This window comes from Stenella coeruleoalba (genome assembly GCF_951394435.1).
Source record: "Stenella coeruleoalba genome assembly, chromosome: 6".
Classification (NCBI taxonomy): Eukaryota; Metazoa; Chordata; class Mammalia; order Artiodactyla; family Delphinidae; genus Stenella; species Stenella coeruleoalba.
The window spans coordinates 127,008,048-127,144,682 of NC_137151.1; the positions used below are offsets into that span (position 1 = coordinate 127,008,048).

At 59.9% G+C, this 136,635-nt stretch overlaps 5 protein-coding genes and 1 long non-coding RNA gene across 11 annotated transcripts; 4 read left to right on the forward strand and 2 right to left on the reverse strand.

Annotated features, from left to right (window-relative positions):
* The first annotated feature begins 21,358 nt into the window (after positions 1 to 21,358).
* GPC1 (glypican 1) lies at positions 21,359 to 51,287 on the forward strand. Its single transcript, XM_079925227.1, has 9 exons — positions 21,359 to 22,503; positions 43,960 to 44,118; positions 46,190 to 46,581; positions 47,198 to 47,363; positions 48,076 to 48,206; positions 48,293 to 48,412; positions 48,512 to 48,645; positions 49,005 to 49,180; positions 49,535 to 51,287. Exons 1-9 carry the CDS (start codon positions 22,338 to 22,340, stop codon positions 49,768 to 49,770), a joined length of 1,680 nt encoding a protein of 559 aa, XP_079781353.1. The 5' UTR covers positions 21,359 to 22,337; the 3' UTR covers positions 49,771 to 51,287.
* Positions 51,288 to 58,702: 7,415 nt separating this feature from the next.
* ANKMY1 (ankyrin repeat and MYND domain containing 1) lies at positions 58,703 to 81,114 on the reverse strand (the record flags this gene model as incomplete). Its single annotated transcript, XM_079924382.1, is given in 12 exon segments — positions 58,703 to 58,887; positions 59,589 to 59,746; positions 59,922 to 60,017; positions 60,121 to 60,295; positions 60,575 to 60,700; positions 71,835 to 72,006; positions 72,010 to 72,108; positions 75,049 to 75,095; positions 75,098 to 75,237; positions 78,979 to 79,100; positions 79,103 to 79,494; positions 80,978 to 81,114. Coding segments are annotated over 11 exon segments (1,431 nt in total). The 5' UTR covers positions 79,214 to 79,494; positions 80,978 to 81,114.
* DUSP28 (dual specificity phosphatase 28) lies at positions 80,626 to 83,899 on the forward strand. Its single transcript, XM_079924190.1, has 2 exons — positions 80,626 to 81,116; positions 81,310 to 83,899. The coding sequence occupies exons 1-2, from the start codon at positions 80,724 to 80,726 to the stop codon at positions 81,436 to 81,438; spliced, it is 522 nt and encodes a 173-aa protein (XP_079780316.1). The 5' UTR covers positions 80,626 to 80,723; the 3' UTR covers positions 81,439 to 83,899.
* Positions 83,900 to 86,295: 2,396 nt separating this feature from the next.
* RNPEPL1 (arginyl aminopeptidase like 1) lies at positions 86,296 to 96,472 on the forward strand. 3 transcript variants are annotated; one of them, XM_079924236.1, is made up of 11 exons: positions 86,296 to 86,955; positions 90,342 to 90,482; positions 91,009 to 91,160; positions 91,684 to 91,800; positions 91,980 to 92,215; positions 92,442 to 92,555; positions 92,938 to 93,050; positions 93,444 to 93,555; positions 94,491 to 94,721; positions 94,794 to 94,936; positions 95,499 to 96,472. In XM_079924236.1, exons 1-11 carry the CDS (start codon positions 86,428 to 86,430, stop codon positions 95,784 to 95,786), a joined length of 2,175 nt encoding a protein of 724 aa, XP_079780362.1. In that variant the 5' UTR covers positions 86,296 to 86,427; the 3' UTR covers positions 95,787 to 96,472. The 3 variants fall into 3 exon arrangements, with proteins under 3 accessions (XP_079780362.1, XP_079780363.1, XP_079780364.1); XM_079924237.1 differs by having other exon boundaries at positions 93,447 to 93,555; XM_079924238.1 differs by lacking the exon at positions 86,296 to 86,955 and adding an exon at positions 88,947 to 89,417.
* A 1,241-nt stretch (positions 96,473 to 97,713) lies between these two features.
* LOC307187880 lies at positions 97,714 to 102,123 on the reverse strand. Its single transcript, XR_013828713.1, has 3 exons — positions 101,517 to 102,123; positions 100,689 to 100,791; positions 97,714 to 98,793 (listed from the first exon to the last, which is right to left on the reverse strand). It is a non-coding gene; the product is annotated as an uncharacterized lncRNA (long non-coding RNA).
* A 1,563-nt stretch (positions 102,124 to 103,686) lies between these two features.
* On the forward strand, positions 103,687 to 115,188 carry CAPN10 (calpain 10). Of its 4 annotated transcripts, none has more exons than XM_079924799.1 (12): positions 103,687 to 103,952; positions 106,520 to 106,651; positions 107,026 to 107,222; positions 108,009 to 108,226; positions 109,797 to 109,938; positions 110,411 to 110,577; positions 110,836 to 111,056; positions 111,830 to 112,032; positions 112,118 to 112,406; positions 113,946 to 114,145; positions 114,394 to 114,439; positions 114,720 to 115,188. In XM_079924799.1, exons 1-12 carry the CDS (start codon positions 103,827 to 103,829, stop codon positions 114,747 to 114,749), a joined length of 1,971 nt encoding a protein of 656 aa, XP_079780925.1. In that variant the 5' UTR covers positions 103,687 to 103,826; the 3' UTR covers positions 114,750 to 115,188. The 4 variants fall into 4 exon arrangements, with proteins under 4 accessions (XP_079780925.1, XP_079780926.1, XP_079780927.1 ...); XM_079924800.1 differs by having other exon boundaries at positions 112,118 to 112,373; XM_079924801.1 differs by having other exon boundaries at positions 107,150 to 107,222.
* Positions 115,189 to 136,635: the final 21,447 nt, after the last annotated feature.

Below are 136,635 nucleotides of genomic sequence, written 5' to 3' on the forward strand. Positions count from 1 at the left end.
TGTCCAGACAGCTGTGGACGTCACGATGTGACACGTGTGACTGTCACGACTCGGGTGCTCCTGGCGTCTGCTGGGCGGAGGGCAGGGGATCTGCTCACCACCCCGTGAAGCACGGGTCGTCCCTACACAGAGAACGTCGACAGTGCCAAGGTTGAGAAACCCCAGAATGCAGCCTTCTGAGTATCTGAAAGTCTGCCCGTCACACCGTTAACGAAGTTGAAACCTGAGGTGCAGGGCTGAGGGTGGAGGATTACGATGGGCCTGACTCTCTGTATATTCGTTTGAATTTTCAATAAATTATGTTACGAGATTTGTCTCCAAAACGCCACTTTGAGTCCATTTCCCTCAAGGTTCCTAGTGGGGCACAAGGCACTTTGTTTCAAATGAGCCCTTACACCCTCTGCCCCCGGCTTGTCTCTGCCTGTCAGGATGATAAGAACGTGTGCTGAGGCTGTTTACTCTCCCCCCCACCCCCGATTTTAATGGCTTTATTGAGCTATAATTTACATACCGTAACATACCCACAGAGTTGTGCAACCAGTACCACCGTGTGACTGTAGGACACTGTCACCCTCCCCCAAAGAAACCTCGTGCCCATTCGCAGCCGCTCCACACACTCCCCACCCCCCGGCCCTCGGCAGCCACAATCTGCTCCCCGTCTCCTTAGATTTGCCTGTTGTGGAGACTTCATGTAAATGGAATCGCATAACATGTGGTCTCGTGCGACTGGCTTCTTTCACTTAGCGTAACGCTTTCCAGGTTCATCATGTTGTAACGCGGATCAGAACTCCAGTCCTTTTTGTGGCCGAATAATATTCCGTTGTATGGACAGACCGCGCTGTGTTCGTCCGTCCATCCGTCACGGGACTCTTGCGTTGTTTCCACCTTCCGGCTGCGGTGAGTAATGCTGCTGTTATCACCCACGTACGAGCTTCCGTAGGAACATGTGACTTCACGTCTCCTGAGTATATACTCGAGTGGAGTGGAATTGCCGGCTCATGTGGTAGCTCTATGTTTAACCTTTGAATGAACTACCGGACTTTTCCAAAGTGGCTGCAGCCGTTTCACTCCCCCACCGGCAGTGCACGAGACCCCCGTCTCCCCACCTCAGACGAGTCCTTCTACTTTTAAAGAGGAACCTTCCAGGAGCGCGTCCACTTGAGAGCAGCGGCCCTGCAGTCCCAGCAAGGAGAAGTCACTTGCTACCTCCTCAAACTCTACGCAAATAAATGTGGAAAATGGATAACATGAGCCCTTCCTAGGAAACATAATTGGCTAAAACGAACAAGGGTGAGGGAGAGACCTAAATAGAACAATTGCCAAAAGAAAAGGAGAAGTGTGTCAAGCAGCTATGTTCCAAAACAGTACGAGACCCAGGCAGTGTGACCAAGAAATTCTGCCCAACCCCCTCCAAGAAAAACAGATCGTTCCAACATCATTCACACAGCGTTAGAGCACAGACACAGACAGGTTCTGACTGTATCCAAGGTAAACGTGATACTGATGTCAAAACCCAACGTATATTGTACATAAAGATGGATCTCTTCTATGTAGACCTGTGCAAAACTCCTGAGTGACATGCGAGCAAACAGGTTCTAGCCTGTTCGCACTTCGGGGGCATCAGACTCTATGAGAAGCAGGGCCTATTTCAGAGGGCAGTTACTGACGCAATTCGTGGATTTGATGAAGATGTTTCATGAAATGCAGCATTCATTCTCATTTAAAGTTTAAAAAGGTAACGAAATAGAAATAGGTGGAAACCTCCCTCACATGATAAAGACACCTCCGCCCCACACAAGCATCATGCTTGATGGGGAAATATAGATATCTTTGTCCCTAAGACCAAAGCCAGACAAACCCACCATCCGTCCTAATGTTTGGCATTGCTGCACAGGTGAGAAAAGGAAAGAAACCAGGGGCATTCGAACTGAAAAAAGAAAGGTAAAATTAACACTATTTTCAGAGTATATGATTGCATACTTGGAAAAACAAATAAAATCAACTAAACATTGTTATAAGCCAAAGGAGAATTCTGCATGATGACTAAGTACAAAAATAATATATAGAAACCTGTAGCTTTCATCAATCCCCCTAATAATAAATTGTAGAAGATAGAAGAGAAGATCCCGCTTGAAATAGCAACAAGCCTGATAAAATCCTGAGGAATAAACTCTACATGAAGGAAATTTTTACGCAGATATGTTTTGAATGAATAAAAAGTCAGACTATGCCCTTGCGTAGACAGATTCAACATCATAAAGATGTCAGTCCTCCAGAGCTTCATCTAAAACATTAATGTGATTCCAATAAAAACACCAAGAAGACACTTTAAATAGAAAAGGAAAAGTTTAAAGTAAAGCATCGTAATTACAATCAGGTGGTACCGTCACGCGTGTAAGTGGATAAATGCTGGACGAGGCGTTCCTGGTATCAACCCAAACACGCGGACCACGTCCTGTGTGGGGAGACCTGGGTTGTTAGGTGTATGATAGGCGATGTTGGGACACCTAGAGCTGGCTGGGGGAAAGCGTAGATATAGATCTCACATTTGACACCAGAAAAGTCAAAGATATAAATACAATGAAAGCATGAATGTTCAAAGGATCCGTGGGAGACCATTACATTTCCTTATCTCAGGGTAAGGAGGGCCTCTCTACACAAGACAAAATCTGAAGCCGTAAAAACATGGTACAAAGTAGCTGCTTAGGGGGACTTTTCTTCTGCTTAGGATGGAAGAAGCGACAAGAGAACGTCACTCCCACCGTGACATGAATAAGGCTTCAGAATCATCATTTTGGGGCCACTGGAGGAGCTGAGGTGGAAGGACAGCCCCGGGAGCTGAAATCCAGCCGACAAGATGTACAGCTGCCCCCAAGCTGGGAAGCAGAAATCAGCAGCATTTTGACAAGTTCTCAGGACCCCATGGGGCTGACGTGGCGGTTTGGAAGCCCCGGGAGTCCTGACACAGGGGTCATGATTGCTTGGGGCCCGCTGAGTCCTGGGAGCCGCCCAGGGGGCTTGGAGAGCCGCTCTGTGGCGCAGGGCACGGGGTGCCCATCCGGTGGCGATGGAGGGGCAGGTGGGCCGGGAGAAACCACCTGTGCCCCTGATTCTGTCTGATGCCAGGCAGGTGTCCTCTGCCTCAGAAGACAGTGACCAGCCTGCCTTCGGGACACCAAAAATGAGGCTGGGAGTGCTGCCTTTGGGAGTGGGGTGGGACTGCACGTACACCCTGCACTGGATACCATGGGGCGAAGGAGGGAAGGCAGCAGAGGGAACCCTGGAGGCCCAGCATGTTCCGTCCCGGGGAGCATGTCCTGTGTGTGCCGTTTAGTCAGTAGGATCCACCAGGGTAAGTGTCAGTGTGGACAAAGGTGCTGTACCTTGCAGCATGTCAGCCCCGGGCGCAGCGGGGTGAAGGGCCTCCTGGAACTCTTCAGTAAGTCTGCAATCACTTCAAGATAAAAGTTGAAGAAAAACGACAGCAACTGAGAAGCAGTTTGCATGCTCTTTCCTTTCTGCATCCTCTATCCAGGGGGTGTCACGGTGAAACCTCGGCCCAAAGTTCCACCCTGCCCGTCAGGAGGGAATCCCTCTGCCAGCCCTGTGTGCCTGTGAAATGACCTGGGGCTGAGGGCTCTGGGCCCAAAAAACGGGAACACCCGCATGTCCACACGTCTCCGTGCGCACGGGACATACCGCGCACTGGGGCGAAAGTGTGCAGGGAACCGCAATTGGGGCAGCCGTGTGCACAGCTCCACGTGTGTGTGTCCTGGCTGCAAGTCCAGGTCTAGGTGTGCCCCACTACAGACGCACAAACCCTCAAGGGGACTCCAGGTGGGGGGACACCAGCGGAAGGAGCCGTGGCCCTGCACAAGCCCTGGCACCTCTGAACTCTGACCAGGGGATTTACTGTTTACTCAGAAACGCTACCTGTATACGTTTTAGATAATGCTTAGTGGTTCCTGGGGAGAGCAGGTTCCTGCTGGGGGACTCTCCTGGGGTTCACAGCACCTGGCACAGAGCAGGAATCAGATAATGCTGGATGAATGAATGAAAGAAAGAATGAACCGGTAAAGAAACAATGGAAGGTCCCCAGTTCCCCCTCGAGCTCCCCAACCTGCCCACGGCCCCGCCTTCTGCCACCCATCCTAGTGGCGCTCCTGGGCTCACCTCACTGGCCCCCCAGGGCAGGAACCAGCTCTCCTCATCTCCAGAGACAGAGCAGTACTCTCCCACCCACTCTTTCCTCTCCCACCCCCTTTCTTCCCTCCTTGCAGCCACCTTGGGCCCGGCTGGCCCTGGGGCCACATGCACACGTTTTGCCCTTGGGCCCAGGAACCCCAGCCCGTCTCTGTTGTGGGAAGCAGAGACCTGGGAACCAGGGACCCCAATTCTGTCCAGGCCATCCTCGTGGTCCCCCTGTAACCTCCTGTCCCTCCCAGGGTGCCCCCGAAGGGTCTGTTAGCTGGCATCTCCCCACCACCATCCGACCCCAGGAGAAGGCAGGGCAAGTGGGGTGCATAAGCCGTGGCGTGGGGCCCAGACACTCTGGCAGGGCTGGGAGAGCTGAGATGCTGCCCCGTGGAGGGGAGGGGTCTGTTCACCTTCTCTGGAAACGCAGCAAAGGCTGAGGCTGTGCAGCACGAGGGGACGGCCCTGCTCAACAGTGGACACCTGTGCACAGCTTAGTGCTGGGACGCTGTCCCCGCTTGTTGACCTTCAGGCGCTCAGGGGCACTAGCCTCCATGACCCCCAACCCCCGGCCCTACCCCGCTGCCTCCAAGCTGCATTTCTAGCCCCCTGGCTCTGGTCCGCGCCCCCCCCCAGGTCCACCCAGAGACCTTCTCCACAGACCCCCCACACAGCTCTACACGGTGCTCCTGGCTGGAGAAAGAGGGGTGGCCCTTCCGGGAGGCGAAGGGCAGGTCAGACCCGGGAGGGACAAAGGGCCCACGGGCCCTGCCCTGGGAGACTGTGGCCTGTTCAGACCTTCTTGTCCAGCTGCAGGTCCCAGGCCAGCCGGGAGGGGTTGGGGGAGCAGGGCACTGAGCCCCACTGGAGTCCGCCATGCTCCGAGGCCACACGAGGGCCATGGCATCCCAGACCCTCCACGGTGGCCACGTGTGCCTACCTCCCCCGTCAGCACCCCACGGGGGCGCCCCTGTCCTCCCACATTTCTCCCCTTCCTCGTCCCCCGCTGGGTACGGTTCTCTGCAACCTGACGGAGGGAAGGCAGCCTGCCTCACCAGAGGTCTTCCTGGGCTGCCCACCGGAGCGCCCCTCGCCCCAGCCTCACGGCCGTCACGTATGAGACACAGGTTGGCCGCTCCTTCTCTCCAGGCCGCAGGCTGCGGAGGGGAGGGTGGGCAGGCGGGAAGGTGGGCCCCAGCGGGGAGGGCGTCTCCCACAGCAGCAGCCACCCCTGATTCCCACCGAGCGCAGGTCCTGGCTTTGGGGCCCAGCCTCGGACAGTCTCCTGAGGGCCCTGGCCTGCCGCCCAGCCCTTCTCCTCACGGCGTGGCCAACCCCCACCTCCCACGCAGGATGTGGCCTGTATCCGTGTCTCCTGCGTGTGTGAGGGGGAGGGGGGGCTATCTCAGGAACCCCCTGGAGTTCAGAGCCTTGCTGCAGCCCTTCTCACCATCGAGTTCCCAAGGGCCCAGGGGCCACGAGGTCATAGCAGTCGTCCCCACGAGACCTCGGAGTCGCAGGCACTGTCCTCGCCCTGCAGACTCTCCCCTTCCCACCGGGGCACAGAGAGAGCTGAGGCCCAGCTGCATCTGCTCGCCAGCCCCCAGGGCAGGAGAAGCTCAGGGAGAGGCCGAGACCAGCTCACCAGGGATGGATGCCGGGTCCAAGAGGGGAGAGGGAGGGGCCCACGAGAGCAGAGCTTGGCTCCCTCGCGGTCGGCAGGGTGGGCAGCGGCTGGAGGGACTCGGGCTGAGTCTGAACCCTGCACCCCAGCCTTGCCCTCGCCTGACCAGCCATGTGACCAGGTGGTGGCCTCACGTGGAAGGCGATGTCACACAGGCCTCTGCCCTGGGATGTCTGCCATGGGCAGGTTTCGAGGTTCAGAGCCCTCTGGGGGCCGTGGGCCTTTGGGTCCAGTGTGGGGTGAGCCCCAGGTCACTCCACCGTGCCAGGGAGAGGCTCTCAAGACACGTCCTGGGCCAGCAGGGACGTGCATGGACCTCCACCCATCCCTTCTCTCTCTGTTATCACCGGGGACTGCTCCCCCCGTGTGAGAGCTGAGGCTCCTGGAGGAGGGCCCGGTGGGGCGAGGGTCCCGGGCAGAGCCCCGAGCAAGCATGGGGCCAGGGTGTGCCCAGTCCTCCCCCGGTCCTGCGGTCTCAGTAAGCGGGGACGCCATGGCTGTGGAGAGCAGAGGCGTCTGCAGGTGGTCCTGCTGCTCCAGAGCCTGGGCGTCCCGAGGGCAGTGGTCAGTTTACGGGACCCTCAGCTGAGCTTTGGTGCCAGTGACCCAATCGCACAGGAATCTAGGTGCTGCTGGGAAGCCGGCTGTAGACGGGCCAGCATCCGAGTCAGCTGGCTTCAGTAACGGAGGTGACGCCCGTGACCCGGGCAGGCCCCCAGACATCCCCTGACTGATGATAAAGGTGCTGTTGGTTCCAGCTCTCTGGCACGGCGGGGCTGCGAGGGCGGGGTGAGGGCCTCCTTCCTGCAACAGCCCGAGAGCTGTCCGTTTTACAGACTGAGCTGGGGTCCAGGTAAGCTCTCCTGTCAATTAAGCATCTTCCGCTAAAAGTAAAGTTTGCCAACCACTGACGGAGCCAAGCCTCATGAACGCCCCGAAGGAGGCAGTGCAGCCAGGGGAGGAAGAGGCCGGGCCGGTCAAGGGCAAAGCCAGTTGGGCGCAGCCCCACAACCCCTGCGGCCTCAGCCTCTCCCTGTCTGGGTCTGGCGCTTTGGGCCAGGGTGGGAGAGGGACCTGGCAGGGAGCCCCCTGCAGCCGGGCCTCTCCCGGCATCGATCACTGGCAGGGCAGCCCCAGGTCTGTCATCAATCACCCAGGGTTGATGGGGCCTCTCTTCTGGAAGATTCCGGAACAGTCTGCTTCACCGCTCCCATTCTTTCTCCAGAAGCGGGGTGGCGTCAGGGAGCTGTTGGTGGCCTCCTCCTCCCCCGCCCTGCGCCGACCTGGGGTGGGGCTCCAGGCCATTCTCCTGAGGCTGAGCCCCACCTCCATCGCTGTGCATTTGGGACCCTGGGTAGGAGGGCTGGCTGTGGTGGTCTCAGGGCGTAGGGGGCGCTGCCTGCCCGCCGCCCCGCGGATGCAGAGTTGGACGCCACGGCCAGTCCTAAAGATAGGCCAACCCCAACCCAGCAAGACCCCTGGGGCTTTGGAGCCCCCCGCACGCAGGCCCCCAGGGGTCTGTTCCCCACGCCCCATCCAGGGAACCCCTTGGAGGGTGGCCCCAGAGAAGGATTGGGGTGACAAGATGGAAAGACACAGGAGGCGGAGATGCCTCCGGAAAAAGCATGCTGGTCCGGACAGGAATCCCTCAGATGTGCCCCAGCGCAGGCCCGGGTAGCAGGTCTGGCCACGGCCCTGGCTTCCAGGAGGTGAGCCCTGAGCCCTTGGAAGGTACCACCTAGTGGGGGTGTCTTTGTTCACCTGGCGACCTCGGTGACAAATGTGATGTGAGGTGCAGTCTTGGGGTCATGTGGTACCAATTGGCCTCAGGAGGGGCTGGACGCTGAGGTCAGCCACTTGGCCAATCCTGAATCAATCGATGAATTGTGCTCCCGTAGCGGAGCTCCCGGAGCAGCTCCAGACTCGGCTGCAGTGAGCCCACGACTGGCTGTGCTCCAGGCCCTGATCTCACGTGGATGTGGGGAGGCCGGCCGTCCTACCTCCAGGAGAGGACAGTGGAAGCTTCCTGTCTGGCGTTTCTCCCAGGTTCTGCGCTCAGCTTCTCCCCATGGCTGCCTTTAACATGTCTCCTTTCCCGGGAAACACCATAACCCTGAGTGTAGCAGCTCGGGTGTGTCCTGAGAGGCTTTCTAGTGAATTACAGAACGTGAGGCTGGTCTCAGGGACCGCAGACTTGTCACTGATGTCAGAAACAGTCTTGTGTGGATTTTCCCTCCCGCCTGTGCCGGGTAAACTCTGGACCCCACCTCCCAGAGCTGCTGCGGGGAGACTGGTCCTGCTGTCCCGGGGGGCCCCCGACATGTGGAGGAGGTGCTGGAGGTCACCCACTTGCTCCTCTGAACACAAACGGCTGTGCTGGCAGGGCAGTGAAGATGGAGAAGGGTCTGAAACATCTAAACAAGCTCTGGCCACCAGCCCTCTGGGACTCAGGTTCCCTAGCTGGAGAACGGCACAGCGGGGTCCGCCTACTGAGGTCACCTTCCAGGGCCACACTGCAGCCACACGGGGGGCCGGGCCAAGGCTCCACCTCCGCCCAGCGGGCCATCTGCACAGACCTCAATTTCAAACAGAATCAAAGTCTTTTTAGAGTTTGGGCAAAAATCTTGTGATTTTTCTTCTTTTCAAATAGTTTGGGCTTGGCAAGTCCCAAACTATACTTTGCCAAGCTCTCCTTCCTCCTGTAATTTAAAGAAGAAAAAAAAACAAGACGCCAAACCACTGCGCATTTCCAGGGAAACCCGGCCTGTGCGCCGCTTCTGCCGCGTCATCAAATTCACGGTTTGGAGAATCGACGTCGGGTCCAGCAGCCTCGCAGAGCCTCTCCCCGAGTTTGGTCATTTTCTACTTTATCGTTTTATTTTTAATCCGTCCACAAGGTGCTGTCTCTGCAGGGATCTGGGAGCCGGCCAGGCCACAGGTGGCCAGGTGATCCCTGCCGAGAGCCCCTCCCCAGGGCTGCCAGGCCTGAGGGCCGGTACCCGGGAGCCGGCGGGCCAGACCCCAGCTGTGGGCGGAAGCGGGACGGCCAGTGAGGGGTCCTGGGTTGTGAGCTGCCGCCCTCTGCCCTGCCCGTCCACTTCAGAGGCTAGGGACCCAATACCGTCTCCTGACTCTGTGTGCCAGGACAGACAGACTTGCTGACACCACCCACAGGGCCCAGAGGGCCTCGGGGGCCTCTGCTCCGTGCTCCGGGGGCTAACAGGGAGGGGCTGCTCTACCACGGTGGGGTCTGGGGAAGGATGAGGGCCTCAGGGTCAGGGCTGCTGCTTGACCTGCACCTTGCCCTCTGGGGGTTCCCTGGGGAAACAAAGGATAGAAGGGTGGCCTCCTGGGTGAGCAGACCCCAGGCAGTGCCCTCAGCGGAGGAGGGATGCTGCAGGGCCTACGCCCTCTGCAGATGGGCGGGTGCCATGCCCCAGGGAGCCGCCGAGCCACACGCCTCTGTGTGATGACAAGGCACCAGCCCACTTACGGGGCCGGGAGCCAAGTGTCCACAGCTTTGAGCAGTGGTTTCTGCTGGATTAAGGGATGCGCATCTCCACTTCCACCACGTGACCCGTTCTGCAGATCTGCCCGGGGGCACGAGCCTGCTGGGGACACCAGGCCCACAGGGTCAGGCGCAGGCTCCAGCCCTGGCACGGCGCTCAGCCGTGCGCCTCCAAGCTCAAAATTCCCAAGGACCTACTGTACAAAGATGTGCGGGGAGAGGCTGCAGACCCCTGGGTCTCAGCTGCTGGGCCCGGGGGGTTCCGGGGTGGGTGACTCCACCCATTTCCAGGCAGCCCCGGAAAGGCCACACCTGCCTCCCCAAGGCAGGACGGCGCCGCCGTGAGCACGGGCGATGATGACTGGGGACACTAAGCACGGACAGCCCGGGGCAGGACAGGAGGGGGCCAGGGTTCTACAGCGAAGTTTCCAGACTGTGGGACACACAGCACCAGAAGCTGCGTAAGGCAGGCCGGGCCCGGCAGGTGCTGCCCGTCACACCCTGGCTGAACAGCAGCCAGAGGTACACGGGGGCCAGAGCCACTGACGCCCCTCTGACCCCACAGTCACAGCGATGTGGCCGCCTGCCCCGAGCCCGGCAGGGAGCCCCGGGGCAGGAGAAGTCACCCAGACCAACAGAACCGGAGGGCTTGGGGGCTGACTCAGCAAACCACAGCCAGGATGGGGTTGAAAACGCCTGCATTTCATGTAGGGTTTAATCCTGGGACAGAGGGACGGCTCGGCATCAGTGAATCTATAAATATAACCCACTGTGTGAAGAAGTGAGGAGAAAAAAACAGGATCATCTTAAAGGTGTTGAAAGCATTTCATATCCTTTCCTACTAAAGTAAAGAATGGAGCAAACCTCCCTAACGTGATAAAGATTTCTTCTAGAAACCTTCAGCCAAAGTCATGATTAACGGTAAAACTTTAAAAGCACCCCCCTGACAGTCAGGAGAAAACACAAAGGTCTCCATCGTTACCAATATATTTTTTTAATAAAGTTATTTATTTATTTTTATTTTTGGCTGTGCTGGGTCTTCGATGTTGCGCACAGGCTTTCTCTAGTTGCGGCGAGCGGGGGCTACCCTTCGTCACGGTGCACGGACTTCTCCTTACCGTGGCTTCTCCTCTTGCAGAGCATGGGCTCCAGGCACACGGGCTTCAGCAGTTGTGGCTCGCGGGCTCCGGAGCGCAGGCTCAGTAGTTGTGGTGCACGTGCTTAGTTGCTCTGCGGCATGTGGGATCTTCCCGGACCAGGGATCGAACTCGTGTCCCCTGCATTGGCAGGCGGATTCTTAACCACTGCACCACCAGGGAAGTCCCACCAATATTTTTACAACATTTCATCTTTTGCCAGTATTACACTAGAGATCATAGGCAAGGCAGTAATATATATACTTTAAAAAAAGAACTGAAAGCCATAAATATTTGAAAATAAAAAGATCAAGCCATGATTAACTGTAGGTGCTATCGAGAAGTCAGAAGGGGGCCAACTGAAAAGCTGAATTCCCTGGGGGTGCAGGGGTTAAGACTTGGCACTTTCACTGCCGAGGGCCCAGGTTCGATCCTTGGTCAGGGAACTAAGATCCCACAAGCAGCGCAGTACAGCCAAAAATATATATATATATATATATATATATAAATATTAAAACTAGTTAGATAATTCAGTCAAGTTGTGAGGTCACAAAGCAACATTCAATAGTCACTAACTTTCCTGTACAAGTCATGACTGAGGAAAATACATTGCCAAAAATGTCACAAGAGCCAAAACAATCTAAAAATAAATCCAATAAAATGTAAAAGGCCTAGATCAGGGGTCCCCACCCCCGGGCCACGGACCACTACCAGTCCATCGCCTGCTAGGAACCGGGCCGCACAGCAGGAGGTGGACAGGGGGCGAGCGAGCGAAGCTTCATCCGTATTTACAGCCGCTCCTCATGGCTCGCGTTACCGCCTGAGCTCCGCCTCCTGTCAGCATTATGGGGAGCTGTATAATTATTTCATTATGTATTACAATGTAATAATAATAGAAATAAAGTGCCCAACAAATGCCCTTGAGTCATCCCGAAACCATCCCTCCACCCCCAGCCCATGGAAAAATTGTTTTCCACATAACTGGTCCCTGGTGCCAAAAAGGTTGAGGACCGCTGGCCCACATGATAAAAATTATAAAACTTCATTGAAAAGAAATTTAAAAAAAAACTGAATAAAGGGAGAAATTTGAAATACGTAAGATTCTCAATTTTGAGAAAAGAAATCAATTCTCCCAAAACTAGCCTACACATTCAGGGCAATTCATGAGACTTAAGGTCGAGCCCAAAGTTCTTACAGAGGAGAACATTTGAAAGAATAGCCAAGAAATTTTGAAAATTAAGAAATATGTGTCCTATTAAACTATGGTATTTGAAACAGTGAGCTTTTGGTCCAGACGGAAACCTGTGCAGAGATGGGAGGGTGGGAGTCCGGAAGCCACCTGCGTGGGTTAGAATTCATGTGGACTGACTCACATGGCTGCGGGCGAGGGAATCTGCAACGAAGACTCCAGGTGAGACACCTGTCTTTGATCCATAGAGAGCTCCTCAGATATCATTACAGAAAGACCAACAACAAAGGTGGGAGATGGCAAAGGGCTCGGATAGATGGGCCCCAGGAAACACGCAAGGTGCCACGAACTTATGAGAACATCTCAACCTCCCAGTCCTAGGGAAGCACAGATGGAAACACTCGTGAGATTCACCTGTCGTCCAGGTGGGCACATGACAAGGGGCTTCACCTGGCCCGGTGTTTCAGAAGGACAATTTGGCCATGTTTATTTAAAATATTGAAGTGCACACCCCATACCTCAGCAGACGTGTTTCTGATCATCTGTTCTATAGAAGAACTCGTGTGATCACATAGACTCACTGGTGGGGTTTAATGTCGATTTGTCTGAAATAACAGGACTCTCGAGCAGAGGCGTGGTTACATAGGAGGAGAATGCAGCCGCTCTTCAGAATAAAGAGGAAACAAACAGAAAGGACGGGGCGACCTGGACACACAAATGTGAAATGACCACCGGGACTCAGGGTTCAGTTAAAAACGCTCCACAACAACATGCCTGATAGACCTGAACTATTAGGGTCTCTCAGATGCCCAGCTAAGACCCAGGGAAAGTTCTAGAAGGGCATGCCTGCAGTGTTACCCTCCACACTCTGGATGGAGGGTGTGATCTGGGGCGTGAACAGGAACTTTATTTTTCATCACACACTTCTGAACTTGGAGTTATAACAGCCACGTGTACATGCGCTACTAGAGAATCTTTTAAAGTTTTAGGAAGCTTTCGATTCTGGCTGTTGGTCACGCTCACTGCAGCTCGGCTGACAGCAGCGGGCTTCGGCCTGCTCGGCCACCTCTCACCCCAGCACCTCCGCCCACTCCAGCAGGGGCTGCAGCAAACAGTCCCCCTACCCGAGGCCCTGCGGGAGACCCTCCTTGGTTCGGACAGGTGGACCCACCTGTCCAAACCAAGCGTGTCACCTGTAAGTCCCAAGATCCCGGGCCCTCCTTCTACCCCGTACATGACTGCACTCCCGGCGCCGGGGGCACCCAACCCAGCTCCTGCCTGGTGTCCCCGGGTGTTTCTGACCACTGCGGGGGGTGGGCAGGGGGCTGGCAAGGTCTCTGGTTTTGAAGTGCATTTTCCACAATTGCAGTTAAGTCAGAATACCCAATCTGGACAGCCTGAAGGTGCAGACGTAGAAATGGTCATTTGGTGAGACTAGCTCCTTCCAGAGACTCTGCAGGGTGGGAAGGAGCCTGAGGCTGGGGGTCTCTCTGAGGCAACGGGAGGGTAGCAAGCAGGCTGGCTGGCAACCACCGCTCTGAGCCTCATTCTGAACGCGGTCCTGAGGGGCGTGTCCCATCCCCACAGGACAGGCCCCTGAGGATGAAGAAGCAGGACATCGGGGGTCTTCGTGGCCTGGACCAGGGCATGAGGGATATGTGCAGGGTGTGAACACTCAGGTGAGGGCCAGCCTGTGCTGGTCAGAGCGAAGGCGACTATCTCCCTGGGAGTCCCTGAGCCAGGGAGCCTGAGGTGGAGGGTCAGGGGAGAGGGGTGTCGGGGAGCAGCCTCACTCACCTGTGGATGAAGGATGGACGCGCCAGTTCCCGTTGTGAGCTCCGTGTGGCTCCTGACCTGGCGGTGACGCGTCAGTGGCACACGGAGAAGGCTCTATGGGCACCTGACATTGCGACGACATTGCTCTTGTCTGCTGTAAAAGGGTAGATGCATTCCCAGCGGGTGGGAAACTAAAGACTCAGAGCTCGAGAAGCTCTGCTCCTGCCACGCACTTCCCCTCGCCACCCCTTCCCTCCCTCCCAGGGGACCTGCCTTCGAGCTGACAAATGCAGGTCCCCACCAGGGCTGGAGTCAGAGGAGGACGCACTGCCCGCTTGCCTCCTTCCCTGTAACTCTGGTGTTCCTCGCTGTCCCCGCTCTGGAAGGAACTGTCACAACAGCTTATCACAAGAACATCCCAGGAGGATGGCTCACGCCAGGTGTGCTCCTAGGCTCCACTCAAATTAATCAGACTTACAAAGAATGACAGCCCTGGTTCTTTCTGGTGGGGAGCGGGTTATGTAAAATTCACGTGGCATAAAATTAACCATTTTAAAGCATACAGTTCGGTGACGTTTGGTACCTTCACAATGTCGTGCAACCACCACCTCTCTCTGGTTCTAACACGTTCTCGTCACCCCAGGAGGAAGCCTCGCCTATTGGCAGTCACTCCACATCCACCGCCTGCCCCAGCCCCTGGCTACTACCAACCTGCTTTCTGCCCCTGTGGATTTCTCTCCTCCAGACATTTCGTATAGAGGAATCAGACAATGCGTGGCTTCTGCGACCGGCTCCGTCCACTGAGCGCAGTGATTTCGAGGTTCATCCAGGCTGTGGGCTGTGTCAGCACCTCACTCCTTTTCATGGGTGAATACTACTCCATTGTGTGGACAGACCACACTTGCTTTATCCACTCATTAGCTGGTGGACATTGGGGTTGTTTCCGCATTTTATCTGCTGTGAATGACGCTGCTATGAACCCTCGTGTACAAGTTCTTGTTTGACTGCCTGTTGTCAGTTCTTTGGGGTATATATACCTAGGAGTAAACTAGCTAGGTCAAAGGGTAATTCTTTTTCTTTTTAAGGACCCACCAAACTGTTCTGCCCAGTGGCTGCACCATTTTACATTCCCATCAGCAATGTACGGCAGTTCCAAATTCTCCACGTCCTGGCCAACATTCGTTATTTTCCATCTTTTTTATTATATCCATCCTAGTGGGTATGAAATGGTACTTCCTTGTGGTTTTTTTTTTTTTGCGGTACGTGGGCCTCTCGCTGTTGCGACCTCACTGTTGTGAAGAAGTCCAATGTAACAATTTTTCTCTTTTGTTGCCTGTGCTTTTGGTGTCCTAGCTAAAAGCTCATCACCAAATCCAAGGTCATGAAGATCGACCCCTGTTTTCTTCTAAGAGTTTTATAGCTTTAGCTCTTCCCATTTAGGTCTTTGATCCATTTTGAGTTAATTTTTGTGTATGGTGTGAGCTAGGGCTCTAACTTCATTATCCCAGCACCATTTGTTGAAGGGACTATTCTCTCTCTCAGCGAATGGTCTCCACACCCTTGTTGAAAACCAATTGACCATAGACATGCACAGGCTTATTTCTATTCCATTGTCTATGTCTTTACGCCAGTATCACGCTGTCTGATTACTGTAGCTTTGTAGTGGGTTTTGAAATTGAGAAATGTACCTCCTTCAACTTTGTTGTCCCTTTTTAAGGTTATTTGGCTATTCAGGGAACAACCTTGCATCGCGCCCATTTTTCCTATGCGATAAGGCAGAAAGCAAAAGATACAGTGCCCTCCTGGGGTGGCTCAGCTGTGTTGGAGGGGATGAGGGGAGAGGTCTCGGGGCGAGGCAAGGGCACTGGGGCTGCGGGCCGGGGGCTGAGGGCACAGTGGGCAGGCACCTCAGGCCACCCTCCCCGGCTCCAGCCCCAGCCTCAGGCCTGGGGAGCCCTTTGATCTGGGGCCCTCGGGAAGGGCTAGGCCGGCCCGTCTGTCCCCATCTCGGGGACACCTTTGCCAGAGTCTCACTGAAGGGCAGGCGCCAAGGTGACAGGCAAAGTGGTCAACGTCACCATCCGGTCTAAGCCACCAGCTGCCTACGCGGAGGGGACACTTGACCTCCAGTGCCCCCCGCCTCCCAGCAAAGGTGGGCCATGGCCACGTCCTGCTCACCCAGAACTGGCCCAGGTCTGGGACACTCGGGCTGAGCTTGGCTGTAGGAACGACCCAACAGGCCAGGTCATGGCTGCAGCTGTGGTCACCAGCCTCCCCTTTCTCACCCAACTCCTCAGCCGTGTTGCTCCAGCCGGTGCCTCCTTTATCCATGGGGATGTCCCTGCTGTGCTGGGGGACGGGGGCCGGTAGCCTCCCGTGCGCAGGGCCAGGGCCAGAACCCTCCCTCACCTTGGGTTGCACCCGGGACAGCAGGGCAGGACGAGGCCGGACCGCTCCCCACGCCGTCCTTCCCGGCAGCGCACCCCTGACTCTGGAAGCAGCCTGCCCCGACTACCCCTTCCTCCCACCTCCCGCCCGTTTCCAGGGGTAGGGGTCCCTGGCTCAGCGTCAGGCGTCCCCTCCCACCCAGGAGGCTTTTACTCCTGCACAGAGAGTCAGAGCCCGGCAGTGCCACTGGCAGACCACGGCGGCTCGAGTCTTCTCTCAGCCCCACCTGCCAGTGCCTCCCCTCGGGGTCCGGAAGACGCGAGTTCCCACCCTGGGACTCGGTGCACTGCCAAGGTTGCAAGACCTGCTCCTTGGGCCCTGCAGGGCCCCCCAGGAGAAAGCGCTTCCCTGTGGGCCCACACTCCGTCCCCTGCCTGGCTCTGCCCCGGCCCCAGCTTCACACAGCGCATGGTGGGCTGAGCGTTGGGTCCTGACCACACAGGCTGGGGGCCTCCTCAGCCCGGCGTACAGGCCCCGCCCCCAGCCCGTGGGCTGCCCACCAAGGCCGCTGAGGCCAGATCCACCTGCCCACTGTTCTCTGCTCCTCCCGGGCTGGCCGACAGGGGCCCCCAGGCTGGCCACCTCTCCCGTCCTCCCTGCCGACTCAGCCCCTTCTCTCAGGCGGACTCCCTGGGGAAGACCCTCGGACCGACGGCCCTGCAGCCCGGGGCACCTTCGTCAGGAGCAGCAAAGATTGGGACAGCCAGTCAGAGAGAGGTCCGTTCCTGGAGCACCACTCAGCGGCCGCGTGGTGCAGAGGAATCATCGTGTCCTGGGCATGCTGGGATCTTGGCCCACGAGGCGAGCACGGGGCCCGCCTACAGGAGCTCAGGAAGCATCTAGGTGAGCGAGCAAGGTGATGCCTTGTAGGCCGACCTGCCTCTTCCTGAAAATGACAACTGGAATCTAGGTCCTCCTTCGGCCACGTGGCGGACCCTGGTGCTTCTGGGCCAGCTCCTCCCAGGGGCGAGTCCTCCACGGGGTTCTCAGAGGATGTCTCGAGCCTGACCGAGCCCTGGAAACTGCTCTTTGCTTTGGGGACCCAGCCCGAGGGCTCTCCGGGTGACGAAGGAATGCTGGAAGGCCTCAAGTGCGGAAGACCGATTTCCCTTGAGGTTCCGCGAGGTCTCGGGTGCTGCATCTGCGTGGACACATATGTCCTTGGCCCCAAACCTCTGGGGCTGGAAGCAACCTCAGACCTGCCCCAAGACGAGTGGAAGATTCCGGGAGTGAAGAGCCAGGCTTGTCTGGGGCGGAGGGAGCGGCCTGGCTTGGTTTAACGTGACGGTCAGCGGTCAGCCGCAAAGTGCGTGGCCGGGGGCTCTCTGGCATCACCCTGCAGGCAGAGTCTTTGCAGGCTTTGGGTAGAAGCTGGCTCTAGAACCAGCAGCCCGGCCATATGGACTGGAGAGAGAAAAGATGAGAAGCCAGCGATGGTCCAGGAGGGAAGAGGTGCGGAGGGGCCCACGGAACCAGGCAGGGAGGGAGCCAGCCAGCCCAGCCGGAATGCAGCAAGCTTCCGGTGGCCTGGGCCGGGAGAGCTTCGCCCCAACACGCCAGACGGTGCCTGGACACCCCGGGTCCCGGCTTACCCCTTCCCCGGGGACGGGCCAAGGCGCCGGGGCGAGGAAGGCGGCACAGGGAAGCGTGCGCCAGGCGGGCCCAGGGCTGAGGGTGGGGCCTTCTCCTCCAGTGGGTGCGCAGACCCCAGACTCGGCCGCCCCGCCCGCGCAGCTCCTCCCCAGCGAGCCCCGCGTGCACGAGAGGCCTGCCCAGGCTGCTGGCAGATCAAAGGGCCCCGCAGAGCTGAGCAGGCTGCCAACAAGTCTGCCTTAAAGTCTGAGCCGGGCGGGGGGACAGGTAGGACCACCTTGCGGAACAAGAGAACCCGTGTTTCGTCTGACCTGCTGACCCCACGGTGCTCAGCAAGGGCCTCCTCCCGAGGCAGCCCCTGCCCCGGCTTGGGGAGCAGCTCGGTCTCAGAGCAGAGTCAGTCTTCTGGGGGTTGGGACGAGGCCCGCGTCTGGGGGGCCTCCAGAGTCCCACTGAGTGTCTGGGCAGAGTAGGGGCCAACTTTGGGTCTCCACACTGGGGCGATCCCGGGGTGGCCTTGGGCCGAGACCCTTTATAAGGACGAGAGACACATTCCCGAGCTGACGAGTGAGGGACTCTGAGTGTTCTCCCACCTCCCCCCAGAGGCAAGGAGCTGCAGGAAGCCGGTGGCATCCACGAGGCCCACAGGGTGGCTCCCCCTCCCACCCCAGGCTCTGGGGAACCCTGTCAGGGACCCTGATTCCGTCTGCAGACGCCCCGCCTGGCGGAGCCCCTGCTCAGCCAGTGTCACATTCCCCTCTATCAGCCACACCCCGTGGCATCTACGTCCTCTCTCAGGCTGCGGCCTGGGGCCCCCGTGCCCTACAGAGGCAGGGGGACCCTGTGTCCTCCACTGACTCCCAGGGCATCACAACACCTCCGGGGCCCCAGTGGGTCAGGGTGTGGCAGCCTACCTGTCCTGCCCAGTGCCCTCTGACCCCGTGCCTTACTGCCAACAAGATGGGGCCCTCGTCAGGGACACGGCTGGCAGTGGCGGTCGTCAGCAGACACGTGGATGGAATTGCTCAGTCTATCTGAACACTTGCTTTGGGGGCTCCCCTGTTGCTCCGCAATAGCTGGGGAAAGGGAGCACGGGCCCGTGGGGATCCAGAGGTGGAGGCCAGCGGGCCGTCAGCCCTAGTGTGTGGATCCGGCGACCTGCTCACTCCCCGTCTTCTGAGCAGCGGAGCCCACCATGCCCTGACCCCGCCCTGGCCGGAGAAAGGAAGTGGGGGGCAGGGTGCTGCCCTTCAGGACTCGGGGTCACTCCTCGAGAAGACGGAAACGTGGGAGAGCACAGGCCCCCTTCCGAGATGACTCTAAATGGTCCCTTTCTTGTCAGCCCTCCCTTGGTGTAAGCAGAGGGCAAGTCCACCACACACCCACTCATTCAGGGACGATGCCACTTCCTTTTCATGAGCAAACCACTCACCTTCCTCCCTTCCTTCCATTGCACGTCTGTGCCCGCACGTCTGGCGGACCAGGGCCCCAAAGCAGGAGGTGGTGGTCTTGGCTGGAGCCACAGCAGCCACGTGTGGGCTCACGAGGCGCTCCCCAGAGTGACCCGGCCCTGGCTCCCGAAGCCCAGGCGGTGTGGGGATCCCTCACCCTGGGCGGCCCCAGACGGGCACTAGCTCTGAACGGCAGGGCCGGGGCAGTGAGTGGGGGCCTGGCAGAGGCAGCTGTGCCTCAGGAACAGCGGAGTCCCGGCAGCTGGCACTGGGGCAGCTCCTCTGGGCTTCATGACCTGGGACGGGCCCCTTCCCTCGCCCAGTAACAGTGTCCACGTCTGTACAACATAAGCACTCCCCTGGGCGGGGCAGCAAGGAAGGGGGCTCTGCGGGCCGGGCAACTGGATGGAAGAGGTGAAGGAACACTGCAGGTGCACAGGCATCTCCTCTCCGGGTCCCCGAAGCCCCGTGACCTGGCAGAGCCGCCTCGAGCCGTGACCACCCAGCGGTCAGCTGCCTCCGCACCCGGCCTTCCAGCTCCTTGTCAGCAAGGCCCTCTGGCAGGCGCCGGGCCCTCCAGAGCCGGAAGGATGGTCCCGCCTGGCATCCCGCTGGGCCACAGGCCAACACCGTGGCAGGGCCTTCATTACTGCCTCCTCTCAGGCCCTGAGAAGGGGCCCCCAGGAGCTGGGTCCACGCTGGGCACAGACCTCCCTCCTAGATCCTCACGGAGGAAATAAGGAAACTGAGCCGAGTGCCACATCCAGAATCACGCTGCGGACAAGTGGGAGGGCCGGGATTTGAACTCGGGTCTGATCCGTTCGCTCCGGGACAGGACCAGGGAGCCAGCCAGTGCCGGATACCACGACGATGCATCTCCTTTCCTCACGGAGGCTTCCTGTCACTTTCAGTCATCAAGGGTCCTGATGATGGAAAACTGGCAAGAAACTGCACCTGGTGGGGAGGCACGCCTGTGCCCTGGGAAGAACCTCCGCCCCAGCCTGGCCCCTGGCCTCCACTCGACCCCCTCAAGTGCACAGAGGCTGAGCACCCATGAAGCCACCCAACGTGGAGGAGATCAAGAGGAACACAGCCAGAGCCCCGCACCCCCGGGGAGGGGAGGGTGCCCGGCTGCCATCCCCAGTTCTCCTTACAGCCATTCTCCAAAGGGACACTGCGCCCCTCACTTACCCGCCTCCCCTCGACGTCAGGGAAATGAGAGCTCGGATCCATCTGGGGGCGTGTCTCCCCACTAGGGGACACTAGGGGAAGGGCCCTGGCTGCGAGGGTCGTGACCTCTGGAGGGGAATGACACAGGGACCTTGCAGGCAGTGGTGAGGATTTCTCTAGGGGATGGAGTCATCGTACACCTGGGAGGGGCGTGTGTAGGGGCCGTGCCCGTGACTACCATGTCCTGAAAACCGGCCACGCGAGCACGGCACGTGGACATTCTGGCCACACCCCTGTCTGGAGGCCCAGAAACGCACTGGACGCCGACGCCACCCTGAGAAATCTCCCCGTCTGGCCAGATTAAGAGGAGGCGACGGATCCCCGTAACAACGGCAGTAAGCGTGTGTGACTCCATCGAGCCTCCGGCCGTCTGGCTCCTGCCTGACCCGGAAGCACGTGGCTGGAGGCGAGCTCCTAAAGAGAAGGGGGGGCAGGGGCCCGGCGGGCATGGGGGAGGCATCCAGGCAGCTGCACCGGGCACGGGCAAGCAGGGACGGGCTGGCCTGAGCGCTGCACGGGATCTGGGAGTCGCCAGCGGGACCGGGCGGCAGGTGCGTGAGCAGGGCCGGGGCCAGCACGCTGGGGTAGGGGCCTCCCAGCCCCTCTCACACGGTGACTCGGTGTCTCTGGGCGAGGGGGTAGAAGGCTGCAAGGCCCCTCTGTGGCTGCTGAGCCAGCACTCAGGGAACCCCAGGGGAGGCGTGGGGCCCTCCTTCCTGCCCTGCTGTGAGGTGAAACCATTAGCCCCCAGGTTCAAGGTCTGGGCGCCCTTATTGGCACAGGGTGGTTACCCTGGGGTCCTCTTCCAAGGGTGCCTATTTACTGCATTTCCCCCCATTTCAACCAATCAGGCACCCGGGGTCATGGCCTGGTGGTCTCTGGGGCCTTTGCACACGTATCAGGAGAGCAGGAACGGGGTGGGGGAGTGCAGCAGCCGGCAAGGAAGAAACGGAGGCGCCCTCAGCTCCCGTCCGCCCGCCCCGGTCGCTCACCTCAATTCCCGCGGCCCGCATCCCCATCCTCTGCGGCTACCAGCACTGTCCACCCGCCCTGCACGGTCCCCCGCCGCCTCACTCACTGTCACGCTCTCCTCAGCCCCTAGCGATCTGACCTGTTGTCGGCCCGACGCCATCCCTTCCCCAAGAGGTCACCTGCCACCGCCCAGCGGCCCAAGCCAACGGACAAGCTTCTGCCCCCCTCGCTCGCTTCTCGAGCATCCAAAGCATCACGTGGAGGGGACACAAAACCCGCTGACGATCTCCAACAACTAACTCGTTGGTTTTGCCTCTACGCAGGAACGGGCGCGCGCGAGGTCTAGACTCTTGGCTAGTTTCCCACGTACAGCCCCCCACTCTCCTCCACAGAAAAAATCAAGTGTGAGCTGGAGAGGAAGCTGAAATGGGCGCGGGGCGAGGGGCCGTAAAGGCGTGCAGGCCAGGTGCGGGCGGGGGACAAAGGGGACCAAGGCTGTGGAAGCGGACGCGCGAGGCACGCGGCCAGGGTGCAGGAAGGCACGGCCTGATCCGAGGAGAGAGAAAACGGGAGGGATGCCGACTTCGGCTGGGGGCGGGGAAGCCCCTGATAGGCGCGCGGAAGGCGTGATGTCACGTCCGGCGGGGGAAGCCCTGCCTCAGCACCCCCGCCCCCGCCCCCACAGGTGGTGCCGCCGCCCCGGGCGCTGGGAGTGGAGGGCCCGCCCTCGGGGACCCCGGACACGGCCCGCGCGCTCCGGGCCACCCCGCTTCCCTCCAGCAGTCAACAGATCCGCGCGAGCCGGGCGGCCCCGGGAGCAGGACGGGCGCCCCGTGCGCCTCGGATCGCGCCCCCGCGCCGCGCCCCGCCCCGCCCCTGCGCGCCCCGCCCCGCGCGCCCCTCCCCGCCCCTCTCCCGGGCAGCCGAGGGGCCGGGCCGGGACTGCGCGCTCGCCTGCCGCGCTCTGGGCCGCCGGAGAGAGCGGCCGGACCTCGCGCCCCGCGCGCCCCGCGCCCAACCGCCGCCGGCTTTTGTTGTCTCCGCCTCCCCTGCCGCCGGCGCCTCCGGACCGCGAGCCGAGTGCGCCGGGACCTTGGCTCTGCCCTTCGCGGGCGGGGGCTGCACGGGCCCGGCCGGGGGCGCCGCCGGCCGCGCCATGGAGCTCCGGGCCCGAGGCTGGTGGCTGCTGTGCGTGGCCGTCGCACTGGCCGCCTGCGCCCACGGGGACCCTGCCAGCAAGAGTCGGAGCTGCGGCGAAGTCCGCCACATCTACGGGACCAAGGGCTTCAGCCTGAGCGACGTGCCCCAGGCGGAGATCTCGGGTGAGTGACCCGGCGCTCCCGGGTCTCCCCTGCGCCCCCTTCTCTCTCCCGTTCTGCCCTCGTCCGCCCTGCGCCTCCGCGCCCCGAGCCGCCCTCCCTCCGCCCGGTCTCCTCTGCTCCGCTCGGCCGCCCCCCGGCCCCCAACATGCACACCGGCCCCTTCCCGGCGGAGCTCTCCTCGCCGGGCGGCGGACCGGGCGGTCCCCGGCTCGGTGCGTCCTCCGGGACAGGCAGGGCTGAGCTGCGGGGCCGGCTGTCGGGGCGCAGCCGACGGCGGCCATGGGCTGGGGACTCCCACCGGCTGTGCGGCCCTCTCCGGGAGGCGCCTCGGGTCGGCCCGGGGATTCCCGGGGGTCCCCGGCAGAAGCAGCCTAGGGGCCCCGGGGAGGTCGGGAGCGAACTGTGCGCTCGGGGAGGGGCGGGGGCGAGGGTGGAGAGGCTCGACCTCTGCCACCGGGAAGGGAACATCACCTCGCAGGGATTCCTGCCCGCGGAACTTGTGCTCGCCTGGCACTCAGGGCCGCCTCGGGCGGGGAGTCCAGCTGCAGGTGGTCGGCGCCTTGGATCCCGCCCAGGGGCCGTGTCATTTCTTTGTAAGAGCATCGCCGTCTCAGGCGGCCTCAGCCTGCAGCTGCCCGCAGTCCTGCCCACACCCTCCCTGCAGGCCTCTAAGGAGCTCTGGGGACTGGAGTGAGGGTGGAGGTCTAAGGATTTCACAGACACCCCCAGGCTTTTTCCTCCAACTGCGAATGTGTCCAGAACCACCGTGGGTCTGCGCGTCTGTTCAGGGGGCCTGGGACACGGTGGCTGAGAGCGGAGCAGACCAGCTTCCTGCCCTGGGGAACTCCTCCCAAACTGGGGCGGGGGTGGGGAGGGGGCATTCGAGTAGTGACACGGGGGACATGGAATGACCACAGCCACAGGAGTTCTGAGCGAGAGAGGAGTGTGAGGGGCAAGTCCGTGGCCGTGTCTTGCTGGGGAATGGGAGGGGGCAGCCAGGCCCTGGACCCCGGCCCCCAGGAGGGCAGGACCCACAGAAGCCTCTGCCTTGATACCTTGACAGCCCCCTGCCCCGGGTTCAAGTCCCCCAAGGTAGGCCTTCCTGTGCCTCTGTCTGCTGGCAAAGCCCTGTCATTGTCAGGGCTGCCACCCTCCCTAGGGGACAGGTTTTGGGGGGCACATCTGGGTGCCTGGGGCCAGCACACGTTGGTTCATAAGCCCCGCCACCCGCCGTGCAAACAGAGGAGCTAATGCCCGGGAATCCCTGGCCTTTCGGTTGAATCCCTTCCCCTGGACACCAGGGTCTCAGGGCAGCTGAGCAGCTGCCCTCACCCAGCCCCGATCTTAGACGGCACTCCAAGGTCCCCTCGCCCCACAGCTCTCCTTCACACATCCACTGCCACTCGGCTGCTGTGTCCTCGGGACCATCCTAAACTTGATCGCATCCACAGGCCTCTGTCCCAGTTAGGCTGAGAGACAGAGTGGCAGAGTCTGGGCAGCCGTCAAGGGCTAGGAGAGAGCAGGGCAGGCTGGAGAAGGTGAGGCGGGGCCGGCGGGGGGCTGGGTCTTGGCCTCCTTGGGCTGGGGCTGCAGTGGGTTGGGGACCCGGGACCAGCAGAGTGCCTTGCTGCGCACATGACGGAGGGGGGGTGTATGGCCGCCCAGCAGCTGTCCAAGCACCGTGCCAGCCAGGGCTTCAGGTGCTGCCCCCCCGGGGCCTGGACAGCGCCCCCTCCTGACCAGTGCCCGTGGCTTCTCCGTCCCAGATCCAGGGGCTTCTGGGAAGCTGCTCTCCCCGACCCCCTATGGCTTCAGCCTCCCCCGTAAGCACCTGAACTGGAGAGTGCCCTGCAGGGCCCAGGCCCCGAGGAGAGTGCCGGTGCCACGTGGGGTGAAGGAAACAGGGTGACCTCCCAAGGCAGCGGCCAGTCCTGTCCTCTCCTGCTCCCAGCAACTTGGCCGGGCTCTGTGGAACGGGCGCCCTCTGGTGGCCCCGTGGTGACACGCTGCTCTCGGGGATCCGGGCCTTTGGTCTCCTGTCCTGCCAGCCGGCAGGCAGACTTCTCCAGCCTGGGGAGCCCCCGGGGTGGACGCCTGGGCTGGCTGGTGGGGTAGAGACTCGATGCTTGCTAGTCGTTGGAAGGGAGGGAGGGCGGCCCTGGGTCTTTGGGTGGGCTTTCCGGCCAGTGCCTGCCCGGGAGAGCAGAAATGGTGGGGGCTCACGAAGGAGGGACCATCAGTGCGCACGGGGCTCCCGCTCGTGACTGTGTGTAGTGTTTTGGATGGACAGCCAGGCGTGGCCGTGATGAGGACGATGGTCACATCCCCTCTTACGGGCTGCACAGCGCAGGTAGCCCTCCCTCCGGCCAGAGCACTGTGTGGAAGGTGAGGGGAAGCTACCTCTCTAGCTGGCTCCCTCTGCAACACTGGGGAAAAGCCCAGCCCCGGGCTGCATCTCACGCACGCACATGCACACGCGCGCGTGCACACGCACACACGCGCGCACACGCACGCACGCACACGGGCCGGCCATCTTCTGTCTCTGCCTGTGGGGTGGCTTCTGGTCCCCAGATGTCTCCTGAGCATCTGCTCGGCCTCCTGACACTTGACACGGTTTGCCGTGTATCTCTCCGACCCTTCGCTGAGGCCCTGGGGGCAGAGGCCACCTCTGTCTGTGCTGTTCTCTAGTAGCCACGGAGCCTGGCGCGGTTCCTGGCACAAAGTAGGTTCTCAGTCACAACTTGCTGGAGACCCGCACACGGCCTGCTGTATGCCAGCCGTGGTGGGTGGGCAGTGGGAGACGGAGGGCCTGGGCACAGGAGAAGGGGCCTGGACTTTGGGGATGGAGGTCAGAGGGGAGCATGGGCCTGTCAGTGCAACACGGACTGGTGGGCAGCCCCTCTGCTCCTGGACCCCGGCTGCCTGTGGATTCCCCACCGAGGACCACCCCTTAGCCTCCCAGCAGAAACCGCTGCTTCTCTGTGCCGTCCTGCCCGAGGCTGAGAGCCCTCCGAGTCTGTCCCTCGGCCGTGAGGCTCTCGCGGGCCATCTGCATACAGCCCGGCCTCACAGCAGACGGTTGTGCGCACGCTGCCTGTTCAGAGGGCAGAGGCCCCCGTGTGCCTGGCTTGGGGCCCCAGGGTGGTCCGTGGCCTCCAGCTGCTGCTGTCCCTTCACCACTAGAGCAGCTGAGGTTTCATCATCCCCAGCGTGAGGGCAGGATACGCCCCCCGCCCCCACCGCTGTGGGGAGAACCACAGGTAGGGGGGCCACCTGCACGGTGCGGCGGCCTGGCCCTTGCTGGTGCCGGACACGCCGCGTGCTCCTCCGAGGGGCGGGACGTCCTCCGTGGGCCTGGGCTCAGAGGCCAGCCCTGCCGCGTCAGCCTTCCCGCCACCACCACCCCCGACCTGGCTTCTCTGTGCCTCTGTTTCTTCACGTGTGACAACGGGAATAGTCACGACCACCGGAAGGCTGCAGGAGGGGTGCGTGCGGACGCCATGCACTCTGCGGCTGCCTCAGGCATGTCCTCCCCTCTGCCCCCCGCCCTAGAGGCCCCTGGAGGGCCTGCAGGCAGTGGTGTCTGGAACTTGGGAGCCCTCAGCGTGGGTCCCTCCGCGTGACTGTCTAGCTGGTACAGCGGATGAGGAGGGGTCTTTGCAGACCTGCTTCACAGAAAAGTAACTGAGGCCAAGAAGCCCCACAGCTTTCTTCAGGGGCCTCGGCCCACGTGGAGCTCTGAGGTCTAGAGCCCAGTCTGTTGACTCCAAAGCCGGTGGCATTAACTGCTGAACAGTCCTGGGCTCTGTGTCCTCTGGAAGCCTCGTGCCACCCCAGCCTGGAGGCCTGAAATGGGGCCTCGAGGGCAGGCCCTTATGGGCCACCAGCTGCCTTCTCCTGGTCGTAGACTCCACTGCTTAGGCCGGGTTAGAGCTCCTCTTAACTGGATCGCCTCCTGCGCCTTCTCCGGGGCCGCCCTGCCTCCACCCCGACTGCTGCCGGTGACTCGGCCTTCCATGTGGCCAGGCCTCACCCTGAGCTGGTCCCGGGAGCCTGTCCGGTGAAGGCCTGCCGCCCCTGCCCTGCTAGAGAGGGCTGTTCCAGGGGCGTGAATCAGGCGGCCCTGCCCGGGGTGTACACAGAGGATGGACCAGCTGTGTCCTGCTGGCCGACCCTAAGAGCAGCCCCTGGCGTGTCCCCAGCACCATGCTGGGCCAGGTCCCCCAGGAGTCATGGACAGATGCCCCATCCAGGGGTAGGTGAGTCCAGAAGACAAGGCAGGCCGGTCTTGGTAGACTGGTTCCATGCCGGTCCTAATAAGGGACAGCGTGAGCCCGTGGTGGACAGGGCTGCAGGGCCACTGAGGCCTCCCAGGAGAGGGACTGAGGACACTCCCGCCAGGCGGCAGGTGGGCTTCGGAACCGCGAGGAGAGCAGAGGGTGTGTGGGTGCTCTGGGCCTGTGCTAGGCCACCCCATGCACGGGCGCAGGTGTCAGCCTGGCTGGTCCTAGACAGGGAGACAGGCCAGGAGAGGGGCTCACCCAAGGCCACGCCGGTATCAAATTGGGCCCAGGCCTGGACACGCCCAGGCGGTGAGAGGTTGGTCAGCTCTCCTATAAGCCAGACCCTCCTCCCTGAGTCCTGGCTTGGTTCAGGAAGATTTCAGACCAAGACTCAGGGCCCAGGCCTTGCCTGTCTGATGTCTCTGCCTGGTCCCTGGCACCAGCTGTGACCACATCTAGCCATCGGCACAGCCCTGTGGGGTCAGGTCATCACCCACGTTTGGGAGAGGACACAGGCTCAGGAGGGTGAGGGCTCCAGCCTGGGGCACCTACCCCGTGCCAGCTGGCGGCATTCTTGCCACGTGTGTCTAGGAACAGGCCTGGGCAGGTGCTCTGAGCTGCCTGAAGTCTCTGGGCGGAGATGGTTCAGGCGGAGGTGCTGCAGTCCTCCCCAACCCCAGGCCCTACGCCCTGTCCCCAGCTGTGGGGTGGGGGCTGTCCTGTCCTCCCAGCCGTGACCCCTGCAGTGGGGGCAGGGCCGGGGCTTCCAGCTTTCTCGACTGTTCTTGGTCTCGCCATGGGTGCAAGGGAAGCTCTGGGTGTGAGGGGTGCACACTGGCTTTCCTGGCAGGAATCTTGGACTCCTGGGTAGATTTAGGAGCCCCTGAGGGGGCCAGGCCATACCCACCCCACCCCTCGCCTGCCTGTGGCCTCAGCGTTGGCTCCCACCAGCTCCTGGCTGGCTCACCTTCCTGGCACACGCGCCCCCTCCTGCCAGGTCGGCCCTCCCCACACCCACCCTCGGCACACGCCCATCACCATCCTCCCTCCGGGGCTTGGCCCTGCTGCTCAGCTTCCCAGGCATCCCCAACACACCCACTGCTCTCCAGGGCTCTCCCTGTTCTCCCGGGGTGCTCCCCAAGTCTGGGCAACCTCAGCAGTAAGTATGCTGAGCGCCGCCCGTGTGGTGCCGGGCTGGGCTGGGTGCTGGGGTCAGGCGTGCGCCCGCCTCCCCCGGCTGCTGGCACAGGTGCAGCAGGCTAGGTGGCCTCACGGCAGGAGTTCATCGTCTAGCAGTTCAGAGGCTAGAAGTCCAAGATCAAGGTGTCACGGGGCTAGGACCTCCTGAGGCCGTGAGAGGGAAGCTGTTCCAGGGCCTCTCCTGGCTCCTGGGGGTTGCAGGCGATCCTTGGGGGCCCTTGGTCTGTAGTCTCTGGGTTTGTCGTTATGAGTAGGTGTCCCTGTGCTGGTCTGCTTCTGAATTTCACTTTATGGAAATGAGGACACCAATCCTATCAAGTTAGGGGCCCAACCAGTTACATTTGCAAAGACCCCACACTCAAATGAGCTCACGTCCTGAAGTCCTGGGGGGCATATGTCAGAGTCCTGGGGGTTCATATGTCAAGAGTCCTGGGGACTCTGACATACGAACGAGGGCCAGGGTTCAGCCCACTGCAGGCTTGGCTCCTCACTCTCGGGTGCGTGCTGTCCAGGGCGGGGATCCTGGGCTCTGGGTATTTTGGTGGGTGTCTCCTCAGGACAGGCCCATGCCACAGGCTCAGGGTCTCGGCCCCGACGTGCACCGGGGCCTTGGTGCTGGAGTGAGGGTGTCAGACCATTCTCACCCCCACCAGCCTGCAAGCTTCTCAGGAAAATGGCCAGAGCTCTGCACCCTGTAGGCCTTAACTTCTCCAACTCCAACTGAGTCCGAGAGGAGGGCCGGGGGCCACTCATTCTGACATCCAGAGTCTGGTAACTGCCGACCTGCTGACGCATCTCACTTGTGGCACGTCCCAGAGCCTGGCTGGGCAATGAGGGGCTCAGCTGATGACCTTCGTGGGGGTCAGGGGCACCCGTCTGGGAGAGTTGTGGCTCGCTGGCAGCAGCTTGCCGTGGACGGGCTGGGGGTCCCCCCACAACAAGCGCGAGGGCCCCTGAGCAGGGCACGCAGCGTGCGGGGCAGGGTGTGGGGAGGGGAGGTGGGCGGGCTGCTGGCTCCTGGCTCCGTGGCCCAGCCGAGGACGCCGGCTGCCGATTTGTACGAAGTGCTCCCTGGGTTCTAGAGGCTTGGCTGGATGACAGGCCAGGCCCGGCGGGCTCCGTCCACCCTGCTCCCTCACCATCTGCCCTGAGCTCGGGCCCCTGGAGGCCCAGCGCCCTGCCTGCCGCCCCTGCTGCATCTTGGAGGAGGAGAGCTGTGCGGGCTCGGACTCCGGCGGGGGGAGGCCAGGCAGTTTGCGACCTGGCCGAGTCCGGGGCTGCGGGGAGGCAGGAGATGGAAGATGGGTCCAGCATCAGGTGAGGACCAGCCAGCAGCACCGTGAGGCAGGCCTCCCATCAGCTCGCGCGTCTGCAGTGTGGCGGAGCCCAGGGCCCTACAGGTGGACAGGATGGACAGGGTGGCCACAGCCGGGCCTGGGGCCAAGGAGAGCACCTGGGCTGGAGCAGGCCAGCAAGCGGAGGCCCTGCAGGCCTCGCCTTCCTCACCACTCCTTCCCACCCACTGAAGTGTCCAGGAGCCAGCCCCGGCCTCGGTCCAAGGCCCTGCCTCCTTAAGCCGTGCCCTGGCCTCCACTGGCCCGTTGCCTGGCAGCCCCTCCCAACCTCCCAGAGCGGGCAGGACGGGGTGCCTGCAGGGCAGGCCGAGTACCACCTGGTGTGCAGGTGGGGAAGCTGGGTCCCAGGAAGGGGTCCCCAGTGCTCAGAGCCCTGTCCCTGGGTAGCTTCTCCTCCGTGGCCTTGCTGCCCTGGCCCAGGTTTGTCCCAGGTATCTGGTGTGGGCCCCGGGCAATGGTGCCACCCATTGAGGGGGTGCCCCAGAGAGGAGGAGGTCAGGGGCGAGCCCACGCAAGCCTGCCTCGTTGGGGCGCTGGGGGGCATCCGTGTGGCCCTGTCCTTAGGTGCTGGGCGTGCGTTCCAGGCTGCAGGGGTGAGGTGGGCCAGAGGACAGAGCTGGCGGGGAGGCCACAGAGCTCCCACAGGTACAAGGAAAGACGGGCCCTGGCAGGCCCCAGAGGACTGAGGGGCTCCAAGGCTAGGACAGGTGGGCGAGCCCCAGGAGGGGCTGGGTGGGGTGTCCGGGAGAGGAGCCGGCCTAAGAGAGGTGCACGTGAGGACTCGGGCTGCAGGAGGGCCCGGCCAGCCGGCCGGCAGGAGAAGACAAGGTCAGGCTCCGCTCAACTCTAGCCCAAACTCTGCCAGCCCACCACCTCAAGGAGGGCATCCTAAGCTCAGAGCTGGTCCTGCCGATGGGCACCAAATGCCCACGCCCCGCCTGCTTGGAAGGGACGAGGAGAGGCTGGCCAGGCAGGAGGCAAGGCCCTTCACCCTCCTACCCGTCCATCCATTCATCCGCTCTGCGCTCACCCTCAAGCTATGGGCCCCACCCCCGGAAGGTCAGGGTCTAGTGAGAAACCCCGCAGTCCGGAGCCAGGCAGCCACTGGCCGTATCCTGAGCCGCGTCTGCGCCCCGGCTGTTGGCCCTGGGGGTGGATTAGGCTGCAGTGCTCCCAGCAGCCTGAGGGATAGGCCAGCACGTCTCCCTCTCAGGCGGGCAGCCAGACCCTGGACAGGTGTACCTGGCAGCGACTGTGGCCCCGTGTCTCCCTGGCGGGGACATTTCTTGGGCCCGCCATCAGCACCAGAACCTGTGGAGGTCTGTGGCCTGTGCACACCTTCGGACAGCATCCCCAGTGCTGAGGCCCACTCTCTGAGCCTGAGGGTGGCCGTACAGGCTCGTCTGTGTGTCTAAGCGCATCCTGGGGCCACCTGTGGACATCTGGGCCCTGTGGTGAGCCATGTGTGACTGTGTGCGTCCTCGAGTGTCTGGGGCTACGGAGAGTGCATCCCACACACCTGGGACCATCTGCAGGCCCTGGGGAGACAGATGATGCCACCTGCTTCAGGACCGGCTGAGGTGTTCACGCCCACCTCCCTTCATCATGGAGTTCGGGACACACCGGACCCATAGGGGTATTTTAAAGGGACGAGGCTCTTAAAACGTTAAGCCCCGCCGTCCCTGACCCCCCTCCCCTGGCCTGGCAGTGGCCGCCCACAGGACACTCCAGGCGCCTTGCCGGTCTCCCTTCCAGTGACCTAACGCCCAGGGACTGCCACCTCCCCGTCACTGTATGTTTGGGAGCTGCTGCAGGTCAGACACACAGCTAACCGCCCCAGGATAAAGTGGGTGTTCCCAGCCGGGAGCCGTTCCCGGGGGGCGTTTTTGGTTGTCACAGCATTTAGGGGAGGGGACAGGGACGCCGGGGACCCATGAAGTGCAGGACTCTCCTGAACAGGTGGGAGGTGGTTCCCGAAACGCCAGTCCCACCCCATGAGAAGCCCTTGAACCGAAGCTCCAGGCAGGATGGAGCCAGCGGCTGAGGGGGCAGAGGGGAGGGGGCACCCCTCTGCTTTGGGGCCAGGACGGCCTTGCAGGGGTGGTGGTGGAGTCAGCTCCAGAAGGATGGGCAAGCTGGGGTGGGCAGACGTGGGTGTGCAGGCAGGTCATTTGAGGCTGGGGTCCTCCACCAGGGTGCACCGGAGAGGCCCAGGTTTAGGGGTCAGGGAGTTCATGAACTTGACTGAGAAAGAAATTAATCTCCTTTTTTGCTAACCTTTAGCATTTCTTGTTACTGTGAACAAGGCGACGATGACATTCTAGAATCTGGGACTTGGTCACCAGTGGAAACTGCTGATTTTTTCATGTCCCTTTACGTTTGTAGCAAATATCTCAAAGTACCGTTTCCACTCACCACAGCTCTGAGTCTCTGATGGGCACCAGGCCTGCAAGATGTCATAGGAAAGCGCATGGGCACCACCTCACGCACCTGTTCATAATGTTCCGACGGCTGCAGCACTGCAGCTAGCTCCCTTCATGATCCTCTGCATAATTTTTTACTTCATTACTTCTTTATTCTGAGAACGGGTCTGCAGTCTTCAGCCAGCGGCCAAGGAGGCCCAGGGCCCAGAGAAGAGGAGGCCTCTGGGCGGCGGGCTGGGCCCCCAGCCAAGGCGGGAGGGCCGGTGGAGCGCCACGTCTGCCCCAGGAGAGCCAGCGGGCCGTCCGGGAACTGGGGCAGAGCGGGGGCCCGGCCAGCTGCCTGCGGGTGAGGGTGCTAGGGACACAGAGATCAGTCTCTCTGAGTCTCTCGGTAGTGTTCCTTGAGCTCCTACTGTGTGCCGGGCGCTGTCCTCGGTGCTGAAATGCAGCTGCAATGCCATCCGCGCAGGGACTGGAAGGGTGTCAGAGGCTTCATGTGAACTGCAGCTTTGCTGGCCACGGTGACCACGTGTTACTTTTGTAAGTTATAAGTAACAAGAAATAACGTGTGGGTTTAGACACACGCATGTGGTTTGGAACCATACATGTCCCCCTTGACCGCACAGCGAAGACCCCTCCCAGCCTGGGGCGGCCCCTGGCCCACGTGCCGCTCGGCCACTCGCTGTGAGCCGTGGCCTTCTCGCCCCATCCTCCCTGAGGGCTTGAGGCACTCGCTCGGACACAGCTCCCCTCCTGGCCCGAGGGTCCCACGCTGCTCTTGCAGGGCTCTTGCCTTGGGCCCCCCACCCCAGGCATTCCTCCTCTGCTACCTAGAGTTTTCAAGGCCACCCCCCTGGCCCAGGGCCAGTGTCCTTTGGATCCAGTGGCCATTCCCAGTGGCGTGTGTCTTAGGAAACAGGTGGAGCCCTAGCAGAAGCCAAAACCTGGTCTCCTGGACCCGCCACCCAGCCGCCAGGTTTCAAGTCTGGCGCCATGCTGCCTCGCTGTGTGACCTTGGGCCAATTACTGAACCTCTCTGTGCCTCAGAATCCTTTTCTGTAAAATGGGGATGGTAGCAACACCTGCTGTGTGGAGTGGTTGTGAAACTGGGTTCTCGTGTGGAGTGCTCAGCACGGGGCTGTGTCCTGGGGGGGCATCACGGCAGGCGGGGGAGCCTGTTGGAGAGACAGGCCCATCCTTTCTCCAGAGGTGGCTGTGGGGAAGAGTGCCCCCTGGTGGGGAGGGAGGCCAGCCTGTGCTGGCCAGGCCCAGGGATCGACCCCACCCCACACTGGGGGTCTGAGGGATCGGGCTGGAGAGGAGGGGCTCCCTGGTCACTACTGCTGCTTCCTGGGTGGCGCTGTCTCGTGGTGTCCCGTGTTCCCCCTTGGCTGGCCCTGGTCCTGAGAAATTGGGAACTGCAAGAAGAGTTGGCTGCAGGCCCCTGCTGGAGGGGCAGCCCGCGATGGAGGAGTGCTGCCCCAGCACAGGGCCGTGCCACCAGCCAGGAGGGCAGCCTGGGAGGGTGGCAGGTGGTATTCAGACATGAATCCCAAGCAGAGGCCCAGGGGCCCTGCAGGCTCTGCAGAGACGTCGGAGGGTGGGGGGAAGACAGCGCCAGCAGGACCCCACTCACGGCCAGCCCACGGCCAGCCTAGGGGCCTGGCAGCCCGCATCAGAAGGGGCCTCTCCTTGCCCAGGTCATGTGGGGCCTGTCCCGCCCCTTTGACCCCTCTCTGGGGATGGCGCTGACTGCCCTGGGCGGGACCGTCCCACCTCGCCTGCTGGGTGTGGCTGAACAGAGCGGAGACCAAGACCCTGGGTGCCTGAGGGAGCAGAATTCCCGGGCTGCGTAGACACCTGGCCCTTCCCTGACCGATGCGTCAGCTCGACCACCCTGCAGAAACTGAGCTGGAGAGGTCAGGAGGTAGGCTGGCCCACCCGTTCCCACAGCCCCCAGGCCCCACAGGAGGTCAGGGTCCGTCTCTGGGGAGCCGGGAAGCGGGCAAATGCCGAGGTCACCCGGCTGCCCAGGTTGGGAGCCCTCCGTGTGCTTGGGTGGTGGGGGCCCTTTCTGGTGGGTTTGTGCTGCTGCGGGAGTGTCCCGGCAGGTGTCCCTCCCGTGCGGGGCTTGGGCGTGGCCGCTGGCCCCGTGGGCTCCTGCCCAGCTGCCTGACGGTGTTCTAGGTCTCAGCAGCTCCTGGCCACTGACGGGGTGGTGCAGGCTAGCAGGGTGGCCAGGCCACCACTCTGCCCTCATCTTCCAGGAGCCTTCATCTCCGTACCTGGGACCTCTGGGCTGCTGGTGGGCCCCCAGGTGCCCAGCACTTTCATTTCCTTCCCTTCAGTGAAGACAGGGAGGCACTCGGGCCAGTGGAAGGAGACCAGCACTAGGCAACACGTTTGAGACATTGAGCAAGTCTCAGAACCCTCCCAGCCTCAGTCTTCCCATCTGTGAGATGGGGATAACTGTATCTTCCTGTTGACCGAGACGGTGAGGCCCACCGTTCTCCAAGGAGGTGGGGGCTGTGGGAAGGCAGACCCTGCTCTGACGTCAACCTCTGCCCTCCTGCCGCTGGCATGGGCAGGGTCTGAGGCCCTTTTCCAGGGAGCCTGGAAGGCAGTGCACGTGTGAGCGTGCCCACGCGTGGCGGGGAGTTGCCGGTGGGGAGCCTGAGTGACTTCGGTCCGGCTTCTCCCCACGCCCCACAGAGGGCCGGGCCGCCAGACTTAGCAGATAAAACTACAGGAGACCCAGTGAAATTGCTATTTCAGATAGTTAATAGTTTCGTAGCGTGTGTCCTGAGTATTTAGGTTTCAAATAAACAACGAACACATTTTTAATATGAGTCCACTCCACGTGTTTAGTATAAGCATGTCCCAGATACTGGGGAGCGGGACTGTGTGCTTTCTTGGTGGTAAAAGACGCATAATAAAATTTCCCGCCTTGATGACTTTCACGTGCACGGTCAGCGGCGTGAAGCTCACTCACACTGCTGTGCAGCCGTCACCACCATCCACCCGCAGAATTTCATCTTCCCCCACTTCGTACCCATTAAACACTCACCGCCCCCCGCCACCCCGCTCTCTTCAGTGCCTGGGAATCACCATTCTACTGTCTCTATGAATCTGACTCCTCTGGGGACCTCACTTAAGTGGAATCATAACAGTATGTGTCGTTTCGAGACGGGCTTCTCGCGCTCAGCGTATGTTTTCAGGGTACGTCCACGTGGTGGTGCGTGTCGGCCCTTCGTGACTCGGGGCTGAATGGTGCCCGTTGTGTGGGTGTGCCCCGTTTCGTTTATGTGTTCAGCCATCAGTGGACGCTTGGGCTGTTTCCACCTTTTGGCTCCTGCAAATAATGCTGCTGTGAACCGGGGTGGAAAAGATTCTGTTCAAGTCCCCGTTTTCAGTTCTTTGGGGCCAGATACTTTTATTCTGAAAAATACTGCATCGTTTCTCTGAGGCGCACAGTTAGCTGTGTCCCGGCTGTATCTGCGCGCAGGCCCTCCCAATCGTGCCTTTGGGGCTGGGCTCGGTGCCCCGACACCGGCGAGCTGGGTGTGTGCTGCGCACGGAGGTGCTGCCTGGGCGGACGTGCTGAGTCAGCAGCTGGGGACCATCGCACCTGAGAACTCCCAGGGCCCTCCGGGTGGCCGTCTGCATGTCGCCTGCGGGCAGAGCGTGTCTGTTCCTGCTTCAGCCGCCACCCTCCTGCTCAGGAATTCCCCTGGGACTGGAATCAAGGGAGGTCTTGCGATGGGAGAGGCAGGGGAGGCCAGGATGCTTCTGTGTCTCTTGCAGCGCTCCAAGCTGAGTCGCCTGGGCATGTCACTTAGCTCCCTGTGTGGCGCCGCCGGCAGCAGTAGAATGGGAGAGAGCAGTTGTCGGGAAGAGGAAAGGATTCTCAAACCCGGAAATGGCTGAGACCCTTGCAGACACCCAGTGAGAGCTCCATCTCATCAGGAGGTGGCCGGGGCCTCTGGAAGAATAAGGGAGTCCTTGTGGACTGTGAAGTCACCCCGCGGCCCCCCTCGCGCCAGCGTGCAGATGGCTGTCATGCCGCCTCTGGGGAGGGGTCGGGCCGGGGAGGTGCTGGCTTTCCAGGGGAGGGGGAGGTCTGAGGCTGCGGCTCTGGGGCAGCGCTGCTGTGAAGCCCCTTTCCCTGAATGCCAACACTACACAGAGATCCTTTCTTTGTACGTTTGTCACTCAGCACCAGGTCCAGCCTGGACGCTGGGCAGAGAGGCGAGAGGAGAGGAGGCGAGAGGAGAGGAGGCGAGAGGAGAGGAGGCTCCCACCAGCAGGCCGAGCAGCTCTGCTGCTGCTGCTGAGAAGGGGGGCCGGTCGGAAAGCCCCCAGGGAGGGCTGCGCACGGTCGGGGAGGTTAGAGGCTAGGCAGGTGCTTCTGCCCAGAGGGACCTGGAGGGCTTCCTGGAGGAAGGGAGAGGTGAGTGGGCCTTGAAAGAGAGCAGGGCAGGGGAGAAGGGTGCGTGAGACCAAGGGGTTAGTGGAAGCAGCAGGTCAGAGCGGATGCCAGCAGGGATGGCCGTGACCTCAGAGAGGCTGCCAGGCTTTGTGGGGAGGTGAGCGGCTGAGCCCCTCTGTTCCTTCCCCTTTGCATTTATGGAGCCGGTGCTGGGCATGGGCCTGGGCCTAAGCCTGTCCCCGAGGGCTCCCTCAGTGGCACTCAGGGGTCTGCTCTATATTCCGGCCCAGCTGAGCGTCTGTGCCCTCTGCCCGTTCAGCCTTCCCAGTGTGGATGGATGGCCTGCGTTGGGTCTTTGGGGGAAACTGGCTGAGAGGACCCCTGGGCCGCAGGGTCCCCTCCTGCTATTCCAGGATCTCCTCGGTGGACACGGCAGAGGCAGGCGGCATCGGTCCATCTCCTGGGCTGCCCCCCTGGCGCAGAGGTTGGGTGGACGGGCAAGCTAAATGGGAGAGCTGTACGGAGCCCAGAGCTCCCCCCGCCCCGCCCCTGTCAGGGACGGCTGTGTAGAGTCCTGGGGGAGTGTCCTCTGCAGCTGGGCTTGGGCCAAGGATGAGGAATCAGCGCTGAGCCTGGCCTGGTGGGTGAGGCTTCCAGGGAGCATCTCACTCCCAGGCCCCACGAGAGGCCTCCTGTCCTGCAACCAAGACCTGGGGTCGCGGGCACAGAAGACGCGCCTTCATCCCCAGTTTGTTCTGAGGCCCGGTGTGAGCCCTGAACCCTGAAGCACTGTGGGGAGGCCAGTGGGAAGAGGCCTGGCCTCTGAGCCAGAGCTGCTTCCAGGCCCACCTCCGGGGGGCCCACCGCCTCGCCAAGGCACCCCCAAGCCCGGTGCCTGCCGGCAGGGTGGCCTACTCAAGGGCGGGGGTCCCTGAGCAGGAACCAGACAGCAGAGAGCGGCCTTGTGAGCTACCTGGTGGAACCCCCTTCTTCGGGGGCCCTCGGTGTTCTGGGCCGCCTTGGAGAGGGTACTTCGCTCCAGAGCTACCTGTGCGGCGTGTGTCTCCGTGTCCCTGTGCGGGCTGGCCGGGGTGGGGGCGGGGGAGGGGGGGACCCGGCGCGGCGGCACTGCGGGAAGGGGGACTCAGTGGGTGGTTTCTCCAGTGGGTCTGGCAGGCACGGCGGAGGCAAGGAGCAGGGCTGGGGCTGCAGCGAGTGGAGGGGATTGGTCCTGGGTGTGGGAGGGTGAGCCAGGAGGAGGAGGTGGCTGAGCCAGAGGAGGGCGTGGCCAGGCGCGGTCTGATATTTCCTAAGGAAGCAGATCAGGACGTTAGGACGGAGGCCCAGGTCCCTGAGGCCAGAGGCTGGGGGCTGGAGAGGGCGGGGAGAGGATATGGGAGTGACCGATGGTGGCCCTTGAGTGCCCAGACAGCAGTAGGGATCTGGTCGTTGTCATGCGGAGAGGGGACTCTCAGGCAGTGGGCTGTCACTCTCCTTCGGAGGAGAGAGCTGACGCCCCTCCCATCACCATTCTGGGATGGGCCCTGGCTCCCCTGCCCACCAGACTCCAAATGGGGCGCAGCCCCCCGTAGGGCAGGGCGGCAGGAGCCTGGCGGGCGCCGGGTGGGCCTCTGGCCGTGGGAAGCTCGGGGGCTGAGCGCGGCTGCCGAGCCGGCGGCAGGAGGGGTGCGGGGCGGCCGCGGCGGTTTCCTGGGAGACGGGGGCGGTGCCGAGCGCAGCGGGGCGGGGGCAGCGGGAGGAGGCGCGTCGCCGCGCGGGGAGCCGCCGCCCTCCACGGTGCGCGCCAGTGCGGCTGTAGTGCCGCCCTGGGAGGCGGCCGCGGAGTTCTCCAGCCGGTCCCGCTCGGCTGCGGTTCCGCGCACCTCCTCCAAGCTCTCCAACCCGATCCTGCTCATCCGCCTTTCCACGGGCGGACCCCGAGCCCCCCACGCGCTCGCACCCGGCGTCGCGCGCCGCCCGCCCGGACCGCCGCCGCCGCCGCCACCACCGCAGCTGGGGACGCCGCCGCCGGAGCCGCCGCCGAGAAGGGGTTTCGGGCTAAGCCCGGGCGGCGTCCGCGGAGCTGGGATCCAAGCCGGTGACCCCGCCCGGGCCCAGCCGGCCGCCCGCCCTATACCCATTTCCATCTCCGCCGGCCCACCGCATCTCCATCCGCAGGCCCACTACCCTCACCTCCACTCCCTCCTCCTAGCCATCTTCATCTCCAGCGCTGTCGTCCCCCATCACCACCGCCAGAACCCCACCTTCAGTCCATGCTACCCCGCCCTCACCCTCACCCTCACCCTCACCACAAGCCCTCGTCTGCGTCCTCATCCATTTCTCCATCCCCTTCCCATCATGAGCCCCCTCGCCAGTCTCCATGTCCACCCCATCGATCCCTCATCCTCAGTGCGCCCATCACCAACCCACCTCTCCTCCCCTCAGTTCCCCACCTTCACCCCATCTTCGCGTGCCTCCCGCTGTATCCCCGCAGCGCCCCTGCCACCCCTCCCCGCCCCCATCTCTTCCTGCAGCAAGCCCCCCTTCCTCTTCCGTCAAACCCATTCCCCTCCCCTTCGCTTGCGGCAGCCCCTGCGAGCCCCCTCTCCTGCCACCCCCGCCAGGGCCTGCCGCGCCCACTGCGGCAAGCCCCTTCCCCGCCAATCGCGTCGCCCTCCTGCCCGCCCCCCTTCGCCTGCCGCAGGCCCCGGCGGCGCGGCCCCCCTGCTCTCTGCGCGGCCGCGCCCACTGCGCCAGCGCCCCCTGCTCGCTGCGCCAGGAGCCAGGAGCTCGGCCGCCGCTCCAGACCCCCGCGCGCCGGCTCCTGCGCCGCGCCGTGGGGCCCTCGGTCCTTGGCCGGCAGCGACTGGCGCCCGGGCGCTCGGTCTTTGTCCCGCCGCCAGCGACGCAGCCCCTGGGCAGCGGGACCCGTGGCGAGCCTGAGGGGCGGACCCCTCCCGCCGAGCGCAGAGGTGTCGCAGCCGAGACCCCTCAGTTTCGGTCCCCGTGCGTGACGGAGGCTCCGCAGCGGCGGCAGAGGGCCGCCTTGGTGATGCTGTCACGTGGCCGGAATGGTGGAGGGGCTTAGGGCCGGCGGAGAGGTGGCCGGTGAGGGGTAGAGAAGCGCGCTGGGAGCGGGGCAGGAGGGGTTACGGGTTTTGTTTCCGCGTTAGGAGCGGGGGAGGATGGTGGTTGAAATGTCCCGTCTGAGGTGGGTCTGAGGCTGCCCCCCTGCATGGACTCTAGGTGCTCGGGGTAACCCTGCGACAGAGACTGGCCAGGGACAAACGCTTCTTGGTCGGGGCCGGGGCGGGGGCGTGGGGCGGAGTGAGGAGATGAGGAAAGAAGGTCCGGAGCTCGGGTTGTGGGCGGTGCCCAGGGGACCTCGGGTTATTTGTCCAGTGCCCCCGCCCCCCGCAGCAGGGTCCTGCAGCGCCCACTGGAGCTGGAAGGGGTCCAGGAGCAGGAGTGGGCATGGGCAGTTGTCCCAAGAAGGGTCACGTGCTTAGGGAGAGCCTTCTGCACGCCCCACCCCCTCAGCAGGCCGGCTGGGGTCCAGAGCTGAGAAGAAGGGAGGGGTAGGGACGCAGCCCCCTAACTGCTTTTCCAGACCTGGGCCTCTCCCTCGTGTTTTGGAGGCCAGGGTACCTAGAACTGGCCACAGAGCTGCCCTCCAGCACCGTCCTGGGAGGCCAGGGCGGCTAATTGCCTGCCCCGAATTGCCGAGAGTATTCTAGGGGCGGCAGGATTGGTCGGTGCAGAGCATCTGGGATGTGGCTTTAAAGGCAAGTTGAGCAGGCGGTCTGCGTACCCCTGTGTGAGCTGCAGAAGCTTCTGGAGAGACGGGCTTGGTGTCGCGCCATCTTCCCTCTGCAGCCTCCTGGGAGGGCTCTGGGGCCACCAGTCAGGAGCGGCTGCCAGGCTGGGCCCGGACAGATGAGGTCTGCATCCAGCACTGGTGATGGGGATCCCTGTTGGGGTGGGGTCTTGGGCTAAAGCACTGGGTCTGCAGAGCCGGTGGGGGGCCTGCCGGGTGGGAACGCCATCAGGAGGCTGCTTGTGCCCTTAGGAGGGCTGGGAACTGCGGCTGTGTCAGCAGGTGGCAGGAGGTGTGAGGCTTAAAGGTGTTTAAGCCATAGGCTGATGGGACTTGCTGAGGAGAAGCCGGAATCTGGGGCGCCCCCCGGAGGTCTGAGTATGGAGGAAGGAGGCGGATACGTGGTCTGCCATCCAGCAAGAAAAGGAACTGCTGGGGGGGCGGGGTAGGAAGCGAGTGCAGGTGTTTTAACCTGGGGAGGGCGGCTGGGGGTTTGGAGACTTGGGACCTAGGGGCCAGGCCTAGAGGAGAGGCTCTAAAGAGACTGGGGATGGGGGAGCAAACCTGCCATGAAAGAGCTTCCCCTCTTCCTCCCAAAAAACCTGGGATCTCGAGAGGAGGTGTCCCAAAGGCTGAGGGAAGGGAGAGTTCTAGAAGGATGTAGTCTGCTGTTGCAAAAGCAGCAACAGACTGAGGAAGGAAGGAGGGGCCGCCACTGGCCAGCTGGGGGAGGAGCCTCAGTGCAGATGGGAGGGGCAGCGGGAAGAGGGGCCAGGCTGATGCCTCCCAGTGGGGAGGGGAAAGGGCGGGGGTGACCGGAGGGTGGGACTGGGCAGCTCTAAGATGGACAGGATGCCAGCCATGCCCTCCTGCCTGGCCCAAGTGCCCCCCTTTCTCCAGAGGTGAGGGTTTGGGGGTGGAGGTGTGAAATGACGAGAGGGGGATTTTATCAGTCTGCCTTGCACACTTCCAGGGTCAGGGAGCTCACCTCCCCTCTGGCAGGCCCCACCCCCCTCCAACCGTGCGGCTTAGATCAGGGAGCAGACTTGCTTTTTGGGAAGGTGCCCTGCAGAGCCCACCTCTGCCCGGCTGATGTCCAGGACCGACAGATGACCCGCGGGCCCAGGCCGAGCTGGGCCAGGGCCTTGCCCACCGACTAGCAGCGGCCACCGCGTCTGCCCTGCCGCGGGCTCGGGGAGCCTCAGCCCAGCCTGCCCGGGGCCTCAGGCCGGCGCCCGGGCTCTGGCTCCGTGTCTTCACTCCCGTGTGTGTCCGAGGAGGGAGGGAGGGACGGGGGCTGTGCTGGGGCGGCCGGAACAGCGCAGGTCACCGGGCTGGCTGGACGAGGTGGCCAGGCGGGGCTGAGGGGGCGCCGCAGGGAGGCGGCGGGGGCGGGGGAGGGGCGGGGAGGCCAAGGGCGGGGGGAGGGCGAGGGGGGGCGGCTCACGGCTGTGAGCGGTGGGTGGGCCCGACACTGCCAAGGAGCCGGCCTGAGAAAAGGGGGTCCTGGGTGTTTTGTCCTCGCCTCTCTCCTGCCTGCAGGAATGGAAGGTTCAGGAGGGAGGGCGGCCAGCCGGGGAGGCCACCTCGACAGCCTGCACCCTCCTGCCTCTCCTGCCTGCCCGCTGCCGCCCTGTGACCCATCCAACCTGGCCTGGGTGCCTGTCACAGCTGAGCCTAGGCTGGCACCTGCAGCCGCTCCCAGCCCCAGGGCACATACCCAGTTCAGCCCCCGACCCCCAGCCCGGCACCACCACGGCCCGCTGGTCCCAAGCAGCAGGGGAGGGTCCTCGCCAAGGGTGCTCTCCCGGCCCCTGCCAGGGGGAAGGCGGTGAGGGCCCAGGCCCCTCCTGGCTGGGTGCACACGGCCCTGTTGCACAGCCTCCACCATCAGGGAGACGGGTCCACTGTCTGCCCGGCTCTACCAGCTGGGACGACGCCAGGTGGGGGACCCTCGTCCTGGTCTGTGAGCTGCCCCCTGCTGGCGATGGTGCAGGGCCACGGGTCAGCGTCAGCAAGGGCAGCCGAGAGGAAGAACTGTCTCTGGGGACGTCCTCGGGTCCCAGCCCTCCCCACCCCCCGAAGGAAGGAGGGCAGGGATGGGGGTGCTTACTCTCTGCCAGGCCCTGGGGAGCCAGGCTCTGTCCCTCCACCCCAGCTGGTTCCCGTGAGACCCGCACGTGGCCAGAAAGGCCTGACTCAACCCGGGGCGGGGGCAGGTCCCAGACCCCTGACTCCCCACCCGCGGGCCTGGGGCTGTGCAGGGCATAGGCACACGGGCTCCGACATCTACCCCACAGTCAGCCCTGTTCCAGGGTGGAGACCACAGCGCCCCTTAGACAGCAGGCCCTGGGGGCAGGTTTGTGAGGGAAAAGGGGGAAGGAGCTGCGCTTCCTGCCTCTGCCCCCCGCCCTCCTTCCTCCCCACCGAGCCTCTTTCACGTCCCTCGAGTGCCACCGGAGTGTGCAGCGCCCTTCTGCCCCCTCCCACCGCGCCTGGGGCACCGCTGCCCTCTCCTGGCTGTTACACTGATGGGCACAGAGCTGCAGACAGGCCATAGGGTGACTCTGTCCTCTGCACCTGTCCCTGCTTCCCCGGGGCGTGTGCAGGAGAGGAGGACGCTCAGACTTAAGTGTGACCTAAGCACCCCCCCCCACAACCGCCGCAGGCTCTCCAGGGTTAATTCAGCCTGCGGAGAATGACTTGGTCTTACCCACCCCTCTCCCCCGGGCAAGGCCTCCGCTGGAGGCCGCTGCCCACCCTGCAGCCCCCCACCCCTCAGGGCAGCCTCGGGACCCAGAGAGCTCTGCCCAGGCTGCTCCACGACCCCCTGCAACTGTGCCGGCCGCACCGGGCGAGCCCTCGACTCCAGCCCCACACAGCCCCTGTCCGGGCCAGACCCCTGCGTCCACTTCCCTCCATGCCCTGCCCCGCTTAGAGTCAGGAATTGCGGCCTGTGGGGAGTGGGCCTGGGGGGCTGTGAGGCAGCCCAGTGGCCGTGGGGGCCTGAAATTGAGCGGCCTGAGCCACTCAGCCCCTGACTGTGTGACTTCAGACAGGAACCGGCGTCTCTGCCAGCCTCAGTTTCCTGGTCTGTAAAGTGGGTTCACAGCACCCACCTCAGAACGGGGACCAGCACAGTTTCAAAGGTGCGCCCTGCACCACGAGAGTGGGGGAAGCGACCTCAGTCACGTCCCAGCGCTGCTGTAAGCAGTGCTGCCGGGAGCCCGCGCCCGGGCGGCGGCACGGGGGTGATGGGGGCTTTGAGGGTACAGAGGACGGTGCGCACACCCGAGGGGGCTCGGTGTGTCCTGCCAGGTGGGTGCGGGTCTCACAGCAGGGCCCCAGCAGACCTGTGCCCGGGCTGTCCTGACGGGGTGGGCCTCGGCCTGAGGGGCCACTGCCTCTGGCCGGCCCGGAGCTGTGGGTGGGTGGCCTGCAGGGGCTGCTCTCCTCAGTGGGAGCTGGCACCCCGCACTGGGGTCAGGGAGGGGCGCCGGGCAGGCCTGGGCACTTCCGCTGTGAGCCTCGAACCTGGCAGCCCCCCGTGCCCCCCCCACAGGACCTGAGGCCTCTCTGTGCTGAGGTCCAGGCGTGAGCTGAGCTGCTCAGGGCCCCTGGGGCGGCCCTCCTCACACGCAGGGGGCGTGGAGGAGGGCCCAGCCTTCCGCACTCCTGCTGTACACCCATCCCCACCGGGGCTTGCCCCAGGAGGCCTGGAGGTGGGATTCTGCAGAGGAAGCCCTGCTCCTGTGCCCTGTGCTGAGGGCTGCACGGCCCACCCCAGGCGCTGCCCCGAGCCGGGCCTGCCTTCCCCCCACCCTGGCAGGCAGCCCCACCCGCGTGCCGATCACGTCCCCTCTCTGCGGCCGCGAGGCCCGTTCTCCTGGTGCCCCGCCCCCCAGCCTCCCATAGCCCTCCTCTCCCTCACGCCAGCCCCTCCCCACAGGTGAGCACCTGCGGATCTGCCCCCAGGGCTACACCTGCTGCACCAGCGAGATGGAGGAGAACCTGGCCAACCGCAGCCGGGCCGAGCTGGAGACGGCGCTCCTGGACAGCGGCCGGGCCCTGCAGGCCACGCTGGCCACCCAGCTGCGCGGCTTTGACGGTGAGGGGCTCCGGGGCCGCAGGACACTCGCAGCGGGGGGCTGGGCACTTGGGGACCTCTCGCAGTGAGGCAGGGTCAGAGGGGACGTAGTAGCAGAGCACTGGCCGCGTGCAGGGGTCTGAGCAGGGATCCGTGAACTGGGGGTCACCTGCAGGTCTCCGCGCACCCCAAGGCATGCACGTTTGGGGAGAGGCAGCCTGCCCCTTCCATCAGGCCCTCAGAGGGGACCCTCTGCCCTCCAGAGCTCTCCTAGGCACCTGCCACTGGCCACCAGGTGGTCTGGAGCTGGGGGGCTCAGCGTGAGGACTGATATCGGGGGCCAGGCCGGGGCTGCAGGGTGCTGGGTGGAGGCACAAGGAGTTCGGGGCCCCTGCCGTGGCCCTCGAGCCTCCAGGTCAGCTGTGTGTGTCAGTCACCTATTCCCAGCCCCTCACCAGCTCTCTCGTCGTGTCTGGGCCCCTAAACAAGGGATGGCGGGATGACGTGGTGACGCCGACGGCGGGCACCTCGGAGGGGATGGAGGGCGCTGGTGGGAGGGGCCCCAGACGTGACAGCTGATGTCAGAGCCTGCACAGCATCCGTTCGGGACGCTAATCTGTGTTAAAAGCGACTCCTCTTCCGCTTCCGGGCCCACTTGTGCCCCCCCACCCCGAGAGTCCTTTCCACCTGCCCCTCTGCGTGCCGCTTCCCGCCCCGCACCTCAGCCCCACTGTCGTGCGTGCTCCGGCTGCCCCGTGCCTTGTACCCCGGGAGCAGTCCTTACCTGGCCACCGGCGGCAGGGGTCTCAGAGCCTTCGTCTGAAGTGCGCCTGGGACCTGCGTGTAGCAGGGCCTCGGGTGGCTGTGTTCCAGGACGCGGGGCCCACGCTCACGCGCCACACCTTCTGGGCCGGCTGCCAGCGTCCTGGCTCAGAGCAGGACCCTGCTCAAAAGATGGGGCTGGAGGCTGGCCGTGGGGTTGGGGGCCCCGCGACCACCCTGTGTGCTGCTGGGCTAGCGATGAGCTACAGACTGCCCGTTTGGGCTGGAGGCTGGTGTGGGGACCAGGACCCGGAGTCCCGCGGCAGGAGCTGGATGGGAGCTTGGACCATCCGCTCCTTCCCACAGTTCCCTCCTGGGGAGCTGCAGGGGCACAGCCGGAGCTGCGGGAGGGTCTTGGTGGGGTGGGTGTAGACACGGGTCCGAGAGCCAGAGGCCTAATGTCCACCACGCCTCAGAGCAAAGCCAACCTGGCCGTGTGTCCCTGGACACCCGAGTTGGGGCCTGTGTGGGGAGGGCTGGCCACAGCTCTCGAGGAAGCGTCTGAGTGGACGGTCTGTGTGCTTATGGACCCTGCCGTCTCCCTGCTGAAAGGGGCGGACGGCGTTAGGGGCCTCGTTCCCGGCACACGGGGCCCAGAGGTATTTCCCTGAAACCACAGGGGTCTGCGGCCCACGCTCATGCCCCGCCTCGGCACCCCCCTCCGAGACTCTGGGTGCATCCCGAGGGCTGCGGAGACCCTCCCCAGACCCTCAGGCTGTCCAGCTTCCAAAACCAGAGAGAGGGCGTCCGAGAGAGATGAGGACGGAGGGGGAGGGCAGGAAGCCCAGGAGAGCCTCAGAGGTGGGCGGGGTGGAGAGTGCAGAGGCACACCCCCAGGGCAGGGGGCCTGGCTGGGTGTCAGAGGCCGGGGTACAGGGAGGGGGAGGGACGCAAGGAGAGCTGCTGGGAGGGAAAGCAGGCGAGGGATGCCCTGGGCCTTCTTCCCCCAGTGGGTCCCACCCCGACTCAGAGCACCCTCCTGCTCCTCCACACAGACCCTTGCCAGGTGATCTCGGGGGGCAGTGAGGCACCGTGTGTCCCCTGCTCAAGGCCCAGCTCAGAAATGGATTCTGGATGCCCAGGCCCCGGGCCAGGAGGGGGAGGTCTCAGAGCCCCGTGGGGGTGGGCACCCAGGGCCCATGCAGGTTCTGATGACTCGCACAGCACCGGGGGTCCCCGGCAGAGCCCCCTTAATGCCGGTCGCGCTGCCACAGCACGCGGGGTGGGCAGGGGGCTCCGGGAAGGCCTGACGCCCGCCTCCCGTGCGCAGATCACTTCCAGCGCCTGCTGAACGACTCGGAGCGGGCGCTGCAGGAGACCTTCCCGGGCGCCTTCGGGGAGCTGTACGTGCAGAACGCCAAGGCCTTCCGCGACCTGTACGCCGAGCTGCGCCTCTACTACCGCGGCGCCAACCTGCACCTGGAGGAGACGCTGGCCGAGTTCTGGGCCCGCCTGCTCGAGCGCCTCTTCCGGCAGCTGCACCCGCAGCTGCTGCTGCCCGACGACTACCTGGACTGCCTGGGCAAGCAGGCCGAGCCGCTGCGGCCCTTCGGGGAGGCCCCCCGCGAGCTGCGCCTGCGCGCCACCCGCGCCTTCGTGGCGGCGCGCGCCTTCGTGCAGGGCCTGGGCGTGGCTAGCGACGTGGTCCGGAAGGTGGCCCAGGTGCGCGCGGAGGCCCCGCCCCCTGCCGCACGTCCCCGCGCCCCACCCCGGGGCCCTGGGACTCCCGGTGTCCCCTTCCACCCCCCACCCGGGCGGGTGGGAGGATCCAGCATGCGAGCTCTGCTCGGGGCAGCGATGGCCAGGCGATGGCCAGGCCGGTCCCGGGCAGAAAGGGAAGGGAAGAGGGCTGCGGCTGGTTGCTGAGCCAGCTCCAGGGGTCAGGTGGACGGGAGACGGGGGATGAGGGAGATGTGTGCTCCGAGGCCGGGGCGAGGGATGCCTGGCCCCGTCGGGCAGCTCGCTCGTGTCAGACCCACCAGCGTCGGGTGTGGGAGGGCATCGTGAGCCACCTCCACCCCCACTGGGGTCCCTAACGAGTCACCTACAGCCCCAGCCTCCATCCATTCAGCTGCGTGGTGGGCGGTATTCCCGCTTCCCTGGGAGGGTTCGTGACCGCGGTGCCCCGGGGAGTCGCGGCACTGTGAGTGCATCGCTTATTAGACGGAGCCCCGCCATGGCCAGCAGGCCTGCTTGGTCATCTGAGAAGGACCCGGGCGCGCCTTGTGGGGCTGCACACCTGCTGCGGGGTGGCGCTCAGGCTGCCTTGCCTCCCCAGGTGCCCCTGAGCCCGGAGTGCTCACGGGCCGTCATGAAGCTGGTGTACTGTGCCCACTGCCTGGGGGTGCCTGGCGCCCGGCCCTGCCCCGACTACTGCCGCAACGTGCTCAAGGGCTGCCTGGCCAACCAGGCTGACCTGGACGCCGAGTGGAGGAACCTTCTGGGTGAGCTCCCACTGCCGTCACCGCCTGCGGGAAGGGGGGTGGGGGCGTGCAAAACCGGGCCTGTCCTCTGGAGCAGGCGGTCCCTGGGGCGAGGAACAAGCTGCCCCCCGAACGTCCCGAACAGACTGCAACGTGGGCAGCTGCCCGGGAGGGAGCCCTGCGGGGTCACAGTCCTGCCCTTCTCCACTGAGCGCGTACGTGCCAACACGTGCGTGAGTTAACGTGCGCGTTGCTGCCCTGGGGTGGGCCAGCTCTGAGGGGTGCCGACGTGACGTGGGTCACCAAGCAGCTGTGCCAACACAGATGTGCCACAGTGTGTACACTTGCTGCTGCGCGGTGAGCCCGCGTGCATCCACGGTGACACACGTGGGCTGACGGGAGGGTTCAGCGTGCCTGTGTACCGAGATGTGTAAGTTCTAACGCGTGCTGACACGTGGGCCAGCCCACATTCGTGCTGAGACACGTGCTAACGTGGACGTGTGCTGGCATGCCTCGAGCCAACGTGAAAACTATGTGAGGTAGCACAGGCATGTGGTGGGCCAGGTGTACGTGTGCCGACACACAGGCGCTAACGTGTACACGGGCTGGCCTGAAGTGAGCCGACGTACAGATATATCGTCTCGTACAAGCTGCCGTGCGTGTGGTAGCACGTGGTGAGCCAGTGCGCGTACGTACAAAGCGCCCCCTGTGTGTGTGCTCACGCCCGTGCCAGACTCCATGGTGCTCATCACAGACAAGTTCTGGGGCCCGACGGGCGCAGAGAGCGTCATCGGCGGCGTGCACTTGTGGCTGGCAGAGGCCATCAGCGCCCTACAGGACAACAGCGACACCCTCACAGCCAAGGTGCGGGCAGGGGCATGCAGTGGGCGAGGGTGGGCGCCCCGGATACGGCCTCGTACCCTTCCAGGACACTTGCGTTCTCCCCCCAGGTCATCCAGGGCTGCGGGAACCCCAAGGTGAACCCCCAGGGCCCCGAGCCCGAGGAGAAGCGGCGCCGGGGCAAGCTGGCGCTGCCGGAGAAGCCACCCGCGGGCACGCTTCAGAAGCTGGTGAGGGGCCCCTCAGCCGGGCAGGCCCTGGGGGGAAGCGGTTGGGGGTCCAGGGCAGGCTGGGCCGGGGCGCCCAGGGGCCTGACTGCTGCCCTGCAGGTCTCCGAGGCCAAGGCCCAGCTCCGAGATGCCCAGGACTTCTGGATCAGCCTCCCGGGGACGCTGTGCAGTGAGAAGTTGGCCATGAGCGCGGCCAGCGATGACCGCTGCTGGAATGGGGTGGCCAAGGGTCGGTAGGTGCCCCTGGCTGACACACTCCGTCCCTCCTTCATGGCCCCTTGCCAGTCTGGGGCACCAGATGTTGTGTGCATAGGGCCATACCTGACGCGGGACACCCAACGGGACCCAGAGCTGGGATGAAGGCTGAGTCCTCGCCCTGTGCCAGCTCCCCACAGCAGGCGCCGTGCTCAGCGCATCCTCACCCCACTGCAGTGGGGTCTGCACGGGCTCCCGTCGGCCCCCGGAGCCTCTGGGGGGGGTCTCAGGCTTGCCACCGCCCTGACGGGGGGAGGGGAGTGGGCAGGCATGCTGGGGCAGTGCCCCTGTGTGGGGAGCAGGGCAGTGACCCAGGGCTTGCCCTCCCGGCCTCCAGGTACCTGCCCGAGGTGATGGGCGACGGCCTGGCCAACCAGATCAACAACCCCGAGGTGGAGGTGGACATCACCAAGCCCGACATGGCCATCCGCCAGCAGATCATGCAGCTGAAGATCACGACCAACCGTCTGCGCGGCGCCTACAACGGCAACGACGTGGACTTCCAGGACGCCAGTGAGAGCGGGCCAGGGGTGGCCTGGGGGCTGAGGGTTGGTGCCAGAACGCCAGGGAGAGCCCCCGGCCGGGGAAGGCTGCAGCGGATGGGGCCCTCCCAGCCCCCGGGCCTCCACAGTGGCTCTGAGGACGCTGCCACTGCCCGGTGTGGTCACAAAGTCCCCCTGCCCCTTGTCCCCGGGCACAGTTGTGACCCGGCCCGGACGTCCTCCCAGCCTCGGCAGGCCCAGGGGGTCGGGGTGCTGCGGTCAGGGCGGAGCTGGCGTCACTGGCCCGCGAGGCCCAGGCGGAGGGACGCGGCTCTCGGGGTCCCCAGGGCTGGGCGGGCCCACTGGAGACGCCTCTTCTCCCCAGGTGATGACGGCAGCGGCTCAGGCAGCGGCGAGGGCTGCCCCGACGACGAGTGTGGCCGGAGGGTCGGCAGGAAGAGCTCCAGCTCCCGGACGCCCCTGAGCCACGCCCTGCCCGGCCTCTCCGAGCGAGAGGGTCAGAAGGCGTCGGCCACGGGCCGCCCACAGCCCTGCACACGCCTCCTGCTGCTCTCCGGCCTCCCGCTGGTGCTCTCAGCAGCCAGGCCCCGGTGGCGGTAACTGCCCGGCCCCAGGGCCCGAGGCCAAGGACTGACTTTGCCAAAACCAGACGGTACAGGAAGGGTCGGCGAGGAACCGCGGCCGTGACTGTGCTGGGGGCCGGGCGAGGGGCTGTGCCAGCCACCCTGGCTTTTAGTTTTGTATGAGGCCCTCAGGTCAGCAGGGAACGGCGTCCCCAAAAGCCATGCATTTCAGGGACCTCGGGGATGCCGGTGCCGTCTCTCGCCCCCAGCTCCTGCGCCATCACGGCAGTACCAGGGCCTGCGAGGAGGCGGCCCGAGCAGAGTCCCGCCGGAGCGCGAGCCGCGCCTTCATCTCCCGCCTGCCCCGCCGAGCACCGGGGCCTCCAGGTGTCTGAAAGGCCCACCCCCAGCGCCCAAGAATCCCTGAGAGGGCGTCGGGGTTCCCGCCGTCTAGGGTCTAACGGGGCCTTTGAGATCACGCATGAACCTTGCCCCACCCCCCCCACCAGAGCCACCTCTCAGCTGCGTCTGTGCGGGGCTGGGCCGCGGCTCCTGCCCATCCACAGGGGACTTCGGGCTGTGCGGACGCGCCACCTGCCGTTGTCCTGCCCCCTGTCTCCACCCAGACCCAGGGCCAGTCCCAGCTCAGGGCGACACAGGCCAGGGCTGCAGGTGACCCCTGGCTGTCACCTGGCCACAGAGATGCTGGGTGGCTGGTGAAACTTCAGCTCAGGGCCAGCGAGACCCGGCTCTGCAGGCCGGAGGGACATCCCTTCCCTGACCCCGCCAGCTGCAGGGCCCGGGGAGCTTTGACAGTTAAGGGCTTTTCCAGCCGTGCGTACTCTGCAAGCGCTTCCCGTCCTCTCACCTAGAGCTGCTTTCTCAGCTCATCCCCAAATGCTTTTGAAGGTCCCGGGCGACCTTCCGTGGCCCTGGGATCTGGGCGCACCCCCGCTCACTCAGGCTGTCCAGGCCCCTCCGTAGACCTGTGGGCCCACCCTCCTGGGCCCTACCCTCTGCAGGGCCTGGGGAGGGGCTGGCGACAGAGGGAGCCGGGCACAGGAGGGTGGTCCTTGAGGGTCTGGGGGATGTTAAGCCACCATGACCAGGGAGAGTGGTCCTCACCAGCCCCCGGGCCCTGAGAAGGCTGCTTCGCGCTGCTTTGCTTTTCCTCACGGGGCTGGGGGGCCCCTGGCCACTGGTTAGGGCTTCTGGGGTGTGTGGGGTCCTGCACTCCGCCGGCAGCCCAGCCTCACAGGCACACCCACCCCATCGTAACCCTGTCGTGCCTGGGCAGGGGGCTGGGCCTGGGGCCTCCTTCCCTGCGAGTGAGGGCTAGCTGAACTCTCAGGGGCTCTGGGGCAGTGACCACCCGTGTGCCAGGACGGCCCCAGAGCAGCCTGCATTCCGGCCCTGCCCTACATGTGTCTCTGGAAGGGGCGGCCCTGCCACGGGCACTGGCCAGGCGGCGGCCAGGCCTGCCGTCTCCTTGTGCTGCACGGTGTCAGCAGGTGACGTGTGTTCTTTGAGTCCTCGTATGAATAAAAGGCTGGAGACCGCGTGTGGCTGCAGTGATCCCGCTGTGCTCAGCCCGGCCGCAAGGGTGTGCCGTGGGCCGTGCACAGCAGGCCGTGGCCGGTTGGGAGGTCAGGAGGGGTTCGGACACAGATCGCGCCTGGCGGTGTGGCCCACGGCTGCAGAGTGCTGTCCTGCCCCCAACCGGGGTCCCCCCTGCCGTCCACCCTCACCGCCCCTGCTCTGTACACACACATCCAGACACGTGTCCCAGGAAGGTTCCCGTTACCAGTTCCTGCCAAGTAGCCTCAGAGATGCCCAGATCAGGGCACGGGGACCAGCGTCTCCTGAGGCCGAGCCTGGCGAGACATCCTGATGGTCCAGTCAGCCCCCAGTGCTACAGAGAGCCCTGCCACACCTGGCTCCTCTCACCAGAGCGCGGACCCCTGCCCAGCCACGCTGCCCTTCCCCAGGCAGTCCCGTGGGATCCCTGAGTGAAGCTGCCAGACCCACTTTTGCCCCCGGGGGGCCCTGCAGCCCCTGGACACCGGCCTCTGCAGCACCGCACCGAGTGCAGGGCCCGGCACCTCAGCCAGAGGCTGCAACGCAGAGGCGGCAGCCACCGAGGGCCACTTTATTTGGGTGTCGCAGCCCACAGTGGCTGCCGGTCAAATGATCCGCAAAGCTTCTCTTGTCTCCCGGGGCCCTGGACCACTGAAGGACCAGCAGCCAGGACCCTGGGCCCCGTGAGTACAGGGAGCTGGGCCCCCAGCACGGGGTCGGGGGGGCCAGGCGGCGCACCCTGGGAGGAGAATGCAGCTCCACGGAGGGAGTCCTGCAGGGGTCGCAGCTCCTGCTGGGCCTGGGGCGAAGCTCAGGCCTCCCTGGACACCTGCCGGGCAGCAACCGCGTGCTCACCCGCCCACCCCTCCACGAGTCCTGGGGTGGTCCCCGTTCCTGCTGGCCCAGCTCCTCCTGGAGCCCTGTATAGGCAGGTGGGCGCCCAGACGCTCACTCTTGACTGTAGGTGCAACGTAAGCACCTCGACTTGCGTGGCAGCTTCAGGGTCTGACTTCTGTGGCTCGTTGCCACGTTGCTTCAAAGGTTTCCTTGTGAGCAGAGCTGGATGTATTTTCCCTGTCGGGGGAAAGGAGTCCACAGGGGAGGTGACAGCCGATGGGTCAGGAGCACGAAGGGAGGGCGCCCACCTCGGGGGTCTCTGTGCCTTGTCCCTGCAGCCCTGGGCCCGGCCCCGGACCACCCGTGAGCTCCCAAGCCCTGCCCACCCCAGGCCAGGTGCTGGGCAGCGAGAGGCTCCCCCTCCTTGGCTCCTGGGCCCCGTTCATTCCTCATGGGGATGCAGGAAGCCACAGACAGCCTGACCGACCCACAGTGACGGGCAGAGATCAGCCAGCTCCACAGGGAGCTGCCTGTGGGTGGCCTGGGCAAGGCCAGCGTGTCCACGCGCTTGTGCGGACACCTGTCCCACCGGGGGGAGGGGGAGGGGCTCCTTTTATTGTTGACTTTTTAAAATTTCCAGCATTGCACTAGGTCGGATCCAGGGCCTTGAAGCTCTTATAAGGGGGTGGAGGGTGGTCTCTTTAAAAACAAGAACACAAACCACAAAGGAAACTAAGCTGGGAGCCTCCCCAGGACCCGGAGGAGGAGGAGGTAGCGGGCGGGAGGGGGGAGGGGCAGATGCCCAGCTCCCCAGGCTCCAAGCGGGGGCTGGCGGGGGCTCTGTGGCCTGGAAGGAACCTGAGGTTCCAGGCACTTGTTTTCTGCATCCTTCCTGGGACTCACCCTGCCCCCCACCCCATCTCTCCAGAGCATAGAACGCTGGCTCTGGGCAGAACCCCAGCACCCCAAATTCCAGGCCCTTTATCTCAACCACCAACATTCCCGGCCAAATGCCACTGCCCTTTCCCCATCCCAAGGCCTCCTCCCAGGCTGTGCCCCTCTTGGGCTCCCCGACTCCCCTTCCCAGCTTCCGGGCTGCTCCCCAGACCTTATCTGGCATCCCTCGGGGTACTACCAACCGGCCTGGTCCCTCCGGCCCAGAGGCTCCGGCCCGCCACCCCCCACTGTCCCCTCCGCTCATGCCCTGAGAACATGGGCTCCCCTCATGGCATCCTCTTGGCCTGTCCCCCACCCCCCTCCTCCACCGCTCTAGGAGGGGCCCTAGGAGGGGCCGTCAGCCCATCCGCACTCCCGCCCCTTCTCTCCCCCGCCCGCACCGCGCCCCCCTTCACGCACACTCTCCGCTGTCCTCCCTCACTGCACTCCTGGCCTGCTGCTCTTCCACTGAGTCTGGACCCCGGAGGCCACGGCCGCCACCCTCGCTCTGAGGTCGCCCACGGTCCCCCTGGGCCACCGCCCCCCTGCGCCGTCCCGCCCCGCCCCACCTCAAGTGTCCCCGGTGTGGGCCTGGGGCGAGGCACGTGGCAGGGCCCCTTTTACCAGCCTGAGGGAGGACCCCAGCGTCCAGGTGGCTGGCCGAGAGGAGCCTGGAGTGGGGGGAGCTGCGAGCGAGGGTCGCAGGGGAGCCAGGGGGCATCCGGGCACACTCTTGAGCCAGAGGAAGGGTGGGCGTGGCTGGGGGGAGTGAGAAGGCAGGGGTGGGAGCACCTCGGAGCAGCCTCAGCAAACACCCCTCACGGCTGCCCGGCGACACAGCCCCCGGGCAGCCCGGCCCTCCACCTACTTGGCAGTGACCGCCTCTGCACACGCGGACACACACGGACACACACCCCCTCCGCAGCTGCCCGGGGCAGGAGAAATCCCACCGTGCTGCCTCCCCTTCCTGAGGCCGTGGGCAGTCCGCTCTCCCCCTCAACTTCTCGGGACACGCAGGACTTGACCCTGAGGCCGCGCACCCCCCCATCCAGCCACGCAGCTCCAGTGACCGCCCACGGCTGACGCGTCCACCCCGGCAGCCCTGCCACGTGCTCCCTGCGTGCTTCTTCTCTGCAGCTCCGCCTCCTGCAGCTGCCCAGGACTGAGCGTTTCAACGTTGGGCTCTGACCCTGCACCCCCTCCCGCCAAAACTTGACCCGTCACTTAGACCCGTCGATCGCTGCCTTGTGCCCCCCCCCCCACCGTGGCTGGTCCCCCTCCTGCCCTCGTGGCCCTGACACCCAGCACAGCCCCTGAGGGACCCAGCACCAGGCCCTCGGAGCTCCTCCCTCTGGGGCACCGAGGTCCCGGAGAGTCACCAGGCCTCGCACACCGTACTCCCTGGCCTCAGCCCACCCCCCGATGGCGGTCTCACCCCGAGCGCTGCTGCCCCAGCGACCTTGGACGTTCCCCTCCCACCAGCCTCCAGCAGGCGACCAGCAGTCCCAGCGACGCCACGACCCCCCCGAGGGGGTGGGACCCACGAGGGAGGGGCGGGCAGCCTCCTCCAGGTCCAGGGTGTCGTCGGGGGCACAGGTCGGGCCCAGAGTGCAGCCTGGACACAGCCTCCCTAGCTTCCTGGGGCCCGTCTTCCTGCCGCGGGGCCTAAGCGACCAGAACTCCAAGTTCGCAGAGAGCCAAGGGGCCAGCGGCCAGCCCAGCCCACTGCGGCCGGGAGAAGGAAGGTGGGATTTCGGGGCATATCCTCATGCTCAGAGAACAGAAGCAGGCAGAGGGTCTCGGCAACATCACAGAACTTTCTGGAAAGGGAGCTTTGCTTTGCAGAAGCCCCTAGCACGGGGCCCCCCTTGCTCCACACACACTGGCAGTGCCGGGTGCCATCCGGCTCTGAGTCTGTCAAGGGGAAAGCTGACCCCAGGGACAGCCAAGAGCCCAAGCTACCCCTGTGTCTGAAATCCCGACCGGCGGCTGCCCGAGGCACTCGGGACCTGAGGGGGTGGCCATTGGCTTGGCTGTATCCCTGCTCTGGTCGGAGTCTCCGTGGACGGCAATGTGGGAGGGGAATGGCCGGCACGAAGGAGGGGTCCATGAGGCACAGCCTCCCAGACACTGCAGGGACCACCAAGGGCAAGGTGAGAGGTGATGGGTTCCCGTATATACTGGAGACGCAGCTGAACTTCCGCGTGAGAAAGGGACGGAGAGGACAGCACTGGACCCGTGGCCTGAGGGTGGCGGTGATGGGGAGATGCTTCACCACACAAGTAAAACTACACAGAGGCACAGCATCCATTAGATAGATCAATGGAGCAGAGAGGTAAGATCTAAGCTGGGACGACCAAAGCGCAACAACCGTAGAATGGAATGCCGCGTATCCTTTTAAGAAATCAGTGGCTGAAAGCATTCCCTTAAAGTCACAGGTGGCCTGCCGCTGCCACGTCATCCAGCACCACTGCAGCACCGGCCAGCGCGCCGGGGAAGGGCTAGAGAGCCACAGACGCCGGGGAGGGACGGACCCAGGCATGGCCATCTCCGGAGCCCGTGGCCGACCACCCAGAGAGCTGGGGGCAAGCAGCAGCCGCGGCTGCCCGATTTCATCCGTGGTGCGGGCACAGGTCATGTGTAAGAGGGACGCTGGGGCCTGCGGGTGGGTCCCCCGTGTACGGTACTGAGGCACTGTTGTGGCACCTGCGGTTCGGCTTGGCACACAGTTCCTTGTGGAGGCCGGCAGCCGTGGCCCTCCCCCACACAGCAGCTCTCCCTCCTGGAATGTGGGCCCCCCCAGGGCAGGGACCCGGTGCCCTTGTCCTCTGGGTGTCCTGGGTGCCCAGAGCATGCTGGGCAGCGGGGACGCACTCAGTGCACGTGTTGGCCCAGAAAGGAGTGGACATCGCAGCACCCATCTGGGGGCGGGAGGGAGGGAATGAACCACGTTTGCGGGAGGGCGGTCCAGCCAGAGGGTGGAGCCAAGTGCCAGGGTGGGTGTGGCGACGCAGCGGCCAGAGGCGCGAGGGCTCTGAGGGCGTGCGGGTGGAGGGCGGAGCTACATGGCCCTGGGCCGCACATTGAAGGCGGAGCTGATCAGACTTGCTGAAGATCTGACGTGAGGTGTGAAAGAGGTTGACGGTGATGCCTTTGTAACGGAAAATATCAAACTCAACAGCAACATATTGTTGCCTAGAAAACAACATACAGAAGATGCTGTCTCCCGATCAAACTAAACACTGAAAATAATTACAAAGTCCCAGCAACACATTCTTGAACCTAACAATTTACAATTCATCTGCGTACGGACAACAGCTAGTGCATTTCAGAGGGAACAGAACCCTGGTGGGATTGTCCCGGGGACAGTAGAGCCAGCAGCCTGGAGCACCCAGGAGCACGTGTGCCCGGGCAGCAAACAGAAGTGGACACTCGATCACCATTAATCCTGGGGGGAGAGGTTCAGCTAGGCGGCTCTCGGGTCCTGCACAAGAATGAATTCTAGGCTGATTATAAAATTACAGGTAAAACCATAGTGCAAGAAAATCGCTTGTAAAATCTGGGCACACCCTTGTATAATCTCGTCCAGGGTTGCTCCCTAAGCAGCCCAGCAAACCGGACCCTGAAGGACAGAACAGACGAAGTGAAGAAAAGAGTAGAAAATTCCACGTGGCCAAGTTCAACTGGGATAAGGCCCTTTCCACAGGAGAGGGAGAGGGGATGTGCTTTAGGAAGAGTCCTCACAAGTCGGGGAGAGCAAAGCTCTCCAGTGAAAGCAGGGCAAGAGGAAAGACAAATGTTGAATCGGAAGTGTGCTCACACTGGTACAAGCATTCCCCAGGGGACCGGACAGGGCGACAGTGCCAGAGCCCGTGACTGATGGTGCGGTGTGGGGACACGTGCGGTGACCTCCCAGAACGCAAAACCAAAGGTGTGAAGAGTTAACGCCTGTGAATTTAGACAAAGGGGAAAATAGGCCAACGGTGTGTGTGCAGCACCCTCTCACAGGTGAACGGTGAACCCAAACGCCCTTCACAGGGGCATCGGGCAGACGTGCTCGGGTTCCTGCGTGCAAGTGACAGGACCACGCGGTGCTCTAGGAAGGCAGGTTAAAGTCGCAAAGTTCACCTTTGTTTCAATTAACGTAAATGGATGGAGTGCATGATAGAGTACATGTGTGCACGGGGTGCTTGAGGACATACACGCATGTACACATGCGTGCACAGATGAAAGTCTAAACACGTTCAGCACAGTTATACTTGAGTAGGCTCGGATGCTTTACGCTGAGTTCATCGTGCATAACCAGAGTAAAACAAACTTCATCCGAGGAAAATGATGCTGCAGGCGAGCATTTAGTAGCATAGAGAGATGTTCGTGGCCTAGTTTAGAACACGATCGTGCTCCCACTTCAGATACGCGTGTGCGTCTGTGCTGTGTGTGTGCTGTCTGCAGACACACAGATGAAGCTGGAAGGACACACAGCGCAGTGCCGACCATGGTAACTTCCGGGTGTCGGGAATAGTCGTCGTTCGCTATTTCTTACTCTCGTGCACCCACCCATGTTCTCTAACTTTTCAAGAGTCCTTGTTAGGACGTTTTCCTCTGGCGGATGCAGTGGGAGGCGGCCACACCCCCACCCCTCCCCTCCCCAGGAAGGCCCTCCACTGCCATGTTATGTGTCCCCCCGGGGGGCCTGCAGCCACAACTCGCTGAGGCTGCTACAAAGGCCCAGCCCCCAGCCTCCATGGAGAGCCCCTCTGAAAAGCCAGCCCAGCTCCAGAGCGACACACGAGGTCATTTCTCACTCTGCCCACAGGCCTTCCTCTCCCCTTACAGGAGCATCAGTCGGGACGGCCCCCAGCACACCTCCCACATAGGGAGCCCCGTCTCCCACAAGAGGCTAGGAAAGTCAAGCAAAACCACCACGGCTGCAGATGCCGCCTTGACCAGCAAAAAGCCTGCCTGGTTGGGGTCCTCACCTGCGGGGCTCCAGCCCCGACTCCCTGCCCACTGCCATGCCCCGCCCTGCCCCACTCCCCACGGTTCTGCTCTCAGCAGCGAGCCCCCTCCCGCCACCTCCTCCCTGGAAACACCAGCACCTTCTTGCCCTCACTCCTCACCATGCCCTCCCCCACCCCCTTCCCCCCACCCCCTCCACGAGAGCAGACGCACCCCCCAGGGGCCCACCCTCCTCACTCTGTGCTCCTGGCTCACGGTCGCCCTCTAGTTCCTCCTCCGTCTCAGTCCACACCCAGCAGACCCCTAGAACACCCCTGGCAAAGCAGACACTCAGTAAATGCACGAGGAAGAAGTGAACGCGCTAGACACCAGCGGACAGCCTGGAGCCCGTGGGCAGAAACGTGAGACACCCAGCCCATCCCTTCTGAGCCCAGATGGAGAGCAGGGCTGTGGGTCCCCCATCCCAGCGATAATCTCTAGAGTGCGCTCCAGCCGCACCCTCCGGCCCTCCTGACAGACGGCCCAGGCCCACGGGCCCAGTGAGCTCGCCAGCACAGACGGGGAGCCCCTGGCCCGGGTAGGGGCAGAGAGGGTTAAAAACACCCCCAGGAGCTGCCGCTTTATTGGGGGTCAGGAGGGAGACCTTGCTACGCACAGCCCTACAGGCGCAGACCCCCCGCCCTTGATTCCTCGGGGCCAGGAGCCCAGAAGCGACCCCAAGGGGCAGCTGCCAGCAGGTGAGAACAGGCAGCCCGGCCCTCCCAGAGGGAGCAGCCTCGGCACCAGGTGCGGCTCCGCCACTGAGATCCTTCCACCCTCCAGTCCTCGTCCTTCCTGTGGGCCCCTGCACAAGGAACCGGCAGGGAGGAGGAGAAGGTGAGGGGCCCGGGCCGTCCCCCGGGGGCCCGCACGCCCTCGAGGGCCGGCGGCTGCTGCTCCCAGAGCAGGCCCTGAGAAAGTACAGGCAACACCTGCCCCCCTCCCTGGCCCCCAGCAGGCCCGGGCCTCCTGGCCACGTCCCAGGGGACAGTCTGCACACAGCTCCGCTCGCCACCCGCCTCACCGGGAGCACAGGGCCAGCGGAGAGTCACTACCCACGCACCCTCAGCTCCCCTCGCAGCCCACCCGAGGGGGGTGGGGAGGGTGGGAGAGGAGGGTGCTTCTAGAAGCAGACTCCTGCTGCGACAGACACCCGGGAGAGCGGGTTAGGAGAAAACTTCCAGAAGCAGCCCCAAGGCCAAGTGCCCTGCAGTCCGGGGAAGCCATTGTCTACCAGGGCCTTCCGGTGTCAGCAGAGCCCCCAGGTGTCCAGCGGAGCCCCCGGTGTCACGTCACACCTCCAGGGAGCCACGGGCACACTGAGCGTGGCGTCGCCACCTTACACGGGGACAGTGCCCTCCCTGTCCCCGCACAGACCCATCTGGGAATTCTGCAGAGTGGCTTGAATTTGAGCAATTTCAGAGAATGATGGGGGATACTTGCCCGGCCACCCTGCAGGCCGGTGCCTGTGTCCTGGGAGCAGCCCGGCCCGACACCTGGACTCACCGATGGCCATCGGCGAGTGGCAATCCTTGCGGAAGTCGGTCCAGGCTTTGGTCTTGCAGTATTTGCTGCAGGTCACGATCCCGTGGCAGCGGGTGCAGGGTGCGAGGCGCACCCCAGTGGAGCGGCCACACTCGTAGCAGAACTTGAAGAAGGGAACCCTGCAGGGGAGCCACGTGGGCCGTCGGGAGGCACCCGTCACCTGTGCCCGAGGCCCTGAGCCCCGGGGCCTGCCCTGTGTCCAGTGCGGTGCTACTGGGAACAGGAAACAAGCCCCGTGCCCTGGAAGCCATCCGGGTGCTGGCCGGCCCCACTGGGCAGGAGACGACACCACACCATTTGGGGACCCGCACCACGGCGTGGGAGTGGGGAGGAGGCTGCGGTGGGGGGAGCAGACTCCTAGCGGGCACGCCCCGGGAGTGGGCCTGGCACCTGCCCCAGGGGAACAGTGAGTCCGGTGGGTGTGCCTCCCCCGCGCCCCACCCCAGCCCCGCCCTCCAGGGTTTAGTGGGCGGGCGCCGTGCAGGATGCCCACCGCCCGCAGCAGGGCCAGGCCACTCGAGAGCCGTGCTGTCGGGGGCAGCGCAGGTCGGGACCGGCCTGGCAGCACACCCAGCCCACCGCCACCCTCAGCCACTCACTGCTCGTCCAAGCCCAGGCCCTCGGGCAGGCGGTGCCCTTCCGCTTCAGCCGGCGACAGGGGGCCGGCTCTGTTGCACCGAGAGACCGCGTTAGCCCCCACGGGCCCTCCTGGTCACGCATGACGCCACACGCGGAGGGGGCTCTGAGCTGCCCACCTCGCCCACCCTCCCATGGTGGGCCCAGCCCTGGCTGTGCGGCAAGGCAGGCAGGCAGGCGCCCCAAGCCTTGGACAGCCCCCAAGCAGGTCTGAGGGCGCAGAGTGGGGCTCGGTGTTGGCGGCATCCCTCTGCTCCTGCATCCGGGCCCTCGGACCTGCAGCCTCCAGCCCCGGCTCTGTGTCCGCTCACCACGCCTTGAAAGGCCACCGGGCAGCACCAGGTTCTCTCCGGCCTTGCCTGGCGGCTCACACCCCTCTCTGGAGGGGAGACTCTTGGCTCTGCTCTCTGGCCGCTGGTGGCAGGAGGCACAGTGGGCTGGGAGACAGGAGGGCAGCGAGCCCCCACAATCATCAGAGGCGCAACCATGTCCCTCCACCTTCCTGCCCTTAAGCAACGCACAGTCCTCCCAGGAAAGGTCGCCCATCCTCCACTTCGCCAGCACCCCTGAAGATGCAGGAACTTCACAGAGAAACACCTGCTGGCGAGTAGAGAAGGTGGGAGCCCCTCATCCCCCCGTCAACCGCCGCGCCCACCAGCACCCAGAGCCACTCCCCATGCTGCTCTGGGGACTAGGACGTGGGTCAGGAAGGCAGCTGTATGACGAAGTGTGCAGGGCCAAAGCCACCGTCCTGAAGACCACATGGCGTCAGGGCGACGCTTCTGGGAGGGCTGACAATAAAGCAGAACTTAAAAGTGGGTCTGATGGCTTCTCGGTGTCACACGTCACCTCTTTAAAAGGAAACGGAAGTGACAAGAGGGCATGTCTGTTAGAATGCTGGACTCTTTTGTGAACAGCTCTGTTGAGACCTAATTCGTATTCCATCCAATACCCCATTTAAATATTCACAATCCAGTGGCTTGTAGTACGTTCACAGCCGTGCAACCATCACCACAATCCATTTTAGAACATTTTCATCCTCCAAAACGGTTCCCAGCCCGACAGCTTTTATGCCCGATTCCCCTACCCCTCCATCTCTAAGCAGCCACTCATCTACTTTGTCTCTGTGTATTTTCCTGTCTGGACATTTCATATAAATGGAATCATATAATATGTGGTCTTCCACGACTAGATTATTTTGCTTACTATAATGTTTTCAAGTTCACCCATGTTGTAGCGTGTCTCCGTACTACATTCCTTTTTATGGATGAATAATGCTCCATGGTATGGTAGACCACAATTTGTTTATCCATTCATCAACTGATGGATACTTGGGTGGTTTCCATTCTTTGGCTTTTATGGATCATGCTGCTATAAATCTCTGTGTGGACATATGTTTTCATGTCTCTTGAGTATATGCCTAGGAGTGGAATTGCTGGGTCTTATGGTAACTCCATGTTTAACATTAGAGGAGCTGCCAACTGTTGTCCACAGCAGCTGCGCCATTTTGCATTCCCACCAGCAGCGCACGAGGTTTCCACCGTCTCCACATCCTCACCGACACTTACTGACTTCGACTATAGCCATACTAGCGATTGTGAAGTGATCTCTCTCATCTCCCTGATGGCTAATGATGTTGCGCATCCTTTCACGTGCTTATTCGCCATTTGTGTATCTTTCTTAGTAGAAATTTCTATTCATACGCTTTGTCCATTTCTTAATTTGGTTGTTTGTCTTTATTATTAAGTCGTAAGATTTTAAAATTTATCCTAAATACATACAAGTCCCTTACGAGATATATGATTTTCAAAACATCTCCCATACTGTGGGTTATGTTTCATTTTCTTCATAGAATCCTTTAAAGCATAAAAGTTTTTAATTTTGATTTTTTTCTTTCCTTGCTTATATCTAGGAATCCATTGACAAATCCAAGGATATGAAGATTTATCCCTGTATTTTCTTCTCAAAGTTTTATAGTTTAAGCTCTTACATTTAGCTCTTCAATCCAAATTGAATTAATTTTTCTATGTGGTGTGAGGTCGGGTCAAATTTCGCTCTTTTGTGTGTGATCACCAGTAGTCCCAGCACCGTTTGTTGAAAACACTGTTCTTACTCTCATTAAAAATTCTTGGCACCGTCGTTGAAAATCAGTTGACATAGACACATGGGTTTATTTCTGGGATCTATTCTACTCCATTGTTTCTATATGTCTACCTTTAGGCCAGTGTCATGCTATCTTGATTACCGTTGTTTTGCAGTAAGTTTGAAATTGGAAAATCAGAGTCCTTCAGCTTTGTTCTTTTTCAAGATGGTTATGGCTATCCTGGGACCCCTGCAATTCCATATGAATTTTAAAATCAGTCTCGATTTGTACAAAGAAGTCAGTTGAGATTCTGATAGGGAGATGTCTTTCCACTTATTGAGGCCTCCTCTAATTTCTTTAACAATGTTTTGAGGTTTCCAGAGTATAAATTTTACACTGGTCTTGTTAAATGCATTAATAAGCATTTTATTCTTATTGATGCCATAGTAAATGGAATTGTTTTTGAAATTTCACTTTTGGTTTGTTCACTGCAACTGTATAGAAATACTATTGATTTTTGTATGTTGATCTTATATCCTGCAATCTTACTGAATGTATTTATTACTTTTAATAGTGTAATAGTTTTATTTTTAGATTAATATATTTTTATACTTAGTCAAAATAGTTTAATACTAGTTTGTTCGTTTTAAAGTGGTTTCCTAAGATTTTCAATCTGTAAGATGATATCTGCAAATAGAGTTTAACTTTTTCCTTTCCAACCTGAATGCCTCTTATTTATTTTTCTTGCCTAATTACACTGGCTAACAACTCCAATATAATACTATATAGAAATGGTGAGAGAAGACATTCTTGTCTTCTTCCTGATCTTAGGGAGAAAGTATCTAGTCTTTCATCATTGAGTTTGATGTTAGCTACGGGGTTTTTTGCAGGTGCCCCTTACTGGGTTAAGGAAAGGCCCTTCTATTCTTTGTTGTGTGTTTTTATCATGAAAGGCTGTTGGATTTTTTACATCAAATGTTTTTTCTACATCAATTGAAATAGTTTTTTCTTTCATTTCTAATAATATAGTGTATTACATTTATTATTTTGTTGTTTAACCACCCTTGCATTTCTGGAGTAAATCCCACTTGGTCATGTCAGATATTCAATAGTTCTTTTGACACGATGCTGAATTTCGTTTGCTAGTATTTTGTTGAAGCTTTTTGCATTTATATTCATAAAGGATATTTGTCTGTAGTTTTCTCATAATGTCATTGTCCGGCTTTGGAATCAAAGTAATGCTGGCTTCATAAAATAAGTTAGGAAGTGTCCCCTTTAATTTTTGAAAGAATTTGAAAAGGATTGGTGTTAATTCTGCTTTAAATGTTTGGTATAATTTACCAGCCATCTGTGCCTGGGCTTTTCTTTGTTGGGAGTTTTTTTTAATCCTTTTCAATCTTTTTAGTTGTTATAAGTCTGTGTAGATTTTTTATTTCCTCTTTAATCAGTTGTGGTAGATCATGTGTTTTCAGCAATTTGTCCATTTCATCTCAGTGATCCAATTTTTGTCATAAAATTGTTCACAGTGTTCTCTCATAATCCTTTTCATTTCTATTAGTTTGGTAGTAATGTCCCCTCTTTTACTTCTGATTTTAGTAATTTGGGTCTTCACTTTTTCCTGGTCAGTGCAGCCAGATATGTCAGTTTTGCTGATTTTTTTCAGTGAACCACCTTTTGAATTTATTGATTTTCTGTTCTCTGTCTCATGAATGTTTGCTCTAACAGACACACATTTATCTGGCTACTAACGAGCTTACTTTAGGTTAGTGTGCTCTTCTTCCACCAATGTTTTAAGGAGGAAGGTTAGGTTACTGATTGAGACTTTTTTTCTTTTTAATATAGGCATTTACAGCTATAAACTTCCCTATAATCACGGCTTTAGCTGCATTCCATAAGTTTTGGTAAGTTGTGTCTTCTTGGGCATTCATATCAAAGCATTTTCTAATTTCCCTTTTGATTTCTTCTTTGACCCCCTGGTTATTTAGGAGTGTGTTGTTTTATGTGATTTCCCCAAACTTCTTTCTGTTACTCATTTCTAATTTCATTCCACTGTGGCCAGAGTACATAGTTTGTATTATTTCTATCCCTACAAATTTATGAAGAGTTTTGTGGGTTTATGACCTAGCAGCAGCAGACTCACAGGTACAGAGAACAAACTAGTGGTTACCAGTGGGTAGAGGGGGCTGGGGCAATATAGGGGTAGGGGACCAAAAAAAGGGTTATGGTGGGATTATATGAAATCACGTGTGTGAAACTTCTGAAAATTGTAAAGCACTATGGAATTTAAAAAATCATTCGATTTTAAATGTTTTTAAAAAGAAAAGAAAAAATGTTATAAATAATCCATGAAAAAAATTTTTTTCTAGGTGTGTTTTCCAGATCTGCTATTGAAAAGGCCTAAAAATAATAACCAACCAATGCAGTAGTGATGAGCACACAGATCGTGGTTTCTAACTATCACGTCCCACTGAAGGAGCCAGGCTCAACGTGTAAGCAGTCGACCCCGGGTGCAGGGCAGGAAGTGTCTGAATGAGCCCGGAACTCCTTGCAGAGCAGGGGGCAAGAAAGCTACCACAGCATGCTGGTGTTGAGTCAGAATTGCAAGAACTAAACTAAAGAGGCTCTCCCTGACCACAGACAGGCCCTGGGCATCAAAAAGCATAATGACTGCAATGGACAGAAACATGTCATACATATTAACATCCAGGAGTTGACAAAGATACTAAAAAAAACCTAACCCCCACTCACCACCATTGAAATCTGTTAGGAAATCAATGTATTATTCTGAAATAAAGAAAGGGGAAAGATCATGTTATCTTGCCTTTCTTGGACAAACTACCTCAAGGTCACCGAAGAGTTGATGAAGGATTTTTTTTTTTTTTTTAAAGCAAAGAGGGGTATTTATTGGTTCACATAACTGAAAAGTCCAGGGGATATACTAGCTTCAGGCATGGCTGGATCCAGGGGCACAAACCTTGTCATCAGGACCCAAGTCTCTCCATCATTTGGCTCTGCTTTCCTCTGTACTGGCTTCATTCTTTGAGTGGTTCATTAGATATGGTTAGAGCTTTTCATCCTACAGAGCTAGGCAAACTTAGCAGAGCTTCTGAGCTTCTCCTCCACAGTTCACTAAACCTCTCAGGGTTGGGTATCACTGGACCAACTTGAATTACATGACCATTCCTGAACCAATCACTATGGTCAAGGAGATGGACTGTGCTGATTGATCTGGTCACTGGTAAGACCAGATATTGAAAAAGTTTCATCTCTGCTTATAAAGTTGAATGGTAACAGCTGGCATTGGTTCCTTCCTTGACAATAAATGTATCTGGAAAAAATCACGAGGAGCAAGTTTGTCTTCTACTCAGGAGGCCTGTAATCCATTTGAATGTAATAATCACGTCCAATAGCATATTCTGGGTGATACTATACAGTTCCAATGTAAGTAAACTCAGTGGTCATGAGTTTGAGAGCCCAACTGTCTTGCTGACAGGAAGCAGGACAACCAGCCTCCCACTGGCAAATGGTTCTGTGATACTCGTCAAGTCAGGGGTAAATTTTAAGTTCAGTGGAAAAGTTCTCTTATGTTCCTTTAAGGCTTTTGCCAAGTTGAACTGGTACATTTCTGTGAGTACTGGCAAATCAGATTCATCTCTGTACTACTGTAGAAGAGGGGAATGGACAGTGATTTCAATCTGCTCTACTCCTTCAGATCTGGTGGAAAGAGTTCCAAGTGCTGAAGATGATCTAATATATATAGGCATAGAGGCTTACTCGGCAGTTAAAAAAAAAAAAAAAAGCTGCTGGTCAAGGAGTGTACAGCACAGTCCTTCGTGTTGTGAACATTAAGTCCTGGTGGGTGAGGTGCGGACTGCTTCTGTTCAGAACCCCTTGGTGGAACCGGGTATAAGAAAGACCGAGATCAGCTGTAGTCTTCTGAAGACAGCCAGTCTGATTGCAGCCATGTCAAAAAAGCAGGCAAGGGCTGAGTCAGGTAAACAGGCAAGTAGGTAAGGTACTTTCAGCAGGGCCAGCCATGTCAATAGGCAGCCCATGAGCTAGAACAGGCAGTTTAATATCAGAGCCTGTGCATTAGTTTCAACCCTGAGTACTCCAGGGTTAGTCCACAGGGTTTATGGATTAACTGGATCTTAAAGGGCCAGTCAGGTACAGCAACTTTCATTTTCCTGCTCATCTGCCCAAGAACCTTCAGCGCAGGAGAAGGCTATCATCTCCTTAATCCAGACTTGTGGCTCTGTTTAGAAGCCCATTCTATATCTGGGAGCGATAGGGTTGGGAGAGAAAGGTTGGCCCTACTTTCTTCGGTAATCAAGTCTCCATCTTCTGTAACTCAGCCCAACTCTGAGAATCATCTCATCAACGAGTGAAGGCCTCAGACTGGTTGAATGGTACCGCTGAAAGATGAGATCTGAGGCGTGGAGATAGTAAGATACTAGGTTGGAGGTTTACGCTTTTTCCACCATCAATTCTTATACACAGTGTACTTCACACTCTTGAACAGACGATCGTCTTTACCTTTCGTCCCTCATTTTGACAGGATTACAGGGAATGACTGCCAGTGTAGATCAAGGTCTCTATCGGTCAAGTATAGGAGAAAAAGAAAATCGAGCTGACATTTTGAAGGCAGTAGAAGAACTGAGCTTGTAGATAACTTCTTCATTACAAATAACAGTTGTATATACAAGCAGGCTGGTCATCAGATTTTATTTGTTGAGGGTGAGCAGTACAGAGTAACCAGACTTAGGCCTTGTTTGGTGATTTATAGACTGATTTATACAGAGTCATATAATCACAATTAGCCTAGAAGATAAGAGACGAAGACGTAAAGAAGCATTTCCGACATTTAACCAGCGCATTCATTGAAGCAGCTGAGGTCAGCTGGTTCTCAAGTCAACCCTGAAGTAAAGCAACGTGGCTTTTCCCGTGGCACAAATCGAAGTCTGAGTGATCTGGTCTGGGAAGTCGTGAGTCAGATCCCTTCTGAACAGGTAAGCTGTCTTCATGCCTGAGAGTATTCCATGACAAGGAATGAAGTGAGCCACTCTGATTCACAGCACTGAGACAGATGAAATTCCATGAAAACATCCACAAGGACAGGGCACTGCGGTCTTGTGACATTAGGAAGCACCAGCAGGAAGCTCGTGAGGCTACTCATAAAATGTTTAGCTGCAGGCTTTGTAGATTTCAAGTCAGTCTACATTTCCAGCAAAAAGGCAGATGATACGCAATGTGAGATGCCCACGAAGTAAGCTACCACGGCCTGGTCAAAAGGCCTACCTCCAAACATCATTAACACCAACAGTTAATGGCACCAGACATCAAAAGATCCATCTTAAAATCTCTCATTGGCTGGAAGAAAATGATCGAAATGGCCACATTTTAAATCACACACACGAGAAAGGATGTTCAGAGATTGTCTCTTGTGGCTCAGGTATTACATGTAGGTAGAGCTGAGTATTCATAATTTTGGAGAATAGGCAGATATGCCAGTGATGGAGGAAATGTTTTAGCGATTTTTCAACCGTTATTAGCTCATTCACCCTGGAAACAGCAGTTAAACTGAATAAAAACCAAGAAGTGTAACTGCCACTGGTGGAGTGACAGTGACATAGTTTGAGAAGATGAATAATGACCTGGTACCCTTTCAGGTAATGCTGCCAGTCTTTGAATTCTGCTTTCATAGTTTATGGTTAACCCTTGCACACGAAGTAGAGTACCATGGCTGAGGACGGGAGGTCCAATGTACGGTTGGTCTAATATGGCTTCAATGAGACATCAGCATCAACGTCAGCTCCAATACCTGGTGATTCACGTATCCAAGAAGGATCAAGACTTCAAGGTCATGTGTTTCAAGCACCACTAGAGCCTCTGGTGTTTGTGAAAGAAGCTGGGTAAGGGGGTTTGTCAGTGTAGAGTACGGACGAATTGCTCTCTGGCTGTATCAAATCCAGGAATCACTGGCAGTCCATCTGTGGGTAGAGGGCTATTACTCTAGGTCCATTTGATACCACCTCTTCAGCCCATATGACTACTCTGGGGGGCAAAGGTATGCCCATCTTCCTGCACTTTTCTGAGTTTGCCCACGGTAACTATTCCTAAGAATGTTCAGCATCAACTGAACATGGACGGTGCTGGGTACAGGTACAGGACAGAGTGCCATTCAGGTCGAACATACTGTTGTCTAGGGCAGTGGTTTTCAAACTGTGTTCTGAAGAATTCTAGTTGCTGTAAAGAAGTCTCCTTAGATGTCACCATGGTGGTAAAGTAAGATGCTTGTGGCAGGTTGTAGCCCCACTTCTGCTTCCTCCAGAGCAGCTTCACTTTTACTCTGGGCTTCCATAAAGTTTTCACTCGAAGGGCTTCATGGCCACAAAGACTTCGGAAAACCCACGATCTAATTGGTTTAACAACAAAAATAAGTTGTTCACAAAGTGCTGGATGTATCAAGAGGCGTTTTCTGGAATCTGATTGGAGCTTTGTGAGATGCTGTTAGGTAAACGGATTCCTTGGTAGAATTTCTTCCATTTGTGTGAAAAGTTCTGGTTCCTGAGTAATCGCAAAGAAGATGCTGGGAGTTCACTGTGCCCTTGTTTTAATCCCAGTGGGTCAGAACATCTGCTTACTCATTCAGCAGGCTACTACAGATCTGACACGGAAAAAGAATGGGCTGCAGGTTAGATATTTCCTGAATTTCAGTCTTTTAAGATAGTGGGGCATGGTCCGATGTGGTTCTCAAAAAGACGTTGCCATTCTTCAGACAGCGCTGACAACTAAATATCCCCTGGTCCAGATGTATCGTGAGTCTCTGAAGGCTTCAACTGAAGAAACGAAACGCACTCATGGAAGAAACGGAGCCTTTGTTGTGGTAAAACAGCTTCAGCTATTTGGCTTGAGGAGTTGACTTCCCTGCAAAGGGCTGTGCTGGATCCGGGGAGAACAGGACGGGAGTGGAGGTGAAGGCCACATCATGATCCGCTGGATGCCTCCTGGGTCACGTGGTCCACGGGAATGACGCCTTCTTCAGTAGTAAGGTGGCAGAATCACCATGGGCGAAAGTCCAGGGGCCACATCTGCAGGCGGAGTTCACTTTGGGCGGAGCATCGCCAGAGTCTGCACTGAGCGTCTGGCGAAAACTCAGGTCTCCGAATTCCCAGTAACAGCGCTGGTGGCAGTGCTTGCTGTCATTGTCTCTTTTCTCAGAGCAAGGACAACAGTCCCCAAATTCAAATATAAAAAAATCCAGCTCCCAAGTTCCCGTCACACTTTGATCATCTCTTCCAGGTCCCTGATCCAGTTCTTGAAAATCCGGAAATCTGGAGTCCACGCCGTGACTACACTGAAGGACATCTGTTCCAGCGAGAGCAGAGCGCTGTAGTGAAACCCTGTCAACCTCCTATCCTGGACAGCTCATGTTTTGTCACAGAACTTCAAGCTTTGAGTTCCAGTTGCTTTTTTCCTCCTTTCTCCTGAGGAAAGCATCTTATCAACACAGTCTTAAGATTCTTCTGAGGTACATCCAGATTTAATTACAAAAGAGCTAAAAGACCAACACATTTTTCTCCAAAACAGTCACTTCTCTGGAACCGAAATCCTTTGTCTCCGCCCTCTAGGTAAAGAGAACAGTCAACGGATTTTTTCCAGATGTTTGTATGAAAGAGCAGAACCGGCTAATACCTAAACAGACAAAACACTTACATGGCTTTGTGCCTGCTTGCTTAGAACGGTACCACTGGTAGCACCACTCCACAAACTGAAAAAAATGTTTGAAATCCAAGTGTTCAAATTTCTCTAGTGTTTGCTGGATAATGGCCTGGAATTTGATAAAAGCAGCTGACAATGAACAAAGAAGCACGGACGGGCCTTTTGGCCATCTGAGTAAACACACTTGCAAGCAAAGCGAATACACAAAGCAGGCCGGGAAAAAGTGAAGGTTTGAAACACTTGCAACCTGCTGATCTTGAGGTTCAGCAGAAGTTCTAACAAAAGTTGTCAGAGAATGTTAACCTTCGATTGATAAAGACGAACCCCCAAACATCTTCAGGCATTCCATGCCTGGCTCAGTTTGCCCAGTCAGCCAGCTTGCTACAACCCACCTGCACCAGTAATTAGCTGGACTTGGCAGCACCATTTAAAACTACGCCTGCTCACTGCCAACCACACAAACTAAGAATACAAAACAGGAGGAGCGATGGCAACGGTGGTCGTGGAAAATGGTCAGTGAGACAGGAAGGTAGTCAGGCACCAGAACATAAGCTGTTGGCCCAAAGATTAAACAGGCTTCGTGATCCTAGAGAACACATCCACTCCTTCTTTCAGCTCCTTTATATTGGGGGCCCCCGTACCATATGCGTCAACCACCCCTCAGGCGACCCACGGTGAAAAGACTCAGAATAGAAGCCAAACAGTGGAGTGTCGTTACCCTGAATATGCAGAGAACAGCTCACATATCCCAGGGATTCAACAGAGATTTCAAATTGGCTGCGACGGGTCCCAAATGACATCTAGGCCTCAGTTTCCTCCTCGTGGCAAAGGAATTGTGGTTCTTAACTCTCCTGGGTCACAGCCCCCTCTGAAAACTTGCTGGCGATGGATCCTCATTCCCCTAAAATGCCCATTCCCACTAATTTTTGCACACAATTTCAGGGAGTTTGGGAATATACACCTCCAATCCAAGGTTCCCAGGTTCAAAATCCAAGGATCAGGCAATTGCTAAGTTTTCTTACAGCTCAAAAAAAAAAAAAAAAAAAAGAAAAAAAAAGCCAACCATGAACAATAATCATCCCTTACATTCACTGATGCTTTATAGTTTCCAGATGTGATTTTTCACAAAGACGCAAAGGCTAGGCGGTGGAGAAGTGAGTCTTTTCAGCAGACGGAGTTGGAACACTTGGACGTCCACACGTGGAGGAGGAGGAGGGAGCCTTACTTCACACGAAAACACAAAAATTAACTCAAACACAGCCCTACAGGTAAGAGCTAAAACCACAAGCGCAGAAGACGACACAGATGACAGTCTTATGACCTGGCAAAATTATAGGCAAAAACGCAACGGCTGGGCGCTGGGGGTGGGAGGACAGAGCTCTCCAAGGGCACACGGGGTGACGTTCCGGGGCTGCTGGGACTGTTCTGCACCTTGACTGTGGTGGTCGTCACACAGCTCTATGCTCGTCAGAACTTCCAGCTCTGTATGCTGAAGCGGGGCTTTTCCTGGAATGAGTAAGCTGGGGGCGGGGGAGGCATCTCTATTTGCAAAACCAGGATCTTCTCCAGGAAAAAGGGCAAGTCTCAAAACAGTAAGTGTAGACTGAGCCAGTTTATGTGTAAAGAGGTAAACATCTTCGGTGAGTCTACTGTTTAACCTAAGGATACACGACGTGCTGCTAGCCGTCCCTGCTCCGGGGAGCAGAACAGCGACCAGCTTTCATTTTTTTCTCCTGTCGTTTTCATTTTCTTTTCACGCATCTTACGACTGTGCCTTATGACGATACTATTATACTCACTAAGACCAAGAAAGCTACTTCTCGTCAAACAAACAATCTTCCCCAGGAGCACCCGTGCTGCTGTCCGGTGGCCTGAACACCAGGGCCATCCCCTCACCTGGAAGAGCCTCGTCTTCAGGTACGTGGTGCCGTAGCCCTCTCAGGCGCTGAGGTAAAGCGTGCCCGTGCAGCTGGAGCCATCCGGCCACACGCACGTGCCCAGGCCGTGGCGGTGGTCCCGGCAGAGCTGCCCGTGGCAGGACTGTGAACAGAGAGCTCCGCAGCGGCTGTTGGAGGAGCCGCCCTGCACCGCCCCAGAACCTTCCAGAACGCCCTCCCAGCTGAGCCTCCAGGCCTGGGCCACAGTGAACAGGGGCTGCGGGGCTGACTGGGCTCACAGGGGGCCGGGCCACCAGGCCCCCCTCAAGTGCCAGGGGTCACCCGAATCACGCATAGCGGGTGCCAGGCGCTCGGCCCCCCGATGGCCACGCTCCCTCCTGCCCGGCTCAGGCAGGGGAGTCTGGGGAGGTGTCGGCACTGCCTGGGTTTGGGCGGGAGCTGTCTCCACGCGGGAGCCCCACGCCGGGCTCTGCTCTCACCCCGTCGCCCCCGCTCAGGTCCACGTTGGCAGGCTGGCCCAGAGAGTGGGGGGCCGCTAGCCCCGGGGTCGCTGGCGTGGCCCTAACTTAAGACGGCTCGCTCCTGAGGCCATGGACGTGGGCCGTCTGTGCTCGGGTCCCGAGCCCCTGGCGGGGGTGGGGGAGTGTGGTGCAGGTGCCCCTCTACTGGGGCCCCAGGAGGAAATCAGAGCGCCATGTCCATTCCGAGCACTTTTCAGTCACTAGACTTGACTCTCACGCGAGTCAGACAGCCGCCTTCCCCACCAGAAGCAGGCGGCTGGGCTCTCAGGCGGCCGACGGCCGTGCTCACAGGCCACCCTGCGCCTGAGGGACGGTGACTGCGGCCTGCTTAGCGCCCCTTCTCTTCCTCTGGTGATGGACACGAGTCCCCACAGGTTGACGGAGGACTGACCCCAGCCCCTGGCACACGTGACCAGGCCTGGCCAAGCGAAGGGCTCCCAACCCCGCCTCCAGCCTTGATTTGCGTTTGGCCACGGGACGCACCCCCGAGTCTCACCAGTGTCCACTAGGGCCCTTTCTCTCTTGCAGGAAGGTGTGACACCGACACCACCCCCTTCTGCCTCATGGCAGAAGGTCAAACTTGGCTGCCCACATGGAGATGGGAGAGAGAGGGCCTGATAGAGTCGCTGGAACCCCTCGACCCAGCCAAGCCTGAGGCTGCGTGAGCCCTGAAGGTGGACTTTGCAATTACAGCAGCCTACAAGGGTCCTTTCCAGTCCCATGTGGGGGGACCTGGTCCTGCCAGTTACTACTCCTGGCCAGTGCAGGGACACAATGAGCAGTGAGGCGCCGGGCGGGGGACAGCCCATCTGATGCCCACCTTCATTCCATTTGTATGATTTGGGGGGGCCTATCAGAGTCTATCCAACTGAAAAGAAGTCCCACGTTGCAGACCATTTGTGTAGAACTGTGAGGAGAATCCACCCCCCCGGGGGCTCGTCGGTTCGCCTGCAGGAGAAAGGGTTTCTGTCCACTCCCAGGAGGGTGCAGCTTTGGAGGAACCTCTCCATCCTTCCTCCACACGGTGCCGGAGCCTCATCTGACCAGCCGGACTGATGCGCTTGGGCCCGTTCCTCAAAGACAGCTGACACGTTTAAAGCCGCTGCTCTCAGCCTGCACGCCCTCTCGTCCTCCTGGCCTCTCTGGTTCAGGAGCCGCCATGGCTGCAGGAGCACCTGCTCAGTGGACCCAGACGTCCCCCCAGGCAGTGACAAAGCCGAGGCTCCACCTGCTGTGGTCCCCCTGCACGGCGAGGACCCGGGGCCAGGAGGGCCGGTCAGTGGGCCCCAACCTACCACGGCTGGGAACACAGGCTGTCTGACCACTGGACACCACAGTGTTGGGTAAAAGAGGAAGTAGCCAAGGACTAAAGAAACAGATGCTGAACAAAAATCAGCGCTTGGTCATCGGGGTCACGATGCCGTGCATTCTTTGGCAGAAGCTCAGCACGGGCTCGGGTCGCGGCCTCTGTCCTCACGTGAGGTCTGGAGGCTCCTCCGTGCTGGGGGCGCACTCCAGGGGGACTGGGCTGGGGGCCCAGAAGCTCCGCCTCTGCCTGCCGCTGCTCCTGCTGTCCCCTCCCTGCCCCCACCGCTCCCCAGGTTCCATCCCAAGACCCCCGCTCGCCTCCCTGCCCCGCTCTCCCCTGGACTCGGGAGACTAAGTGCAGGAGGTGAGGGGCTGGGCGAGGTCCCCCAGCCTTGGGCGCCAAAACCAGGTGAACCGGGGCCCCACAGGCAGAACCAAGCCTGGAAGAGAGAGGGGCAGAGCCGGAACCCTACACAGCCCCTAGGAGGTTGTGCCAGCCAGCGCCTGCTTCCCAGAAGAGCTTCAGTGCCAGGTGTCCTGCCCTCTGATGCTTTTCCAACCCCCCAAACGCACACACCCCTACAGTGCCTCCAGACGGTTTTTATTATCTGCAAGCAAAAGATGCACTTAAGTCTCCACTGAGTCACACAACCCTGCAAGCAGGGCAGAATCCTCCACCAGCGCACCTGCAGCACATTGTTGGGAAGCCTTCAGAAGCCAGCTTCCCCCGGGGGAGGCGCACTAAGCCCCCAGGCCACAGCATACCCCCAGGTTCGCCAGACGCACGGCTGCTCCACCCTCGCGGGGACGCCAGGTGGCGCCAACAGCTCCTGCCACGGGCCCCTCAGAGTCCCCACTGAGGTCCTGACACCGCCTGCTGCAGGGGCGCAAAAGTGCACTTTCACTTTTAGGAAGATCCACTTTTTCTGTTTGAGCTTAAATACAAGGCAATTTCATCAATACAAATATACAACTCACGACAGTAATTCGCAATTTTAAAATATTTCCCTAGAATAAGAACTTATCTTCTGAAGTCACAGCTTCCCGAGCTGCAGCCTGTGGACACCCAGGCGAACCTCGGACGTGATCTCAGAAGTCTCTCTGGGTGTTTCTCAAATAGGAAGGACATTTGCCTAGCATCCTTCCCATCGGTGGATCTATGAGCTCGCAGCACGTGCCTCTCCGAAGGAGAGGGACAGGCCGTGGCTGGCTGAACTGGGGCCGGAGAGGGGAGAGCACCAGGAACGACTTGCCTCGCCCGTGGGCCGAGAGAAGGCTCCGCATCCCAGCTTCATGTCCTGCTGAACTCTCCTCGGTAGACGCAGCCGTCCTGCCACTCCTGCACACCCTGGGCGAGCTCGATGCAGGCCTCCTTCAGGTCCTGCTCCCTAAGGGGACCCTCGGGCTCCTCCTCTTCCCCCTCTGGGGCCTCCGGGATGAATCTAGGAAGATGAAGAGCAGGGGGAGGGGAGACCAACGCTGGCTGAAGGTCTTAGGGCCACTGGGTACCGAGATCCACACACCATCTTATCTCAACCAGCAACCCCCGAAGCTGATTGCATAGCTATCCCACCGGGGCGCCCGGTGCCCCGCGGAGACGCTCACACCGGCTTGCTGAGCCTGGGCCGGCCGTCTCCACCTCGGACACCCATCTCGTGGTCAAGCAGAGGACGGCAGGTCAGCCTCCCCGGGGGAGATAGCACTAAAAGCTCCCAACACCCCCCAGGAAGAGCGCAGAGGCCCCACGTGAGACCTGAGGGCACTGAGGCACAAGGGAGTAAATTAACTTGTCCACGGTCACGTGCTGGCACACGGTAGGGCCAATACTTGATCAAGCCCTGCCTGACTCCAAAGCCGGTCGTTTCCGTTCAGTTAGTGTTTGTGGAAGGCACAGAGCAGGAGCTCATGGCTTGGTTGGGGAAAAAGACGAGGGAGGTGCCGAGGGTCACTGGGAGAGAAGGGTTAGCTGTGTGGACCGAGGGGTCACTGGGGAAACCTCTATGGGAGAAGAGTCCTAAGTGGGGTTTCAGAGGATGAGTAGGAGCTCTCTCAACAGAAGAGAGCGCATTTCAGGGAACTGGACTAGTACGTGCAAAAACACAAGGGTGGGAAAGAGCATGAGGCCTTTCTGCCACCGAAGCAGTTGTGGCTGCCTGGAGAGAGAGCGAGGGGGGGCTCTCTGGAGGCACAGGGATTGGGGTTCTCGACACAGACTGCCCCTTGGAACAGGGGAAAGGGATAAGAACACCTGACGACCAGGCCCTCCCCCACGAGCTGGAGTGGTGGGAAGGCGGCAGCTGTGCCAGGATCCCAGGGTTCCAGGGGCACTTCCTCCACCCTGCGATCTGTCTCCCAATTCACCTCTTTCTTCTCCCTTGCTCCCCTCTCAGCCCCCCAGTACCACCTTGGTTCCTAGGTCCCCTCTCTACCTCTTATCCTTTCCCCTCAGGTCCCGTCTTTGCTTTGCTCCAACTGCAGCTTGCGAAGCTAAGCAGAGACAAACCGTGCTGTCTTTAAAATTTGTTTGTGAAGAGAAAGAAAAGCAGTCAACTAAAACTGCCTGTTAAACCATCCCACCTGCTGAGTTGAGCAGTGCCCACCCCGCCCCCCCAAGAAAAAGATAAGTTGAAGTCCTAACCCCTGGGAATGACCTTATACAGAAAGTGTCTTTACAGATGCGATCAAGTGAAGAGGTCAGACTGGCTTCGGGTGTGCCCCAAACCAAATAACTAGTGTCCTTACAAGGAGAGGGAGATTTGGAGACACACACACAGAGGGCAGAATACACTTCCATTGTTTTCAGCCTATGGGTTTGTTGTAATGCTTTGTTACGTTGACTCTAGGAAACTCACACATCACCCAGAATAAAAGACTGACTTAACAGCAGCTAAAACTATTTGTTTCAGCAAATCTGACAACTTCCTGAGGCTGGCAAAACAATTCTAAATACTAACATGTGGCCCCAAAAAGGTGTTCTGGAAAATTCTATAAACTGGAAAAAAATGCAATATGAAATGCTGAAATTCTGCTTATGTTCTTAAGAATATATGCACTGGTATTTTTAAAAACCAGGCATACAAAGATTAAAAAGCCCTATTTCCACAAATTGATACAAGTCCTACAATGATGCTGAACAATATATTCCAAGAGAATGTTTTCATAAAAAATATATTAATATTCATCGACAATATTCAAGACTATTAGTTTTTAAAGTTTTTGGTGAATAAACTTGGCAAAAATCAGCAAATTAGTAGTTCAGCAAACGGACCTTTAGGATGACTGGCTTTCAGCAAGTTAGCTGTTCAAATGACCGGTGATGGTGTTAGCAAATCTGAACCTGCGATTATAGTTATGAAATTTAGTGAAATATGGCTGCTGACTTGTGCATGGAGAAGAAGAGTGGCATTTCTATTAAAATTCAGTTGAAGTCAACAAAAGCCACTTAAAAATTGTAATCAGGGCTTCCCTGGTGGCGCAATGGTTGAGAGTCCACCTGCCGATGCAGGGGACGCGGGTTCGTGCCCCGGTCCGGGAGGATCCCGCGTGCTGCGGAGTGGCTGGGCCCGTGAGCCATGGCTGCCGGGCCTGCGCATCCGGAGCCTGTGCTCCGCAATGGGAGAGGCCGCAACAGTGAGAGGCCCGCGTACCGCAAAAAAAAAACCCCAAAAACTGCGATCAAATTAGATACATGTGAGACACTGTAAAAGATTTGTGAGTAAAAGAATATTTTAAAAAATTCCAAAAGGACTCTACTGGCTGATTGCTTCTCAAGTGCTTTTAAGTTCACATGAAGGAAAGCAAGGGAAACTAGAAGTCATGGCCCGGCAGCGAGGGCCACTGAGTATCGCCTCAGCTGACCCACAGGAAAAAGTGAGCAGATGTATATGCGTGATCATGACTCATCAGAGGAAAGTAAGCGGATATACATGACAGGCAGTAGGTCAAAATACAATGTTTAAGGAAGTGGGTAAAAACCTTGCTTACTTTTTAGATCAACTAAATGATGGTTAGGTTTTTATCTTTTATCAGAATCACACGGAGGGCATGGTAACACAGAGCTTCCTGTGTCTCACTCCCAGGGTTTCCGCTTCAGCACGTCCTGAGTAGATGGACTCCTGAGAATGTGCATTGCTACCAAGTTCCCACCACGCTTTGAAAACCACTGGGCCATGGTGTGGTGGGCAGGTGGTGTCGACTGAAAAAAGAAAAAGCACAACCTGAGAATTGCGAGTTAAGTTTCTTGGGGGGTAAAATGAGGACAATACCCGAGGAGGCAGCATGTCAGATAGCTCAGAGAAACTGCTCTGAACAGGTAGCGGGAGGTCAGTACAGACGTGACTCTGGTGAAGGGGGAGGACATGCAGTCAAGCACATATTTTTTGCAGGTTTCTGCTCGTCACGAGGAGCAGACGTCACCATGAGGGATTTTAGTGCCTTTCTACATAAGAGGAGAATCAAGAAGTGGGCTCATAAAATCTTCTCCTGAAAATATCCAACCATCTGAAGAACTGTTCTGCCAGTTTTGCCTAGAGTACGGAGCGCCACATCCCTGATCTCTGCCCTGAATTCCTGTCAGGAGGTGTTGAAGATCAGCAGCTGCATTGGCTCATAATTTAATCCTTGTAGAGGTAGATGGTCAGTGCCAATTTGTAGGTGACAAGGGAACAGAGAGAAAGGATGATGGACAGGACAAAGCAGGAGGAGCCTTGAACGCCAGGTTAAAAACAGAAGCAGCAAGACATTTTTAAACAGGAGGGCGGTGCAGTCAGATGTGTGCTCTGAGAGGTTTCAAGACTTTTTGCCTGGGACCCATTGTAATACCCCATTTCATATCATGAGCCAGTACAAACTAACTCAAAAAATGAGGAAAAACTCACTCTGCTACATGCACGCACTCTAATATTTTCATGTAGTCTGTTCTTTTCTATACCATTTTACTAAAAATAAAATACAGGTCATAACCCACAAAACTGATTTCACAACCCACTAACGGATCACAACTTGCTGAGTCAGGACCGACATTCAGAAAAGCACTGCTTTCAAAAGCGGATTCCAGCTCCAGTGAGGAAGGCTGGGAGGCCCCCCTCAGGAGGCTGGTGCCAAGCCCAGAAGAGGGTGGCCCAAAGTAAACACAGCATCAAGGTGGACAGAATGGATCTGAGATACGCAGGATGACTCGTTACCGATTCATTAACTCAATGGGGTGAAGGAGTGTGAGGTTATCAGTTAAGAGGCCTTGGAACAGAAAATCCACCTCAAATATCCAACAGCAAAGGGTGATTGGATGGCTCAGGAAACCAAACAGTCCAGAAGCTGGAGGCTCTTCAGGTTTGGTTTGATCCAGTGGCCCAGCAATATCTTCGAGGACCGTTTCTTCAGCTGTGCTTTCAACCAAGGCTGGCTTCCCTTTGTGCTCATAAGGAGAGGACAGAGGTTTCCAAGCCCCTCTCTCCTCTCTGGTTCACATGGCAGCCCAAGCCCTTTCCCGAAGCAGTCATGGGGGTATAGGCGTCACTGACTGGACGTAATCAGAAGCCCGATTCTGGAGCTGGGGGACAGGGAATCTCCACCTACTTGGATGGCTCCCGTGAACTCTGGGAAAAATGGGAATCCCATCCCAGGAAAGTCAGAATCCTTCCTTAGGCCACATTAGAAGGAAACGGATGCCGAGAAGGCCTCTACGTAGGTGATGTCTGGACCTGTGAAGACCAGTGAAGACCTGGTTACACACCAACATTTGAATCTTTAGCTCAAGGGAGAACCCCAGGTAGCAAAAAAGATCTGACAGTTACCAATGCCCGGTGGCTTTGGCTAGAATGGAGAGAATCAAGGTCACCCAGAGAGACTGTATAGGTTCATTTTGTCAGGTTTATTGAGTACTCTGTGTGTGTGGGGGGGGGGGGCATGGGTGTACTGGAGAATAATTTCTGATAGAACGGATTGCAAATCTTAAGTAAATGATGCAGGTGAAGCAGAAAAAATGTTTTCATATTATTAGAATAGAATTGAAATGGCAATAACTAGATGCATGCAGGACTGGAAGACAGTTAACTTTTCACTGAAACCAGTCCCTGAAAGACACTGGACCTCAGAAAAATCTAGTGAAGAGGGCTTCTTACATGGCAACTGTGTAATTAAATGGTATTAATTCTTTAAAGTTACAGTAGTAATGCAAAAAAAATAATAATTTTGGTCTGTGAAAAATATTGGTCTGTGAAAAAATGATGAAAAGCTAACAATAAGTAGCTTTATTTTATATGAACCATGTTTTACAATAAAAGGGAAAATAAAATGCAGAAATTACGCAGAGTGATTGATTAGGAAACAAATAACAAAAAGGAATGTACATAAGGAATGTACATAAAGCTATACTAAAGGGCACCTCACCTGGCGATGCGGTTATAAGAGAATCAGTTATTAAGGGGCCTACCTACAAAACGATGTGGCGGATACTGGTCAGAGCCCAGATGAGAATCTGTGACAGGGTCGCCTGCTCCTCTGCACACCAGCCACAGCTTGAGAAGCGCACCTCCCCGAGCCCCGCCCAGCTAGAAACCTCCACGTTCGCAGGGACAGCCACCAGCTACTCTCAGATCTCCCGGCTTGCAACCTGCGGGGCTCTGGTATCCAGCGAGGGGAGGCCCATTCCTCCCAGCAACCCGAACCCGCCCACCTCACTGCGACCAATCAGACTCTTCCGATGGCCACCAGGCCAGCCAACGGCCGCAACCCCCAGCCTCAGCCAATCAGAGGAGGCCTCTCCCGTTTAGACCTGACCAATGAGGAGGCGGCCAGGGCTTTGCGGGCGTGCCCGCTCGTGCACAACCACTACAGGGCCCACCCCGGGGGCCTCCAGGACCCGGGGGCACCCGGCCGGCCTCCCGACGGCCCAAAATAGACACCCGTGCTGGGGGCCCGAGAGCCGGTCATGGACGCGGAGCAAGCCGGACGCCGCGGGGCCACCAAGGCCGCCCCGCCGCCGTTCGTGCGCGTCGCCCCCTCGCTCTTCCTCGGGAGCGCGAAGGCCGCGGCCGCCCCGGAGCTGCTGGAGCGCGCGGGCGTCACCCTATGCGTCAACGTTTCGCGCCAGCAGCCCGGCCCCCGCGCGCCCGGCGTGACCGAGCTGCGCGTGCCCGTATTCGACGACCCGGCTGAGGACCTGCTGGCGCACCTGGAGCCTACCTGTGCCGCCATGGAGGCCGCGGTACGCGCCGGTGGTGCCTGCCTCGTCTACTGCAAGAACGGCCGCAGCCGCTCGGCCGCCGTCTGCACCGCCTACCTCATGCGTCATCGCGGCCTCACGCGGGAGCGGGCCTTCCAGGTAGGGCGGGACTTTCTCGTGGCGGGGCTTCCGGCGGGAAGAGGCGGGGCCTTCTGGGAGGGGCGAGGCTCTAGGCGGGGGCGGGGCTTCGAGGAGGGCCCGCTCGTTGGGGCGGGGCCTCCGGGCGTTGGGAATGCCAGCGGAGCTTGCAGCCGACGCTGCGCGGTGTCTAGCCAAAGTCTCTCGTTTGCAGACTGTGAAGAGCGCCCGCCCGGTGGCCGAGCCCAACCCGGGCTTCTGGTCCCAGCTCCAGAAGTACGAGGAGACCCTGCAGTCGTGGTCCCGCCTGCCCGGGGAGCCCTCGGGCCCCACTGAGCCCTAATGGGTCAGCCCTTGAGGACGGCCCAACCCCAAAGCGGGGCGCTTGGAGTTTCCTGCAGCCTCGGGGTGGGAAGAGGTAGTTCATGCACTGACTGGAGGGTGGTCTGTCCTCTCCTGCCTCACGTCCCACGGATTTTTTATTTTCTGCAACTCCCTGAAGGTCTCTGTCCCGCCTTGACGGTAGGGCTGGGGTGTGTCCGCCGAGGACAGAACTGAGAACCGTACCGCCCCTCGTCAGCAGGTTTATTAGACAGAGCTTGGTCAGGAACATCAAAACCACTTGAGGAATTTTAGCCAGAAACACATTTACTACAGAGAGATGGAGGCCAGGGAGCCAAGGTCAGGAGATGGGGAAGTACAGGAGTCATGGAGACCCGCCACCCTCTTCCTGGCTGCCTGCCACTCTGATGTGGGTGGCTTCTGGGGGGCTGCTGGCAGAACCTCATGCCTGCCACCTGCTCAAGCCACAGTGGCTTTCCCAAACCTCACACTGGCCCCATCACAAAACGCAACATGCGATTCAGGTGGTGCGGGCCCAGTTTCCAGACTTGTAGCTGCTGTGACACATAGTGAAGGCTCGAGGCTGTGTGACAGACCACCCAATGTGGGCACCCTTGGGGGTCTCAGTGTCCGTACCCACCTCCTACCTTACTGGCCTCCCAGTTTCAGCAACAGCAATGAGTCCCAGCCTAACATCCTGCAGCCAAGGTCATGTCAACAATGCAATGACCACCCATGTCTCTGAGCCTGTTGGTTCCTCTTCTGGTTCAGAGGCACCCCGCCTGGACACACTACAGCCTAAAGACTATACTAGAAAACTAATCACCACCAACACTCCTTAAATAAGATAGTGGGGAAAGAGTAAAGGAAAAATTGGGTAACACATATGAGTTACAGATAACATAATCCCTGGTTAATATACAAATATATACATAACAAGGTTATGAATAAAATACTGTAGTTGATGTTTATCATTTTCCTTGACCCTCAGCCAATGCCTCAGGTCCTGGTCTTTCCTAGTCGGGTGTCTGATGAGCCCTGAGTGGTCCTGCCTGCACTGGCGCTCTGGCCTCTGTGACCTCTGCAATACAACCAAGGAGTACTGGGAGGCATCAGGGGAATGCCCTGAGTTCCAGCATACTCCTCCTGGCCCCCCTGAGCAGCAGCAAAGCCCTGCTGCCCCTTGAAAGTCAGGATCAGGGAATTCCCTGGCGGTCCAGTGGTTAGGAGTCGGTGCCTTCACTCCTGGGACCCAGGTTCAATCCCTGGTCAGGGAACTAAGATCCTGCAAGCTGCATGGTGCGATCAGTCACCTCACCCAGCAGAGCAACTCCCGATTTGAGGCTTGTGGAGCCCAGATGGTGAAGTGGTGTCTCAGCCTCCCGTCCAGCTGTGTCCCCACATGGAAGCATCCTACCTGCAGATGAAGGCCTCTGACCCAGCAGAGCCCAAAGCTGTGGGAATGGGACGCTCACACACTGCGAGTGACACACTGGGGCGGTTGGGAAAGGGTCTTCCTCCTCCCCAACCCTCTTGCACATCTGGGCTTCCAGCTGTGACGGTCCCTGGCTCAGAGCATACACCGCACCCTGCAGGTCAGCACCCAGCCCGGTGCGATGTCACCAGTCAGCAGCCCCCATGTCCAAGAGCCACAGCCCTCGTCATAACGCAAATGCAGCTCTCCGTGGCTCACCCGACTGTCACACAGTTTTGGAAGCTTGCCAGCTGCCACTTACTCGCCACAAGCCCCCCATAGCTCGTGTCACTTTTCATCAGCCCCATAAACAAGCTCCTGCTGTTGCCTCCACGTGGCAGGTGAGGCTCCGGTGGCTCCGTCTGTAACCTCAGGTGAGCTGAGCGGTTTGCCCAGCTAGGAGGTCAGGAGCCAGGACCTGAGCCCACGTTTCTACCCCGTGTGCTCATGACATCCTTGCTGGTACACCCCCTCACCTGCTGACCTGGCCCTGGGTGACAGGGCTGCCAGGATGTCAGAGCCCGGGCCAGGCTGAAGGACATCTGTGGGTCCCATCAGCCTTTTGTCCCACCAGCTCCATTCTGAGAACCATCCAGCTTCGGCTGCCACCAGAGGCCCAGGTATCCCTAGGACCTCTGACCCAGGGACAACACAGCCCCCAGCTGAACACCACAGGCTTCCTGGAAGCCCTCCTGCCTCCGTGTCCACCTGCTGGCAAGTGAGGCCAGGGACCCACTCCCCTCCCAGTGCCGGCGCACTTGAATAGGGGTACCTAGTCCACGTGCATCAGGGGAGAGCTGGGGTGCAGGCGGAGTGTCAGCTGCATCAGCCCACCCAAGCCAGCCAGCATTTGATCATCAAAAGGCTGGTGTATGAAAATTCCTATGGGAGAAGCCCCAGCCTCTAGCAGTCCCGGCTTTCAGGTTCCTCTCCCCTAAGTGGTTTGGGGTGGGGTGACAGGAGGACTACGCTGCAGCCACCCTGGACCTTTGTCAGCAGGCAGTGCCCCCGTCCCCCAGCACTGAAGGTGCTGTCCTCTGCAGGACAGGGACAGGGTGGAGAGTGGAGACGACCCCTGTGGCCCGCACAGTGCCTTGGTGGGCTGCCTTTAATACCATAGAACAGGTCTGTTTGCTCCCGTAAGACTGGCTTGTGTTGGTTCCTTACAAAAATGTGGGGTGGGGCTTCCCTGGTGGCGCAGTGGTTGGGAGTCCGCCTGCCGATGCAGGGGACGTGGGTTCGTGCCCCGGTCCGGGAGGATCCCACATGCCGCAGAGCGGCTGGGCCCGTGAGCCATGGCCGCTGGGCCTGCTCATGCAGAGCCTGTGCTCCACAGCGGGAGAGGCCACAGCGGTGAGGGGCCCGCGTGCCAAAAAAAAAAAAAAAAAAAAATGTGGGGTGGAAGGCACCGCCCCCACTGGGGGTGGGTGGGCAGAAGTGGTAACAGCTCCTCTGGACCTGCAGGACTGCCCCATTCCACCGCTTCCGTGTGCAGAACTGGCCGCTGGGAGGTGCCCAGGAGAGAAGGGATGAGACCCAATCCCTGCTCACCCAAGTCCAGGGGACCAGGAGGGCGAGAAGCCCCCTGATGTTAACTTACCCTGAGTGTGCAGGTGGCTGGTAGACCTGCCTGCGGGTCCGTAGGGCAGGCTAGTGTGGGTGCCCACACACGGTCCTCTTGAAGGTCTTCTGACTCCAGCCCCACCGGCCTGGTGGGGGGTGGGTGGCTCCAAAAGGCTGGTCAAACTGGGAGTACCATCTAAAGCACTCTGCCCTTGGCACCTGGGCAGGCGCTGGGCCACCCGAAGGCCTCGAGGACTGATCAGACCCCAGTTCTCTTCCCTCTTGAGTCTCGGACGCAGGACTGAAACCCCTCCTCCAGGTGACTGGCGAGTTTGGGGTGGGGCCCCGACAAGGAGATTGTGTCCCCCCAGCTAAGATGGCACATAGGAAAAACTGAAGAGATGCCTCAGTGGAGGTGCTCTGAATCAGTGAACATGTGTCCTCCCACTCAGCCGTCCTTCCCACCCAGCCCCCCACCCGGGGAGGAGGGCAGGCAGGATCACATGGGTGACAGATTGGGATACTGAGCCCAGAAGGATCAAACGCTACTCGGGGACACCATCGAGGTCAAGTGCATTGTGAGTCAGGCCTCAACTTTGCCACAGGGAGACTGATCAGGGGAGAGAGGTGGGTGGGATTCCAGGCCAAAAAGCCCCTTCTCCCTAAGGGTCTGACTTCTTACGCGATGATGACAGCAACATCTTGGTGGCCCCTCTGGTTCCATGGCTTCGAGATCCCCCTGATGCTAGCTCTTTGAGCACCCTCGCTGGTCTGCAGGCATCCCCTCTGGGCCTAAGTCTCTGGACAGGCCTGGGAGAGGTGGAATGGGGACAGGCAGGCCAGGTCCTGTTACTGCCCAGCACTCACCTATACAATCTTCCTCCAGGGCCCCAACAGGCCTTAAGGCAGCACTGTCCAGCACAACTTTCTACAATGATGGGATATCTGCTCTGTCGAGGATGGCTACCACTAGCCAGACACTATCCTCCAAACACACACGGAGACCTTGAAATGCGGCTAGTGCAACTGAGACACTGAACTTCTATTTTAATTTAAATCTAAATAGCTACAATAATCTGACAGCACAGCCTTAAGGTTCTTGAGCACCGCCATGTACCATATGGCACGTAACACAGACCACTGGTCTCACAGGGGAGTGGGTCGGGTGTATGGAAGTCATTCCATCATTCCATCATTCCCCGGGACCAGAGGTTCCCGAATGGACGAATAACACTGAGTTCCAGACGCCACGCTTCCCAGCTTCCCTGACCCAGGTGTCCCAGCAGTCGCTGCCCCAGGAACCTGGCCCGCAGCATCGCTGAGGGATCGGGCATCCTGACTCCCGGGGTCTCCCAGACGCGAGCCGGGTAGGAAGCGCAAAGGGGTGGGGAGACCGCAGGGCCACTCCTCCGCCCGGCGCGCCCCGGACCCCGAGCACACAGCGTCCCGCCCCTCACCCCCGGCTCCCGCTTTCCCCACCCCCCAGCACAGTGCCCCGGCCACCTGCACACGGCAGCCGCAGCCCCATGCACCGCACCCGGCTCTCGGCCTCAGCCCTGGCACAGCGCCCCCGGCCCCAACACAGCGCCCCCGGCTCCGCTGTCCCCCCGCCCCGCACAGCGCCCCGGGCTCGCGGTCCTAGCCCCTCTCTCGGCTACTCGGTCTCCCGGTTCACAGCGCCCCCGCTCACTGCGCCCCCGGCTCCCCGGTCTCCCCGCGCACAGCGCCCCCGGCGGCGGCCGAGCGGAGCCCGAGCGGGGCGGCGCACGGCGCGGGGCCGGGCCGGGCGGCTCCCGGCGCGACTTCCTGTTGTGCCCTCGCCCCGCCGCCGCCGCCGCCGTCGCCGCCGCTGCCGCCGTCGCCGCCGCTGCCGCCGCCGCCGCCGCCGCCCCTCACCCGCTCCCCGCGGCCCGGCGTGGCCGCCGCCCATGGATTTCACCTAGAGCGGCGGCCATGGCGGCGCAGTGCTGCTGCCGCAAAGCGCCCGGCGCCGAGGCCGCGCCCGCGCGTCCGCCGCCCGAGCCGCCGCCCGCCCTGGACGTGGCCTCGGCCTCCAGCGCGCAGCTCTTCCGCCTCCGCCACCTGCAGCTGGGCCTGGAGCTGCGGCCCGAGGCGCGCGAGCTGGCCGGCTGCCTGGTGCTCGAGCTGTGCGCGCGGCGCCCCGCGCCCCGCGCGCTCGTGCTCGACGCGCACCCGGCCCTGCGCCTGCATTCGGCCGCCTTCCGCCGCGCTCCCGCCGCCGCCGGCGAGCCACCCTGCGCCTTCGCCTTCGCTGCACCCGGGCCGAGTCCCGCGCCGCCGCCCCCGCTGCCCGCCTTCCCCGAGGCGCCCGGCGCGGAGCCCGCATGCTGCCCGCTGGCCTTCAGAGTGGACCCTTTCACGGACTACGGCTCCTCGCTCACCGTCACGCTGCCGCCTGAACTGCAGGCGCACCAGCCCTTCCAGGTCATCCTGCGCTACACCTCGACCGACGCCCCCGCCGTGAGTCCCCCCCCCCCGCCGGGTGGGCGCTGGGGCGGTGGGCTGGTCGCCGGGTCGTTTCCAGGCGGTGTGTCCCCGCGCTGCCGCCAGGCTAGGGGGGCGTTAATGTGGGCTCTGCGCCTGAGGCACCTGCGGAGAGATGGGGCCGGCCTGGCACTTCCCCACCTGGCTCCGGAGTCCTGGCCAGGTGCCTGCAGTGCTTCCCCGCTGGTGCCCGGGGAGCCCTTAGGAACCTTGGACCGAGCGAGAGCCTGGGTGCTGGCCCTGGACCGTGGGGACAGGGGACAGCACGCCACCACGGGAAGCCTCTCCTTTCAGGTGTGCAGGGGCTGTCCCTGCCTGGGGACAGGGACAGCTTCTGGTGAGCACACGCCAAGCCATACATCTGAGGGAGCCTGGCACTGAGAAGCAGGCCAGGCAGTGTCAGATGTGGAAGGGCCTCCGTGTGACCTGGCCTTCAGAGGACTGTTCCCTGGAAGTGGCAAGAGGGACGGACCTGCCGGAGTGGGAGGCGGAGAGGCCCGGGTTGGCTCTAATGCTTCAGGCCCCGTGGGGACTGGCGGGTGCGGCGGCAGGGTTGCCCTGTGTCCCCAGCACAGACACACGTAGGCTCCGCAGGGCTTTGGACGTGGAGCATCTGCCGCCCCAGGGGCTCAGCAGGAAGGCTGCGTGGCCCAGGCTGGGTGCTGGTGCTGCAGCACCCCTCCGCCATAGGAGGGCTTTCAGGATGGAGCAGGGCCTTCCGTTCTGGAAGCATGGGGGTTCCTGGGTCTCCGCATGGACAGCACACTTGTGACACTGCTCTCCCTCCAAACACACACACACAGCATACACGTAGCTCTGGGAGGCCCCGGAAGTTTCCATGTGTCAGCGCCCACGGCATGTAAATGGATACGGTGATGCACAGGTGGCGCAGAGGCACCAGGTCAGGAGCCATCAAGGTGACATCTGGACAGGAAGAGACTAGAGCAGACACACACCTATGGGCTTCCTGTATGATTCCCAGGAGCCCTCAGCTGCCACCTCACCTCCTTTGTGCGCTTCCGTGGGTGTGCTGGCCTGGCCCCTGGCCTGCTGGGTTGGCACCTGCTGGGGTAGCCTGGATCTCAGACAGCGGCACGTATGCCTCCCACCACAGCCGCGAGAACAAAGGGGTATGATCCTCCCGGACCTTGATCTGTGAACTTGGAGCTCATGTGTCTGGTCCACCCAAGACTGGCAGAGTGGTGGGACTAGGGCCCATAACAGGCCACCCTTGCTGGCCTGACCGTATCCCCAGCAGCCTGACCACGGGGGCCTGTCTCCAGCATGAGCCAAGGGCTACCTGCAGAAGCACTGCGGGGGGAGTCTCATTAAATGCAGATTCCTGGGTCCCAGCCCCAGGAAGCTCTGTGGCAGGGCCCAGGAGTCTGCATTTTTGAACAGGCTCCCCAGACAGGCCTTTTAAACATCTGGGGCAGCCCTAGGGGTCAGCAGAAAAGGAAGATCCCACTGCACACTCCTCACCGTGAGAGGACAGAGACATAGCGGCCCAAAGGAAGTTTTGAAGACGTCCGTGAACGTTGACAGGGGTCTGGCTGGGTCTGCAGGAACTGGATAGGCAGCCCTGCTGAGCCCGGGCATCTGCTAAGATCTGGGGTCTGCAGGAGAGGCAGCCCCCTCCTGGGTCTGGGGTCTGGGGTTTGTGGGGTAGGGAGCCCCACTGGGTCTGGGGTCCTCCACCTCTGTGGTCTCAGCATGGACAACTCCCAGTGGCAAGCAACTGTGGATACCATCAGCTGTGGTTTGCTCAGACCTGTCACTTGCAGGGGGCTAGGATCCTTCCATAATGGCCCTGGGAGAACCTGCGTGCGCTCGGTCACTGAAGTGGGGACACGGAACAGTCCAGTTGGCTTCAATGATCGTGTCGTCCCGGCAGAGGGGGCGTGAGAACAGATTTGGGGCCCCACAGAATGACTGCGGTTGGGTTGGGGGAGCTCCCCCAGGCTCCGTGCTGACCTTCCTGGAGACCCTGGAATGTTTGGCCGGAGTTGAGAGGGGGTGTCTTGAAATGGCCCTAGGGAGGCTGGGGGCAGTGGTGGGCACGAGGGTGCGAGGGAGGGCTCCCTAGTGGGGGTGGGGCCTGGCCTTGGCATCTGGGGGGAGGTTGGCTGAGAGGGCGACAGTGTCCGGCAGGCGTGGAAGCAGGTAGGCGGCACGGCACCGAAGAGCACCCCCATCCTCGGCCCCCCGTGGCCTCCCCGGGCCACCGGCACTGTGCGGTGGAGGCATCTTCCAGGCAGGGGCCGTTTCCTTGCGCAGAAGCCCTGAAGGGCATCCTTCCCACTCCTGCCCTGAGCCCACGCCCACCCCCGATGGCTGCCCTTCCCGAGGACACCGTGTGTGGTGTCAGGTCCTGTGCGGAGGTCCCCGTCCATCCTGCAGATGAGCGAGGCACCCACCAGTGCCGCCCCGCCCGGGAGGTGGGTGGCTGGGCGCTGGTGGCCGCTGCGGGGTCTGTCCACAGTGCTCCGGCCGTGGCCCCAGCAGCCCTCCCCCCGGGCTGCTCCTGTCCCGCGCGTCCTCTCTGAGAGCCCAGCCTGAGCTCCCTGCCCCCGGGCCCTGGCCGGGAGCCCTTCTCCCCGTGGGGGATCCCTCCCTGTGAGGCTGCCCCATTTCCAGGGGTGGCCCTGGGCTCAGGCGCACGTGGGGGTCACCAGGAAGCACTGCTCTCCCCACATGTCCACATTCCCGGCTCCCCTTCCCTGCTGAGACCGGGTTCGCGCCTGCCTGTGAGAATTGGACTCAGGTGCTCTGACCATCTCAGTTTCTCTCTGGCAGCTGGTGTGAGGGGCACAGGCTGGGGGACTCCCTGAGTGCCTGGCCTCCCACCTGGAGAGAGGCCTGGCCCTGGTGGCGAAGCACAGGCCACACTCTGTGTCAGCCGCCCTGCCTGCCCAGGGCGGGCAAGCGATGGTGCCCAGGAGCTGCTGTTGGCCCTGGACGAGCCCAGTCGGGCCGTCCCCTCCTGGGCCCTTCCTCATGCCCTCCCTCTCCAGCCCCTGCCCCAGCAGCCCTGGGCCTGGAAGCCTGAGCAGGACAGGGGGGTTGGGGCCCACTTCCCAAGGCCTTGCCCTCTCCAGAAACTCTGCCTAGCTTTCAGGAATCAAGGCTGGGCTGGCAGGGAGGGGTGTTCTGGCGTCCCCACGTGCTGCTCTCTGTGGGGCAGGGCCCCCAGGCTCCCCCCATTCCCTGTGTGCCTCAGGTGCCCCCGCCTCACTGGTACAGTGAGGGCCGTCAGCCAGCAGCCCTGGTCTCCAGGAGGCCTCAGCCCACGTGATGGGGAGGGCGTCAAGGGCCAGAGCCCAGGGGCCGTCGGCTGATACCCTGCCCACCGCCCGCTGCAGATCTGGTGGCTGGACCCAGAGCTGACCTACGGCAGTGCCAAGCCCTTCGTCTTCACCCAGGGCCACTCCGTCTGCAACCGTTCCTTCTTCCCGTGCTTCGACACGCCCGCCGTCAAGTGCACCTACTCGGCCGTCGTCAAGGTCAGCGCCCACCAGCAGGCCCCGCTCCGCACTCTTACCTGCCTGAGCCTGGCCCCGGCTGCCACCGGGACCACTGCTCTAGGAGGAGCCCACCCTCCTTACTGTGCAGGAGGGGGCAGCCTGATAGGGTCGGGGTCCTGGACCCAGGATGAGCCAATAGGACCCTGACGAGGGGAGGGCACAGACGGAGTCGCTGGGTCCCAGGGCTCCTGGCCTGAGCGTGACAGCACCCCTACGCCCACCCGACTCCCGACTGGGGCAAGAGGTGTGCAGACCAGGAGCATGGGCTTCCCCGAATAGTGTGGGGGGACCCCTGATGGGGCTGAGAGGGTCCCCGACAGTGACGTGGCTACCTGATCCAGGTGGCAGGGCTTCCCGTCGGGGACGTGGCGTTCCCTACCATGGATGTGGGGCTTCTGACCGGGCTATGGAGTTCCCAGTGGGGACACGGGGCGCCCTGACGGGGCGTGGGGCTCCCCATCGAGGACACGGGGTGCCCTGATGGGTGGGGCCTCCTCGAACACAGGCCCCGTCGGGGGTGCAGGTGCTGATGAGTGCCACACAGAGCACCTACGTGGAGGAGGAGGGCGTCTACCGCTTCCACATGGAGCACCCCGTGCCCGCCTACCTCGTGGCCCTCGTGGCCGGGGACCTCCAGCCGGCAGACATCGGGCCCAGGTAGGGCCGCCTCTTGCTTCCTGCAGCTGCTGCTGCCCGGAGTCCAGGCCTCGGGGAGATCCTACTGTGGGCTGGGTGTGCGGCCCGCGTCTGCAGCCACCCGCCGGAGGACCCCACGTGCCATGTCGCCACTCCCCGGGGCCGCCCCTGTCAGTGAGAGAGGAGCTCGCTCTCTCCCGTGCACCCCCAGACCCGGAGGCTGGCCTTCCGGCCTCCCCAGCGCCCTGCGCAAGCTGGTCCTCCTGCCGGGCCGGGCCGCCGCTGGACGTGGCCTCACACCTGTGCGGCTCCCTCGACTCAGAGACAGGAGGAGCCAGCGGCCCCTCGCGTGTGGCCCGGCCCCCGCTGCGGGAAGGGCCTGCGTGGTGGCAGTGAGTGAGGCAGGGCGGCGGGCAGCAGCTGGGCGGTGGACCAGGCCAGACTAGGTGCAGGTGGTGTTCGAGCCCAGAAGCAGAGGGAAGGCCTAGTGGGGTGAGAGGGATGGGGACTGGCCAGCCCCCACCCACCCTCGCCCCTGTGACAGGAGCCGCGTGTGGGCTGAGCCATGCCTCCTGCCCACGGCCACCAGCAAGCTGTCCGGCGCGGTGGAGCAGTGGCTGAGCGCGGCCGAGCGCCTCTATGGGCCCTACCTGTGGGGCAGGTACGTCCTGGGGCCCCTGGGAGCCTGGCTGACTGTAGGAGGGCTCAGAGGGCAAGTCCCCACCCTACCGGGAAGCAACGGGAGCCCATGGTGGGGGCCCTTGTCTGACCTCCTGGGAAGGAAGTGATGCTCACTGCCTGGGCCCCGGCCCTCTCACGGTCACCCCCGACCATGGGCAGGTATGACATCGTCTTCCTGCCCCCCTCCTTCCCCATTGTGGCCATGGAGAACCCCTGCCTCACCTTCATCATCTCCTCCATCCTGGAGAGTGATGAGTTCCTGATCATCGACGTCATCCACGAGGTGGCCCACAGCTGGTTCGGCAATGCCGTCACCAACGCCACATGGGAGGAGATGTGGCTGAGCGAGGGCCTGGCCACCTACGCGCAGCGCCGCATCACCACCGAGACCTACGGTACCACCCGGGCTGGGGCGGGGGCGGCGGGGTCACCGCCGGGGCCTTGTGCAGGCTGGGCTACCGGGGCCATCCGGGCACTGTGTGAGGGGCTGGGAGCCCAGCCTGGCCCCCGGGGTGCGGTCCCCCTGCCGTGCATGTGTCCAGCCGGGTGGCCAGGGGCCACCTCCACAAGGCTCAGGGCAGGGAGCCGCAAGGGCAGCAGCTTCGCACCTGCCCCGTCCAGGTGCTGCCTTCACCTGTCTGGAGACAGCCTTCCGCCTGGACGCCCTGCACAGACAGATGAAGCTCCTCGGCGAGGACAGCCCAGTTAGCAAACTGCAGGTCAAGCTGGAGCCAGGTACCCACTCCCACCGGCCCTGCCCCGGGCCCTGGACACGTCATCCTGCAGGGCCTCCTTGCCCAGCCCAGGCTAACTCTGGCCGGGCGTCCCTGTCCCCACCGTGGCATCCCCGCAGGGGCCAGGTCAGGGGCCCCTCAGCCTGCCACTGCCTCTCACGGGCTCTGAGCACCCGTCACCGTGGTGTGTGGCCCGAGGTCTCCACCGAGGCCCCCCGGGTCAGGCGGGCCCCGTCTCCACACTCTTAAGACATCTAGATGTGAGGGACGGCGGCCCTCAGCGCTTCCCGTTCCACACAGCACCTGACCGCCATCCTGCCCCCGTCCCTCGGGACATGGGAGGGTCAGGGCACCGCCCACAGCCGCGGGTGCTCCCCTTGCAGGGGTGAACCCGAGCCACCTGATGAACCTGTTCACTTACGAGAAGGGCTACTGCTTCGTGTACTACCTGTCCCAGCTCTGCGGGGACCCCCAGCGCTTTGACCGCTTTCTCCGAGTGAGCAGCCGCCTCCCCGAGACAGGCCCCGAACGCCCCCGCTTCTCTGCCCCGACTCCCAGGGCTGCCCTTCTCTCCTGGTGGTGAGGATGGAGTGGCGGGGGCCTGTGGGCGGAGCTGGGACGTGGCCTTCTCTCCGGGCAGTGCCTGGGGTGCTTCCTCCTCTCCGTCCCTCCCTCCCTCCCTCCCTCCCTCCCGGTTTTGACCACTTGGCAGGGCCCATGTGGCAGCAGTGGGTGCCTCCGCACCGCCCTGGGCCCTGCACACCGCTCTGTACAGATGCCTCGGGGCGGTGGCCCTTTCCGGCTGTGCAGGCCCCAGCTGTGGCGCGGGTGGTGGGATGGGGATGGTGTGCCCAGCCCCCAGGCCTGCCGAGCCCTGCCCCTTCCCCAGCAGGCCTACGTGGAGAAGTACAAGTTCACCAGCGTGGTAGCCCAGGATCTGCTGGACTCCTTCCTGACCTTCTTCCCGGAGCTGAAGGAGCAGAGCGTGGACTGCCGGGCAGGTGAGGCCCACCGCCTGCCGCGGGTCCGCAACTGGCTAGCCCCTCGGCCTGCCAGGGAGGCGGCGGGTGTGTGGGCTCCACCGCACAGGATGACCCCTCTGCCTGGAAGAAATTCCCTCGGGTTCATCCATCCTTCCTGCAGCCACGCTCGCTGGACAGTGTGGGCCTCGGGCTGGACACCGTAGGAGCAGAGAGGAGGGTGTGCTTCCCAGCGTGGAGGCGGTACTTAGGCCAGGCAGACCTGATTAAGCAGTCCCAGAAAAAGGTCCCCGGAAACTGTGCAAAGGGCCTGGGGCAGGATCTGCGACACGGAGAGAGGTTTGCCTGAGAGCTAGCTGAAGGCAGCTGGCCTGCTTGTGAGGCTCGTGGGGCTGTCCCTGGTCCAAGGGCTTGGGGGCCAAAGAAGAGACTGGAGGGTCTGACGTCTGGGAGAAGCCAGGGCTTGCTATAGGGCAGTGAGGTGTGGCTGGGAGGCGTGGGCAGGGGGACCCTGTGTTTGGGAAGGTTTGGTAGGTGCTCCAAGGGCTTTTGAGAGCGGGCGATGGGCAGAACCTGCCCCCACGGCTGCCCAGCTCCTGGGTTTTAAAGCAGGAACGTCCTTTTCCCAGGGTGGTGTCCCCTACCCCCTTGTGGGGCAGAGCCTATCCCGCCACCTCCCTTCCAAGGGTTTACAGTGCCTCGTTGTCTCCTACCCAGGAGAGGCGTGGAGGGGCCGGGGGTCCCTCAATCACCAGCTCGAGCCTCTGTGTGCCCCTTCGCCGAAGCCACCCCAGTGGTTTGGAGGGGCAGGGGCTAGAGGTGACCCCGGCCGTCCCCAGACGGCCCCCGCCCTCGGGGCTCCCAGGCCCGGAACAGTCACACCCAGGCACACCCTCGGGGTCTGGTGTCTCCCGGGCAGGCCTGCTCGGGACCCCAGGGTGGTGTCTTCCCTGCAGGGCTGGAGTTTGAGCGCTGGCTGAATGCCACAGGCCCCCCGCTGGCCGAGCCAGACCTGTCTCAGGGATCCAGCCTGACCCGGCCCGTGGAGGCCCTCTTCCAGCTGTGGACCGCGGAGCCCCTGGACCAGGCGGCCGCGTCCGCCAGCACCATCGACATCTCCAAGTGGAGGACCTTCCAGACAGCGCTCTTCCTGGACCGGCTCCTGGATGGGTCCCCACTGCCCCAGGGTGAGTCCTGCAGCCACCGGGGTGGGGGGGGAGGGGAGGGGCCGGCTGGCCTGACCTTCCCGTGGCTGGCAGAGGTGGTGATGAGCCTGTCCAAGTGCTACTCCTCCCTGCTGGACTCGATGAACGCCGAGATCCGCATCCGCTGGCTGCAGATCGTCGTCCGAAACGACTACTACCCCGACCTCCACAGGGTCCGGCGCTTCCTCGAGAGCCAGGTGCAGCCACCAGCGCGGGCCCGCCCCACCCCTCCCCCCTCCCCCCACCCTCCCCCACCCTCCCCCCACCCCTCCCCCACCCTCCCCCCACCCTTCCCCCACCCCTCCCCCCCACCCCTCCCCTCCCCCCCATCCCCACCCACTCAGACTGGACATCCCAGAGAATGGGGTGGGGAAGATGTGGCGTTGGGGCTGGCAGTGGGGGGAAGAGCACAGACCCCACCGGGACTTGGGGCGGCAGTGCCCGAGGGCCAGGCTGGGAGCAGAGTCCGGGGTGGGGGTCTGGGCCCACTGGGCCCTGGGCATGGACAGCCGGCGCATCTGAGCTCCTCAGAGGCCCTAGGACCCCAGGCCTGCCGGGGCCCGGCCTCCCCACTCCCCAGACCTGTCCCCCGGCAGTGCCCCCCTAGCCCGAGCTCCCTGGAGACGGGGCCTCTACAGAGGCCTGCAGTGGTGGAGGCAAGGACAGTGGGGCCCCCGCTGCGGCAGTGTGAGTGCAGCCCTGGGGCCCGCGGGCGGGAGGGGCCGGGGAGCGGCCAGTGTGACAAGCGGCCGCCCGCAGATGTCCCGCATGTACACCATCCCGCTGTACGAGGACCTCTGCACCGGCGCCCTCAAGTCCTTCGCCCTGGAGGTCTTCTACCAGACGCAGGGCCGGCTGCACCCCAACTTGCGCCGGACCATCCAGCAGATCCTGTCCCAGGGCCTGGGCCCCGGCACAGAGCCCAGCGTGGAGCAAGGCGGGGCCGGAGCGGACTCGGAGGCGGACACAGACGCACCAGCCCTGCTGCTCGGGGACGAGGCCCCCGGCAGCGCCATCTCTCTCAGGGATGTCAACGTGTCTGCCTAGCCCTGACTGCTCGACACCACGATTGTGCCTTCCGGGCCTCGGCCCACCGTGACCGTGCCCCAGCCTGGCCCGCGCACCCCTCTTGCAGGCTCTCTGGGGGCACCCCCGGGGCCGGCGAAGGCCCGGGGACCTGGTCCCCGCAGCCCTCTTGCACTGCAGGCCTGGAGCGGCCAGCACACGCCACACCCTCCTGTCTCAACACTGACTGCCAGGCGCTGCCCCTGGGTCGATGGCGACCGCCACACCGTGCCTTACATCTGCCGGGGGCCCGGGCCATGCTGTCCCCCCAGCGTGCTTCCTGCCCGCGGACCCCGCACCCCACCCCCGGGGATGGCAGCCTCGGTTGGCCTCCGGCAGAGGACGCAGACATGCCCTCCGCGTGGGGGGCAAGGGACACCGAGTAAAGGGTGGATGTCCCTGGGGAGGGGCCCCCCGGAAAGCCTTAGCTCCTCAGGGAACACGGGATCCCAGGCCCCAGGGGGAGTGGGACAGGACAGTCTGTCTTGAGGCTGCCTGGGGCCAGTGCAGCAATAACACACAGGGAGGGGCAGGCGGCGCTGGTGCTCCTTCTAGGCCCACCCTGCCGGAAGAGGCCTGGGGAGCCCGGTGCCTAGAGCCGGGCCCCCCGGGGGACCACTGTGCAGGGTTGCCGTGACTGTCCCATTAAACCTCCACTCTGCAAACTACCTCCCGGCCTGTTCGTCCAGCTCCTTCACGCCTGCCCAGCTGCCGGGGGGCGGGGTCCTGAGCTGGTCACCGCCAGACACGCAGGCCAGAGGCCGGAGGGGCTCGGTAGTGCTGAGGCTCTTCTCTGCCCCCCAGCCCCTCCTGACCATCCCGGCTCTGCCCTCGGAAGCCCCCGATCCTGCCCAGCAGCCCTGGGGGTCTGAGCGCCAGCGGCACCTTCCACCCTCCCAGCCCCTCCCCCCCACCCCGGACCCCCAAACACCAAAGCAAGGAGGCCACTTGTCACCACCCTTGCTGCGGGCCTTTCTCAGCAGTGGTCCCCCATCCCAAACTGGAGTAAAGGAAGAGGTGAGTGTGACTTTGGGGGATGGAGAAGGAAGGGTGTCTGCAAGCACAGGTGCAGTTGAGGCTGCAGGTACTGGTGGGGCTCGGAAGACGGAGTGAGGTCGGGGACTCCACTTGGGGCGTTGCCACGAAGGATGGCTAAGCTGTGGACGCTGGGATTGATGCAGCCACTGCGACAAAGGGCAGCGATCGGGCCCTGGTCCTCCTGGTTGCCCGCGGGGTTGGGCTCACGGGGTGGCACGCCTCTGGTGTGGGTCTCCCACCAGCATTACGCGCTCTGACCCTGCAGTGACACGTCACCTGACCAACTGGCCGGACCCAGTCACAGAGCCCGCCCCCCCCACCCAAGGGGCCAGGGCGAGGGAGGACCGCAAATGGTGGGCCAGCAGCCCTGGCCCTGCCACATCTGGCCCCCAGGTCACCAGATGTCCCACGGATTCTCCTTCCTGCACTCAAGATGCAATCCCTCCACCTCACCCCCTTGCCCCAGCCAGGAGGTGACTTGGGCCCCATCCAGTTACGGTCCAGGGTCTCAGGGGGCTGTCCCAGCACCAGGGCCCGGTGGGGCTCCACTCGGCCCAGCCACTCGTGAGCTGGAAGGCCAGTCACCCGCCCGCGGGGAACAGGGACAGGGCGGCAGCAACAACACCCCTGCGGAGGGAGAACCACGGGGGGCCAGCAGCCCCCGCCCCACAGCAGTGTTAGAGGCCTGCCAGGGGCCCCATCCTGGGCCAGGCTGCCCAGTCCTGGGTTCTCCGTGGCCTTTGGCTCTGCCCTGGGAAGGGTCCGCCCTTCTCCTGTCTAACTGGTCACGCCTGATCGTGGCATTGGCCAAGCCCTCTTTGGGGGCTGAACTGCTTCCTCGGCCTCTGCTCCACCAAGGCCGTTTTCAAGTCTCTAGTCACAAACTTTTTAGTCCCAGCCTCCTGGTTTCTTCGGCAGTGCAACTCTCAACAGCGCTGTGGTCCCCCAAGGTCCTGCCGTGGCCTCTGTGGGCGTGCAGCCACGCCCGAGGCGCCTGCTTCGCTCCCGCCCCCCGGCCTCGCCCGGCTTTGCGAGGCTCAGAAGCAAGCCCTACAGTCTCACCGGAGCGACACCCACAGCTCGGTGCCGTCCTGCCACATGGTCCTGACTGATCTGCCCTCTGGGATGAGCAGGTGGCCCTCAACCCCATGAGTCCCTGCGTTCCTGCCTTTCTCGATTCCTTTTCCTCCCAGCTTGCAAACCCGGCATGTTTTTTCAGGCTATCTCTCCCTCGTGGTATCTTGCCAAACGCAGCCTGTGACCAACACAGGCTGCCAGGGTTTCCCAACCTCTTCCACCAGACCTGTGAGTTATTTTGGACATCGTTTGCCTCATGGGTCGTCACGGTTGAGTTTTACCAAATGTTTTGTGGCTGCATACCACGGCTTCAGGGATGGGCCCATGCCAGCCCCCGGCCTGCATCGTATGTCCTGATACAGCCTCACACCTATTCTGGGGCCGATGTCTGTGCTCTGGCAACAAACAGCTCTAAAATACCAACGTTTTATTTTATTTTATTTATTTTTTTAATTTATTTTTGGCTGTGTTGGGTCTTCGTTGCTGCGCGCAGGCTTTCTCTAGTTGCAACGAGCGGGGCTTACTCTTCGTTGCGGTGCACGGGCTTCTCATTGCGGTGGCATCTCTTGTTGCGGAGCACGGGCTCTAGGTGCGCAGGCTTCAGTAGCTGTGGCTTGTGGGCTCTAGAGCGCAGGCTCAGTAGTTGTGGCGCACGGGCTTACTTGCTCCGTGGCATGTGGGATCTTCCCAGACCAGGGCTTGAACCCATGTCCCCTGTGTTGGCAGGTGGATTCTTAACCACTGCACCGCCAGGGAAGTCCCTAAAATACCAGTGTTTTAAATAACGAAGTTTTATCTCTCACTCGTGCCTTGTGTCCGCTTCAGGCCAGGCGGGGGTGTGGGCTTCCTGTCTCTCGTTCCTCAAGGACCCATGCTGATGGACGAAAGCACCTCGTCAGAGATGGGGCTGTGAAGGGGCTCACACCAGCAGTCAGACGCGCTGGGGCCATGCGCCACGTCTGTCCGCTCCTGCCACGTGCATGGAGGTGGGGGGTTTCGGCCAGTGGCGGTACTGACCACCATAGGGGCTGAGGGCAGTGCTGGGAGACAGAACTTTCGGGACAGAGAGGGGAGCAGTCAGGCAGGAGAATTGGGCCGAGGAGGGTGATGTCCAGGATGGGGATGGGAGTGGCCGTGAGCATCGGATCTGCTGGGGCCAAGGAAGGCGGGGCAGCGAGGAGAGATGGTGTGTGGAGAGCTGACCCGTGAGGGTTTGTGAATAGAGCCCCGCGCTGCCCGGAGCCTCTCTGGAGTCCAGGTACGGGCGTCTCGAGTCCCTCAAGCCGTGTCCTGTGTGGTCCAGACTTGCCCTGGGGGCGCTTCTCTCCCCTCCCCCACTCTTACTGGGACTTACTGGGGGTGAGCCCCCCTCTCTCAGGCCAGGTGCCTTGGGCAGAGCTTCAGATGTAAACATGAGGCGAGTCAAGCACCCACCCAGGAGAGCACCGACCACGTGCACAGCGGCCAACGCTCCCCAGCCCAAGCGGACCCCCAGGGAAGCAGGGCTGACAAAGTAACCAGACACAACTAACGTCTCAGCCACACGATGGCGGGGTGGGGGGGGTTTGAAATAAACCCTAAGACGGGAATAGGCACCTGTGAGATGACCAGGAGTCAAGAAAAAGAACCAGCCAGAGACCTTGGAAGTTTCTTAAAGGGACAACTTTTTAAATAAAAAAAATGCAACCCGAGAAGAATGGTCACAGTGAAGACTGGACTCACGGACTGGAGCATCAAAGAGCCCTCCTCGCGTCAGCAAAGGCCTGACGAAGGGAAAGAACAGAAGAAGCGTGAAGCGGTAGGATTCGCCCAAGACCCGGGGTCGTGGAAAGACTGGGCCGCACGAAGAAGCTCAGACTGATCAAGGCATCCTCGCTCTCAACACATCCGGGACTCCAGCCTCCTCTCCTTAGCCATTGCCCCCCTCTACCCACCATCAGACCTCCCCGGCCAGGCTGGGCCACCTAAGGCCGCCTCCCCCAGGCAGCCTCCCTAACCCACATCCCCTAACACAGGCTGTCCTTTCATCAAGAGGATTCTGACGGCAGCTGTTACGGGTTTTGTTTTGTTTTGTTTTGTTTTTTTCTTCACTTTCTCTCTAAATAATCACCAGATGCTGGGAGGGTGAAGGCCAAGCGCAGGGTGCGCCCTGAACACGGGCTGTGCCGAGGCTCCCACAGGGCTAGCCCAGCATCCGGCAGGGGCTCTAATGGGCACAGGGCAGGGTGCGCCCTGAACACGGGCTGTGCCGAGGCTCCCACAGGGCTATAGCCCAGCATCCGGCAGGGGCTCTCAGCACAGGGCAGGGTGGAGAGCGCTACCGCCCACCCACCCAGGCCCAGATAATCCTTCCTTGTTCAAAAACGCACGAGCAAGCAGAGAGGAATAGAGGACGCGACGCCCGCAGTGCAGAAAATATCCCACTTGGAAATCCGGTCACCTCAGAGCAGTGAAGTCAAGAAGAAATTACCTGTATTGTGTTCAAAATAAAACTTAAGAACACGTGACCACTTTGGAGCAGTAGTTAAGGGGGAAAGTCCTATCAGGAGCGTGTATTATTTTTAACAATGAGGTAAAAAAAAAAAAACCCAAACAATCTAAAACATCACCGCAAAAGAATCCATTCCTCTGTCAGCAAGCAAAGCGACCTAGGCCTGCCTGGTTTCGGAACGCTGGCTCCGTCCCACGTATAGCTGTGGGGTCCTGGGCTGCCCCCTCCTCCCTTTGAAGTTAAGGTTCTTTGTTGTAAAATGGGACGGTGACACCTACCTCTGAGATGCGTGAGGATCGTACAAACTCCACGTCTCAGCGTTGTCAAGTGCATTTGACCCTTCAAGCCCTTAGGGGCGGGACCTTCCTCACTTCTGTTGAACTGATTGCAGGTTGCAGGAAAGACACAGATGGCTTTGTTCCAGCCCTGCCTGGGGAGATTCCTTCAGCTGGAACCTCCAGACAGGGGCAGGGGAGAGACCCACGCTTCCAGGACGCACTCCCGCTCCGCCCCAGCGAAGACCGTCCCACAGGGAAACAGTCCACATTCGTGGCCCTCGCTGACGCCCCTCGGCCCAGGCCCAGCCTTGTTTCTCACGTAATCCTCAGCCCACCCCAGGGTCCCTGCACTGCGGGGGTTGCAGCTGGAGATGGGCCCAGAGAGCAGCTGGGACAGCCGCCCAGCAGGGCCAGGTTTCCAGTGATTCTTGCTCAGGTGACCTCAGGGTGCTCCTGGCTCGGGGGCCCTGGACTACTGCTCTGCGTGCCCCCGCCCCCGGGGGGCGGACACCCGTGCTCCCACCGTCTCTCGGTGCTCAGAGGCCAGAGTCAGCTCTGGGATGTGCGTGGTGGAGGCTGGTCCTGCGCGCCCAGGGCCTTGCTAAGGTAGGGGACCTCCCACCTGTCCCGTCCCCTGAGGAGGAGAGTCCCGGAGAGAAGGGCTTGCTCAGAGGGACAGCTGCCCCACCGCCCGCAGGCCCGGGACACGAGTCAGTCTCGGGCTGCCTGGGGTCGGGCACGTGGCCTTCACCGTTCTGTGGGCCTGAAACTGCCTTGCAGTTCAGACGCATCAATGTAGCTGAGAACGTGTCTCAAGAGCTTCCTCACCTGAGGGGCCCGAGGCCAATCCTTCTTGCAGCTCCACGGGGCCTCCCGATGTCTCACTTGTAACCGTCAAACAGCGCTATGACATGGAGCTGGTGTTCCCGCCTTACAGCGAGGGCCCTGAGGTCAGACTTTAAATAACTGCCCATCCCGGGACCTGCGGTTGTGGAAATGGGTTGTGCACCAGCGGCCCCCAGAACACCTCCTCATTTTCCCACCCCAGGCTGCCTCCGTCGCCTCCTGATACCCACAAGCCACAGGGCTGGGGGGTGGGCCAGGAGGGAGAGGGGACTACTGCTAATTGGCCAAGGGGTCATCTCTGCACCCAGAGGTGGGGAAAGGCACCACAGGGCTTGTGGGGGTAAGTGTGGCCCAGGAGGAGCTGTGCCCGCAGGCCGACAAGAGAGATGCCTTCATGCCGTCTCGGTGTTGGTCACAAACCAACACTGCAGGCCTGGGCTGCTGCCTACCCAGCACCAACTGTCTGCTGGCCCCTTCTCTGGGCGTGGGCCCAGCTCTGGACACGACATGCCCACAGGACACTGCCTGCTCTCCAGAGCTTGCAAGCCTGGGTAAGTGGCACGGCAGAGGCCCCCAGTTAGAGTCCAGATCCTGGACTGGCCCCAGCCCGCTGCTCACCACCCCAGCGTGTTACCTGGAGCAGACCAGTCGCCCAACACCCCAGGTCAGGGAAGTTTCTCTTAGTCCTTCAGGACACCCACATGAAGCAGGGCCCAGGCCATTCCTGACTCCATCCAGCTACGGTGCAGCCTCCAGCCTGCCATAAACATCTTCTGGGAGAGTCAGCACCACGGGGGCAAGGGTCATGAAGTGAGCATCCCAGAGAGAGATGTCAGATGATGCGGTTACTCCCTTCTCTAGAACCTCAGCAGAGATGAGGACCCTAGGCCTCCAAACCCCCCCGTATCATGCCACCACCAACAGCTGCTCCTCATGCAGGCCTTGCTGGGCCTCTCAGAGGGAGAAGCCGCAGCTGTCACAGCAACCGGGGGCTCTGGAGCAAGAAGGCCGGGGCAGGGGCTCCTGGACCAGGCTCCGTTTCTCATCAGCATGGATCAGATGGCAGAAGGGCTTCGATCTGAACACCCTTCCTATCTGGGAGGCTGGGCAAAAGCGGCCTGGGGATACAAAATCTGAGAAGCTCTAGTAGGTATCAGAGAGCTGTCCTAGAAGGATTGTGCCCCACCCCACCCCATCTCCTCCCCTGTGCGGCCCTCTGTGAAGGCTCCAGCCACAGTGAAGCAGGCTTGGAGAGGCAGTCAGAGAATAAGCCTCTGGCTGGCTGCCTGCCTTCCTTCCTAGGAATGGGGACGGGGAAGGGCAGGCTCCTGCAGCAAAGGTGAATCCTTGAGCAGATCCTTAAGTCACTGCCCTCACCAACCCGCAGCACTGAGCGGCCATGAGCTACAACCGCAACTCCAGCGGGTCACTGTGCAGCCCACCAGCACCAGATGCCCGGCCATCTGGGGACCCGGAGGATGCTCCAGCCTCATCGCCTGCCCGGCTCAGGATCTAGCGCGTCTGATCCCAGCCTGCCCTGCGACAGCCTCCCAGACCTGGGTAGGCCCTCCCGGGGCCGTAACATTCCCCAGGACCCCAGCACACAACCACAACAGTGGCGGACACCACACGGTCCCTGACGGCCCACAGCTCCCCTTCCCGAGTCTCTCATTGGCTCTCCCGACACCAGGTGGCCGGACCCACCGCCCCCGCCGGAAGAAGTGCATTCTGGAGGCAGCACGGCATGCTGGGACCTGTAGTTCGTGGCCCGACCTCGGCCGAGACTGCCTCTCTGGTCCCTTCAGCCTCAGGAGGCAGTCCTGACGCCCCGACCCGAACCACACCGGCCCGAGGACAAGACGCTGCCGGCTTCCCAGGTGTGAGTCTCCGCTGAGACACCTTCGAGCCCCCCGGCCCTGGAAAGAGAAGTGCAGCCAAGGCGACTAACCGGCTTCGCTGGAGCCTAGCTAGAGAGCCACGCCCCCTGGGGGCTGGGAATCTGGCGCGGACTTCCCAACGCTCGAGTGGGATTGGGCCGTTCTGTCATGTGATCAGGGGCTACGCGCCTGGTTGGCTGCAGCCTGGATCGACGGTTACCGGGGCGACGGAGCGGGCGGGCACCGGGGCCGGGTGGTACTGTGGGTCCAGCGGGGCTGGGGGGCCGGGCCGGACGCGGGAGGCGCGAGGCAGGCGGGACCGCGGCCGGTTCGTGCTCCCTCCGGGGCTGCGCGCCCCCTCGGCTGCGCTCGGCACCGGGGCGCGGGCAGCAGATGGGAGCTCGGGGTGCCCAAGATGCGGGCGCCGGCCAGGGAGCTCTTCCGGGACGCTGCCTTCCCGGCCTCGGACTCCTCGCTCTTCTCCAGCTTCTCCACGCCGCTGGCCCAGTTCCGAGAGGAAATCACGTGGAGGCGGCCCCAGGTGGGGCAGGGGGGCGCGCGGGTCTCACGGGTCTCGCGGCAGGCCTCCAGGCGCTCCTTTCTGCAGGGGTGCGAGCGCGGCGGCCGGGGTTAGCCGGGGCTGGATGCACGACGGTCGGCAGGGTCTGCCGCCGCTGTCCTCCTGAGTGGGCTGCCAGGCCCCCTCCCCAGCCCACTCGGGGTGTGCTGGACCCGAGTTTACGGCCCCTCCTTGCGAGAGCTCCGTTCAATAGGAGATTCAAGCCACAGCGAGAGGGGCGTTTTAACAGACGCAAACTCAGCCCCACTTGCGTCTGCTTTGAAGAGCTTCCAGTCTGCATGGCTCTTCTGGCCACAAGCGGTCTCGTTCTGTTTCTCATTATGTTCTGGAAGGGCCAGGCTGAGCCTACAAAGCAAAGCCGTTTTGCTCTGCGCGTTCCTGTCTTGGACCTCGTGCACTTGCACTTTCAGATGTAATTATTTCAAGGTGGCAGTTTAGAGGGATGCTCCGGCCTAGTGCTATGCTGGTATCTTTAGAAATGGTGTATCAGCTGAATAAGACTGTCCAAGGAACCGTCTCTCCCTGAGTGTATGCAGTCTTAGTGGGGACATCTGTGTGCACCAGCCCTGGAAGAAGGCCAGACCTGGCTCTGCCTGTTGAGGTGCTTTCCGTGGGCAGCACTGAGAGGGCCTGTTTGGCATGGAGGTGCCAAGGGCCAAAGAGCCTGACCGGCCGTGCCAGTGGAATTTGGGTTAAAAAAAAGTGTGGGGGGTGGATTTTAGGGACAATGGGAGGCCATTAGAATGTTTTTAGTAGAGGAGTGATTCGATTTGATTTACGTTTTAAGAAGCTCACTCTTACTGCCAGGTGTGAAATGGATTGTTGGGGCAAGAATGAAAGTGGCCATTGCAGTGGTCCCGGAGAAAGATGAAGGAGCTCAGATTAGTGTGACAGCTGTTGGGATGGGGCTTTGGAGTGGATGGATTTGAGAGATATTTTGGAGGGGGGCTTGATAGGTCTTAGTGACCGATTGGAAACTAGAGCTGGGTTCGTGGTGGTCAGGAAATGGGAAGAGAAACGTATATTTACATAACACTCATTATATGCCAGTAAAGGCTATAGGTATTCTATGTGCACAGAATTTATGCCCTTGATTTTATTTAGTCCACCTAATAATTCTATAAGGTTGGTACTTGTATCTCCATTTTACAGACCAGGAAACCAACGTTAAGTCAAAAGGTTGCCCAAGGTCTCAGGACTAAGAAGTGGCAGAGGTAGGTCTGAGACCCGTTTGTCTTAGTGACCGATTGGAAGTAGATGTCAGGATGAAAGAGGGACCAAGAATGACTTCTAGATTTCTAGCCTGAGCACCTGGGGGATGACGGTCCCGGTTGCTGTGCTGGGGAAGCTGGGAGGTGGGGGAGAGCTAGGGGTGGAGATGTAGGCTTGGGGTTTGCTCTCACAGGTTCAAGCGGAGCTGACAGTAGGCAAGTGGATATGAGAGTCGGGAGCTCAGGAAGACCTGGCCTAGATGCTCCACTGGGAGCTGGGACTGTAACAGATGGCTTACTGTCCAGGGTCTGGAAGGGTATCTCAGGAGGAAGTATGGGCAGAGAAGAGGCGGCTTGGAACCGAGCCTTGAGGAACCGCAGGTGCCTTGACAGGTAGACTTGAGAAGTGGCAGGCAGCGAGGGGAAAGGACAGCCAGAAGCCCTTGGAATCATGGAAGCCAGGAGGGGACTGGCGGGGTCGGGGGCAGCCACTGCTCTGATGCTGCCGAGTGTTGGGAAAGACAAGAACAGAGAATGCCCGTTGGAGGTGACGACACAGAGGTGACATTGATAAAAGCAGCTTGGGGGGCATGGCTGGCTCAGAAGCAACGAGGTGTGGCAAGGAGCCGGAGGGAGGAAGTAGGGGCAGCAGCTCTTTCGAGAAGTCGGTCAGTGATGGGCCTAGAGAGGAAATAGTGCCCAGGGACAGCATCTTAGAGAAGAGAAGACATCCTCTCCCATGCCTTATGCTGGTGGGATCCTCCCTGCAGAGAAGGAAGGAAGCGGGGATCGTGGGAGGGACCAGATACTGAGGGCAGGAATGGGGTCAGGTCAGGGGGCTTCTGATGGAGCATCAGGTGTGGCCATCCGCTCAGAGGGGCGAGGGTGTTTTGAGAAGAGAAGGAGGAAGGAGAAGGGGTAAACTAGTCAGGAGTGTGGAAAACTGAGCCTTTTAGAGAAACAGTATAGAGGACCCACAAATTCATACTTGCCTGTATGAATTTAAAGTGAAACCGTTTTCTAGACCAACCGTTTTATGAAAGGCGGGGTAGGATTCATCCAGAGTTGGGAGTTTTGCCAATTAAGGAAGGTGGACAGAGACAGGGACCCTGGAATCTTAAGTTGGATGCGATGATCTGAAGCCAGGAGGGGCTGACGGATACTGGCTGCCAGAAGCCAGCTGCTTCCCGTCCCCTCTTAGGCAACGTGGGTGACCAGAAGAGCTCCTCCCCAGCCCCTGTCACATAGATCCTGTGTTCTTAGTTTTAAAGCTAGCCACAGGCATGAAGTAATTCTGGACGATTTTCTTTATTTCAGGAAATCTGCGCCACACCCCAGCTGTTTGCAGATCGCGCTCAGGAAGGACAGGTGAAGCAAGGGCTGCTAGGGGACTGCTGGTTCCTGTGCGCCTGCGCCGCCCTGCAGAAGAGCCAGCACCTCCTGGACCAGGTGTCTGCCACAGCGCGGCTTCCCCTCCGGCCCTTGCTTCCTGTCTGCCCGCGTTGGAAGGAAGCAGGAGGCAGCCAAGCTCTTGCCCTGCGGGACTCGGCCCTCGGGGGCTCCGAGGCGCAGATGCAGTGACCCCTTCCCGCAGGGGCCAGCAGGGCTGCTTTCTGCCCTGCTCTGCCATCTCCCGAGCCCTGGGTCAGGCAGGCATTTGGAATAAAAAGACAAACGTGCCAGCCAGGCGTCGGGGGAGGTGGAATCCTTTGCGCGACGGGAGGGTACCATTCCGCACGGTCACGCTCTGCTCGGGATGCTGGGAGCGCGCCGCGTGGTAGCTTCTCTCACCATCTCCTTTTGCCTCTCCCCACGCGCGGCAGGTCTTTCCTCCGGGACAGCCGAGCTGGCTCGACCAGACGTACCGCGGCTCCTTCACCTGTCGAGTTTGGCAGTTTGGACGCTGGGTGGAGGTGACCATAGATGACCGTCTGCCTTGTCTTGCAGGGAGACTCTGCTTCTCCCGGTGCCAGAGGGAGGATGTGTTCTGGCTTCCCTTACTGGAGAAGGTCTACGCCAAGTACGCACGCTGCGGGTGGAGGGGCCGGGCCAGGCGGGCTGGGGGCCTGGGAAGCACATCTGCTCGCCCTGGGCTGCAGCATCCTTGTCAGCAGCTAGGGTCTGGTGGCCAGTCCTGGGTGGGGCGACCCGTCCAGAGACAGAGACTCTGAGACTTGGCCTGTGGTTTGCTGTCCCCTCTGCCCACTCCCTCTTTCCCTGCCCTCATTTCAAAGTCGGGCATGAAGGCCTCGCCTCCAGAAAGAGGGTGTGTGTTTTCCTCTCTCTTTCCTCAAACCCAAGCGAGAGAAATGTCTCCGTCTATCTGTGTCACCACTGGGGACAGGCGGCCTCTGTGCAGGTTGCTGGGAAGGAATGAGGCCACCGAGGTACCATGCTCGTTTATCGTAGTCCTGAGACCAAGGACTTCCTCCCCGAGTGTGCTGATGGCTGTGCTGAAAGGCGCTGGGCCCGTAGGCAGGCCTCCGCGGTGGGAGTGAGCCCTCCACTGCTGCCGCTGGCGGGGCCGAAGGCCTTGATCATGAGAGACGCAGGAGTGGGAGCTCACAGCCTCCGTGCCCGCCTCCCGCTGGTGCCCCACAGGGGCAGAGGCCGCAGGGCACTGCGGGGTGCTGTCCCGTATGGCCTTGGAGGCGAGCTTGTGTCTGGACTTGGTGAGGACAGGGTGGGAGGGAAAGAGGCGAGGAAAGAGAGGCGATTGAGGTGGGTAGAAGGCAGACCACAGGGGACAGGAGAGGGGCAGGGGGCCTGGTACCGGAGCCTCACGCCTTCCTGGCTGTCTCCCCAGGGTCTACGGGTCCTATGAGCACCTGTGGGCGGGACAGGTGGCTGACGCCCTGGTGGACCTCACTGGTGGCCTGGCCGAAAGGTGGAACTTGAAGGACATGGCAGGAGCCAGCGGCCAGCAGGACAGGCCCAGGGGCGCGGAACGCAGGACTTGTCGGCAGCTGCTCAGCCTGAAGGACCGCGGTCTGCTGAGCTGCTCAGTGCTCAGCCCCAGAACAGGTAGGCGGGAGCGGGCGGCGGCCTGGCAGGCCTGCACACCTGAGCCCTCTCGGCCTCCTGTACAGAGCTTTTTACTGTGGTCCTAGATGGGCTAAGCGGAAAGGAGGACCTTCGGAACTGGTGTCTGAGTGTGTGACCTTCCCTACTGACCGTCCTTCTCTGGAGGGAAGTGTCCCCTTTTCCCTTGACCAGGGCTTGCTGCCGTGGGGAGGCGGGAGCCTGTATTGGGGTCGCTGGGAACCAGGTGGTGGCACCATCTCTGGCCCAGCTGGTAACCTGGCAAAAGCGACAGTCAGGTTTTCACTTTAGTAATATACCTGCTCGTTGAAAGAAATCCGTTGAAAAAACAAATCACTCAGACTTGACTACTTTTGACTTTTTAGTCCCTTCTCAGTTTTTTTTCAAAAAGATGTATATGTTTTATATTCTATATCATATGCCATTATCGGTGTTGCTGTGTAAACTTTGTCAACGTCTTACGTTATCAGTGTGTCTGCTGCACTCTTCTTAACTCTTCCCTTGATGTTGGGTATTCAAGGTCTTTCCATTTTATGCTATTATAAATAGCACTGCAGTGGATATCCTTATGCGTAATTGTTTTCATATTTACGGTTATTTTCCTAACGGGCTTTTTGTCCAAAGAATAAGAACATCAAACTAAACTGCCACGTGTTGGCCGTCGCGCTGCCCGGCGGCGCGCGAGCGTTAGCGCAGCCCCGGGCTGGTTTGCCCACCTGCAGGCCTCAGGGTGGGGTTGGGGAAGCACACTTCGGGGGTGAGGGGAGCCCACAGAGTGCTGTGCTGGGACGCTGTGCGAGACACTGCCTCAGAGGGTGGCCTGTGTAGCATCAGCTGCCCCCAGGGTGGGGTAGGACTAACTCTGGGCACTTCAGGCTTTGGGGGAGCCCACAGGCAAAGATGGAGAGCAGCTGGAGCCCACCGAAGTGGCAGGGGGCTGGGGACGTGGGCGGGACACCCAGAGTGGCGGCTCCAGTGCCTTTCTAAGCAAAGCACTTAAAGACATTCCAGGAGTTTCTTCTCCTGTCTGGACCGCCACCCGCCCACCAGTCTCTGCTTGGCCCCTTCACTTCTGCGCCTGTCTGTCCCAAGGCCTCTGGCCAGGTGGAGGGTCTCCCGCGGGCCTCCAGCCCTCCCCACCGGTTTCTGCTCAGACACTACCTGGCGCCCCTGACACCTTAGCAGGCCTCGCCGAGAAGAGGTTTCTCTAGTGTCTGGCGTCACAGACCCGCCCGTGACCGTGCTGGGAGCAGCCCTTTTGAGAACCTCCCTCATCATCCTCAACGAGGGCCGAGGCCCAGAGAAGGGAGTGACTTGTCAGGCCTGGCGGCAGCCGAGCCACAGTCTAAACCCAGGCCTTCAGCGTGACTCACGCTGCATAAGGCCACTCCGGAGCTGACTTGTCGGCAGCGGTCAGGAAAGGAGCCCCTGGTGGCCCGCGGGGACCCGGGTGCCTGTGCAGCTGCGGTTGAGTGGGCTGGGGCGTCCCAGGGAAGGAGGCGGACCTGTGCATCTGCTCGGTTTGAGGACTTCCTGGCTGTCCCTCACCCAGGTACCAGGGCGCTGGGGGAGTTTCATGCTTTCATTGTCTCGGACCTGCGAGAGCTCCGGGATCGGGCTGGTCAGAGCATCCTGCTGCTGCGGATTCAGAACCCCTGGGGCCGGCGGTGTTGGCAGGGGCCCTGGAGAGAGGGGTGAGTGCGGCGAGGTGCACTCTGGGTCATTGCGCTGGTCTTGCTGGGGGAGGGGTGCGGGGCCCGAGGGGCAGCCCAGAGCCGCCTTGACCGCGTGTGCGCCTGGTGTCCGAGGCCGGGCCGTGGTCAGGACAGGGTTTGGTTGCTCTCCTGCTCGTGGGCCACCGTGCTCTGTGCTCGGCCCCAGATGGCCTGTTGAGGCAGCCTTAGTGCTGGGCCCTGCGACCCAGGCGCCCGGGGCGGTCGGGGCCTGTCCTGGGTCAGGGGCACCCACGGACTGGTGGATGCCTTGCCGGGCTGCGGGCGACAGACCCACGGAACGCCTGCACCCAGTCATCAGCTCAGCGTCAAGACCTGGCCCAGGGCCGCAGGGCGGGACCAGCATCCCCACCCCCACCCCGCCCTGCCACCTGCCACCCCCGTCATCCGCTCAGCAGGCGGGAGGCCTCGGCTGAAGGGAGGTTCCTTCCAGGGGTGAAGGGTGGAACCGGGTGGAGTCCGCGGCCCAGTCTGAGCTGCTGTCACAGCTCCAGGAGGGGGAGTTCTGGGTGGAGGAGGATGAGTTTCTGCGGGAGTTTGACGAGGTCACCATCGGCTTCCCCATCTCGGAGGCTGGCCACCTGCAGAGCCTCTGCTCAGGTAAGGGAGGCCTGCGCCCTGGGGGAGGCCTCGTGGCTCGCAGTGGCCCGGACGACTGGCCTCTGACGTCCGGGGCTGAGCAGGCCCCGCGTCCCACCGCGGGGTGCCTGGTTGCCCCTTGGCTTCTCTTCAGGGCGGAGCGGTGGCTGCACCCCCACCTGCCCTGGGGGGACAGGTGGCGGGGTGGGGGGCCCCTGCTCGTGCAGGGAGCAGGAGGGGGACCCCGTCCCTGCAGCTGACGTGGGGGTCGCCACCCAGGAAGGGCGCTGTGCCACACTCAGGAGCTGCCCGGGGCCTGGGTCAAGGGCCAGTCGGCGGGAGGCTGCCGGAACTACAGTGGCTTCCCCAGCAACCCCAAGTTCTGGCTGCGGGTCTGCGAGCCCAGCGAGGTATACATGGCCGTCCTGCAGAGACCGCGGCTGCGCACGGCGGGCCACCCAGGCAGGGACTACCAGGCCGTGGGCCTGCACATCTGGAAGGTAACCCACCCGGGCCTGGCCCCCCGCTCTGCGGGATGCAGGAACAGGGGTGAGGAGGCCTGAGCCCCGGGAGCCCCCGACGTGCCCCTCGCCCCCCCCGGCTGTCTTCCCACAGACCCCGCTCAGATCTGAGTCCACAGGACTCACCTCCCTCCGCCTAGCCCAGGGTGTGCCCTTCGGCCAAAGGCAAGCTACACAGAAGCAGCTGTTAGCAGAGCTGGCAGGGGTGTCAGGAGGGCTGCTGGGGCGCCCCGGACCTCCCTACAAAACAGGGGTGGGGTTGTTGTGCTCTCGTGGGTTGTCTGAGGTACCCTCGTACCTCAGGGTGGAGGTGCGTGGAGACCCCTGTCCTGCTCTCCGAGGGGACAGGAGGGTGGCCGACAGAGGACCGCGCTGCCCGTTGGCTTGCCCAGTTGCTTGGTTGGTAACCCTGTGTGTCCTGACGGGGTCTGACAGCTCACATCACACTGTTCCCCGTCTCTGTGCGGCCACGGCCTGCCTGGTGTTGCTTTCCTCGTGCAGAAACTGCTAGCAAGCGTTTGCCTGGCAGTCCCCAGGCTGCATCAGCCTCCTGCCTTCGCAGGCGCGGCCCTGTCTGGATTCGTCTGTCTCCTCCCGGAGCAGAGGAGGACTTGCAGGCTCCCTGTGGGGTGGAGCCACTGACCCCAGGGCTGAGGGGAAGGCCCGGGTTCACCGGGGTGCGGGGGACCCGTAGGCCTGGGTGCTTCGAGGGGGGCCCTTCTGTGACGGGTGCACACGGGCCTCCCCTGCAGGTGGAGAAGCGGCGGGTCAGCCTGCCCAAGGCCCTGTCTGCGCCCCCCGTGGCGGGCACCGCATGCCACGCGTACGACCGCGAGGTCCACCTGCGCTGTGAGCTCGCCCCGGGCTACTACCTGGCCGTGCCCAGCACCTTCCTGAAGGACGTGCCAGGGCGGTTCCTGCTCCGGGTCTTCTCCAGCGGGAGAGTCTGCCTCAGGTGAGGGTGGTGGGCAGGCCGGGGACTGGGGCAGGGCCGCGTGAGTGTGCGCCACGGCCGCCTCCTGTGCTTCTCTCCCCGGCAGCGCCATCCAGCCGGCAGCCCAGAGCGCTGCCCCCCGGGAGGTCCTGCCCATGGGCGAGTGGGAGACCGTGAGGCTGCGGGGCTCCTGGAGAGTCGGCCGGACGGCGGGGGGCAGCCGGAACTTTGCCTCCTACCCCACCAACCCCCGCTTCCCCCTCTCGGTGCCGGAGGGCGCGGGCCCCCGCTGCGTCCGCATCACCCTGCGGCAGCACTGCCGTGACCACGAGGGCCTCCCCATCGGCTTCCACGTCTTCCAGGCAGGCGCCCCTGCTCCCGGGCGTCCGGGTGGGGTGAGCCGGGGTCGGGCAGAGAGGCCCCCGGGGTCTGTCCGCGTCATCCAGTCACACACAAGACTCATTTCTATTCCTAAAGTCCATAGCTCACTGGGGGTCACGGCTCAGCTCAGGCAGCCCCTCGTCCACTCGCCCGGGCTCAGACCCACTGGACACTTGTGTCCTGAGCTGCCCCCAGCACTGCACCTGCAGCCGGGAGGCCCGACAGGGCGCAGAGGGTGCCGTTGTCCAGCAGGAGCCGCCCTGAAGCCGCGTGAATCCTCCCCGCCCCAAACCCCGTGGCTGAGTCTGGAACCAGCGAGGGCCTGGGCTCTGGGGACCAGCAGGAAAGGGACGGAGGGGAGGCCCACACCCGCTGAGACGTGACGGATGGTCGCGCCACCGAGTGAGGGTCTTCTGATCAGAAAGAGAAGACAGAGCTGGGGGTAGGAGCTGAGAGCGAGGCCGAGGTGCAGGGCCGCATCCCAGGCAGCAGGAGGGTGGGGCGGCCTTCGGGAGCTCGGGGAAGTGCGCCAGTTGCCCCCGCAGAGGAGAGGCTGCCTCCCGGGCTCACGTGGGCACGGGTGGCAGGAGACCGTGGAGGCCAGGCGAGGGCCAGGGCGTCACAAACGCCGCCCCGAGCGCCTTCCCCGGCCTCAGTCAGCTCTTCCTCTCCCAGCGCGTGAACAGGATGCACCTAGCGACGTGTAGCTGGAGAAGGCGGGGAGGTGAAGTGCTAGAGGTCAGAGGTCACAAACCCAGATCCCATGGTGAGGCGTGGCTCCCCTGCTCCTTCTGGGGACCCCGCTTCAAGATGGGCTTGGACAGTGGCAGGTGCCCGAGGACGGCATGGGCTGGAGGATGGCCCGGAGCTGTGCCGTCAGGGGCCCGTCATGGGGCTGGGCACGCTTAGCCTGCGCTGCAGACGACGTGGGGGAGCGGAGGGTCGGCTCTTCTCTGAGAAGGTTCTGTGCCCTCAGGATCCCAACGGCTGAGGACGTACTCTGGTGCCTCGCTCCACCGCAGGCCACCCCTGGGGTACCCCCCCGGCGCTTCGAAAAAAGTGCCGGTGCCGGGGCCAAAGAGATGAGTCCTGGGGCAGGGGCTTGCGCAGTGGGGGCCTCCTGGTGCCCTGGGTCTTAATTCCCCCACCCAGCTCCTCCCAGCGGCCACCCTGAAGGCTGGGCTGTGCCCTGGGACACGAGGTGCCCTGGTCTCTTCCCCTGAGAGCCCCAGGCAGAGCTTCTCGGGGCCCAGAAGCTGGGGCTGCAGTGACAGTCGCTGGAGGATGTGAGGGCGGGCCTTCTGCTGGTCCCCAGGCTGCGGCCCTCGGGTGGTGGGGCCCCGGTGAGTGGCGAGTCCAGCTTCGGGGGCCTGGCATGTGTGACGGGGTCCAAGCAGACTGCACTGGGCTGCTCCCGACCCAGGGCAGTGCTGCCTGGGAAGGGAGCGAGGCCAAGGCTGAGACAGGGGACTTGCCTTCGCCGTCCTGGCGGACACAGCCGATTCGGTCCGCCCACGGGCAGGCCGCCCGGTCTGAGCCCGGGCCTCCCCCAGGTCCCAGCGGACGGCGGGGGCCAGGATGCGCCCTCCTTGCTGCTCCAGGAGCCTCTGCTAAGCTGTGTGCCGCACTGCTACGCCCAGGAGGTCAGCCGGCTCTGCCACCTGTCCGAGGGGACCTATTGGATCGTGCCCTCCACCTACCTGCCAGACACAGAGGGGGCCTTCACAGTGACCGTAGAGACCAGAATAGACAGGTGGGGCGCCGGGGCCGTGTGTGGGGGGGTGTGTGTGTCGGTCGGGGGGCCGTGGTCCTCAGCATCTTGGCGCCCCTGGTTCTCTCCCACCCGTCGCACACACCCCAGCTCTCGCTGTGCTGGCAGAGCCCAGAGGCCTGTGGGAGGAGAGCGCGCCGTCTAGAGAGCAGGCGGGCCTGGAGCGCGGCTGCCTCTCCAGGTGCGCGGGGAGGGACCCAGAGGGGTGAGAGCGGTGTCTTCTCCCACAGGCGCTCCATTCACAGCCAGGAGATGCTGGGGCAGCTCCTCAAGGAGGTACGTATGGGGCCTGGGAGGGCCCAGCTCACTCTGCTTTGGGGCCTCCTGGTGCCCTGCGTCTTAATTCCCCTGCCTAGCTCCTCCCAGCGGCCACCCTGAAGGCTGGGCTGTTCCCTGGGACACGAGGTGCCCTGGTCTCTTCCCCTGAGAACCCCAGGCAGAGCTTCTCGGGGCCCAGAAGCTGGGGCTGCCGTGACAGCCCCTGGAGGACGTGAGGGCGGGCCTTCACCCCTCGAACCAGGGCAGTGCCGCCAGCCCTCGCCATCTCCTCCCGCAGGCCTCCTTCGTGGCAGTGATGAGAGCCTAACCGGGTGGTCCTGCGTGTCGGCTCTGGTGACCAGGGGTCTGAGGGGCTCCCAGTGGCCCACACGCCAGGGCCGCGGCGGCCGGCCTGAGCGGGTCCTGGCAAAGAGCCCCCGTCCCTGCAGGTGCTGCAGGAAGGGCAAGAAAAACTCAGGGTGGGCACCTTCGTTCCATGCCGCTGAGCCCACAGAGCCTCCCTGAGATCCTCCACGCCCTGTCTCCCTGGCCCCGGAGAGAGGCCTTACGGCGCGTCGGGACAGATCTTGTTTAAAACTATTTATTAGAAACGTTTTTAGGATGTAACTTTATAAATAAACGTCAGTACTGAGCAGCTTCCGGCTGGCTCCTGGTTTAGGTAGCCAGCGGCTTCATTGGCTGTCACTGGGGGAGCAGGTGTGGGGCTCCGCCTGGCTGCTGAGACACGGGGGGTGACCAGGTGGCCCGAGCGGTGCAGGGCTGGTGTAGGGAAGGAGGAGGTGGGGAGTGAGAGAGAAAATTGGAGGGGCGGCACATGGCAGTCTGCGAGTGGCTGAAGCGGCATGCTGCCATCAACTCCCAGTCCACGCTGGGCCCCCCACCTGGCTGCCTTCTAGTCATCTGGTCTACCAGCCGACGGGCTCTGGTGCGAATGCTGCCGCCGGCGCCCAGCGGTCTCCTGCTTCCTTCTAGGAGGTGCGGGATGAGGTCCTCTGCTCTTGACTTGGGAGGGGATAGCCTGCAGGCCTCTGACCCCTGGAGCCCTCAACCCCTAACCATTTCTGGTGCCCCGATCGTGGCCTGGTTTGTCTCCTGCCCCATCTTCCTCCTCTGACTTCAACGCCGTGTCATCACCATGACTGGGGCGTCGAGCCAGTTGGGTCTTTTTGTCCTGTATTACAACACAGTCTGGAAAAAACTGCCAGTGGCCGTTCCATTGCGCGAAAGTGCGGGCTGGTCCTCGTCTCTCCTGACCTGCACCGTCACGGAGCACTGCCGGGCCTGATGCTGCCCTCGGGGGGCAGGAGTTGTCCTGGGAACCCCGAGTTCTGAGTCACGTGGAGCTGGGCTGGGGCCGCCACTCCTGACGGGACCACCCGGGGTCTTCGGAGGCTCAAGGGGGGGGGTGTCCCAGTCTCCACCCTCCCCCGAGGTACCGTTTGCGATTTGTTGTCTGGGGTGGGTGATGGTTTCAGCCTCGCCCTTGGCCTTCCTGACTGGCGTCTCTGACCCCAGAGAGGGTGTTGGTCATTTGCACATGTGAATCCCAGTTACATGCTTGGAGACCAGGAAGTGACGCCATTGCCCGCTGGGAGCCGGTCCTGGCAAGATTCCACTGTCAACAGCCTCCTGTGTCCCACCCTGGCAGGGCCCGTGAGGCCGTGCCAGAGGTCAGTGTCAGCTCAGGACCTGAATGCCCAGTGGTTCGCAAACGTCTGGACGTCCCCTCCCTCTCCCTGAGCGCAGCCAAGGAGTAGAGGGCCTAAGGGCCAGGTGGGGGGGGGGCGTCTGGGGGAGTCTGTTGTGCACACCTGCTGTCGGGGGAGGGTCCTTCCTCTTGGAGCCCGGCCACCTCTGCAGTCCGTGGGCCCAGGCCTGGCTCTCTCTGCCCTGCAGCTGGAGCTCCTTCATGAGTGACCAGAGGCGGCCTCACACCTGGCCCCCGGCCACCTGCCCTGTCACCCTGCTGTCCGTGTATCTCAAACCCCCGGACGGGACGAGACCACCACCTGTGCCCAGAGGCAGGCCCCTGTCACCAGGCGCAGTGGGTGATCCAGCTCCAAACCCCATGGTATCAACTCTTCTTGGACCTCGGAGGCGACACGAAAACAAGTTTGGGGTGCAGGATGTTTATAAGGGAAGGAGGGGAGGTCTGACACGTGCATCCGGAGTCCCTCATGGGGCTTAAATGCAGGGTGTTTACACCCCGCCTGGCTAGGTCTCCCCGGCAGGTTACCCCGTGGGTGTCCTTAGAAGAGGTAGCAGAGCTTCGCGTGAGGACACGGAAGGCGGCCTTCTGAGAGCCAGGACGGGGGCTCCGCCAGGAACCAAATTGGCCAGTGCCTTGACCTTGGACTTCCAGCTTCGAGAATTGGGAGAAATCAATGTCTGTGGTTAAGCCTCCGAGCCTGCGGTGTTTTGTCCCGGCAGCGACCGAGACAGGCTGCTCCTGATTCTTGAGCCGCGGCCACAGCCTTCCCTGGAGTGGACTTTCTCTCTAAGCCTCCACAGGGTGCGTGTGCTCTCTGCAGCTGCCACTGCCTTGAAGAGCTCGGTCCCGAGATCGGCTGGGGCGTGGAGGGGTACCTCCAGACCCACACGTCCCTGCCCAGCCTCAAAGCCCTTCTGCAGTCGGCCAGCTCACCCGATGGCCCTGCCTGGACGACCAGCTGTGTGCTGGGCACCTCTCCCTCGGGCCAGCCTGGGGCTCCCTGCTCCACCGGGGCGGTCTGGGGAGGCCTCCGGGGGGCGCAGTTGAGCTGGGCCACCGCGTCTGAACTCTTGTCAAATGCTGATCCCCTTCCCTTCCCCACTTGCTTCGCTTTGAGGCACTTCATTCACGTGAACACAGAGAAAGCCAGTGCACTGTCTCACCCCGTGAGGGTTCAGACAGGGGCCGCGCGGAGCGCCCCCCTTCCAGAGGGGCCTGAAAAGTAAAATGCTGTCAGCTGCCCCAACACCACTGGGCTCCCGGCCCGGGCAAGGCGCCAGGACTCCCAGAACCCCAGAAGGCGGGGGTGGGCCTTCCCGGGGCAGAGGGTGGGACGCTGCCGGCTTCTCCCCAGGAGCCCGTGGGGTGACTCACGGTTCCCCTTGGCCAGACACCCTCGCTGTGCCCGTCTGGGGAGAGTCCTGGTCCCTCGCTGGGTGAGGGCCCCGTCTGGGTCCCACGGCGGGGTCATTTGAAGGCCAGGACCGCGGCCGCTGCAGATGGGAAGGCGCCCACCACCTGGGCTTCTAGGCCACAGCTGGCGCAGCGGGCGCCGGCCTTGTTCACTGAGCCAGAGGAAGCAGAGTCTGGGCACTGAGAGGCAGGGCGCCGCCGGGGGTGGCCTCCGTGCCCCAAGCACCAGGCCGCCTCCTGCCGTCAGCCCCAGGCTTGCGCCAGCTGTTACATCATCCCTTCACAGTGGCCAGCCACCGGCCGACTGAAGGGGCCCTGCGCCAGGCCAGCCTCAGGAGCCAGGCAGGCCCAGTTCCACTGCTGCCTCAAGCCTCCACTATACTGACTGACACAGACTGGGACCCTACTCTGGGCCCACCTGGGCTTCACGGAACCCACACCAAGCTGAGTGCCCTGTGCTGAGCCCAGGGCTGTGTCCAGGGCCAGGCCCTGCCTGGGGTCCCTGTTCTGTGGACATGCCACTGGGGGCCTCCCTCCCATGTGCCGTGGCCCTGGATGGCCCAGAGGGGCGGGCCAGGGGGTGTGCAGGTGAGGACGCCTCCTTTCCCGGGCTTTCCCAGAAGACTTTGCCCTGAACCGTCTGCTCGAGTTTTGTGGTAAAATCACTTCCTGCTCCAGGCACAGCAGGCAGCGCCTCCTCGGTGGGACCCGAGTCCTGCTCAGCCCTGAGCCTGGACCTTCTCTCTCACCATCCTCCCTCCCTCCCTAGTCCTGGTCACCTTGGGGGCGGCAGAGCTTCCGGGGTGAGTGTCGGGATCCTGGTGCTCTGAGAGCGATTGTCAGGGAGGGCGCCCGGCGGGGCAGGGTTCCCGAGCAGCAGGCAGGATGGGGCCGGAGTGCGCGGGCCTGGCTCTCAGACGCTCCAGGCCCTTTCTGTCTGTCTCTACGTCTCTGTCTCTGTCTGTCCCTCTCCGTTCCTAAGCAAGCCCTTCCTCTCTGTCTCTACGTCTCTGTCTCTGTCTGTCCCTCTCCGTTCCTAAGCAAGCCCTTCCTCTCTGTCTCTACGTCTCTGTCTCTGTCTGCCCCTCTCCGTTCCTAAGTAAGCCCTTTCTCTCTGTCTCTGCCTCTCTGTCTCTGTCTGCCCCTCTCCGTTCCTAAGCAAGCCCTTTCTGTCTGTCTCTACGTCTCTGTCTCTGTCTCTGTCTGCCCCTCTCGGTTCCTAAGCAAGCCCTTCCTCTCTGTCTCTGCTTCTCTGTCTCTGTCTGCCCCTCTCCGTTCCTAAGTAAGCCCTTTCTCTCTGTCTCTGCCTCTCTGTCTCTGTCTGCCCCTCTCCGTTCCTAAGTAAGCCCTTTCTCTCTGTCTCTGCCTCTCTGTCTCTGTCTGCCCCTCTCCGTTCCTAAGCAAGCCCTTTCTGTCTGTCTCTACGTCTCTGTCTCTGTCTCTGTCTGCCCCTCTCCGTTCCTAAGTAAGCCCTTCCTCTCTGTCTCTACGTCTCTGTCTCTGTCTGCCCCTCTCCATTCCTAAGTAAGCCCTTCCTCTCTGTCTCTGCCTCTCTGTCTCTGCCTCTCTGTCTCTGTCTGCCCCTCTCCGTTCCTAAGCAAGCCCTTCCTCTCTGGCTCTGCCTCTCTGTCTCTGTCTGCCCCTCTCCGTTCCTAAGCAAGCCCTTCCTCTCTGTCTCTGCTTCTCTGTCTCTGTCTGCCCCTCTCCGTTCCTAAGCAAGCCTCGTTCAGTGTCCCGTTTATGGCTCTTGTAGCGTTGCTGAATTTCTTTTCTTCCCTGACGTGTAACAGATTTAACGGAGCTTTTGCTGCCGTTTGAAGTGAAGGGAAAAGGCACTTTCTTCCTGGGGACACTTGAGTTTTTATGACAACACGTGGCCCAGGACATGGCTGCTCCGTCAGAGGAAGAGTCCTTTCTAGTTGAGAGGACAAGCTTTGGGGCAGGCTGGGCCCGCCCGTCCCAGGAGCGCTCGGCTCTGCGGCTCTGGGGCCCTCTCCGTCTCCAGGGTTCTGGCCGCAGCCCGGGGGTGTCCAGTCTGTGCAGCGACCTTCAGGCCATTCCTCTCTGATCCCTGGCGAGTACAGGCTGCATCTGCCCAGACCGCACAGCCCCCAGTCCGGCCTGGGAGCCTGCTCACTCAGGGGCCCTGGGACCAGTGGCTGTGGAGGCTACATCAGGGGCACTCCTGTGCGCGATTTCCTAAGCCTCCCGCCTCCCACCCCGCTGCCCCGCCCCTTCCCCCCACCCCCACCCCGACACACAGGGCCAGGGCCTGTCCTCAGCTGCCTGGGACTCCTGGTCCCTCCACAAATCACCCAGGAAGTGAGGCTGCAGGCTGAGGAGCCAGCACTGGCTCGGGCTGGGCTGGGGCTGCGCCGTCCGGGGCCAGGCCAGGTCCCCTGCAGGTTCCGGGGCCTGGGCAGATGTGATGCCGGGGTGCCGGGGCATACGTGTGCATGTCTGTGAGCTCAGCCCTCATCCCCCAAGCCCCATGGACGGGACGGCCGGCATCTGCGCTCCCTGTCCACCATCTTGCTCCCCTAGTCCCTTCATTCTGAAGCCCCTCTGTGAGCACGTGCAGCTCCAGGTTGGACTGTCTGCACACGGGTCACCCAGAGAGTCATGACAATGAGGTGATAGGTGACGCATGGGGGTGGCGGTGGGGCTGGGTGGTCTTCGACCAGCCTGGGGTCAGCCAGGTGCAGGGCAGGGGCTGGCAGAAGAGCCGGGCACCCTCAGAGAATGGAAAGAAGCTGTCTGTGCCTGCAGTGCGGGGAGTGGGCTTGGGAACGAGGCAAGGGCTGAGGCTGGAGAAGCACGTGAGGGTCCCGAGGCCGTTCCGGGAGCTGGGGTCTCACGTCTTGGGCAGTGGGAGCCCCATGTGTGCCTGCTTGACGTCTGTCTCTGGCTGGAGTCTCAGGAACGACTGGGGGGAGGGGACCAACCAGAAGGCTGCTGCCTTCTTGCAAGCGAGACAGGAGGGTGTCCCGGTGGGCGGGGACCGGGCGGGGGGCGCTGAGGGGAGAGGGCAGTGCTGTGGTCTGCTTGGAAAGCAAAGCCCGCAGAACGAGATGCTTCGTGCTTCCTTAATAGGTTTGGTTGTGCAGATGGACGTGAGGAGAACTGGGTGGGACCTTCCGACCCACGAGCATGGTGTAGCTATCCATTTTTGACAGTTTACTTTCTCTCAGCGATATTTTGTGGTTTTGAGCGTACCTGTTTTCCGTTCCTAGTTGCTGAGAGCTTCTGTCATAAATGGTATTGAATTTTGTAAAGTGATTGTTTTGCACCTATTAAGAGGATTATGTTCTCCTTTATTTTATAGCGAATTATATTGATGGATATTCTAATGTTAAAATAAACCTTACAATCCTGGGACACTTGTGCATGGTGGCTTATTTGTTTTCTATATTGCTGGATTCAATCAGCTAAAAGTATTTTATTACGGATTTTTGTGTCTATGTTCATACGTGATGTTAATCTGTAGTTTTCTTGTAATACCATCTTTGTCTAGTTTTGCTATGAGGGTAAAGCTTGTCTTTGAAAATGTGTTGGGAAGTGTTCCTCCTTATTTATTTTCAGAAAGTGTTTAAGATTAGCATTATTTCATCCTTAAATGTTTGATAGAATTCACCAGTGACATCATCTGGGTCAGGAGTTTTCTTTGTGGAAAGGTTTTTAATTATAAATTCAACAACTTTAATAGATGCAGGCTATTCAAATTTTATATTTCTTCTACAAATTTTGGCAAGTTGTGACTTTCAAGGAATTTGTGAATTTCAACTGAGTTGTCAAATGTCTCTGCATAAAGTTATTAATAATGTTCCTTTATTATTATTCTAATGTCTGTAGGATCTAAATGATGTATCCTCTTTCATTCTTGATATTAGTAATTTATGGATTTTTTTCCTTTTTTCCTTTTTTTTTGAATTTTTAAATTTTATTTTATTTACTTTTTTATACAGCAGATTCTTATTAGTCATCCATTTTATACCCATCAGTGTATACATGTCAATCCCAATCTCCCAATTCATCCCACCACCACCCCCCTTCCACTTTCCCCCCTTGGTGTCCATATGTTTGTTCTCTACACCTGTGTCTCAATTTCTGCCCTGCAAACCGGTTCATCTGTACCATTTTTCTAGGTTCCACATATATACGTTGATATACGATATTTGCTTTTCTCTTTCTGACTTACTTCACTCTGTATGACAGTGTCTAGATCCATCCACGTCTCAACAAATGACCCAATTTTGTTCCTTTTTATGGCTGAGTAATATTCCATTGTATATATGGACCACATCTTCTTTATCCATTCGTCTGTCGATGGGCATTTAGGTTGCTCCATGACCTGGCTGTTGTAAATAGTGCTGCAATGAACATTGGGGTGCATGTGTCTTTTTGAATTATGGTTTTCTCTGGGAATATGCCCAGTAGTGGGAGTGCTGGGTCATATGGTAATTCTATTTTTAGTTTTTTAAGGAACTCCATACTGTTCTCCATAGTGCCTGTATCAATTTACATTCCCACCAACAGTGCAAGAGGGTTCCCTTTTCTCCACGCCCTCTCCAGCATTTGTTGCTTGTAGATTTTCTGATGATTTCCATTCTAACTGGTATGAGGTGATACCTCATTGTAGGTTTTTTTTTTTTCTTTCTTTCTTTTGTGGTACGCAGGCCTCTCACTCTCGTGGCCTCTCCCGTTGCGGAGCACAGGCTCCGGACACGCAGGCTCAGCGGCCATGGCTCACGGGCCCAGCCGCTCCGCGGCATGTGGGATCTTCCTGGACCGGGGCACGAACCCACGTCCCCTGCATCGGCAGGCGGACTCTCAACCACTGTGCCACCAGGGAAGCCTGTTCTCATTGTAGTTTTGATTTGCATTTCTCTAATTATTAGTGATGTTGAGCAGCTTTTCATGTGCTTCTTGGCCATCAGTATGTCTTCGTTGGAGAAATGTCTATTTAGGTCTTCTGCCGATTTTTTTTTTTTTTTTTTTTTTTGCGGTACGCGGGCCTCTCACTGTTGTGGCCTCTCCCGTTGCGGAGCACAGGCTCCAGACGCGCAGGCTCAGTGGCCGTGGCTCACGGGCCTAGCTGCTCCGCGGCATGTGGGATCTTCCCGGACCGGGGCACGAACCCACGTCCCCTGCCTCGGCAGGCGGACTCTCAACCACTGCGCCACCAGGGAAGCTCTTCTGCCCATTTTTGTATTGGGTTGTTTGTTTTTTTAATATTGAGCTGCATGAGCTGTTTATACATTTTGGAGATTAATCCTTTGTCCGTTGATTCGTTTGCAAATATCTTCTCCCACTCTGAGGGTTGTCTTTTTGTCTTGTTTATGGTTTCCTTTGCTGTGCAAAAGCTTTGAAGTTTCATTAGGTCCCATTTGTTTATTTTTGTTTTTATTTCCATTACTCTAGGAGGTGGAGCAAAACATATCTTGCTGTGATTTATGTCAAAGAGTGTTCTTCCTATGTTTTCCTCTAAGAATTTTATAGTGTCTGGCCTTACATTTAGGTCTCTAATCCATTTTGAGTTTATTTTTGTGTATAGTGTTAGGGAGTGTTCTAATTTCATTCTTTTACATGTAGCTGTCCAGTTTTCCCAGCACCACTTATTGAAGAGACTGTCTTTTCTCTATTGTATATCCTTGCCTCCTTTGTCATAGATTAGTTGACCATAGGTATGTGGGTTTATCTCTGGGCTTTCTATCTCGTTCCATTGATCTATATTTCTGTTTTTGTGCCAGTACCATATTGTCTTGATTACCGTAGCTTTGTAGTATAGTTTGAAGTCAGGGACTCTGATTCTTCCAGGTCCGTTTTTTTCCCTCAAGACTGCTTTGGCTATTCAGGGTCTTTTGTGTCTCCATACAAATTCTAAGATTTTTTGTTCTAGTTCTGTAAAAAATGCCATTGGTAAGTTGATAAGGATTGCATTGAATCTGTAGATTTCTTTGGGTAGTATAGTCATTTTCATAATATTGATTCTTCCAATCCAAGAATATGGTATATCTCTCCATCTGTTGGTATCATCTTTAATTTCTTTCATCAGTGTCTTATAGTTTTCTGCATACCCGTCTTTTGTCTCCCTAGGTAGGTTTATTCCTAGGTATTTTATTCTTTTTGTTGCAATGGTAAATGGGAGTGTTTCCTTAATTTCTCTTTCAGATTTTTCATCATTAGTGTATAGGAAAGCAAGAGATTTCTGTGCATTAATTTCGTATCCTGCAACTTTACCAAATTCATTGATTAGCTCTAGTAGTTTTCTGGTGGCATCTTTAGGAATCTCTAAGTATAGTATCATGTCATCTGCAAACAGTGGCAGTTTTACTTCTTCTTTTCCAATTTGTATTCCTTTTATTTCTTTTTCTTCTTTGACTGCTGTGGCCAGGACTTCCAAAACTATGTTGAATAATAGTGGCGAGAGTGGACATCCTTGTCTTGTTCCTGATCTTAGAGGAAATGCTTTCAGATTTTCACCATTGAGAATAATGTTTGCTGTGGGTTTGCCATATATGGCCTTTATTATGTTGAGGTAAGTTCCCTCTATGCCCACTTTCTGGAGAGTTTTTATCGTAAATGGGTGTTGAATTTTGTCAAAAGATTTTTCTGCATCTATTGAGATGATGATATGGTTTTTCTCCTTCAATTTGTTAATATGGTGTATCACATTGATTGATTTGCATATATTGAAGAATCCTTGCATCCCTGGGATAAACCCCACTTGATCGTGGTGTATGATCCTTTTAATGTGTTTTTGGATTCTGTTTGCTGGTATTTTGTTGAGGATTTTTGCATCTATATTCATCAGTGATATTGGTCTGTAGTTTTCTTTTTATGTAATATCTTTAGTTTTGGTATCAGGGTGACGGTGGCCTCATAGAATGAGTTTGGGAGAGTTCCTTCCTCCGCAATTTTTTGGAAGAGTTTGAGAAGGGTGGGTGTTAGCTCTTCTCTAAATGTTTGATAGAATTCACCTGTAAAGCCATCTGGTCCTGGACTTTTGTTTGTTGGAAGATTTTTACTCACAGTTTCAATTCCATTACTTGTGATTGGTCTGTTCATATTTTCTATTTCTTCCTGGTTCAGTCTTGGAAGTTTATACCTTTCTAAGAATTTGTCCATTTCTTCCAGGTTGTCCATTTTATTGGCATAGAGTTGCTTGTAGTAGTCTCTTAGGACGCTCTGTATTTCTGCGGTGTCTGTTGTAACTTCTCCTTTTTCATTTCTAATCTTATTGATTTGAGCCTTCTTCCTCTTTTTCTTGATGAGTCTGGCTAATGGTTTATCAATTTTGTTTATCTTCTCAAAGAACCAGCTTTTAGTTTTATTGATCTTTGCTATTGTTTTCTTTGCTACTATTTCATTTATTTCTGCTCTGATCTTTATGACTTCTTTCCTTCTGCTAACTTTGGGTTTTGTTTGTTCTTCTTTCTCTAGTTCCTTTAGGTGTAAGGTTAGATTGTTTATTTGAGATTTTTCTTGTTTCTTGAGGTAGGCTTGTATAGCTATAAACTTCCCTCTTAGAACTGCTTTTGCTGCATCCCATATATTTTGGATCGTCGTGTTTTCATTGTCATTTGTCTCTAGGTATTTTTTGATTTCCTCTTTGATTTCTTCAGTGATCTCTTGGTTATTTAGTAACGTATTGTTTAGCCTCCATGTGTTTGTGTTTTTTACATTTTCTTCCCTGTAATTGATTTCTAATCTCATAGCGTTGTGGTCAGAAAAGATGCTTGATGTGATTTCAATTTTCTTAAATTTACTGAGGCTTGACTTGTGACCCAAGACGTGATCTATCCTGGAGAATGTTCCATGCACACTTGAGAAGAAAGTGTAATCTGCTGTTTTTGGATGGAATGTCCTATAAATATTAATTAAATCTATCTGGTCTATTTTGTCATTTAAAGCTTCTGTTTCCTTGTTTATTTTCATTTTGGATGATCTGTCCATTGGTGTAAGTGAGGTGTTAAAGTCCCCCACTATTATTGTGTTACTGTTGATTTCCTCTTTTATAGCTGTTAGCAGTTGCCTTATGCATTGAGGTGCTCCTGTGTTGAGTGCATATATATTTATAATTGTTATATCTTCTTCTTGGATTGATCCCTTGACCATTATGTAGTGTCCTTCCTTGTCTCTTGTAACATTCTTTATTTTAAAGTCTATTTTATCTGATATGAGTACTGCTACTCCAGCTTTCTTTTGATTTCCATTTGCCTGGAATATCTTTTTCCATCCCCTCACTTTCAGTCTGTATGTGTCCCTAGGTCTGAAGTGGGTCTCCTGTAGACAGCATATATATTGGTCTTGTTTTTGTATCTATTCAGCAAGCCTGTGTCTTTTGGTTGGAGCTTTTAATCCATTCACGTTTAAGGTAATTATCCATATGTATGTTCCTATGACCATTTTCTTAATTGTTTTGGGTTTGTTTTTGTAGGTCCTTTTGTTCTCTAGTGTTTCCCACTTAGAGAAGTTCCTTTAGCATTTGTTGTAGAGCTGGTTTGGTGGTGCTGAATTCTCTTAGCTTTTGCTTGTCTGTAAAGCTTTTGATTTCTCCATCGAATCTGAATGAGATCCTTGCCGGGTAGAGTAATCTTGGTTGTAGGTTCTTCGCTTCCATCACTTTAAGTATATCATGTCACTGCCTTCCGGCTTGTAGAGTTTCTGCTGAGAAATCAGCTGTTAACCTTATGGGAGTTCCCTTGTATGTTATTTGTTGTTTTTCCCTTGCTGCTTTCAATAATTTTTCTTTGTCTTTAATTTTTGCCAATTTGATTATTATGTGTCTCGGCGTGTTTCTCCTTGGGTTTATCCTGTATGGGACTCTCTGCGCTTCCTGGACTTGGGTGACTATTTCCTTTCCCATGTTAGGGAAGTTTTCAACCATAATCTCTTCAAATATTTTCTCGGGTCCTTTCTCTCTGTCTTCTTCTGAGACCCCTATAATGTGAATGTTGTTGCGTTTAATGTTGTCCCAGAGATCTCTTAGGCTGTCTTCATTTCTTTTCATTCTTTTTGCTTTATTCTGTTCTGCGGTAGTGAATTCCACCATTCTGTCTTCCAGGTCACTTATCCGTTCTTCTGCCTCAGATATTCTGCTATTGATTCCTTCTAGTGTAGTTTTCATTTCAGTTATTGTATTATTCATCTGTTTGTTTGTTCTTTAATTTTTCTAGGTCTTTGTTAAACATTTCTTACATCTTCTTGATCTTTGTCTCCATCCTTTTTCCAAGGGCCTGGATCATCTTCACTATCATTATTCTGAATTCTTTTTCTGGAAGGTTGCCTATCTCCACTTCATTTAGTTGTTTTTCTGGAGTTTTATCTTGTTCCTTCATCTGGTACAAAGTCCTCTGCCTTTTCATCTTGTTTATCTTTCTGTGAATGTGGTTTTTGTTCCCCAGGCTGCAGGACTGTAGTTCTTCTTGCTTCTGCTGTCTGGCTTCTGGTGGATGAGGCTGTCTAAGAGGCTTGTGTAAGTTTCCTGCTGGGAGGGACTGGTGGTGGGTAGAGCTGGGTGTTGCTCTGGTGGGCAGAGCCCAGTAAAACTTTAATCCACTTGACTGCTGATGGGTAGGGCTGGGTTCCCTCCCTGTTGGTTGTTTGGCCTGAGGCAACCCAACACTGGAGCCTTCAGGCTCTTTGGTGGGGCTAGTGGTGGACTCTGGAAGGGCTCACGCCAGGGAGTACTTCCCAGAACTTCTGCTGCCAGTGTCCTTGTCCTCACGGTGACCCACAGCCACCCACTGCCTCTGCAGGAGACCCTCCAACACTAGAAGGTAGGTCTGGTTCAGTCTCCCGTGGGGTCACTTCCCCTGGGCCCTTCCCCTGGGTCCCTCCCCTGGGTCCCAATGTGCACACTACTTTGTGTGCGCCCTCCAAGAGTGGAGTCTCTGTTTCCCCCAGTCCTGTCAGAGTCCTGCAATCAAATCCCGCTAGACTTCAAAGTCTGATTCTCTAGGAATTCCTCCTCCCATTGCCCTAGCCCTAGGTTGGGAAGCCTGACGTGGGGCTCAGAACCTTCACTCTAGTGGGTGGACTTCTGTGGTATAAGTGTTCTCCAGTTTGTGAGCCAACCAACCAGCAGTTATAGGATTTGATTTTATTGGATTGCACCCCTCCTACCTTCTCATTGTGGCTTCTCCTTTGTCTTTGGATGTGGGGTATCTTTTTTGGTGAGTTCCAGTGTCTTCCTGTCAATGACTGTTCAGCAGTTAGTTGTGATTCTGGTTTTTTTGCAAGAGAGAGTAAGAGCACGTCCTTCTACTCTGCCATCTTGATTCAGTCTCCAATACATAATCTTGTATTATGTGTGTTTTACAAAATGAGGATAAAGAGGAACACAGAGATCATCTGGCCACAGCTAGTAAGTAGCAAGCGCTGGGATTTAAAGTCAGTCTGTTTGTATCCAGTCTGAGTTCCATTGCCTCCAGCTGATCAAGGAGTGAATGATCCTTTGTCTGGATTTTTTTTTCTTGATCAGTTTAGCCAGAGGTTTACCAGCTTCATTGATCTTTTCAAAGAACCAACTTCCATTTTATTGATATTTCTCTGTTGTAATTTTTCTATTATATTACTTTTACCTTTTCTTATTTCCTTTCTTCTACTTACTTGGGTTTAGTTTGTTGTTGTTGTTGTTTTATAGCTTCCCAAAGTGAAATCTTAGATGAATGATTTTAGGCCTCTTCTCTTTCCCAGTATCAGCACTTAAAGCTACAAGTTTTTCTCTAAACACTGCATTAGCTTTATCTCACAAATATTGATAAGTTGTGTTTTCATATCAATTAGTTCAAAATATTTTCTGATTTCCCTTTGATTACCTATTTAACCTTGAGTTTGTTATACTTATGTTGCTTAATTTCCAAATATTTGGGCATTCTTTAGATAGCTTATATCTTTTGCTACTGATTTCTCATTTAGTTGTGTTGTATTTGAAGAACATATTCTATATGATTTAAATCCCCTTAATTGTTTTGAGACTTGCTTTCTGGCCCAGTATATAGCCTATTTTGGAGACTATTCATGTGTACTTGAAAAGAATGGGTATTCTGCTCTTGTTGGGTATGCTGCTCTGTGGACATCAGTGTGGGCAAGTCGATTGATGTTGTTCAAGTCTACTGTATCCTTAATAATTTTTTTCTCAGTTACTGAGAGAGGAGTGTCAAAATAACCTATCATAAGTGTGGATTTGTCTATTTATTCTTCTGAGTTGATCCTTTTATCAATACAAAGTGTCATCTTTTTATCTCCAGTAAGAGTCCCTGTATTGAAGTCTACTTAGATATCAATACAGCCATCCCAAATTTCTTATGATTAGTGTTTTCATTTTACATCTTCTTCCATTCTTTCACTTTGTTTTCATTTTTTGCTTTTAATCTATCTATTTGTTTAAAGTGTATATCATTTAGAGAGTATATTGTCACTTCTTGCATTTTTAATCAGTTTGATAATCTTTGCCTTTTAATTGGAGTGTTTAGACCAGTTATATTTAATGTGATTATTGATATGGTTGGGCTAGATCTACCATCTTGCTATTGTTTTCTATTTATCTCATCTATTCTTTGTCTCTTTTCCTCCCACTTTTGGATTGAGTACTTTGTTTCATATTCCATTTATGTCCTCCGTTGGTTTATTTATTATGCCTCCCTGTTTTATCTTTTCAATGATTGCTATTGTGCTTACAATCTGCATATTTAACTTATCAATGACTGATTAGATGTAGGAGGGAGTGGAAATTGTGTGTTAAGAATGACACTCAAATATCTGGCCTGGGCCACAAGAGGGATCATTCTCTGAGATGGGGAACTCTGAAGGAAGATTACAGCATGGGGGTATGATGAAGGGGCTTGATGATGTGGTCAGTTCTGGTCAAGTTGCGCTTAAAGTGCTTGTTATATGTCCAAGAGAAGATGCCTTGTGGACAGTCCATGTGTGGTCCAGAGGTCTGGGCTGGAGCTGGCAGAGGGGTCAGGGGATAGGGGTGATTCTTGAATCAATAGGACTGGGTGAATCTGTATGGAGAGTGTGTGATGGGGCGAGAAAGGGCCCAGGACCAAACCCCAGCAAACCCCAAGTTAGGGACCCAGATGGAGAACAACAGGGATGTGAGAGGAGAAGCCAGAGAGGAAAGAGCAAAATAAGGCGAGTGCACCACCGTCTCAGAGCCAGAAGGGCAGTGGCCCAGCAGTTAGCCTGTGCCCTGGGTCCTGCGGCCAGATCCAGACAGCATGCAAGGGGGCCTCAGAGGCCATCTGAGGGCCTCCCCCTTACCTGTGCACAGGTACCTGGTGTGCATTAGACCTAGTTAACATTTCATTAAAACATTTTAAAAGTAAAGAACTAGGGATAGTTCACCTCTGCACAGTGCTGCTGGGAGATGGAACAAGGTGGTCTGCCAGGGCCTGCTGGGTCTACGACATGGCAGCCAGAGGGCCCTCAGGGAGGATGCCTCTATGTGCTGACCATGGTGGGTCCCAAATCCCAGTGGCGGAGCAAGGAGGGGTTGGGAGAAGCAGACACTGTGCATGCAGACGTCTTTTGTCTTTTGGGAGAACGTATGGGCCTGAGGCACTTACTGTCCTCTAGCCAGGCTCTGCAGAGGGCTGGGCCCCCAGGGGAGGCAAGCAGTCAGCCAGACCCAGGCCAGGCTTCTCCAGAGGGGGAAGTGCAGCGGGGGGAGCATCGCAGCACCATGGCCGACAAGGGGCCCATCCTCTCGGCCGGCAGCACTTCCCTGGGGACGGGTCTCACGAGTTGTGTCGTGCTCTGTCCTGCTCCGGAAGCTGCTCTTGCAGCCAGCCCCCCCCCCCCCCCCCCCCCCGCCGGGGCACGGTCCGCACGCCCCACCCCTCTTCTGGCCACTTATCTAAACAGGAGCAGCCCCAGCAGCTTTCCACAGCCCTGCAGTCTGACCAATCTGCCCCAGTACTGACTTCCTGGAAGTGCAGCCCCACCACATGGGGCTGTGCAGACTGACCCTGACCTCAAGCAGGAGACCAGCTGCTTGGCTCAGGGGCTGCCAGAGGGCGCTCAGCAGATAGTGGGGGGAAACGAACAGCTGGTGGATGGGGTGGCAGGCCTGCTGCAAGGGGCCCAGAATGGGCAGGTGGGGGAGATAAGAGCAGAGGTTGGTGGCCCAGGTGAGGGTGAGCAGGTGCGAGGGTAGGGCCCATGAATCCGCCCTGAACTGCTGCACAGATACGCGTATGCATGTATGCATATATGTGTAGCCATGTAGCTGTGCCTGTGATCGCGTCTGTGTGTCTGTGTGCGTGTGTATATGTGTGCGTGCACGTGCGTGTACATGCGTGTGTATATACATACGTGTGCATAGGTGGGTGGGGTGCTTGTTAAGTTGGGCTCGCCCCAGACAGACCGGCTGAAACCAGCCTGAGGCCGGCTGCTCTTAGGGAAGGGGGAAGGGGGAAACCCCTCGTGGAGAGACAGGAGCCTTTCAAGGGAGACGCGCCCCTCCTGCTCTGAATCCAGCTGCCGGCTTTAAGGCAAGGACGATGTCTGCTGGGCACACACTCGGGTTGCTCTCTGCCCATTGGACTCCCCAGCCCGAGGTCGTCGCCGGGAGCAGGGCCTGGGAGCTGCTGTTGGGCAGTGGGGGCCCCTGCAGGGGACTGGCCACCTGGTGAGGAAGGAGGGCGGAGAGTGGGCAGGGGACGCCCGGGTGGGGCGGCGCGGGCCGGGATGGCCATCTCTGCTGGGAAGGGAAGCCCGAGACCAGGTGGGGTGCTGGCGCTGGAGGGCCGCCCGGGGACGTGGAGTCCCAGGGGGGGCTGTCATGGGGCCAGCAGCTGCCTTCCAGGCAGAGAAACCCTGGGCAGAGAAAGGGGAAGGAGACCCTGGAGCAGGCAGGAACCTGCGGTTGGAGCAGCACCATGGCCCACCAACCGCCCCTGCGGGAGGGGTCCCGGGGTTCAGGGCAGGTGACGGAGCGGGCGGCCTGGGAGCCGCCCCAGAGGAGGCCCGATGGGCCGTCAGGCGCCCCTGCCCTCAGCCAGCTGGGAGAGGACTGGACATCCCTGGCTTGGCCTCTGTTGGGCACCAAGGGGTCCCAGGGCGAAGGGAGCACGGGGGTAGGAAGGGGCTGCAGAGCATAGGAGGGCGGAAGCGGGGTCTGTCTGGGGGCACCAGGGGTTTACGAGGGGGACTGGGTGGGGGAGCTTGCAGTGAGAGAGTAGTGGCGCCGGGACGGCCGGACGCCAGGGATGCCCGTCCCAGGGCACCAGAGTGCGTGCCCGGGACCCATGGCCTCTGTCTGCCGGGCCCCTGGCCTGTGTGGTGGTCACAGACGGAGGGACATTCCAGAGCCTGGAGAGCATCTGCCGCGCTGGCTGTCTGACCAGAGGACCACAGGCTCCCCGCCCCGGATGCGCCTGCTCGTTCCTGGAAACAGGGCAGCCATCCTTGGGCCGCTCAGAGCCGGCCCCCCGTGGGCTCCCTGGCCGGATGGGGACCGGGTGGCAGTGGAGGCCAGAGGCCGAGGGCAGGCAGGCGGAGTGGCCGCCACGTCCTCCCTGGTGTTTCCAAGCCCGGTGCTCTCCCTCTCTGGCTGCGTCCCACTGACTCCACCGTTTGAGGGGGAAACACGAGCCCGTGCGGGTGACACAGTGGGCGTCCAAAGGTGGCCCGTGGGAGCTGGCCTCCCTGTCCCCTGTCTGCGGCACAGCCAGGCCCTGAGGGCGGCTGCCAGGGCTCTGGCACCCCCTGCCCTCCTGCCCACACCCTTCCCCGCTCAGCCACATTTGCTGAGTGGGTGAACGAATGAGCGAACGGGGGGCAGGGTGAGCAGGGCGGGCCTCAGAGGCCACGTAGTGGCTTTGTGGAAGGACAGAGGTGGCAGCCGCAGGGGCAGGGGCTGGAGACCTTCTGCGGGAGGGCCCCTGCTGGCCGTGGTGGCATCTGCCGCTGAGCCAGGCGGGGCTGGCAGGCAGCAGGTGGGGTCTAGGAGGGAGGCGGGTGGCAGAGCTGCCGGCTGCCGCGCGTGCCCCCGGCCAGCGGGCAGTGCACGGAGATGAGTCGTGGGTCGTGCCCGAGGCCCTGCGCTGGCGGCCGGGTGAGCGCCAGGCTTGGCACAGGGCAAGTCTTGGGTTGAGGGCACCTCGGGCCGAAGAGCTGGACTCGGGCAGGCAGCCCCTCCCGTTCCACGTGCCCTTGCTGACCGGCCGCCTCATCTGCCCACCTAACGCAGACCCTTCCCCAGCCACGCACCTGTGTCTCTATTTTTATAAACTTTTTATTACGGGAAGCTCAGCTGTATATCAAGGTAGGGAGTCTAGTACAGAGAACCCCAGGTCTCCTGCCCCATGAGGATCAACTCCCCGGCTCCTGTCCAATTCCAGCCACTGTGTCACCCCAGCCAGTGACACTTGAGTGCGCTTCCAGCAGACAGGAGGCCAGCCAAGGTGCCAGGAAGGCGCCCGAGGACAGAGGGCTGATTCCTGGCCTCGTCCCCTTGCTGGCCGATTCCCAATGTCCAGTCACAGAAGGATGCCTTCCGCAGGTGGCTCTCCCCATGTGGCGGGCAGTTGGGCCTGCGAGGCCCCATCTGGCCGTGCCTCTGGTCTGTGGATCCCACCGCCGGGTCCCCTGAGGGGCTGTGAGGCTGTGGGCAGAGCCGGGGACCTGGGCTCATCCATTGCCCCTGAGAGAGAGAGAGAGAGAGAGAGACCGACCAACCTGCAGGGAGACAAAGGGAGTGAGGCTGGGAAGAGCCATGCCGGGGGGTGGGAGGCAGACCCAGCAGAGAAGGGCTCCTAGAGGCCAGCGGCTGCTGGGTGAGGGGACGGGGGGACGGTGCCGGAGAGGAGGGGGCGAGGGGGCAGCCCGGACCGGAAGGGTCTGTCCCCTGCCTCTCCCGGCCTTCCTCTGGGGAGCTGAGGCTGGTCTGATGGCTCAGGGGGGACCCAGGGCCCAGGGCCTGCGGGGGAGAAGCAGCCCGCCCAGTGCGAACAGGGCCGGCAGCGGTTCAGGGTGCGGGGGCTCGAGTGGCTGGCGTGAGGACCCGGGACAAGGCTGAAGGGACTGGGAGGAAGAGCGGGCGGCCCAGGGCAGGGCTGCCGGCCAGCGGGAGGAGGGCGAGGGGGATCCTCTTCCTCCCCCGCGCTGTGTCCCCATCGCCCGCAGTTTCCTGAGGGGTGTGCTCCCATCCTCCTCCACTCCCCGTGTGGCGTCCTGCAGTCACCCCCGCCTTGCCCCACTACGGTGAGAGCAGGGGCAGATGACAGGGCCCCCAGGCTGGCTTTTGGCCAAACCAGCGGGAGGCGGGAGGGATGTTTCCCAGGCCTGGTTTCCGAGAAGAGAGGAACAGAAAGTACCTGCCGTGACAGAAGCCCACGCCTCCTCTCTCAGCCTCGCAGGGATGCCAGGCCCAAGGCTGAGCCCAGGGCCCACGGGCCCACGGGCCCACGCCATCCCGGCCAGGCGCCTGGGCCAGGGTGAGGCAAGTGAGGCCTCGGCCCGGCACATCTACGAGGCCCCACAGAAGTCAGTAATCAAGATAAAGTCTCCTTTGGTGCAATATTTCAATACACCAGAGATAATGCAGAATCCACGAGAACAGAGAGTCAGCTATACTAGATTAAAGGCAGGTGGTGGGAGATGGAAGACCAGCCTCCACGGCCCGCCAGGCTCACCAGCCTCCACGGCCCGCCAGGCTCTGGAGGTGCCTGCTGCGCAGGGTCCCCCTCCGCCTGCGCCAACGGCCACATCTCCCTGCGGGCGGTCCCGCTGCCCCGTCCGCCCAGCTGTGCTGGGGATCGTGCAAGAGAGGTTGTGGCTCATCTCCAGCCTTCTGTCCCGGAGCCGAGGCAGGCGTCGCGCTTCCATCTTCCAGGAAGCCCCTCCCCCTCTCCACTCCTCCCACCTCCCAGGTCCAGCTCCAGGGCCTCCTCCTTCAAGAAGCCTCCAGGTCCTGACCTGCCCTCTGTGAAGCCTCGCGATATGACTGCACGCTGCCCCGTGCTGGGTACGCCCACCTGGCCATGGCCCCCGCCCCCGCCCCCCGCCAGCCATGTCCAGCACGCTTGCCCACGCGTGGGGCGGCGAGGGTGGGCACAGAAGAGGGGCAGACCGTAGTGTAGAGTGAGGTCGGAGTGGACACAGAGTGTATGTAGCCTGGGGAGGACAGCCTGGGTGGGTCAATGCCCTTGGCCAGGGGCCACACTGCCCGGCTCAGGACACCCCACCTGGGTGTCCTCAGGGTCCTTCGTCCTCTTTCTCGGCCAGGGTCCTGAATCCCCCACTCTCAGGGCTTTGTCCCCTCCTTGACCCTGACGGCAGGGGCCTCGCTGCCACCCGAGGTGAGGAAGCTGGGGCCCGGGAAGCAGTGAGGTTCCCGGGTGGCGGTGCGGTAGGGGCCCTGGGCCACGTCCAGAGTCTACGCTGGAGTGACTCCGCCTCCGGGGGGCACGTCCCTCGAAGGGAGGCTTACCTAGATAGGGTGGGTAGTGATGCCTATCTCCCAGCTGCAGCTGTTGCCAGCAGCCTTTTTCTCTCAAACCCCAAACGTTCGGAGGGGTGGGGGGCCGGGAGGAAGGGGCAGGAGAGACCCTCCTTCAGACATGCGCCTGGACCGCCACCACCCACGGGCCTGCCACGTGGGCTCCCTAGCACGTGCAAAGCCGGAGAGGAGGGTGCTGGGACGAGGCGCGGGGGGCTCCACGGTGGGTGCCAGCAGTGGGATCCTTCCCGGTCCTTCTCTGAGGAGGGTCCTTTATGGTTTTGAGACCAGCCGGCAGTGAGAATGGGCCAGGCCTCTCGGAGCCCCGGGGATCCAGTGGGACTTGAGGAAAGGACCCGGCCCTCCCCTGAGCAGCCCCAGCTCCCTCCACTGGGAGGGAGCTGGCCGAAGGGCCAGTAGACGGAAGGGCCGTGGGGCAGGGAGGTGGGGAGAGACGCTCCATCCCACTCCAGGCCGACAGGGTTCTGAGCCTGCGGCCACTCCTGTTTGCAGCGCCCCGCTATGGGCCAAGAATCTGCTTGTTCCTTGGCGCTGGCCACCCGGTTGGATTCTCCGGTTGGGGCCCCTGCTGACCGGTGAACGGGATTTGTTGAGGCCCTACTATGCGCAAGAGTGGGTGGGGTCCCAGAACAAGGACACAGTAGACATTCAGGGGAAGCCCTGTGGAGGACGCCAGGCAGGGTGGGGGGCTAGGGAGGGGCCAGGGGAGGAGGCTGGGGAGGCTGGGGGTCGGGGGACGGGCAGAGAGCAGGCAAGGCAGGGGAGGAGCCCACGGGGGGACCCTCAGGCCTGGGTCTGGAGGGTGGAGCCCGGGCCCTCCTCAGGGGCCTCTGGGCAGGGTCTCTGCAGGCTTAGGAGGCCTGGGCCAGCCACTCCCCTTCTCGGGCCTCAGTTTCTGCCTGTGGAGATGGGCAGGGCTGGGGTCGGAGCTCTCGCAGTCCCTGGCAGTCTGTGCAGAGAGAGGTGCTGAGGCCAGGTGCTGCGGGACCCAAGCGGAGGGCTGCGTAGCCCGGAGGTGGGCTCTGCAGGGGGCGGGAGTAGCCCTTTGAGCAGGGTGTCCCAGCCCTGAGCTCAGAGTGGGGAGAAGAGAACGCCCCGGGAGGGCCTGGCGGAGCGGGGGAGGAGAACACTCTAGACCAGGGGAAGGGATGGTCTGGAAAGAAGGCCCCTGAGGAGGTGGGTGTGACGAGGTGCAGCTGGTGGAGGGGAGGGACGAGCCTGCGGCTGGAGCAGAGCTGCAGGAAGCCCCCGTGTGTCCGCGGTCACCCCGTCAGCGTCAGCGTGGGTGTAGTGCTGCGAAGGTGCAGGGCCTTCCTGCCAGCGTGCCGGGGTGGCGTGCGGGCACCGACCGCAGCCACGGGGCTCAGCCCTGGGAAAGGCTCAGCGCCATCCAGAGAGGCCAGAGACGATGGGAGAGAGGGTGCCTCCGCGCCGCCTGGTGGTCTGGACTCCTAGCTCGGGCCGTCTCCAGAGCGAGCGCTGTCTTAGCAAGCGCACCACTCCTCTGGGGGTGTTGACGCAGGCGGCCTCTGGCACCCCACTTCCTCTCCCAGAAACTCCCCCAGGCAGCCCTGGGGTGGGGCTGGCGCAGGT

What these genes read in the sequence shown, in the direction of transcription:
- GPC1 (XM_079925227.1), top strand. Translation starts at nt 22,338, where the DNA reads ATGGAGCTCCGGGCCCGAGGCTGGTGGCTGCTGTGCGTGGCCGTCGCA. An exon ending in GCCCCAGGCGGAGATCTCGG is followed by an intron (nt 22,504 to 43,959) that starts GTGAGTGACCCG and finishes CCCTCCCCACAG; the next exon opens with GTGAGCACCTGCGGATCTGC. An exon ending in CGTGGACTTCCAGGACGCCA is followed by an intron (nt 49,181 to 49,534) that starts GTGAGAGCGGGC and finishes TCTTCTCCCCAG; the next exon opens with GTGATGACGGCAGCGGCTCA.
- CAPN10 (XM_079924798.1), top strand. Translation starts at nt 103,827, where the DNA reads ATGCGGGCGCCGGCCAGGGAGCTCTTCCGGGACGCTGCCTTCCCGGCC. An exon ending in GCCAGCACCTCCTGGACCAG is followed by an intron (nt 106,652 to 107,025) that starts GTGTCTGCCACA and finishes CACGCGCGGCAG; the next exon opens with GTCTTTCCTCCGGGACAGCC. An exon ending in CAGGGGCCCTGGAGAGAGGG is followed by an intron (nt 109,939 to 110,410) that starts GTGAGTGCGGCG and finishes GGTTCCTTCCAG; the next exon opens with GGGTGAAGGGTGGAACCGGG.
- RNPEPL1 (XM_079924236.1), top strand. Translation starts at nt 86,428, where the DNA reads ATGGCGGCGCAGTGCTGCTGCCGCAAAGCGCCCGGCGCCGAGGCCGCG. An exon ending in CCGGCAGACATCGGGCCCAG is followed by an intron (nt 91,161 to 91,683) that starts GTAGGGCCGCCT and finishes CCCCTGTGACAG; the next exon opens with GAGCCGCGTGTGGGCTGAGC. An exon ending in GGGCCCTACCTGTGGGGCAG is followed by an intron (nt 91,801 to 91,979) that starts GTACGTCCTGGG and finishes GACCATGGGCAG; the next exon opens with GTATGACATCGTCTTCCTGC.
- DUSP28 (XM_079924190.1), top strand. Translation starts at nt 80,724, where the DNA reads ATGGACGCGGAGCAAGCCGGACGCCGCGGGGCCACCAAGGCCGCCCCG. An exon ending in CGCGGGAGCGGGCCTTCCAG is followed by an intron (nt 81,117 to 81,309) that starts GTAGGGCGGGAC and finishes TCTCGTTTGCAG; the next exon opens with ACTGTGAAGAGCGCCCGCCC.